The sequence below is a fragment of the Mobula birostris genome, chromosome 5, assembly GCF_030028105.1.
Source record: "Mobula birostris isolate sMobBir1 chromosome 5, sMobBir1.hap1, whole genome shotgun sequence".
Lineage (NCBI taxonomy): Eukaryota > Metazoa > Chordata > Chondrichthyes > Myliobatiformes > Myliobatidae > Mobula > Mobula birostris.
Window position 1 is genome coordinate 198,145,449 of NC_092374.1, and position 126,361 is coordinate 198,271,809.

Here is a 126,361-nt window from a genome sequence, read left to right on the forward strand (position 1 = left end):
GTTTCTGAGATACTCAAACCATCCAGTCTGGTACCAATAATCATTCAACAGTCAGAGTCACTTAGATCACATTCCTTCCTCATTCTGATGTTCAGTCTGAACAACAACTGAACTTCTTGACCATGTTTGCACTGAGTTGCTGCCACAGGATTGTCTGATTATATAATTGCACGGATGAGCCAGCATACAGGTGTACTTAACAAAGTAGCTACTGAGAGTATATTCCTGAGCCAGCATTCTGTAAGCATTTTCCACGTTTCTTGGATGTTATGTACAAAGCTCTGAACTTCACCCGCCTATATGTGTGAGTGGATGGGTGAGGACGGGTGAGAGAGTGATTGTTTCATTTTTGTTTTGGGTGTGCTATGTTGGCACCAGAATGTGTGGCGACACTTGTGGGAGGCCCCCAGGACATTCTTCGATTGTGCTAGTTGTTAACGCAAACAACATATTTTGAAGTAAATGCGATAAACAAATGAGTCTGAATCTGAACACCTGAAGTTTTTAAAGAGCTTGGGAGGGTAGCCCACCTGTGGAACTTTCCCTACACTGAGTGGGGTCAGCACAAGCCAAGCCATGGGTGGCTTGCAAGGCCGTGACTTCCTTTCTCAGGCAATAACAATGCTGGAGAGATGAGAGGTTGCAAATGTTGGAATTCCGAGCAAAATAAATGACAGCGCAGAGCTTTGTGGGTGGAGCGGCAACTAAGGAGGAAAATGGACCATCAACATTTCAGAGGCACAAGAGACTGCAGATGCAGAAATCTAGAGCAATCGGGATCTAGATTGAGTCCCTTCATCTAGACCAGGGGTTCCCAACCTGGGGCTCCATGGAGCCCTTGCTTATTAGTATTGGTCCATGGCATAAAAAAGGTTGGGAACCCCTGATCTAGACTGAAGGTGCAGAGGGGTGAATCAGAGTTACATTTATTATCACAGATTTACATATGTGATGTGAAATCTGTGGTTTTGTGGCAGCAGTACATTGCAAAAACATCAGTATAACTATCAATTACAAACATAAATAAATTGTGCAAAAACTGTTGAAGTGGGGTTTACATTTATGGACTGATCAGAAATCGGGTGGTGGAGTGGAAGATGCTGTTCCTGAAACATTGAGTATTAGTCTTCAGGCTTCTGTACCTCCTCCCTGCTGGGAGTAATGAGAAGAAGACATGTCCTGGAAGTCGAGGGTCCTCAATGATGGATGCTGGCACCACCTATTGAAGATGTCCTCAAAGGCAGGGAAGTTTGTACCCGTGCGAGCCCACTGAATCTCCAACCGTCTGCAGCCTCTTGCCATCCTGTGCCGTGGCACCGACATACCAGTGATGCCACTCTCTCCACAGTGAATGAGTGAGGCCCCCGTCAGTCAGGGGCGACCATGGATGCTGCATCTCAGCTGTCCAGATACGCAACCCTGGATAGTACAATATGGAGAACAAGCTGTTCCCCATGCAGATAGCTCCCCCTCTGCATGTATCTGATGAACCCAAAGGGTCAGCAGAGACCAGTATATTTTGGTACCAACAGCATCGCCGGAGTTGTCAGTCCGTGTTGAACTCAATGTAAGTCCATCTTAGGGACTCCAGCTTCAGATTTTTTCCCTTGGGGTTTACTCCTGAAGCCTTCCCCATGAATGTGTTTTTACCTGCAAGGCAGCAGGGGTTTGAGATCAGAGTTTTCCTTCTCCTAGATGAGCTGCCAACCACAGCTGATGAGCCCCACCTCTACAGTACATCTGTAGAAATTAGTAACAACACACACACAAAATGCTGGAGGAACTCAGCTCCTAGGCGTAGAAATGGACAGTCAATGTTTGGATTGAAATTCTCCAGGACTGGAAGGAAAGAAGGAAGGTAGCCGCTATGTAAATATATATAAATGTGGGGGTGGGGCAAGAGCTGGCAGGTGATGGATGGATCCAGGCGATGGAAGAGAGTAGGAACTATACAAGGAGCTGGGAGGTGCAAAAGTCTTTGTTGATATACCCAATCTTCTCAAACTCCTCAGGAATTAGAACCACTGGGGTGCCTGCTTCAATGGTATCAGCAGACGGTATCAAGAGATGAGGAGAAGGGATGAAGGTGAGGGGTGGATCTAGATGAGGAGGGGTGACAGGCAGATGGAAGAGGAGAGTGTGGCTATCACAACAGAGACTGGGTGGCGGTAGGTGGAGGGGACAAAGGGCAAACATTTTCCTCCCCAGGTGGAATGGGAGTGTGGGTTGCAGGGACTGGAAGGCTTGAGTTACAGGGGTTGGGTAGACTGGATCTTTATTCACTAGAGAATGAGGAGTCTACACCTTAAACTTAGAACTTAGCTCAACCTCTTAGTACACCCAAGAAGTTTATAAACTTCTGAGTGATATCAATAAGGTTGGAGGTGATAGTTGGGAACTAGATGGCACAGTTACAATGCAAACACGAGGAAATCTGCAGACGCTGGAATTTCAAGCAACACATATAGGAATTGCTGGTGAACGCAGCAGGCCAGGCAGCATCTATAGGAAGTTGCCTGGCACAGTTACAAGATAAGAGGAGAGAGATTTAAAAGAGACCCGAGAGGTGAATTTACACAGAGGTGTCTGGAAAAAAGCGGCGGTTACAATTGCAACATTTAAGAGGCATTTAGATAGGTGGATGGAGGGGATGGGATTGAAGGGTTATAGGCCAAACGTGGACTAGTGGGGAGAATGCTGTGGTCAGAGACCAGAGAGGTCGAAGGACCTTTTCCGTCCGTGTTACTCCCTGAAGGAGCGCCCAGGGAAATCAGTTCTATTCTGGGATTTTGTTAGAGAGTAGGGACGGGGGAGGCTGTACACGCCAGTACTGTAAACATTGCTGGTTTGTTTCACAATACTTCCTATCCGCAAACACGATAGGACATAACTTGGCGCAGGGACTTGCGCGCTGCCGAACTACAACAAATTATATTGGGGTCCATTTTTAAGAGGACTTGCAGATTTTGCGACGAGAAAACAGGCGAAGGAAGAAATGTCGCGGGTACTGGATTCAAGAGGTGCGCTGAAAATATAATAATCGGGAGCGCAATGGTATTGAATGGACTGCGATTCGCTGTAGAATAAGTTGCTCTAATGTGTCAAGAGAAGTAGACGAATCCGAGGTGATTGAATTAATTTGGAGAACTTTGAATTAATCCTATCCTACCTATACTTCGGAATTAAAGCGGACATTCAGCTGCCGGGTGACACCGTGAAACGGGCGTTTTAATCGCCGTGATAACGTCCAGCGGGAGATTACCGGCTAAACGCATCACCCGTAGGTTTAAATTTACTGACTTCTTTCTAAAGACCGCCGAAAGACAGCATTACTCCACTCAAACCAGCGAGATTAACGCTCCCCTTCCCTCCCGTTCTGCGGATTTGTAACGAGCTGTATCTAGTCTCGCTTTGTCGGCAACAGTGGCAGACAAGATCCTGCTGGTTAGCGCTTAGCTGAAAAAGCAGTTCAAGACCGGACAGCACAGCGCTCCAGTAACCAGGGTTCGATCCCGACATCGGGCACGATCTGCGTGGAATTTGCACATTCTCCCCAGGACCGCAATTCACACTCAAAAGACCAGCGGTCTGGCAGGTTAATTGGCCGCTGAGTTAACCACTCGTGTGCGGACTCGTGGTAGAAATCTCGGGGGGAGAAGGAGGTGCGTGTGGGATTGTCCGGATAGGATTAGTGGAAATGTATCCTTGATGGTCAGCACGCACTGGCTAGGCCGAAGAGTCTGTTTCAGCGAGGAAGTGGTTGGTTGGTGGGGTGGGGTGAGGTGGGATGGCGCCAGTTGCCCTTGAGATCGTGGGTCTCCTTTTGTCGGTGAGCGGGCTGGTCTGTTCGATCCTGAGCTGCGCGCTGCCCCTGTGGAAGGTACCGGCTTTTCAAGGGGCGAACATGGTGACCGCTGTGCAGACCTGGGAGGGCTTGTGGATGGACTGCATCTGGCAGAGCAGCGGCCAGCTGGTCTGCAACCCCTTCAACTCTGTGCTGAGCCTGGGCGGGAAACTGCAGGCAGCCAGGGCACTGACTACCATCGCGGCCGCGCTGGCGGCCCTCGGCATCCTGGTGTCCGTGATGGGCGCCAGCTGGACCGAACTCATTCGCGGGCCGGCCTGCAAGGTCCGCCTCACCTCGGCTGCCGGCTTCATCTTCCTGCTGACCGGCGTCCTGCAGCTAATCCCCGTCTCCACCACAGCCAACAGCATCATCAGCGACTTCTACGGCGACTCCGTCTCCGAACACGCCAAGAAGGAACTGGGGTCCTCCTTGTACCTCGGCATAGCCGCCGGAGTCCTTTTCATCGCCGACGCTTGCTTCTTGTGGGTGTCCTGTTACAGGCGCAGAGGTCGAGATACTCAGCCGGGCCACCACACCCCTGCTCAGGCAGACACCAGCCTAAACCAGTATGTCTAGGGAAAGTTCACGGGAACTCGAGTCCTGATGAAGGGTCTCAGCCAGAAACGTCGAGAGTTATTCCTCTCCACTGATACTGTCAGACTTGCTGAGTTGTTCCAGCATTCTGTGTGTTACATTAGATTACAGAATCTCTAACAGAGACTCGGATTCCATGTGGGGACCGGCTCTTGTAAAACTCATTGGAATCGCGCTCCGTTTTTCTTCGAGCCTGTGTGCGTTCCTTTAACAAGGACATTGAATTAAAGTAGGATTCAGCGGGAGATGTCTGGGCGTAACTCGTTCATGCCGAATGTGTTGTCTACCGAGGCCGTCAGCGCTACCCGCGTTTGGCTGGTAGCCCGCCGTCCTTGGGCCGAAGAGCCTGTTTCCCTCTCTGTGACTTTAATAGGTCTGTTTCATAGTTGGTCAATAACCATATTTGATCCATATTTCTATAACTAAAGGTTACGGGGAGAAGGCATGAGATTTGGGATTGTAAACCAGTCATGAGGGAATGGGGAGGAGCAGAATCGACGGCCCGAATGGCCTAACCCTGCTTCTAGGTCTCACGGTCGTACTCTGTTATAACAGAAGAAGGCAGTTCAGTCCATTGAGCGCGGAACAATCAAACCCACCCACACTAATTTTCCTATAACCTACTCTCCCGCTATTCCTTACAATACCCTACCACCCTCTATGGATATTAGCGAGACTTGGCATAGCGCACCGTGTTCACCGTCTCGGGTCTGGTCCTGATGCGAAGGTTCGAGCCGATTCGTCGGTAGTTCCTCAGACAACAACCCCCCCTCCCCCACAGACGCCGCTCAATCCCAGCAGATTGTGTGTTGCTCCTGATTCCCGCATCTGCAGTCACCATCCATATGGCGATAATTTATGTCAATCGCTGTTACTCACAATGGTTCAGACAAACATAAAAAGAGAGAGAAAGACGCCAATAAAGCCACATCCACAAATCATGGTAAAGACTCTTAAAAATTAAAGACTTTCAAAAATCGCTGCCAACACTGTCCTTATCAGGGAGGCAACGTTTTTTATATTGGCCGATATCCAAGCATCCTATTAAAGAGTAATCAAAAGGAAACAAGTTCCTTGGCTCAAACTACGTAAGTAAAATAGCTGAGCTAATTTACAGTGGTCCGCTGAACTATAAAGCTATTTCAAAGAGGGGGTGACTTCCGTCTGATATAGAGCATAGAACAGCCCAGTCCAGGCCCTTTGGCCCTGATGTTGTGCTAACCTTTTAATCTACTCAAAGATTAATTTATCTAACCACCCCCCCCCCCACACACGCATTTTCTATCATCCATATGCTTCTCTAAGGCTTAAGCGCATCTAATGTATCAGCCTCTAACCGCCTCTCCACGGACCCGGCAGTGCGTTCCGCTTTCCACTCACCCACCGGTCTCTGTGTGAAAAAACTACCTCTGGCGTTCCCCTTCTGGATGACAGGAAACTGGAGGGCTATACGCGAGAGGAGTGTTAGATTGATCTCGGAGTAGGTTACAAAAACAGCCGGCACGACATCGTGGGTTAAACTGCCTCTACGTTCTATAAAAATCATCAGTTCAATAGTTGGGACACTTCAGAATCAGAATCAGGTTTAATATCACCGGCATGTGTCGTGAAATTTGTTGTTACGAGGCAGCGGTACATTTCAATGCAGTACATAATAATTAAAAGCTAAATTGAAGTAAGATTGTATATCTATTTCTATCTCTCTCTATATATACACACACACATAAATTTAAAGAGTTAAACTAAATTAGTAGCACAAAAAGAAAAATTAAAGTGGTAAGGTAGAGTCCATTCAGAAATCTATTTGTATTCTATTGTACAATCCGTCCAGCTGTAGGCGTTCCCTGAATAAAGACAGTGGGAAAAGTCGAAGTCGTCTCGGGGATTGAATGGGATTGCGGAACAGTCTACAATTCTCGTCCTGTGTGAAGAACTTTCCATTCTCGGAAGATAATACCTGTATTTTTGCTGGATACGTTGGTCTCTTTGTATTATCCACCCATGAAATTCCCTCATAAAGCTGCGCTTTTTCTGTCTGGGAGGAGTTCAACTCGAACACTAATGTCTTGCGGCTACTTCTGATATTGCCACGTTTTCCGTGAGGAGAAGGATTCAGTGAGAATCCATACTGTACTAATGCGGAAAACATGGAGGTGGCCGATCAAATAGGAGACGGAGGACAGGACTTGGCAGATTACGGTCACCCCCATTGAAAGGTGGGGGAAGTACCAGGAACGTAGAAGATGCTGTTATTGATCGAACTCCACAGCATTAAGACGTGATACGGCTGGGTTGGTCATGGAGAAAAGATTAGTTTGGAAAATGTGGCTTTGATGGATTGGGGAGAAGTAAAATAGTTAGAAATAGTCCAGGCTGTAGTATGAACATCGATTTCTCGAACTTTCGGTAATTGTTCCCTCTCCTCGCTTCCTTCGCCATTCCCCATCCCTGTTTCCCTCTCTCACATTATCTCCTTACCTGCTCATCACCTCCCTCAGGTGCTCCTCCTCATTCTCTTTCTTCAATGGTCTATCTTCTCCTATCAGACTCCCCCCCCCAGTCCTTTATCTCTTTCACCAATCAATTTCCCAGATCTTTACTTCACCCCCTCCCCATCTCCACCTTTTTACTCTAACTTCTCCCTTTCCTTTCCAGACCTGAAGAAAGGTCTTGGCCTGAAACGTCGATTGTTTACTCTTTTCCACAGATGCTGACTGGCCTGCTGAGTTCTTCCACCATTCTGTGTGTGTGTTGGTTTGGCTTTCCAGCATCTGTAGATTTTCTTGTGTCTGTAGTTTTCAATGCCAAGTTTTTAGGTCTGAACTAGTCATTAGTAACCATGGTGACAAAGCCATTATATTGTTGTAAAAATCTGCTTAATTAATGTCCTTCAGGAGAGGATATAGAGTCATTGATCACCACAGCACAGAAACAGGCCCCTTAGTCTACCTAGTCTATGTCAAGCGATTATTCTGCCACACCTGGTCCATAGCCCTTCATACCCATCCATTCCAAACTTTTCTTAGTTGTTGCAATTGGCCCCATGTCTATTTCTGCTGGTGGCTTGTTCCACACTGACACCACCCTTTCAGTGAAGACGTTCCTCCTCAGGTTCTCATTAAATATTTTTCCATTTGCCCTTAAACTAGTTGTAGTCTCACCCGATCCCAGTGGAAAGAGTGTTTCCCTACCTGTATAATTCTGTATATCTCTATCATTCTCCTGTGCTCCAGTGAATAAAATCCTGTCTGCCAACCTTACCTGGATGGACCTAATGTGACTCCAAATCCACAAATATGTGTTTGACTCTGATGCCAAACTGCGCCGTTCAATGGTGTGAACGCCAATATAGCCCAGGAACTTAAAAACAGATCAAATAACCCAGCTTAGTGCTGAGGGTTCTAGAGCTGATGTCTGACCCCTAGATCCTTCAAGCTGGAGGCCCAAGCAGAAGCTGAGGCTTGTGCATTTGCAATATTTGGTACGCAAGGGGTTTAGGTAGCTTTAGGAACGGGGGGTTAGGTCAGGAGCAGAGCATGATAATGCTTTCCAAAGGTTCTTCGGAAGTCAAGCATGGGGCATAAAACATTACATATGTCCATGACAAGAGCAGACAATGAATAAGAGAGCAGAGGGAATAAATAAGAGGCAAAGGAAAAAGGAGTTGTGTTTGTCTCATACTCGGAGAAGAAATAGCAAAATTTCAGCGACAACGACTGACCTCTAAAGTAGCCATTTCATGTAACATCTCATCTGCTACTGAAATCTAAGTGGTTTCAGGAGAAATAGAGAAGCAGCTGGAAAATTCACTGAACAATTACATGTATATGTTGATTATATAAATATGAGAGCAAGCAATGGGAAGTTAAGCTACAAGAAAAATAGGAAAATAACAATTCTAGCAGCTCCAAACCCCAATCCAACTGCTTTCTATACATGTGTACATGCAGAAAGTTGTTAAAAGGAAATTTTATTCCAGTAGGCAAAAGCGCATCTACGTTATTTAAAAATAAACAGGCAGCACTTTATTGTACTCAGTGAGTGTTTAGGGTTTGGGATGAACTGCCTGGGGAGAAGTGGAGACAGATTCAACTATAGGATTCAAACAGGCTATGGATTAAGTATTGGAACAAAGTAGCAAGCTTATGGGAAAGCACAGGGAAATGGGTCAAGCTGGATTGTCCATACATTGAGTCAGAATAGATATGATGGCCGAATGGCCTCCTCTGTGCTGTAACTATTTTGTGAAATATTTAATCTAGACATATAATTTTTTAATTCTGAAAACTGTTGATTAAGTCAATGCTAACAATAGAAATAAACTAAACTAAATGTATTTTAATGATAACACGAGGAAATCTGCAGATGCTGGAATTTCAAGCAACACACATAAAAGTTGCTGGTGAACGCAGCAGGCTGGGCAGCATCGGGCCGAGCCCCTTCGTCAGGACTAACTGAAAGAAGATATATCTCTTCTTACTATCTCTCCTTTCAGTTAGACCTGACGAAGGGTCTTGGCCCGAAACGTCGACTGTAGAGATGCTGCCTGGCCTGCTGCATTCACCAGCAAATTTTATGTGTGTTGCTTGTATTCTAACAAAGATGTCTTAGTGCCACGTTTGATAATCTGATTCTTGGATGACTGGGGGCAGATTTCCGTGGATGACTGGGGGCAGATTTTACAATTAGTCAATACTTCCTCTATCTGTGCTAAACATTCCCTAATTCAATTTAAAGTTGTTCATAGAGCACATATGTCCAAAGATAAATTAGCTCGCTTTTATTCTCATATTAATCCTTTTTGTGATAGATGTCCGGGGCAGATAGCCTCTTTAACTCGTATGTTTTGGTCTTGTCCTACTCTGGAAACTTTTTGGAGAGACATTTTTAATATTATCTCAAAGGTATTGAATATAGATATCTCTCCTCATCCTATTACTGCTATCTTTGGACTACCTAAAATTTCCAGTAATCTTTCTCCTTCAGCCCGTAGAATGATTGCATTTCTTACTTTAATGGCGAAAAGATGTATCTTACAACATTGGAAAGAGCTTAACACTCAACCACCTTTTTTTGGTTTTCTCAGACGATATTATGCTTGAATTTGGAGAAAATTAGAAGCAATCTTTATGATTCCTCACTTAAATTTGAACAGACCTGGAGATCTTTTATTCAATATTTTCATTTAATGTAATTTTTTTTCTTCTCTTTTTTGCTCCATATTTATATACCCTTCTTGTTTTTTTTTTAACTGTTTTTAATGGAGGTCGGGTTTGAGGATGTGATTTTAAGTTCTTTAACTCTACTTGGTTCCAAGTTAGCCCATTGCTTTGCTTTGCTTTTAGTTTAGTTGCACGGTGGTTTTTTTTGGGGTTTTTTTCCTTTTCTCTATTGATATATGTATATATATATATATATATATAAAAATTAGTATACTATTATGTTACCTTAGTACGTTATGTTTAAATTACATTGTTTGTATCACTTTTTTTTCTGTATTAATATCTCCTGTAATTTTTTTATATTCTAACAGTGTATTAGTGCCTATATGGCTTACCTTTTTGTATACTTATTCAATAAAAAGATTTAAAAAGAAAGAAAGATAATCTGATTCTTAAATTATTGCTATTATGGGACCATGGAGATTACTTCATCAAGGTATTTCCTCCACCGTTATGTTGTGGCTGTTAATTATCATTTGAGAAAGAAAGGACACTCCCAGAGCTTCTACCACAGTGGACCTATTTTCTTGTTCCACAGTAAGCCTCCAAGTCCAAGTGCAGACAAACACGTCCAACTGTTGACCCCGTGGTAACTAACATGTTTCTTAAATGACCATCAAATGTTTGGATCTGATTTAAAAAAAGAATACTCTGACTGTAGAACACAGAACAGCTCAGGGCCTTTGGACCATGATATTTAACCTACTCCAAGATCAATGTTTCTGGCACCAGAATAGCAGGCCCACAACTTACTAACTCTGTACGTCTTTTTCGCGGGCCCAGGGGAAACCCATGCAATAACAGGGAGAATGTAGAAATTCCTTACGGACAGTTGCCGGAATCGAACCCTGATCTTCCAGACACTGGTGCTATAAAGCGGTGTGCTAACCACTTATAGTAAGAATCCTAAAGTGTTGGCCAGACAGAGCAAGGAATAATTGCTGGGATCAAATATGTGATGTGTGGGGGAAGGGTGACCTGGGTGCCAGGTGACCAAGGTATTGTCTCTGCAGAACTGAGCCTGTAGTGCCTGAGGCAATGGTCATGTGATGGGTCAACCTGGACACAGGATCGACCCAGGCTGGGGTGGAGAGAAGTGACCAGAATATATGGGAATGAGCACACTGATGGTGAGGTCTCTTGGATTCGGGCTCACCACAGGTTAGGTCACGACTGACGCTGTGCACCAAATAGAATGAGGCGTTGCAGTCAGGTGGGCTCAGGCACACTGCTGAGTTCAGTACCTTAGCAATAAACTGTGCTGTGTGCAGCAATACGAGTGGAAGGCTTATTTCTATTGGATCTGCAAATAGCCCTTAGCTTTTGGCACAACACCACTACGCTACTGTGTTCCCCTAAAGCAAATCCACCAGGTTCACTAATGTTCCTCCTTCAATCTGTATGTGACCAATAAAGGAGACTATTAACTGCCTCCTCAAGTAAAGGGGCAGTAAAAATGGGCAATAGAGTGGCAGTGGTGTCTATTGCTAATATTCCATCTAATTTTTTTTACAGCTGCATGGACCACTGCTTTGAGCAGGAAACTTTTACACGGCCTGAAAAGTACACACCACTTTAAATGTTTTTTTTTGTATACTATGAATATTGACTTGACAGTGTCAGTGTTCAGCAGGCTGGCAGTTTATTAATTATGAGCTACCAACTTCCGTTCTGTGTTTATTGTTACAAATTGTAACAGTGTTGCAACTTGAAACATGGACAATGTAAATATATTGAAGCTCTAAAATTTTCAAAGTGAAGTCTGTAGTACATTTATTAGAAAATGTACAGATTGTATTCATCAACACATAATTACAGGTTATTTAACAATTATATTAACATAGATTTCAAAATTATACTGTATGAACAGAATTTCAAAATTATATTAACATGACATAAAAGAAAATTCCTGCTGTGCAGCAACAAAGTCTATGTGTGCGGGAGCATTTCAGTTACGTTTCAGGCAGCGTGCCCATGCAGCGTAGAGAGAACAGATTTCAAAACAAAGCACACATTTTAATCTTATTCCTCCAGAACAGGATAGCTGAGATTTAACAGAGAACATAGAATAGTACAGGCCTTTTGGCCCACAATTTATTTACATTTTAGTTAGCTGTAAACATTGCCTTAAGTGCTCCTCAACTACATTTAGACACTTGTTCCTGAAGCATGAGAAGCCTTCTTTCTCCTCCTACAGTTTATACCCTCAGAGGCCACTTTATTAGATACACCTGCTCGTTAATGTAAATATCTAATCAGCCAATCATATGGCTACAACTCAATGCATAAAAGCATACAGAAATGGTCAAGAGGCTCAGTTGTTGTTCAGACCAAACACCAGATTGGGGAAGAAATGTGATCCAAGTGTCTTTTGACTGTTGAATGATTGTTGGTGCCAAACGGGGTGGTTTGATTATCTCAGAAACTGCTGATCGCCTGGGATTTTCATGCACAACAGTCTCTAGGATTTACAGAGAATGGTGTGAAACGTCGACTGCGCCTCTTCCTAGAGATGCTGCCTGGCCTGCTGCGTTCACCAGCAACTTTGATGTGTGTTGCTTAAATTTACAGCATCTGCAGAATTCCTGTTGTTTACAAAAAAATCCAGCGAGCAGCAATTCTGTGGGTGAAAATATCTTGTTGATCAGAGAGGTTAAAGGAAAATGGCCAGGCTGGTTCAAGCTGACAGGAAGGCGACAGTAACTCAAATAACCACGTGTGGTTTGCAGATTATCTCTGCATGCACAGCACATTGAACCTTGATGTGGATGGATTACAGCAGCAAAAGAGCACACTGGGTTCCACTCCAGTATCTAATAAAGAGGCCATTGAGCATTGACTTATTCTCTAATTCACCAGCAGGAATAGTTTATCCAGCAGACAAATTGAAAATAAAGCGAGGGCGATGATTTTACTAACAGCTGCTGTTGTTGACCATCCCCAAAAATGGTCCCAGCTCACTGACTGCACTCTCCCTATTTGTTTTATTTACAGAAAAGCTATGGGATAGTAGGAGGGTGTTTACCCCATTTATTCTATAGTAGCTCTGCGTAACAACAGTCCAGTTAGTCTCCCTCTCCAAAGTTTTGTAAATTATTCCCTCTCAGATACATATCCAGTTCTGTTATGAACACAATTGAATCTGCCTTCACTGGCACCACTGACAGTGTTTTCCAGACCCCAAACACTCGCTGTAATAAAAAGTCCTAGACCACAGAACAGATCCTTCCATCCACAATGTCTATAATTGGACATGATGCCAATTTAACCTGCACACCTGTCTGAATGGGATCTAAATCCCTGTTGTAAGGGAGGAAACAGATTCGGTAGGTCTCAAAGGCGACGACTCTAGACACACAGTCTTAGTAGTAAAGGATTTTATTTACAGAAGGCAAACGTGGGAAAATAGCAACACGCACACGCGCACAACTTACAGTAGTCGGATCGGCAATAAAACACACGCGGACAATAACAAACGTGGCAAAATTGCCTGGGAACAAGTACACGCACACACACATATAACCAAGGGAAAAGTCAATACGATATCCACCATCCCTTGACTCCGTGTAGGCATGGCTCTCTGCTTTTAGGGACAATAACCAACGCTCCCAACCCTATTCACTGCAGAACTCACCAATAATTTCTCCAGCGCTGTTCCACGGTTCTCAGCCTGGAGTGAAGCAAGGTGATCCCTCCCATGGCAAAGAGAAAGGGTCCAGCACACGTGGCACCCTTTGTAGTGCAGCAGGGCTGGAGGGTCCTACCCAGGTATTTCACGGGGGAGGCAATGGCTCGGTGCCAGCCGAGTTAAGCTGATTACAAAGGCCAATTGCCGAGGCCAAGTACAAGGTTAAGTAAAGGGGCCAATGGTTAGTTGTGCATTGATGGGCGAGGAGGGGGTCAAACATTGATTGGCAGGTGGCGTGCCTTTCGACCAGGCAAATGGGCAGTGCTGTCACGTGACAGTCACAACCCCTCCAAAACAATCCCTCTATTCCCTGTCCTTTCATATGGGTGTCTAAATGCCTGTTAAGTGTAGCTATCATATCTGCTTCCACCAGTTCCCCTGGCAGCAATTTCACTTAAGGTAGGAGAGGGTGAACATGCACATTCTACATGGGGGGAGGGAACTAGTGGTGGGGGAGATTCAGCAACTTTAAATTCCTGGATGTAAATATATCAGATGACTTGTCTTGGGCCCAGCACATGGGTACAATCATAAGGATTGTGCTCCAACATCTTTAATTTCCAGGAAGCTAAGTAAGTTTGATTTGCTACCATAAACTCTACCATGCATTAGGGTTACACATACACCGTTGAAAGCATCCTGGCGGGTTGTATTATGGTCTGATATGGCAATTCAAACGCATGAGAACACAAAAGAGCAACGGAAAGTGGTCACTCAGTCCTATCCATCAAGGGCACATCCCTCCCCATCATCGTGAGTGTCTACACGGGAAGCACAAACTCAAGGCGGCAACATCCACCATAAAAGATCCCAAACATCTGGGCCAAGCCATCTTCTTGCAGCTACCGTCAGCAGGAGGTACAGAAACCTTAAGTCCCACACCACCAGGTTCAAGAAAAGGTACCAAGGGAAAAGTCAATACGATATCCACCATCCCTTGACTCCGTGTAGGCATGGCTCTCTGCTTCAATTCAACCATTATATTCTTGAACCAAATTGTACAACCCTAATGACTGCCTCAGGGTAGCAACACTAGGACCCCTTTGCACTAAAATTGACTTCTTATAAAAATTCTTATAATTTATGTTTATGTTTTTCTTGCGATTGCCGCTTATCTGATGTGCCTGCGATGCTGTAACAAGAATGATCTCCATTGCAAACACTGCACGCATCTATTGGTGCATGTGACAATGAACTCAGCTTTGACCTTCCAGGCTCTTATCAGAGGCAAAGGGTGAGCAGGTTCCTGTTCCTGGTTGTTAACTTCTCTGGTGTTGAGGGTGGGTGGGGGAGAGCTACTCCACAGGATTGAAATAATCTGCAGGAAGTTGTAAACTCAGCGAGCTCCATCGTGGGCACCAGCCTCCCCGGCATCCAGGCCATCTTCAGGAGCAATGCCTCAAAAAGGCAGCATGATCATTAATTACCCAGGACATTCCCTCTTCTCATTGCTACCATCAGGGAAGAGGTATAGGAGTTTGAAATCACTCACTCAGTAATTCAGGAACACTTTCTTCCCCTTCCTCATCAAATTTCTGAATGGACATTGAGTCCATGAACACGACCTCACTACTTTTTTCTCCCCCTTTTTGCATTACTGTAAACTGTAATTTACTGTTTTTATTATGTGTTGCAATTTTCTGCTGGGGCATAACGACAAATTTCACAACATGTGCCAGTGATATTAAATCTGATTCCGATCTATCCTGGGCCCAACATATTGATGCAAATTACAAAGAAAGTATGGCACTGGCGATATTTCATTAGCAGTTTGAGGAGACTTGATAAGACACTGAAGACTACTGAAAATTTCTACAAATATAGTGTGGAGAGCATTCTAAATGGTTGCATCAACGTCTGGTATGGAGGGGTGACTGGACAGGATCAGAAAATGCTAGCCTCCACAGAATTGAGGACATCTTCAAAACGCGATGCCTCAAAACAGTGGAATCATGAAGGACCCCCGTCCCCCAGGACATGCTTTTTAGGACAGCTTCTTCTCCTTTGCCATCGGATTTCTGAATGGACAATGAACCACTACCTCAATCTTTTTTGCTCCAAGATTCGGGATGTAATGGATTGCAAGGAAAGTTACCATGGGTTGCAGCAGGATCAGGACCAGCTGGAAAAATGGCAGATGGAATTTAATGCAGGCCAGTGCGAGGTAGGACTGACCAGGGCAGGTCTTGCGGGCGGGTTTACTAGACCTGTTGGGAGTGGTTTGACCTAATATGGCAGGGGGGTGGGAACCAGTATGATAGAGCTGAGGATGAGCCAGTAGGTTTACAAGCAGATGATGGAAGTAACATGAATGTAAGGAAGGGCAAACCGATGACTGGGTACAAATGCAGACAGAGCAAAGAGTTATGAGGGGTGATTGATAAGTTCGTGGCCTAAGGTAGAAGGAGATGAGTTATGAACTTCAAACTTTCTGCATTTTCACTCAGAGTTGAACTGCAGGTGCGTGTAATGAGAGCTGTATAACTCATCTCCTTCTACCTTCGGCCACGAACTTATCAATCACTCCCCACTGTGGACCACCTGGAGGTCCAAGACGCTCTCATTACATGCACGTGCAGTTCAACTCTTTCAGTGAAAATGCAGAAAGTGTGAAGTTATTAATAACTGATGTCCTTCTACCTTAGGCCACGAACTTATCAATCACCTCTGCTGTGGACCACTTCTACAAAGAAGGGATCTGTATGCTCCACAACCGCTGGACTAAGTGTGTAAATGTAGGACGGGACTATGTTGACAAATAAATGTGCTAGGTTTTCTAAAATTGACTCCTTCTATCTTAGGCCATGAACTTATCAATTACCCTTCATAAATTGTACCAGAGAGGCAAAATTCAAAAGGATGATGAATGTAGGACTGAAGATACTGTATTTAAATACATGTAGCATTCAGAATAAGGTGGAGAAACTCATCGCGCAATTAGAGATTGGTCGGTATAATGTTGTGGGCATCACCAGCTGAAAGAAGGCCATAGTTGGGAGCTTAACATCAAAGTGTATCGAAAGGGCAGGCAGGAAGGCATAGGCGGTGGTGTGGCTCTGTTGGTAAGAGATGGAGTTACATCTTTAGAAAAAGGTGACATAGGGCCAGAGAGTGTGGAATCTTTATGGGTGGAGTGAAGAAACTGCAAGGGTAAAAATATCATTATGGGAAATCATATATAGGCCTCCAAGTAGTATCCAAGATGTGGGGTTGAGATTCTAAAGGGAGCTGGAAAGGCATGTAATAAGGGTAATGACACAATTGTAATGGGGGACTTCAATATGCAAGGGGATTGGGAAAATCAGGTTGGTGTCAGATCTCAACAGAGGGAATTTGTTGAATGCCTACGAGATGGCTTTTTAGAGCAACATGCTTGAGCCTACTTGGGGAAAGGCTATCTTAGATTGGGTGTTGTGTAATAACCCAGATCTTATTAGGGAGCTTAATGTTAAAAATATTGTATCACTTCTTAATGCATGCATTACTAAATGACAATAAAAGAGGACTACGTGTCTTCATAATCTAAAAAAAAACCCTTAGAAGACAGTGCAATTCACATTATAATTTGAGAGGGAGAAGCATAAGTCAGATGTATCAGTATCAGATGTAAATAAATAAGGCTGAAAGAGTACAGAGGAAATTTACAAGGATGTTGCCGGGTCTGGAGGATCTGAGTGATGAGGAAAGATGGAATAGGTTAGGACTATATTCCTTGGAACGTAGAAGGTTAAGAGGAGATTTGATAGAGGTATACAAAATTATGGAGGGTATTGACAGGGTAAATGCAGGCAGGCTTTTTCCACTGAGGTTCAGTGCGACTGCAGCTGGAGGTCATGGGTTAAGGGTGAAAGGTGAGAAGTTTAAGGGGAACAGGAGGGGAAACTTCTTCACTCAGAGGACCGCGAGAGTGTGGCATGAGCTGCCAGTACAAGCTGTGCGTGTGAGCTTGATTTCAACGTCTGAGAGGAGGTTGGACAGTAGGGGTATGGAGGGCTATGGTCATGGTGCAGGTCGATGGGAGTCGGCAGTTTATACGGTTCCGACGGTCTGTTTCTGTGCTGTACTTTTCTCCGACTCTGTGTGACTCCAGTGGCGACCAACTTGATCCGGTGATGAGGAGGCGTACAGCAGCGAAATAGATAGGCTGCTCGAATGGTGTCACAACAACCCTGCAGTCAAAGCCAGCCTGAGCAAAGAACTGACCAGTCGATGAACACAAACTCACTATTTATAACTTTATGGTAACTTACAGTAATTTGTCATGCCTGCACCGTACCGCTGCCAAGAAAACAACATATTCCACGACTGATGGCAGTGACAAGAAACCTGATCTGATTCTGACCTGAGGTGATGTGTGACTGCCACTCCTCCGGCCGTCGGGTGGACAACATGGGTCTGTTAGTGTTACTGAACCCCGCGGATTATCAAGGGTGCTGAGTTTTTCCCATCGTTATTCAATCCTGGGTTGAAAAAGGGGAAGACCCTGCCCCTCAAAGTGTGGGTGAAGGTATGGAGAAGGCTCATACTATCTGCATTGTAAAATGACACCTGCCCAACCTTGTGGTCCAGGTACACTCCGATTTTACTGGGTCTCACACCAGGGGTGAGGGTGGTCCTTGGGGAGCTGAGGGCAACATAAGAATTTTCACATACAAGGCAAATGGCGTAATATCCCATCTCCGGTTTCATGTTGATTCGCCCTTTCCTCTGGGCTGACTCCAGGGCCACACCTAACTCCCATGAGGTCTTAGTCGCCACCTCCACTTCCCAGTAGTGCTTCCCTGAAGTGAAACCATTAGATCCCAGGACACAAGCCCTGAAATCAAACCTTCTGGGAGTATCGGGGAGCTCCTTGCGCTGGTCTCCAAGCCTCACGCTGGTCCGGTCCTCAGACAATATAAGATTGAAATGGGCTGTATCTGGATCCAGAGTTAGGGAGGCAGGTGCTGGCAAAAAAAAAAATTAACACAATGAGTGATTTCTCTTTCAGTTGTGATTGATTCCAGCACAGAAATGAGCCCTTTTGAGCCATGATGTGCCAAGCTAACTAAACTTGAGGAAGATAAAAGAATAGCTCTACAGTATTTGCAAATGCAAGTTTTACGTCAACGACCAACACAGTCCAAGGATTGAGCTGGGAAGAGCCCAGAGTGTCCCCACACTTCCTGCCCACAACGCATGTGCGTCTGGAATGAGAGTGGTTTTCCCAATATCAATCCTATTTGTGACAGATGTAATATTGAGGTGGCCACTTTAACTCAAATGTATTGGTCTTGTATAGAGCTAGATAACTTTTGGAGAATCAAAAGTCTTGGATCTGGATTTACAACCTAATTTGCTTACGGCAATTTTTGGGATTATCCCATTGGAAGCAGGAAACATTCCTATTTCCGCTCAACGTATGATAGCCTTTTCGACTTTATTGTTTCTTTTGTTTTGTATAGCGTAGTGGGGTTTTTTCCTTCATTTAAAATCCAAAGTTTTTTCTTCTCTCCTTATGAACTGATAAGAGGAGAATTGCTGCTTTCTTTTTTTATTACATACTAGCTTAACACTATGTATGATGTTGATAATGTCTATCTCAATCTCGGTTAGTATTGTTATTGATATATATATTTGAGCTAATTCTCCTCTTGCTTGTATTTATGTTCCTTTTAAATCAATAAAAAGATTAACAAAGAAAGAAGGAAGAGAGTGGGCCACAGAGCAACTGATCATGGGGAGAATGTACAAACTGCCCACAGACAGCGCTGGGAATTAGACTCAGATCACTGGCGCTAAAAGGTGTAACTGCTACATTATCATGCCACCCTAGTAAATAAACGCTTTAACTAATCACTTCTGCCTACACAATGCCCATATCCTTCCATTTTCATGTGCCTATCTAAAAAGCTCTCTCGTACCTACCTCTATCGTATCTGCCTCCACTACCAACCTGGCACACATTCCAGGCTCCCTCCACTCTCCGTGTCAAAAAATAGCCCCACACATTTCTTTTGAACTTACGCCCTTTTGGGTTAAATGCGTAATTAGATATTTTGACCCTGGGAAAAGGATTCAGATCCTCTACTCTCCCTGAGCTTCTCATCCTATAAACCTGTGACGTCTCCCCTCAGCCTCCACCGCTCAAGACTAAACAGCACAAGCTTGTCCAACCTTTCCTTAAAGCACATGCCCTCTAATCCAGGCAGCACCCCCTCCAAGGCCTCAACATCTTTCCTATAAAGGGCTGACCAGCTCTGAATGCAATACCCCAGACGGGGCCTAACTAGAGTTTTATTAAGCTGTAACATTACTTCTTGACTCCTGACCTCAGTGCCCTGGTTGATAGTTGCCGGCATGCCATACGCCTTCTTGTCCAGCCCACCAACCTGTGCAGCTACCTGCAGGGAGGTACGGACTTGGACTTCATGTCATTTTACAAAAGGAGGCCAACACTGGAGTTACACCTATGAGACACCGGAGCAGAATTAGGCCATTCAGCCCATCGAGTCTGCTCTGCCATTCCATCATGGCTGATTTATTATCTCTCTGAACCTCATTTTCCTGCCTTCTACCCGTAACCTTTGAAACTCCTACCAACCTCTGCTTTAAGTATACCCAATAACTTGGCCCCCACAGCCTTCCACAGCAATGGATTCCACAGATTCACCACCCGCTGGTTAAAGAAAATTCCTGCTCGTACGTTTTAAATGGAGGCTTGCAAGGATAATCCCAGGAATAAAAGGATTACTATGTTAACCACAAGAGATTCTGCAGATGCTGGAATTCCTGAGTAAAACAAACACACGCACACACACATAATGCTTTAGGAACTCTATGAAATACGCCTCAAGATAAGAGGCATTGATCGAGTTGATAGCTAGGGACATTCCCAGAGTGGAAATTGCTAATCCAGGGGGGCATATCATTGAGACGACTGGAGGAAAGGATGTCAGAGGTAAGATTATTCCCCCCACCCCCCACACACAGAGAGTGGTGGGTGTGTGGCACACCCTGCCAGGGTGGTGGTGATAGGAGCAGCTGCATGAGACACATTGAAGAAACTCTGAGCTAGGCACATGGATGGTAGAAAAATGGAGTGTGGTGAGAGGGAAGGGTTAGATTGATCTAAGAGTAGGTTAAAAGGCTAGCACACCATGTGGGCTGAAGGGCCTGTACCGTGTTGTACTGATCTTGGTCCTATCAGTCCCATGCAGAAACACAGAGCACTGCCCACACCCTCCTCGGCCACAGAAAGCAGCAGGTGAAGGGACCGCAATGTGATTTTGGCACAAGTATTAGTGTAGGAAGCACAGGAAGAGAAGGAGGTGTTGAAGTAAGAACAATGTATCCCCAGACACAAGGTGCCACAGGGATTTTGTGGTCCCAAAATCGTGTGACTTGTACAGTTTTGTTGAATTAGTGTGTAAGAGGTCAGCCAAGATCTTCTTTAAGACTGCTCTATGAAAACACACTGTTCCGTTTAGCAATCGCTGGTGGTGTGGCCGTCTCACAGCCCCAAGTAGCAGGGCTCAATTCTGACGTCTGGAGATGCAAAGCTTCGTTATCTTTTGAGACACAGCTCGGCCTTTCAAGCCACACCGCCGAGCAATCCCTGGTTTAATCTGAGCCTAATCATGGGAGAATTTACAATGACCAATGAACCTACCAACCAGTACACCTTTGGACTGTGGGAGGAAACCAGAGCACCCAGAGGAAACCCATGCGGTCATAGGGCGAAGGTACGAGCTCCCTACAGGCATCAGTGGGAATCGAACCCGGGTCACTGGAACGGTAAAGTGTTGTGCTGACCACTATGTCACCATGCCACCCCAAAGTAAATTTATCAAAGTACATACTGTCACCATATATAATCCTGACATTCGTTTCCTTGTGGCATACTTAATAAAGCCAATAACCATAATAGACCACACAATCAGTGTACAAAAGATAACAAACTGCAAATACAAAAAGAAAGGAAAATAATTGCATGAATAAGCAATAAATATCAAGAACATGAGGTAATACGTCCTTGAAAAGCAAGTCAAAAGGTTGTCGGAAGAAGTCCGAGATGGATTCCTAGAGCAGCTTGCATTAGAGCCTACCAGGGAGAAGGCAATTCTGGATTCAGTGTTGTGTAATGAGCCAGATTTGATAAGGGAACTCGAGGTAAAGGAGCCATTAGGAGGTAGTGATTACATTTGAGAGGGAGGAGGGAAAATCGGAAGTGTCAGTATTACAGTTGAACAACAGGGTCTATGGAGCCATGAGGGAGGAGCTGGCCAAAGTTGACTGGAAAGATACCCTAGCAGGGATGACAGTGGAACAACAATGGCAGGTATTTCTGGGAATAATACAGAAGGTGCAGGATCAGTTCTATTTACAATATACATTAATGATTTAGATGAAGGGATTAAAAGTAACGTTAGAAAATTTGCAGATGACACAAAGCTGGGTAGTAGTGTGAAATGTGAGGAGGAGGTTACGAGAATGCAGGGTGACTTGGACAGGTTGGGTGAGTGGGCAGATGCATGGCAGATGCAGTTTAATGTGGATAAATGTGAGGTTATCCACTTTGGTGGCAAGAACAGGAAAGCAGATTACTATCTAAATGGTGTCAAGTTAGGAAAAGGGGAAGTACAACGAGATCTAGGTGTTCTTGTACATCAGTCACTGAAAGCAAGCATGCAAGTACAGCAGGCAGTGAAGAAAGCTAATGGCATGCTGGCCTTCATAACAAGGGGAATTGAGTATAGGTGCAAAGAGGTCCTTCTACAGCTGTACAGGGCCCTGGTGAGACAACATCTGGAGTATTGTGTGCAGTTTTGGTCTCCAAATTTGCGGAAGGACATTCTTGCTATTGAGGGAGTGCAGCGTAGGTTCACGAGGTTAATTCCCGGGATGGCAGGACTGTCAAATGTTGAAAGATTGGAGCGACTGGGCTTGTATACACTGGAATTTAGAAGGATGAGAGGGGATCTGATTGAAACATATAAGATTATTAAGGGAACACACATCAAAGTTGCTGGTGAACGCAGCAGGCCAGGCAGCATCTCTAGGAAGAGGTACAGTCGACGTTTCAGGCTGAGACCCTTTGATGTGTGTTGCTTGAATTTCCAGCATCTGCAGAATTCCTGTTGTTTGAGATTATTAAGGGATTGGACACGCTAGAGGCACCGATGTTGGTAGAGTCCAGAGCCACAGGTTAAGAATAAGGAGTAGGCCATTTAGAACGGAGTTGAGGAAAAACTTTTTCACCCAGAGAGTTGTGGATCTGTGGAATGCTCTGCCCCAGAAGGCAGTGGATGTCAATTCTCTGGATGTTTTCAAGAAAGAGTTAGATAGAGCTCTTAAAGATAGTGGAGTCAAGCGATATGGGGAGAAGGCAGGAACGGGGTACTGATTGTGGATGATCAGCCATGATCACAGTGAATGGCGGTGCTGGCTCGAAGGGCTGAATGGCCTACTCCTGCACCTACTGTCTATTGCAAGTCAGGGATGGAACAAGTGAAGTTGAGTGAAGTTATCCCCACTGTTTCAGGAGACTGATACCTGAGGGGTAATAACTGTTCCTGAATTTGGTGTGAGTTCTTTTTCCTGATGGCAGCAGTGGGAAGAGGGCACGGCCTGGGTGGTTGGGATGCTGCTTTCCTGCGACAATGCCCCGTGCAGATGTTCTCAATGGTGGGGAAGGCTTTATTGGAGGCAGACCATATCCACTACCTTTTGTAGGACTTTCTGTTCAAGGGCGTAGGTGGGTCCATACCGGGCAGTGATGCGGCCAGTCAGTATACTGTCCTATCTGTGTGGAATCACGTAGCCTCTGTTACTACATGGGCCTCTCCCAGGTTTCCTGCCACACCCCAAAGTTGTGCTGGTGACTGCTGTGTATTGCCACTTGATGTAGGTAAGTGACCATAAAATAAGAGAGTTTTGGCATGTGAGAGAGAACAAGCTGCAAGGCCGGGGTGGGTGGGGGGGGGGAGGAAATGCCAGCTGTAATGGTGGTTCAGGTCTACAATCTTGTAATAATTAACACACTTTGTAAAGAAAGCTAAAAATGTTACCTGGTTCAACAGCATCGATTAGCTCTCTCCAAATTTTGTACTGGAAAGGACCAGCGAGCTTGTCACTGGACAATGCAGTGTCTACCAATGACAGTGTAACACTCCCAGAAATAACTCTGCAAATGTCAAACACTTAGTTACAAAAATCAGCGTATCTGTTTACTGAGATATTTTATCCGATCATTCAGTGCTGACCCACCTTCTATTCTCCCTGATTTCATCCTGAAAGAAAACAAAGAAAAACAAAGGGAAATGAACACCAATTGTCTTTGCATGGACAGCGGAATGAAACCATTACAAAGCTGTGATGTTTCTAAAGCTGAACAAAAGCAGAAGATGATGGAACATCTCAGCAAGTCAGGCAGCATCCGTGGGAAGAGAAACTGATAACATTTCTAGATGAAGGGATGTTTATCAGACCAAAGAATATTAATTGCTTCCCATTCCACAGATGCTGCCCAACTTGTCATAAGACATCGGAGCAAAATTAGACAGTTCAGCCCATCGAGTCTGCTGTTATTCCATCATGGCTGATTTATTAACCCTCTGAACCCCAATTTTCCTGCCATCTACATGTAACCTTTGACACCCTTTACCTACCAGGAACTCATCAACTTCTCCCGATGAAGAGACTCGGCCAGAAACGTCAACTGTTGATTTATTCCCATAGATGCTGTCTGACCTGCTGAGTTCCTCTAGTGTTTCTTATAAAAACTTCTCCTTTGAATATTCCCAATGACTTGGACTCCACAGCCGTATGTGGCAAAATGATTCACCTCCCTCTGGCTAAAGATATTCTTCCTATTCTCTGTTCTAAAGGGACGCACTTTCCATTTTTGTTCTGCTTTTAAATGTCTATATGCAAAAATCTAGCTTGCTGAAAAAGACATCAAACAAGGCCAGAAGAATGATAAAACAAGACAAAAATGATTCCAGGAATGAAAAGGTTAACATGTGATTACCATGTTACCAGGATGCTGCCTGGTTTAGAAAGTATGCATTATGATCAGTGATTAAGGGAGCTAGGGCTTTACTCTTTGGAGAGAAGGAGGATGAGAGGAGACATGATAGAGGTGTACAAGATAACAAGAGGAATAGATAGAGTGGATAGCCAGCGCCTTTTCCCCAGGGCACCACTGCTCAATACAAGAGGACATGGCTTTAAGGTAAGGGGTGGGAAGTTCAAGGGGGATATTAGAGGAAGGTTTTTTACTCAGAGAGTGGTTGGTGCGTGGAATGCACTGCCTGAGTCAGTGGTGGAGGCAGATACACTAGTGAAGTTTAAGAGACTATTAGACAGGTATATGGAGGAATCTAAGGTGGGGGCTTATATGGGAGGCAGGGTTTGAGGGTCAGCACAACATTGTGGGCTGAAGGGCCTGTACTATGCTGTACTATTCTATGTTCTATGTTAACACAAGAGGTTCCGTTGAGTTTTGCAATCCGCACAGGCGGGGTCTGGGGTCGGGGTCTCTCTCTCTCTCTGTATCTTGTTTTACGGCGGTTGGCATCCAGCTTAATGGTGCATTACCGCCACCCTCTGCTCCAGAATGTGCACTAGACATACATTCTAAATCCCTTCACCCAATCACACACACATATATACAAACCTACACTTCACCCTCCCATCTTTGACCATCCTAGCATCCTATTCCTGTTTATTCGTCATATTCTATAAAAAACCCCTGTACCCCTTAAAAACGCTAAAAATACCCGGACTTGTGCTCTCTCACCCATGCCCAGCAACCCTTTTAATGTGAATTCCTGCATCCCCAACTCCCTTAATTTATTTCTCATCATCTCTCTCTGTATCCCATACTTCCTGCAACTCAGAACTACATGTTCTACTGACTCCTCTTCCTGACATTCCTCACACAATCCTGTCTGGTGTTTCCCTATCATTTTCAATGTTTTGTTTAATGCACAATGCCCCAGCCTTAACCTAGTCCACACAATTTCCTCTCTTCTGTTTCCATTACCTACCCTAGTAACTGCAACACTCTTTTGTATTTGATATAAATGCCTTCCTTTCCCCTCCCTGTCCCACCTTTCTTGCCACATTCGGTTGACTTTTTCCCAGATTACACACTTAACCTCTGCTTTACTGATGCTAATGCGCATTTCCACGGGGTCGGGGTCAAACCCGTTCATTGAGGCAGCAGCGCCACCGTGCGGTTGGAGCCCAGAGACTCTTCCGATTTCTGCAACCCGCAACTCTTATTTCTGTTGGTTGCAGCCCCTCACCTTTAGAAACTTCACTCCGTCGGTTTCCTTCATCTTCTTCTCCAGCGTCGAGAGCTCCCCCTGAATGGAGTTTAAATACTGTTGAATCTGCTGGAGGTTTTTCTCCATCGCGCCCACAATCCTCTGCTCCTGTCCCTTGAGATCTCCCATCAAACGATCCTCTTTCTTCCTCAGGCTCTGGTGCATTTTAGTGAACTCGGATGAGACCTGGGACTGCAGAACGCACGACTGTTCCTGCCGGGCGAAAGGCAAACACCATCACCTTCAGGATTAAATGGACAAGACCCTAGTTTAGCGGGACATCACCGCAAGATAAACCTACCCTCACTCCAGAAATCTGCCGCCTCTGCGCTTGCTCCATTTTCACAGCCGACACTTTCTCCTCCGTCAGGTTTTTGAAAGAAGATTTAATCCGATCCTTGGGTATCAGAGACAAACCACAGAATAAAAATATTAAACTATAACAACATAACCGGACGTTACAATTTGTTTCCTTTTTTTTACCATGTAGATTTCAACAGCTTCTTTAATCGGCATGAATCGGTGGTCTCTGTGTTCCCGCGCATCTCGACAGATCAAGCAGATCAGCTTCTTGTCCGTTCCGCAGAACAGCTTCAGTTTTTCGTTATGTTCCTCGCAAACAAAAACACTTCCCTGCTCTTGCGGATCCCGCTTCAACATTTTCGCCTTCTGGGCCAGATTTGCCAAGGCCCAGTTCACCCGGAACTTTCGGTCTTGGAACTTCTCTCTACATTCCGGGCAGGAGTTTCTGTTGTGTGTTTCCCAGCACTCTGTGATACAGGAGCGGCAGAAGTTGTGCCCACACTCCAGTGTCACTGGATTGTTGAAGAGGTCCAGGCAGACGGGGCAGCTTAACTCATCGGCGAAGCAGTCCGTCCTAACCGCCATGTTTGCAATCGACCTCTTCCTGATTCAAACTACTTTCACTTTGTAGTCTGTAAGGCGGGGGTCAATGTGTTCGTGTTAACGATTTCCCCGCTCTAGTCTGTTGCAAATAGTCAGTGCGCTATTACAATAAACCAACGAGAAAGTACATTCATAGCCAGAGCCGTCTAGAGAGGGAGAATGAAGTATGCAGAGCAGGTGAATTTCTGTGGAGGGTTAACGGTGGCAGGGAAAAGGGATTAGTTTGTTGGCCTGTCCTGACTGACGTCCCATTCGGATCAGTCACCCTATCGAAAGGTGGGGCGAGGAAGAAGCTACTGAATAGCCTGACCGGTGGATCACGGGATCCACTGCCGGCGAGCTTTACTGGTGGCCACCCATTTTAATTCGGCTGCCCGTTCCTGTCCGGACATGTCACAATGACGCCGCACGCAGGCTGGAGAGCAGCAACTCACATAACGACTGGGTCGCCTCCAACTTGCTGGCATGAACACCGGCTTCTTCAACTTCCGTTCATTTCTCACCCTCCCACTTCTCCCCTTTTCCGTTCCACATTCAAGTGTTTTATATTATCAAAGCACAAATATGTCACCTGATACTACCCCGAGATTCGGTTTCTTGCGGGCATTCACAGTAAATATAAAGAAACACAAGGGTCAAAGAAAAACCTGCACACAGCAAGACAAACAATGAATGTGCAAAATACCACAAGGTCCACAAATACACAAATAAAATTATTATTTAAATATTTTAATCATTGAACTTAATAGTTTAATACTGTTTTTCTCAGATACTTCAATACTCGCATTGAGAGAGGTTTTGGGACTCTTATCTAAAAATAATTCCGGTTATGAAAGGGTTAACGTACGGGGCGTGTTCAGGGCTCTGGATTTGTACTGTCCGCGAAAAGCAACGGAGGGGCGGGGTGTGGAACACGTCGAATATTGAAAGGCCTGGATGGAGTGAATGAGGAGAGGATGTTTCCTATAGTGGGGGAGTCCAAGGCCAGAAGGCACAGCCTTGAAATGGAGGGGCATCCATTTAGAACGGAGAGGAAGAGGAATTTCTTTAACCAGAGGGTGATGAATCTGTGGAAACCAAGTCACTGTATTAAAAACGGAGTTTGATGGGCTCTTGACGAATCAGGGTATCAAAGGGAGAAGTCAGGAGAATGGGGTTGAGACGGATAATAAATCAGCCATAATGGAAAGGTGAGCAGACCTTGATGGGCCGAATGGCCTAATTCTGCTCCCGTGTGTTATGGTATTATGGTCATATGTAAATAAATAATAAATATTGAGGACATGAGTTGTCGAGTCCTTGAAACGGAGTCAGTCCATAGGCGATGGAATCAGTTCAGTGTTGAGGTGAGTGAAGTTATCCATGCTGGTTCAGGATCCTGATGGTTGAAAGATAATGACTGTTCCTGAACCTGGTGGTGTGGAACCTGAGACTCCTGTCCCTCCGGCCTGAAGGTAGCAGCGAGAAGAGCGTGTAACCTGGATGGTGGGGGTCCGAGATGGTTGATGCTGCTTTTTTGGAACAGCACCCTGTGTAGATGTATTCAATGGTCTTGACCCGAAACGTTCACCAGCAACTTTGATGTGTGTTAGATGTATTCAATGGTGCGCTGACTCCCCTGTTATCCCTTCTCTTCTCCTCACCCTCTGTTGCCCCTCCTCCTTCCCTTTCTTCCATGGTCCATCGTCCTCTCCTACTAGATTCCTTCCATTTCAGCCATTTACTTCTTCCACCAATCACCTCTTTGCTTCTCACTTCAACTCCCACTCCCCTAATCAGACACCTTCCCCTTCAATTGATTTCTCTAACTAACGGTAATTGCCCCCCTTCACCATTCCCCATTCCCCTCTCTCCTTACCTGCCCATCATCTCCCCCTTCCCTTTGTTCCATGGCCTTCTGTCCTCTCCTATCAGATTCCCCCTACTCCAGTATCCCTTTCACCAAACGAATTCCCAACTCTTCACCAGCCCCCCCAGGTTTCACCTATCACCTTGCACTTCTTCCTCCCCTCCCCCAACCTTCACACACTGACTTCTCATCTTCATTCTCCAATCCCGAAGAAGGGTCTTAGCCCGAGATGTCAACTATTTACACTTTTCTGTAGAGTTCCCGGAGTGCCTGGCCTGCTGAGTTCCTCCAGCATTTTGAGTGTGTTGCTTGGATTCCAGCATCTGCGTCCGGTGCTCCCGATGCGGCCTTCTATATATTGGCGAGACCCGACGCACACTGGGAGACCGTTTCACTGAACACCTACGCTCTGTCCACCAGAGAAAGCAAGATCTCCCAGTGGCCAGACATTTTAATTCCACATCCCATTCCCATTCTGATATGTCTATCCACGGCCTCCTCTACTGTAAAGATGAAGCCACACTCAGGTTGGAGGAACAACACCTTATATTCCGTCTGGGTAGCCTCCAACCTGATGGCATGAACATCGACTTCTCTAACTTCCATTCATGCCCCACCTCCCCTTCGTACCCCATCCCTTATTAATTAATTAATTATCCCCCCCCCTTCCCCCTCTTTTTTCTCCCTCTGTCCCTCTCACTATAACTCCTTGCCCATCCTCTGGTTCCCCCACCCTCCCTTTCTTTCTCCCCGGACCTCCTGTCTCATGATCCTCTCATATCCCTTTTGCCAATCACCTGTCCAGCTCTTGGCTCCATCCCTCCCCCTCCTGTCTTCTCCTATCATTTTGGATCTCCCCCTCTCAAATTCCTTACTCACTCTTCCTTCAGTTAGTCCTGACGAAGGGTCTTGGGCCGAAACGTCGATGGTACCTCTTCCTAGAGATGCTGCTTGGCCTGCTGCGTTCACCAGCAGTTTTTGTGTGTGTTGCTAGAATTTCCAGCATCTGCAGATTTCCTCGTGTCGGCAGATTTTCTCCTGTTTGTGGTTTCATATATCACCTGCCAGCTAGTACTCCCCCCCCCCAACTGCACCCCCCACCACCCCCACCCCCAGCTTATTCTGGCTTCACCCCCTCCCCTTCCAGTCCCGGCTGAACTGTTTATTGCTCTCCATAGATTCTGCCTGACCTACTGAGCTCTCCAGCATTTTGTGTGTGTTTTGCTCTATTTTAAACCACTTTGTGGTGTGCCACTCTACAGCTGCCAGTTCCCTGGCAACAGTCCAACAGTCAAACCGCCAAACACTTGAACGTCAAAGACCAATTTGTCACGTGCTCAAGCACTGGTGCGTCCAAGTGCAGTGGAAAGCTTGCATTGGCATTGCAGGTGCATAGAGTCAGATAAGCCGCATTCACAATAAAAACACAAAGCATACACAATGGTTATAAGAAAAAAGACACTGAATTTGAACAAAACCAAAATAGACTTTAGTGCAAAATGATCAGAATGGTCTGTCACAGTGTTAGACACAAGAGGTACCGCAGATTCTGGAAATCCAGAGCAGTACACACTTGCACTTGTGTGCACAGTGTTAACCTGTTCTGATGATAAACATTTTGCCAGTTGCTTCGAGAAATGAATGGTTGATGGGAAGTAGCTATTCTTCAACCTTCCAGTGTGAAACCACCTGCCTGATGGTTGCTGCAAGAAGATGGCATGGCCCAGATGGTGGGGATCTTTGACGATGGACGTTGCCTTTTTCCTGTAGGGAGGGCTGTGCTGTGATGATCTGTGCATGTAAGGGTTTATTTTCCATAAGAACATAAAGTATTGGAGTGCGATTAAGCCAGTCAGCCGATCAAATCTGCTCTGCCATTCAATCATGACCGATTTTATTTTCCCACCCCCATTCTCCCTCTAACCTTTAACCTCCTCGCCATTCAATGACCGATCAACCCCTGCGTTGAATACAACTGTTACGAGAGACGCGGGCTTGTACTGTGAGTGTTACTTTAAGAGCGCCTGAGTGAGGCGGGACTACGCTGTCAGTCACAGACTGCGGCAGCCTGCTGTGGACTTAAAAAGAGAGAGAGAGAGAGAGTGTGAGAGAGACTGGAAAAGCTGTTGGAACTTCAGTTTGTTGCTGTCATTGTAAGACTGGGAGTTCCATACTCTCCCTTTGCCCAAAAGGTTGGGTGGATCATTGGCACGTAGTGCACAACGGATGTGAGACTGTCACTTCGTATAATTCATATGTGTGGATTTGTTGGAGTATCCTGTGGTACCACTTTTGTTGGCCCTTTACCTAAAATCAGGGTGTTGCAGTAACCACTTGAAGACGATATTCCTGTGAAGGTCACCTGGGAATATTTCTAAGTGGATTTTAGAATGACTCAACAGACAAGATCCTCGAAGATTGTTATTTCATTTACCCAGCGTGGAACCTGTGATTCTTCATATCGCCCTCTCTCTACGTACTTCTATGTGGATTACAGATCTCTCCCCTCACTCACTTATTTCGTGGATCACTGAATCTTATTAACTTGCCATTTTAAGACCTTAAGAATTGTTCCTAAACTTGATAGTTTGGGAGCTACATATACACACAAATATATACGCGTAACACTGTTAACTTCTGTTTATTTCGTTTAAGTTACTATATTTTAAGTAGATACTAATAAAGATAGTGGTTTTAACATTAAAACCTGACTCAGTGTATAATCTACTGCTGCTGGTACGTAACACACCCAATGACTTGACATCTATGGTAATGAATTCAACAGATTCACTACCATCTGGTTGTAGAAATTCCTCCTCATCTCAGTTCTAAAGGGACATCTCTTCATTCTGAGGCTGTGCCCACAGGTCCTAGGCTCTCCCACTAATGGAAGCATCCTCTCCACATCCACTCTATCCAGGTCTTGCAGTATCCGGTTGATTTCAATAAGATCCCCCCCCTGCTCCCCCATCCCAAACCCATCCTTCTGAACTCCATCGTTCAGTCCCCAACAAAGAACAGATTAATGGCAACAATTCAATCAAGTCACTATTTTATTAATATGATATGGTTGTTACAACAAAACTCTGGCAGATTACTGACTAAGCTAAATTAACCAAAGTGTCATTTTTTGAGGTAATCAACTGTCTTTTAAACTAATCATAGGGTTATAGACTTGTGGAGTGCCAGCCGGAAGTCCTTTCCTTCCATGTGGGTTGTTGGGCTCCAGAAAGAGGCTGCTCAAGTTGACAGGCATGTAGTATGCTTGCCTGGATTAGAGGACATGTGCCGTAAGGAGAGGTGGGACAAATCTGGGTTGTTTTCTTCTGGAGTAGCCGACTAAGGGGAGACCCCACAGAGCAGGGGTTCCTAACCTGGGTCCACGGTTAATGGTATGGGTCCATGGCATGAGAAAAGTTTGGGAACCCATGTCAGTAATTTATAAAATTAGAAGAGGCAGATAGGGTAGTCATCTGGTATCCCCCACCCCCAGGGTTGAAATATTTAACCAGAGGTGAGAGGGGGTAAGTTTAATAGAGATGTGTGGGGTAAGCTTTTTCACAGAGCGTGGTGGGTGCCTGGAATGCAATGCCAGGAGTGATGGTGGATGAAAACACAAAAGACCTGTTGAAGAGAAAATATTTTTTTACTTATTGAGATACAAGGCAGAATAGGCCCTTCCGACCCTTCGAGATGCTCCACCCAGCAATTTCCCCTTTTAAACCCAGCCTGATCACAGGACAGTTCACAATGACCAGTTAACCACAAACCGGTAGACCCTTGTGGAAGGAAACCAGAGCACCCTCCTTACAGACAGCAGAGTCACGGGGAGAAAGTACACCCTCCTTACAGACAGCAGAGTCACGGGGAGAAAGTACACCCTCCTTACAGACAGCAGAGTCACGGGGAGAGAGTACGCCTTGCTTACAGACAGCAGAGTCACGGGGAGAGTGTACACCCTCCTTACAGACAGCAGAGTCGCGGGGAGAGAGTACACCCTCCTTACAGACAGCAGAGTCGCGGGGAGAGAGTACACCCTCCTTACAGACAGCAGAGTCGCAGGGAGAGAGTACACCCTCCTTCCAGACAGCAGAGTCGCGGGGAGAGAGTACACCCTCCTTCCAGACAGCAGAGTCGCGGGGAGAGAGTACACCCTCCTTCCAGACAGCAGAGTCGCGGGGAGAGAGTACACCCTCCTTCCAGACAGCAGAGTCGCGGGGAGAGAGTACACCCTCCTTACAGACAGCAGAGTCGCGGGGAGAGAGTACACCCTCCTTCCAGACAGCAGAGTCGCGGGGAGAGAGTACACCCTCCTTACAGACAGCAGAGTCGCGGGGAGAGAGTACACCCTCCTTACAGACAGCAGAGTCGCGAGGTGAGAGTACACCCTCCTTACAGACAGCAGAGTCGCGAGGTGAGAGTACACCCTCCTTACAGACAGCAGAGTCGCGGGGAGAGAGTAGACCCTCCTTACAGACAGCAGAGTCACGAGGTGAGAGTACACCCTCCTTACAGACAGTAGAGTCGCGGGGAGAGAGTACACTCTGCTTACAGACAGCAGAGTCACGGGGAGAGAGTACACCCTCCTTACAGACAGCAGAGTCACGAGGAGAGAGTACACCCTCCTTACAGACAGTGGCGGTGGGAATCGAACCTGGGTCGGCTGTACTGTGAAGCATTGTTCTAACCACTACGCTGCTCTGCTGCTCACGGATCTTCCACAGGTGGATAAATCTCTAGCGAATGGAGGGATATGGACATTGTGTGGGTTGATGGCAGTTAGTTTACATCCCCACCCACCAAGAGTTTTCATGTTTTATAACATTGAAACACAGTGGATATAATTTGGCTTTTTTTAAAACACTGATCAAAAGAAGACTCTTTCATGTCAAAGTGAAAACAGGTCTCTAAAAAGTGATCTAAATTAATTACAAATATAAAACACCAAATAATTGATTGCATACGGATTTACCCCTTTATCAGTATTTAGTAGATGTACCTTTGGCAGCAATTACAGCCTTGAGTCTGTGTGGATAGGTCTCTATCAGCTTTGCACATCAGGACACTGCAATTTTTCCCCATTGTTCTTTACAAAACTGTTCAAGCTCTGTCAGATTTCATGGGGATCATGAACAGCCCCTTTCAAGTCCAGCCACAAATTCCCAGTTGGATTGAGGTCTGGACTCTGACTTGGTTACTCCAGTACACTAACTTTGTTGTTTTTAAACCATTCCTATGTAGCTTTGGCTTTTTGCTTGGGGTCATTGTCTTGCTGGAAAACAAATTTTGTCTGAAGTCACTGTTCTCTTGCAGACTGCATCAGGTTTTCCTCCAGGATTTCCCTGTATTTTGCTGCAGTCATTTTACCCTCTACTTTCACAAGCCTTCCAGGGCCTGCTGCAGTGAAGCATCCCCACAGCATGATGCAGCCACCACGTTTCACGCTAGGGTGATGTGGTTTTGATTATGTGAATCGTTATGCTTATGCCAAACAGTGTTTAGTCTGATGGCTAAAAAGCTCAATTTTGGTTTCATCAGACCATAGAACATTCCAGCTGACTTCGGAGTCTCCCACATGCCTTCTGACAAACTCTAGCCAAGATTTCATGTGTTTTGTTTTCCAGCAGTAGCTTTTTCCTTTGCCACTCTCCTATAAAGCTGCCACTGGTGAAGCACCCAGGCAACAGCTGGATATGTAGTCTCTCAGCCACTGAAGCTTCAAACCCCCACCAGATTTGTCATAGGTCTCTTGATGGCCTTCTTGCACAGTCACTCAGCTTTTGAGGACTGCTTGCTCTTGACAGATTTGCAGCTGTGCCATATTCTTGATAATTGACTTAACTGTATTACAAGGAATATTCAGTGACTTGGAAATTTTCTGGTATCCACCTCCTGACTTGTGCTTTCAATACCTTCTTGCAGAGTTGCTTGGAGTGTTCTTTCGCCTTCACAGTGTAGTTTTTACCAGGATACTGACTCACCAGCAGTTGGACCTTCCAGATACAGGTGTATTTTTAGTACAGTCAATTGAAACACCTTGACTGCACACAGGCCTCTAAAAACAGATTTCCGTTTAACTAATTATGTGACTTCCAAAACCAACTGGCTGCAGCAGTGTTGATTTGGTGTGTCATATTAAAGGGGAGGGGGGGTTAAATACTTATTCAATCAATTATTTTGTGTTCTATATTTGTAATTAATTTAGATCACTCTGACACAAAGGAGTCTTTTTCTGTTGATCAGTGTCAAAAAAGCCCAATTAAGTCCACTGTGTTTCAAAGTTGTAGAACAATAAAACATGAAATCTTCCAAAGGAGGTGAATACTTTGTATAGGCACTGTATAATTACTAGTTTAATTGATTCGGCATATTGTGGGCCCAGGGGCTGATTCCTGTTCTATGATCTATAAGCCTTTTGAAAGGGATTTTTGCATAACCCTGATAGACAGTGTGAATCAGAAGAGCTGATTTAGGATGATTGGAGACAAGTGTATGAATAATAGGATTGTAGGGATTTCAACTTTCTAAATGCCAGCTGCTCCCTCTGTAGTTTTGTGAGGGAGGAAGATGTTGACTGTGTTCAGGAACAATTTCTCAATTAGTCCAGAGAAGGAGCAAAGAGGAGCCAACGCCTCTTCCCCAGGGCACCACTGCTCAATAAAAGAAGACATGGCTTTAAGGTGAGGGGTGGGAAGTTCAAGGGGGATATTAGAGGAAGGTTTTTTCACTCAGAGAGTGGCTGGTGTGTGGAATGCACTGCCTGATTCAGTGCTGGAGGCAGATACACTAGTGAAGTTTAAGAGACTTCTAGCAGGTATATGGAGGAACTTAAGGTGGGGGGGTATATGGGAGGCAGGGTTTGAGGGTCAGCTCAACATTGTGGGCCAAAGGGCCTGTACTGTGCTGTACTATTCTATGTTCTATGTTAAATCTCACTGAGCAACACAGTTGGCATAAACAGATTAGGCCGAATAGTTTGTTTAAAAGTTAATGATAAAGATTAGTTTCAATTTGTTACATGTACCTCGAAACATATAGTGCTTCTGCATCGACCGCTAACACAGATTGTGCTGGAGGCAGCCCGTAATTGTCACCACGCTTCTGGCGACAGTGTAGCATGCCCACTCTCACTCACCCTAACTGGTACGTCTTTGGAACGTGGGAGGAAATCAGGGCACCCGGAGGAAACTCGCGTGGTCACGGGGCGAACGCACAGACTCCTTCCAGACGGGTGGGGATTGAGCCCGGGTCGGTGAATGCTGATTCTGTAAGGTGATGCACCGACTGCCACCTTACATGGAGCATGAATCTATGACTTGTAGGGGAGTTAACACTGATGTCTTGAAGAGAGTCCACATTACCAAAGGGGTGATGCTGGAGGTCTGGAAACGTACAAAGGCAGGTAAGACCCCAGGTGTACCCCAGGATATTGCGGGAAGTGCAGGAAGAAATTGCGGGGCCCCTCAGGGAGATGTTCGTGTCATCACTAGCCACGGGGGAGATGCTGGACGACCGCAGGGTGGCTGGTGTGACTTTACTTAAGAGAGGCTGCTGAGGTACAAGGGGAAGAGACAAGGTGAAAAGTCCTGGACAGGGGAATTGAAAACTAGATGCCTCAGCTTTAAAGTAGGGGGAGGTGGTTAAAAGACTAAAGCCTACTTATCCAGGTACCTGTCCAAATGTCTTTTAAATGTTCTAGTTCTGCCCGCTTGTTGAACTTACCCACCAGCCTCTGTGTAGATGTTGCCCCTGGGGTCCCCTAAAGATATGGGCCAAATGCAGACAGGTGGGAATAGCTTGGCTAGGCTTGTTGTTCAGCGTGGGTGAGAGTGGGCGAGGAGCGTGTTTACTGTGTAGTACAGCTCTAGTGCTCTGTAAACCTACAGCCTGGCCTTTTCCTTGCTGTCGAGGTTACCTCCAGGTTACAATAGCAGTGGTGTTGGGCTGTATTTAAATACTTCTGAGGGCCCCAGTCATGTGACTGAACTCTCATTTCATTTCAGCGGAGTATTGCTGAGAATTGATCCCAACTACACTGTTTGAACAATAAGAAAACACCACCCCAGGAGAGACGTGAAGTGCCCCCACCATTCTGTACAGATTTTATTTAGAGCTGGGGTTCCCAACCTTTTTTATGCCACGGACCCCTACAATTTTAATGTTAAAAGGCCTGAGCAGATTAGATATGGCAGTTATTTCCCCATGGTAGGGGAGTCTAGTACAAGAGGGCACGGCTTCAGGACTGAAGGATGTCCATTTAGAACAGAGACGCAGAGAAATTACTTTAGTCAAAGGGTGGTAAATCTGTGGAATTTGTTGTCACGAGCAGCTGTGGAGGCCAAGTCATTGGGTTAATTTAAGGCAGAGATAGATAGGTTCTTGATTAGCCAGGGCATCAAAGGGTATGGGGTGAAGGCAGGGGGGTGGGGATGACTGGAAGAATTGGATCAGCCCATGATTAAATGGCGGGGCAGATTTGAAGGGGCAAATGGCCTACTTCTGCTCCTATATCTTATGGTCTAATTAACTGAGGGGTCTGTGGACCCCATGTTGGGACCCCCTGATTGCGAGATGCAGTACAGTGACAGGCCCTTCTGGCCAACAAGCCCTCACTGCCCAATTGCACCCACTAACCCGCTTACGTCTTTGGAATATGGGAGGAAACTGGAGCACCCGGAGGAACCCGTGTGGTCACGGAGAGAACGTATAAACTCCTTACAGACAGCGGTGGGAATTGAACCTTGGTCGCCGGCACTTTGATAGCATTGCACTAGTAATCCATACGCTACACCGTGCTGCCCTAATCCTCCCGGGAGGAAGGAGAAGATGGCGATGTGACGGCAGCGCGTGCGGCCTCTCTGGTGAATGATATCTGTTATCTGTCAAGTAGGGGACCGTGCACAATCCTGATTTGATGGAGACAGACGTGAGGGCACAGAGGAACATCTGGAAAACTTCTGAAATGCCCGCTTCGCTGCCACTGCTACTGTGTGGTAACTGGAATCTCTGGAGCAGAAGGCCCCGAAATCCTCGGCTTTGCATGTTTTAGCGGCTGGGGCGAGGTCGAAGGCGCTCGGTAGAGGATGGCGCTCGGGAGGCTGCTCAGAAGCTCGGAGTTTTCGGACAGATGGACTCAGTGTCGGCTGCTTTCAAGGTATCGGCAAGTTGACGGTGCCTGGAGGTTTATGGCAGGGAGTTTCTCCCTTTTGCCGCCTGCTGTCGGGGACTCAGGAGTCGATCGACTTGGGACTTTGAGACTATTTTTTTTACTGTGCCTATGGACTGTTCTTTATCAAATTATGGTATTGCTTTGCACTGCTATATGTTATAATTATGTGGTTCTATCAGCGTTAGTCTTTGGTCTGTCTTGTTTTCTGTGATATCACTCCGGAGAAACATTGTGTCATCTCTTAATGCATGTATGCATTTCTAAATGACAATAAAAGAGGACTGAGTGTTCTCGTAATCTAAATCTAACATTGCAGAGGGGTCAAACAAGAAGTTTGCACACTTCCAGGAGGCAGGTTTACAGTGTGTAATTAGGGAAGGGAGTGCTCTCAGTGGGATTTCACCCTGCGGATTCTCAATGGAGCCGAGTTATCCCCAGCGTCGTTCCGACCTGGACTAAAGATGGGGAAGACCGTCTCGACAAAAGTGTGGGTGTAGGTGTGGAGATGGGACATGTTGTCTGCATTGTAAAATGACACCTGCCCAGCTTCATAGTCGAGGAACACGCCGATGTTCCTGGGGTTTGTGCTGGGAGTGAGGAAGCCGCGCGAGGGGGAGGAGAATTCCATGTAGCCTTTCCCAGGCAGACGGCACACGGTGAAGAATCCGGTCTCAGGTCTCAGCTCGCCGCCGCCCTTCCGACTGGCTGACTCCTTGACGACCCCCACACCCCACCAGATTTTGTCGCCCACCTCCACCTCCCAGTAGTGCTTCCCCGAGGTGAATCCCTCCGACCCCAGGATGTAAGCTCTGCGGTCGAACCTGGTCGGGGTGTCCGGGAGCTCCTGCCGCCTCTTTCCGCACCAGACGCTGGTCCGGTCCTTGGACACGATGAGCCAAGGGTTGGCAGTCCTCGGGTCCAGAGTCAATGGGGCTGGAGCTGGAGGGGGTGAAAGGTAAATATGGTGAGTGATCTGACAAAAATCTCCGCCACTTTAAGTGCGTGTTCCAAGCATTCCTCAGGGCACCAGTGATCGGTGGGTCCCCCTCCACCCTCATCCTGCTTGCCCTGTCTAGTGCGGACCGGAGGATCTGTGAAATTATATCCCAGGCGGCTCTTTACTTCCTTGCCATATGGGTGTCAGAATTCCCTCCTGGTCCTTCTCCCAGCTAGTGGTTCAACAGGGCACAGGTTTAGCGAGAGGATTTAATAGGAACGCGAGGGACAGTATTCAGTATTTGTGGAACAAGCTGCCGGAGAAACTGAATGAGGCAGATATAAAACCACTTCCAAAAGACAGATAGGTACATGGATTGCAAACACGAGGAAATCTGCAGATGCTGGAATTTCAAGCAACACGCAGAAAAGTTGCTGGTGAACGCAGCAGGCCAGGCAGCATCTCTAGGAAGAGGTACAGTCGACGTTTCGAGCTAAGACCCTCCGTCAGGACTAACTGAAAGAAGAGATAGTAAGAGATTTGAAAGTGGGAGGGGGAGGGGGAGATCCAAAATGACAGGAGAAGACAGGAGGGGGAGGGATGGAGCCAAGAGCTGGACAGGTGATAGGCAAAAGGGGATACGAGAGGATCATGGGACAGGAGGCCTAGGGAGAAAGAAAAGGGGGAGGGGGAAGTCCGTCCTTCTGGGTAGCCTCCAACCTGATGGCATGAATATTGACTTCTCAAACTTCCGTTAATGCCCCACCTCCCCCTCGTGCCCCATCCGTTATTTATTTATATACACACTCTCTTTTTTTCTCTCTCTCCTTTTTCTCCCTCTGTCCCTCTCACTATACCCCCTGCCCATCTCTGGGTTTTCTCCCCTCCCCCTTTTCTTTCTCCCTAGGCCTCCTGTCCCATGATTGTCTCATATCCCAATATTTGCCAATCAACTGTCCAGCTCTTGGCTCAATCCTTCCCCCTCCTGTCGTCTCCTATCATTTTGGATCTCCCCCTCCTCATCCCCCTCTCAAATCTCTTACTAGCTCTTCCTTCAGTCAGTCCTGATGAAGGGCCTTGGCCCGAAATGTTGACTGTACCTCTTCCTAGAGATGCTGCCTGGCCTGCTGCGTTCACCAGCAACTCTTATGTGTGGTACATGGACTGGAAAGGTTTAAGGTTAAGATTAGCTTTATTGGTCTCATGTATATCAAAGCATTGAAACCTACAGGGAAATGTGTTGTTTGCACCCAATCAAATCAAATCTGCAGGGACTTAGCCAACATAGACTCCCACAACTTACCGACCCTAATGTGCACAGGTTTGGACTGTGGGAGGAAACCCACACAGTCACAGGGAGAACATCCAAATTCCTTACAGGCAGTGGCGGGAATCGAACCCCGATCAGTGTTCACTGGCTTTGTAAAGCAATTACGCTAACCATTATGCTACCATCTTGCCCTCAATTCTTTCCCTTCCCATGATGATTTCCAGTACCTACCATCTGCCCAGGGCCCCACATTCCCCTTCTTCTTCAACCTTTTCACCTCCCGTTGACGTCCCAACTGGGCCGCCTTCCCCTGGCCTTAGCGGGCGGCACGTTTGCACAGCAGTTTACAGTGGCAGTGACCCAGGTTCGATTCCGGCTGCTGCCTGTACATCTCCTGTGACCACGTGGGTTTCCGCTGGGTGCTCTGGTTTCCTCCCACACTCAAAAGCTGTACAGGTCAGGGTCAGTGAATTATGGGCTTGCTGTGATGACACCGGAACTAAGCACATACTCAGTCTATCTGTCATTGACATGATAGCGCATTTTACCCTACGCTTCCATGTATACGTGGCAAAAAAACACAAATCTTTACAGTTTTTTAAAAAAAACCTTTACTGGTCTCCCTCCCACCTCCCCCTCTGCTGCTCACTCCTGACCGAGGGGCTCGATCTGCCCCACGCAGGGGCGTGGCACTCAGGTGCGAGCCCCTGCCAGAATCTCTGCATGCGAGTTGCGTGACTGCCAGCTCTGCTGCACATAATGTATTTCTACATCAGCTGCACTTCTGCAGCAGTTTACTTACTTAGAGATACAGCCTGGAAAGCTTCCAGCCCAACCAGCCACACACCACCCGTTTAACCCTACCCTAATCAGAGGACAATTCACAATGACCAGTTAACCGACTAACCAGCACATCTTTGGACGGTGGGAGGATACCGCAGCACCCAGAGGAAACCCATGTGTTCATGGTGAGAATGTACAAACCCCTTACAGAGGTCATTGGAATTGAACTGTCCTGACGCTCCCAGCTGTAACAGTGTCACGCTAACCTCTGCACTACCAAGCCGCCCTAATCCTGGCACTCGTCTACACCGCAGGTTACTCACAGTGAAGATACAAGAGATTCCGCAGAATCTGGCCCAACACACACACAAAATGCTGGGGGAAATCAGCAGGTCGGGCAGCATCTGTGCAGGGAAATCAACAGTCGACACATCCGATGGAAGTCCTGATGGGGTGTTGTGGTAGTGTAGTGGTTAGCACAACGCTTTACAGTATCGGTGACCTGGGTTCAGTTCCCGATGCTGCCTGTAAGGATATTATAAATTCTCCCCGTGACCGCGTGGGTTTCTTCCGGGTGCTCTGGTTCAAAGACGTACCTGTTTAGTAGGTTAATTGATCACTGTGAATTGCCCTATGATGAGGCTGCGGTTAAATTGGTGGTTTGCTGTGCGGTGCAGCCCAAAGGGGTAGGAGGGCCTGTTCTATCTCAATAATAAAAAAATAAATGAAGCTCTTGACATCAATTGCTCGTTTCTCTCCATAGGTACATACACAAAATGCTGGAGGAACTCAGCAATTCATGCAGCATTGATGGAAAAGAATAAACAGTCAACGTGTCGGGCCGAGACTCTTTTTCAGGACAGAAGAAGTCCTGAAAAAGGGTCTTGGCACAAAACATCGACTGTACTCGATAGGTGTCGCCTGGCCTTTTGTGTGTGTTGCTTCGGATTTCCAGCATCTGCAGATTTCCTTGTGTTTGTGATTTACTCTCTCCACGGGACTGTCCAGCTCACTGAGCTCTGCCAGTGTTGCCTCAGGCAACTCAGAGTGGCTGGCTAACAGGATCAACTTTACTTACATTATAGACTACATTCAAGTTGCTGTGGTGTGTTGGTCTAGATGTAACATGCAACGAAAAGCAACAACATTCACCAATTATAAAGAATTGTATAAAATTAGAGGTTAAAGGAGCAGATATGGAACAAAATGTGCATAAATATATAAAAACCAACATGTAAACAGCATTATGAAAAGTGGATTAGAGTGTTTACAGCCTTAAGATTGTTAGACAGGGGAAGGTAGTGGGGATAAGCTCCTGTTGCCTAGTAAATGCTCCCAACAGCCTCTGACAACCAAGTCCAGCTCCTGGCCTTCACGTGTGGCTTAGGTACTGAGCCCGGTGGAACCATTTCTGCAGATGGGAGAAGGGGCAAAGGCAGCTGCTGGCACCTTAAAACCAGTTGCTTTGGGCACATGGGGCTGGTCAGTCATGGTTAGCAGCTCATCTAGGAGAAGGAAAACTCTGGTTCTAACCCTTCCACATAGACCCGAGGCACTATGTCCCTCTGAAATTCGCAGTCTCAGAAGGGAGCCACTTTTTAACACATGCCTGCTCTCCCATTCAAAGTTTATAGATAGATACTCTATTGATCACATCGGAAATTGCAGTGTCACAGTAACAGTACAAATGTACAGATATAATTATCAGAAGTAAGAATAAAAAGTAAGTTACCTTAAAAATAAGAATTACTGTAATATTGAGTGCACATTCACACCAACTAGGTAAGAAGGTGGTGGAGTATCGCACAAGGTTTCCCCGATAGCAGGATGTGGTAAACAGAGCTTAAGCAGAGCTCTGGTAAAAAGAGCTGAATAACAGTAGGGGGTCATTAATTTCCTGGCCACAGGCTGACTCATTATAGAGCCTAATGGCTGAAGGTAAGAATGACCTTATAATGCTGTTTGGAGGAGTGCAGTTGTCTTAGTCTATGACTGAAAGTGCTCCTCTGTTCAGCCAAGGTGGCATGCAGAGGGTGAGAAACATTGTCCAGAATTGCCAGGAGGGTCCTTTGTTCTACCACAGCCTCCAGTGTGTCCAGTTTGACTTCTATAACAGAGCCAGCCTTCCCAATCAGTTTATTGTGCCTGTTGGCATCACCCATGTTAGTGCCATTGTGCCAACACACAGAAGACTGTACTGGTGACAACAGACTGATAGAATATGTAAAGAGAGGCCTGCAGGCTCCAAAGGACCTCATCAGAGGCGACTCTGGCCCTCCTTGTACACAGCCTCTGTGTTGGTGCTCCACTCAAGTCTGTCATTCTGGTGCACCCCCAGGTACTTGTAGGTTCTCAACATCAATAGTAACAGGGAGCAGTGCAGGCTTGGTCTTCTTGGAGTCCATCACCATCTCCTTTGTCTTACTGATGCTCAGCTGCAGATGATTCAGCTTGCCCCTTTTGACAAAGTCCTCCACCAGGGCCCTGTATTTATCCTTCTTCCCTCCTGACAAATAACTATTGTACAACAGAATGAAAACAGAGCAAATAATAAAAAGTAAGGAGATAATACTGCATTGTAGGTGCAGAAGTGAGTGGTAGGCTGTGAAATCAGTTCAGCGTTGGGGTGAGTGAAGTTATTCACACACCAGTTCAGGAGCCTGACGGTTGTAGGGTAATAACTGTTCCTGATCCTGCTGGTGTAGGACCTGAGGCTCCTGTACCTCCTGCCCGATGGTCATAGCGAGAAGAGAGAATGGTCAAGCTGGATGCTGCTTTCTTGTGGCGGTGCCCTTGTAGATGTGCTCAACCATGGGGAGGGCTTTGCCTGTGACGGACCGGGCTGTATACAGAGTTTTTGTAGATGTGCTCAACGACGGGGAGGGCTTTGCCTGTGACAGTCTGGGCTGTATACAGAGTTTTTGCAGATGTGCTCAGTGATGGGGAGGGCTTTCCCTGTGACGGACTAGGCTGTTTACAGAGTTTTTGTAGATATGCTCAACGACGGGGAGGGCTTTGCCTGTGACGGACCGGGCTGTATACAGAGTTTTTGTGGACTTTTCTGTCTCGCTAATGTAACCTCACCAGCAGTGCAAGAGGAGTGATCAGACAGAAGCAGGAATGTATGAGTCTTACCGGGATTCAAGGAACCAATCATTTCTTTCCATGTGACGTACTGTATGGGGCCGTTGAATTTTTCAATAGCCAGGCCAACTTCCACTAGTGCTGGTTGGTTCTCTTCCTCAGCTGTCCTGCAAACATCAGAAGGATGGTTATTGAAGTACAGAACAATGATATCCAATCCTAGATGTACCTTTAACGCCATAGCTGGGCATTGCAGAGTTATCAGGCCTAATCTGACAGCAAAGGGTCCTGGACATCAACATCTCAGAGGATCTGTCCTTTGCTCAACATATTGATGAGATCATGACAAAGATACTTTACTTCATTAGGAATTTTAGATTTGGTACGTCACCATAGCAAATTGCCACAGATGCACTGTGGCAGGTATTATGGCTGGTTGTATCGCCGCCTGGTATGGAGGTTCCAATATAGAAGATCGAAAGACAATAGACAATAGGTGCAGGAGTAGGCCATTTAGCCCTTCGAGCCAGCACCACCATTCACTGTGATCATGGCTGATCATCCACAATCAGTACCCTTTTCCTGCCTTCTCCCCATATTCCTTCACTTCGCTATCTTTAAGAGCTCTATCTAACTCTTTCTTGAAAGAATCCAGAGAATTGGCCTCCACACTCAGTCAATTTCATCACAGGCACAACCCTCCTCCCCACCATCAAGGAAGTCTTCATGAGTGATGCCTCAAGAAGGTGGGATCCGTCATTAAGGACCCAGACCATCTGGGACTCGCCTTTTTCTCATCACTACTACCGGGGGGGGGGATACAGCAGTGTGAAGACCCAAACTCAAAAGATTCGGGAACGTCTTCCACCACTCCATTGTCAGATTTCTGAACAGACCAGGAACCCACGAACACTACCTCACTTTTTAATGTAACTTACAGTAATTTTGCATGTACAGCTTGCCCAAAACAATAGATTTCACAACCTACTGTATGTCAGCGATAATAAACAATTGTGATAGAATGAAAACTGGATCAGAATGGAGATGGAGTTGGAGTGAGCGAGTCGGAGAGAAGTTGAGACAGAGGGGTTTCGATGCCCGTTCAACTAACGCAGGTGTGAAGTTGGATCACTCTAAGCTCTCGAGCCGATTTGGAGAGGCCGGGAACGGCTTCTTCGGCAGTGAAGTCTAGGCCCAAAGTGAATTGCTGGGTAGGCCTGGAGTGAGCCTGGGTCCTAATGTGAGGTATGATCTGCTGTTTGGACAATTTAAACACCAGCAAAGGCAGGCTGCTGTGAGTCGGGCCGATTTTGCTTTCTCTTCTCTCTGCGATACGGAGGCTGTGAGACTACCCCCGGCTGCTGTGCTTCGTCTCTGTGAAATTTGTGACCGTTTACCCCACTAATATGATGAGGCTTTGGGCCTACTCCAAACTGCTCCAGGGAGTGGGATCCAAGGACTCAGTTTGGTTCTGAATGCTGTTGTTGCTTCTATTGTTTGCATGACCTGTGTTTTTTTCACTTTCTATACAGATTGGAGGTTGGTCTTTATTTCGGCTTTTTAAAAAAATTGGGTTCTTTCTGGTTTATAGGTTTGCAACTGCCTGTAAGCAAACAAATCTCAAAGTCGTATAATTTATACGGACTGTGAATCTTTAAATCTTGAATTAGGTTTAATATCACTGGCATATGTCATGAAGTTTGTTGTTATGATGTGGAGGCAGTACATTGCAATGCATAATCACAAAATCTGTAAATTACAGTAAGTACATATAAAGTTAAATTAATTAAATAGTGCAAATAGATAAACAAAGTAGTGAGTAATAAGCACGTTTCTACTGCTTTCTTTGAACCAAAGTGCTCAGGGTTTCAGTGAGTGGCAGACTCTACCTTGTCTTATGCAGAGCTTCTTCCTGAAATAAACAATAAACACAAAAATTAGACACAGAGCGACACCGAGAGCAGGAATTACAGGGACATTCGAATTATTTCCACCAAGGAGACACCGAAAATACAACGGCATTGCAAGCAGAGGTTGAGGTGTAAGTGGTATTCTGAGGAGTCTGTATTTATGTTTTATTTAGATTTACAGAATGGTAACAGGCCCTTCTGGCCCAACGAGACCACCCCAGCCAATTACACCCATGCGACCAAAGCACCTCCGATTCCCTACATCACTTAGAATAGGGAGGAAACCAGAACACGCGGTCAGAGGGAGAACACGCAAACTCCTTAGAGGCAGCGGTGGGAACTGAACCCGTCGCTAGCGCTGTAAAGCATTACGCTGACCTCCACGCCGCCATGCTGCCCACAAAGGGTGTACATCACCCAGCTGAGTTTCTGTCAACCCAGAGACATGTGGAGAGATTAAATGCCTGCAGGCCAACAGGCAGCGTAGGCAAGTGGGGAAAAGAAACAATCAAAGATGAATGGGAGATACGAGAGACTGCCATCCGATTTCTAAATGGATGTTGAACCCATGAACAGCACCTCCTTACTTCTTTTTTATTTCTGTCTTTTTTGCACTACAGATTTTAACTTAACTAGTTGAGATAGATATATATTTAAATTAATTCAAATATTATAAAACACAAAGTAATTGATTGCATAAGTATTCAACACCCCCCCTCCCTTCAATATGACACACCAAATCATCACTGATGCAGCTAATTGGCTTTAGAAGTCACATAATTAGTTAAATGGAGATTTGATTTTGCAAACCTGTGTTCAGTCAAGGTGCTTCAATTGACTGTAGTAAAAATACACCTGTACCTGGAAGGTCCAACTGCTGGTGAGTCAGTATCCTGGCAAAAGCTACACCATGAAGACAAAAGAACACTCCAAGCAACTCCACGAAAAGGCTACTGAAAAGGACAAGTCAGGAGATGGATACAAGAAAATTTCTAAGTCACTGAATATTCCTTGGAGTACAGTTAATCATAAGAAATGGAAAGAATAAGGCACAGCTGTAAATCTGCCTAGAGCAGGCCATCCTCAGAAACTGAGTGACTGTGCAAGAAGGGGACGAGTGAGGGAGGCCACCAAGAGACAATGAAATGATGAAATATCTTTATTATTGCATAGCACAATTTATCATGCTCCAATACAGCGAAAATGAGTTTGCAACTCTCGTACTCAATGCTATAAAACAACAAATAAAATAAATGCATAAATAAAATCAAGTAACCAGCCAGTACAAGCAATGTCCAGCAGTACAAAAGCACAACTCAGATGCACGACAGCCATAAAACCAGTATTAAAGTAGCAATATAACAAATTATGGATGATGCTTGATCGATTGGTTCAGAGCAATTATAGCTCTGGTGAAAAAGCTATTTTTCAGTCTTGAAGTGCGGGCTTAGACCTATGACAACTCTGGAGGAGTCGCAAGATTTAGTGGCTGAGATGGGAGAGACTGTGCAAACAACAACTGTTGCCCTGGTGCTTCACCAGTTGCAGCTCTATGAGAAGAGTGGCAGAGAGAGAGAGCCACTGTTGAAAAAACTCCCATGAAAAAACACTGTTGAAAAAACTTAGCTAGAGTTTGCCAGAGGGCATGTGGGAGACTTTGAAGTCAGCTGGAAGAAGGTTCTATGGTCTGATGAATCAAAATTGAGCTTTTAGGTCATTAGGCTAAATGCTATGTTTTGCTGGAAAACAAATCTTCTCCCAAGTCTCAGTTCTCTTGCAGACTGCATCAGGATTTCCCTGTATTTAGTTGTATTCATTTTACTCTCTACCTTCACAAACCTACCAGGACCTGCTGCAATGAAGCATCCCCACACCATCCCTGTCGTGAAGCATGGTGGTGGCTACCCAGAGGATGAGCAAGGGGTATAGTCAGAGGGACAGAGGGAGAAAAAGGAGAGAGAGAGAAAGAATGTGTGTATATAAATAAATAATGGATGGGGTACGAAGGGGAGGTGGGGCATTAGCGGAAGTTAGAGAAGTCAATGTTCATGCCATCAGGTTGGAGGCTACCCAGACGGAATATAAGGTGTTGTTCCTCCAACCTGAGTGTGGCTTCATCTGCCATCCGAGTTCACTTCCAGCACTGTCCATAGGGAGTGGGTATGCTCTCCCCTGTGGCTGCATGGGTTTCCTCCATATTCTGAAAGTGTACGGGTTAGTAGGTTAGTTGGTGTAATTGGGCAGTGCAGGGTTGTTGATCCCTACGCTGCTCTGTAAGTTCATTAGAGTCAGAGTGCATCTGAGAGAGAATGAGTTGTTCACATGGCGATAATGGTGGTGGGTGGTGGGTGGTGGGTGGAAATGCCGGGATTGCTCTACTGGACCCAATCAGCCAAGTGACCTGTTGTGCTGTCTGTAAGCACTGCCGAGGCTCAGTGTCACCTTCTCAACGCATTCAGTGACGGGTGATAACTGAACGTTATCCACAGCCCATGAATGGTTAACTGTACAACTTTCTTGGGGTATCTATTATTGAATGCTAACAAATACCACAGTCATTAATCACCTGAACATGGAATCGATAGTTTTGTAATTTTTCCATACAGCACAGAGCTGTTGGGCCCTAGTGTTTTTGCAATCCAAAGGTCCTTCGGAAGTCAAAAAAAAAAGGCTTAAACCCTGTGGTGTATGACTGATGTAACAAGAACAAAGAGAGAAGCTGAGAGAACAAGGAAAAAGCAGTCATGGTCAGACTAGAGAGAACAAAATCCCAGTGATGACAATTAACCCTTCATCTTCATTATGCGCTATGTCGTATGATGTAATGATCACCGTCTCATGACCATAACTGTTCTTGGCAATATTTCTACAGGAACGGTTTGCCATTGCCTTCTTCTCGGCAGTGTCTTTACAAGATGGGTGACCCCAACCATTGTCAATAATCTTCAGAGATGGTCTGCCTGACGTCAGTGGCTGCATAACCAGGAACTGTGATATACACTGGCTGCTCACACTGTACGACCACCCACCACCTGCTCCCAGGGCTTCACATGACCCTGATCGAGGGACTAAGCAGGCGCTACACCTTGCCCAAGGGCGACCTGCAGGCTATTGGTGGGAAGGAGCGCCTTACACCTCCTTTGGTAGAAACGTATCTCCACTTTGCCACCCAAATTAACCTATAAAACAGCCAAATTCTAGTGGTGGGAAACCTGCTACTGAAAACTAAGAAGCTTCTGAAAAAATACAGAGGCAACTGTATCGTAATTACTGGAAAATTCACTGAACAGTTTCATGTAGATAGGTGATTATATAAAAATACAAGAAAGCACAGGAAAGTTAAACTACAAGAAAAATAACAATTTGACTCCCCAATCCCACAGAGGAGGGGTTGCACATTCTTGGGTTGCTTTTGGAGTGGTAGATGCTGAGGGGAGACCTGACATAAGTTTCTAACATTGTGAGTTAAATAGCTCAGGTTCAGATTCATTTAATTAACATGCAAACAGACAGTGAAATGCATTGTCTTGTGTTAACAACCGACACAACTCAAGGACATGCTGGGAGAAGTTCACAAAGGTCTCCACACATTCTGACGCCTACACAGCATGCCCACAATGTTCAAAGGAACAACAACAGTAACAAAATCACAATAGCAGAACAAGCCCTGTTCCAACTGCAGGACAGGCTGTCTTCGGCCTCAAGCAGACAAAGGAGGCCATTCGGCCCATGACTCTATGCCAGCTCTCATAGCAATCCAACCATTCCCATCCCCCTTCCCCTACTTATCCCCCTGTATCCTACTCACTCTCACCAACTTCATCCGATTCTAAACTGCCCCCCGACTGTGGGGGGGGGTGGCGGGTGAAGATGGCAGGTGCTCATATTACAGTGAGCACCCTGTGGGGGTGAGCCACACCCCTGGGAAACCCACATGGTCAACAGGAGGATGTGTGCTGGACATCAGCACAGAATCTGAGCTGTGAGGCAACATCACGCCTTCAGTGCCACCGTGCCGTGCCAGAGTCTGTCCAGGATAAACTATTCCACTCAACCCATGCGAGGGTCTTTAACCTGATTTTCTGCTTCTCTTTCCACAGTTGCTGGCTCAGCATTTTCCATCTTGTTTTTGGTCCTTATATATGAAACAGGGTACTGTCATTAAAGTAATCTTTCTTGGCAACCCCCACAGAATGCTAGGAATGACTGAACTCTGATGATGAAATAAACTGTTTATAATGCTGGCACTTTCTCTTCTGAAACTTGGGTCAAGGGTCAAACAATGTGAGAATGTTCGGTGAAGTGTAACAAGGGTCAAACAATGTGAGGGAGTATGGGATAATGGACCAAGGGTCAAGTGATGAGTGAGTGTCTGGGAGAGTGGATCAAGGGTCAGACAATGTGAGTGTGTCTGGGATAATGGACCAAGGGTCAAACGATGTGAGAGTGTCTGAGATAGTGCAACAAGAGTCAGACAATATGAGTGTGTTTGGGATAGTGGATCAAGAGTCAGACAATATGAGCGTGTCTGGGATAGTGGATCAATGGTCAAATGATGTGAGAGTGTCTGAGAGGGTGAACGGAGAGTCAGACAATATGAGCATGTCTGGGATAGCAGACCTGAGACAGGAACTAATAGACAGCACAATCACTTCACAGTGCCAGCAATCGACCGATTGGGGTTCCGGTCTCGCCGCTCTCTGTAAGGAATTCTGTCCGTGACTGCGCAGGTTTCCTTTGGGTGCTTCGTTTTCCTCCCATATTCCAAAGATATACCGGTTAGGGTTAGTGAGCTGTGGCACGTTATGTTGGCAGCAGAAATGCGGTGATACTTGATGGCTGCCCCAGCACTGTGTTGGTTGTTAATGCAAAGTGACACATTACGCTTCAATGTAGATGTGACCAACAAAGCTAATCTCTTTAAGCTTGTGACTACATTATCCAGTTGTGATTGTAAGGGCAAAGACCAGTCAGCTATCGACGAAGATCAGAATAAAGGGAAGCTTAGGCTGAAAGTGATGGGTGGAGCAAGAAGATGGACATTGGATAAAGATCAGCTTTATTTCTGACATGTGTATCAAAACATCAAAACATACAGTGAAAGGTGTTGTTTGTGTCAAATCAAACCAGTGAGGAATATGCTAGGGCAGCCTGCAAAGTGTTGCCACACTTCTGCCGCCAACACAGCATGCCCGTAAACACGAGGAAAGCTGCTGATACATGCCCATAACTTATTAACCCTAAGCAAACGCCTTTGGAAAGAAACTGAGGCACATAGGGGATCCCGTGCATTCATGGGGAGAACATACAAACTCCATATAGACTGTGGTGAGATTGGGTGTTATGTAATGAACCAGAGGCGATTAGGGAGCTTAAGGTAAAAGAATCCTTAGGAAACAGTGACCACAATATGATTGAGTTCAACTTGAAATTTGATAGGGAGAAAGTAAAGACTGATGCAGCCGTATTTTAGTGGAGTAAAGAAAATTACAGCGGTATGAGAGAGGATTAGGCCAAAGTAAATTGGAAGGAGATGCTGGCAGGGATGACAACAGAGCAGCAATGGCACGAGTTTCTGGGAAAAATGAGGAAGGTGCAGAATACATGTTGGAAGGTTGGAAGTGATGGGACTGAATCTTCAAGAAATCCAAGACAACTCCCCAACCAAGGAAGGTTGAGGGGGGACTTGATAGAGGTCTTTAAAATTATGAGGGGGATAGACAGAGTTGACGTGGATAGGCTTTTTCCATTGAGAGTGGGGGAAGGTTCAAACAAGAGGACATGAGTTGAGAGTTAAAGGGCAAAAGTTTAGAGGTAACATGAGGGGGAACTTCTTTACTCAGAGAGTGGTAGCTGTGTGGAACGAGCTTCCAGCATTAGTGGTTGAGGCAGGTTCAATGTTGTCATTTAAAGTTAAATTGGATAGATTTATGGACAGGAAAGGAATGGAGGGTTATGGTCTGAGTGCAGGTCGGTGGGACTAGGTGAGAGTAAGAGTTCGGCATGGACTAGAAGGGCGAGATGGCCTGTTTCTGTGCTGTAATTGTTATACGGTTATATGTATTCCAAAAGCAAAGAAATACTTAAATGGCAAAATAATAAAACTGTGGCTGACAAGGAAAATAAAAGCTAATGTAAAAGCAAAAGGGAGGGCATACAACAAAACAAAAATTAGCAGGAATATTGAGGACTGGGAAGCTTTTAAAAACCTACTGACAGCAACTAAAAGAGTCATTAGAAGGGAAGAGATGAAATATGAAAGCAAGCTGGCAAACACTATCAAACTGGATAGTAGAAGCTTTTTCAAGTATGTAAAAAATAAAAGAGAGATGAGAGAGGATATAGGACTGCTAGAAAATGAGGTTGGAGAAATAATAATGGGGGCCAAGGAAAAGGGCAGATGAAGTTAATGAATATTTTGCATCAGTCTTCACAGTGGAAGACACTAGTAGTATGCCAGATGTTTAAGGGTGTGAGGGAGGAGAAGTGAGTTCAGTTACTATTACAAGGGAGAAGGTAATCAAAAAGCTGAAAGACCTGAGGGTACATAAGTCACCCAGACCAGATGAACTGCACCTCAGGGTTCTGAAGAGGTAGCGGTAAAGATTGTGGAGGCATTAGTAATGACCTTTCAAAAATCATTGGACTCTGGCATGGTGCCAAAGGATCGGAAAATTGCAAATGTCACTCCACTTTTTAAGAAAGGAGGAAGGCAGCAGGAAGGGAATTACAGATCATTTAGCCTGACCTCAGTGGCTGGGAAGATGTTGCAGTCAATTGGTGGATGGGCAGGTAGTGTTGAGGAAAAGGGAAGGCTCCAAAAAGACAGACAGATTAGGAGCGCAAAGAAGAGGAATTCTGCAGATGCTGGAAATTCAAGCAACACACAGCAAAGTTGCTGGTGAACGCAGCAGGCCAGACAGCATCTCTAGGAAGAGGTACAGTCGACGTTTCAGGCCGAGACCCTTCAACTGTACCTCTTCCTAGAGATGCTGCCTGGCCTGCTGCGTTCACCAGACGAATTAGGAGAATGGGCAAGGAAGTGGCAACAACCTGTCCCTATCTGTTCCAGAGCATACATACTGTAGAAGCAATTGATTGGTTTAGATAACTTTCGATGGCTGAGGAAAGTGTTGCACTGATCTGGACATCGACTCCTCCATGACACTCCCAAGCCTGGCTGATGAAGGAGGAGGTTTGGGCTTGGGGATACCAACACCATCCCTGTAACAACCAAGAGCTACAGAAACGCCAGCAGAAGCTCTGAAGACCTCATGCCAGAGACAGGAAGGATCTTCAATGATGGGCTACACCTGTGGACAGATTACAACTGACCCAGGACAGAGGGCTCTGGAAGCTGCTGTCAGCAGCCCATGCCCCAGTACCATCGATGGGCTTAAGTATCTCAGACTTCAACCTGTCATTGTGTATAGTTTGTCAGAATCTTAAACGAAACTAATCCCTCACCTTCAGAAGTGCCACGCTGTCTCTCACATACATCCTTTGGTTTAACTTTGATATTTTCACATCAACGGTACTTAAGTAGTCTCGGATTTCTTGAAGATTCAGCCCCATCATTTCCAGAATGTTCTCCTCTTGTTTCTTGAGCTCCCTGATTAAACGCTGCTCTTTCTCGCTGAGAATTTGGTGCATTTTTGCGTACTCGTTTTTGATGTTGCTCTGCAGTTTGAGGGACTGTTCCTGCGAGATGAGACGTGGAGAATTACAAATGATGTACGATTTCAGTGCGAGACTTATGCATCTACGAATGCAAGGATCTCTTAAAAGGAGCGGTAACAGGATTCTGGAAGCAGGGAGGACAATAAAGGAGTAATCAGTAATTATTAGATCCAGTGTTAATCTGTAATTAGTTATAGTATGCCAGCAACTAAGGCTTCTAAACCGTGGAACTATCTCAAAAATAGTTAAGACAGATACTGTGAAGCAGGCCTGGGTCAATGGGAATCTAGATTCAAATAAAAAAGCAACACACATCAAAGTTGCTGGTGAACGCAGCAGGCCAGGCAGCATCTCTAGGAAGAGGTACAGTCGACGTTTTGGGCCGAGACCCTTCGTCAGGACTGAATAAAAAAATAAAAATAAAAACTCTTTCATGCAAAATTGACAATATATACATTTTCATCTCAGCAACTATCATAAAGCCCAAATGTACAGCACTGTACAGGCCATTCAGCCCATGACGTTGTGCTTTAATCTACTCCAAGATCAATCCAACTCTTCCTTCCCACATAGCCTTCCATTTTTCTTCCATCTGTGTGCCTACCAAGGAGTCGCTTCAATGTCCCTAATGTACGTGTCTCTATCACCATCCCTAGCAGTCCTTTCCACAAACTCACCACACTCTGTGTAAAAAGTTTTCCTCTGAAATCCTCCCCATTGTTTCCCCAATCACCTTAAAATTATGCACATTATCAGGCATTGCTATCCCTGGGAAAAATGTCTCTTGCTGTCCACCTGATCTATGCCTCTGATCATCTTGTACATCTCTATCAAGTCAATTCCTCCTCTCCAGAGAGAAGACCCCGAGCTCGCTCAACCTTTCCTCATAAGACATGCTCTCTAATCCAGGCAGCACCCTGGTAAATCTCCTCTGCACACTCTCCAAAACCTCAACATCCTTCCCACCTTGGTTGTACTCTTTTCTCGCCCCTCCCCTCCCAGCAGGAGGGACAAATGCTTGAGAACACATACCACTAAGCTCTAGGACAGTGTGGACATGGTGGAGGATTACAAATACCTGGGGATACGAATTGACAATAAACTGGACTGGTCAAAGAACACTGAGGCTGTCTACAAGAAGGGACAGAGCCATCTCTATTTCCTGAGGAGACTGAGGTCCTTTAACATCTGCTGGACGATGCTGAGGATGTTCTACGAGTCTGTGGTGGCCAGTGCTATCATGTTTGCTGTTGTGTGCTGGGGCAGCAGGCTGAGGGTAGCAGACACCAACAGAATCAACAAACTCATTCATAAGGCCAGTGATGTTGTGGGGATGGAACTGGACTCTCTCACGGTGGTGTCTGAAAAGAGGATGCTGTCTAAGTTGCATGCTATCTTGGTCAATGTCTCCCATCCACTACATAATGTACTGGGTGGGCACAGGAGTACATTCAGCCAGAGACTCATTCCACCGAGATGCAACACAGAGCGTCATAGGAAGTCATTCCTGCCTGTGGCCATCAAACTTTCGAACTCCTCCCTTGGAGGGTCAGACACCCTGAGCCAATAGGCTGGTCCTGGACTTATTTCATAATTTACTGGCATAATTTACATATTACTATTTAACTATTTATGGTTCTATTACTATTTATTATTTATGGTGCAACTGTAACGAAAACCAATTTCCCCCGGGATCAATAAAGTATGACTGTGACTACTACTACTACTTTGTTTTAAGACTCTTAACTGGACCCCAGTATATGATAAAGATGAGCTCATGATCTTTCAGACTATCTTGTCTTGCCCTTGTATTTATTTGACTACCTGTATGGCAATGTCTCTTGAAATGTAGCTCTATATATTTTATCTGTTTATTTATCCCTCTTGTGCTTCCTTGATGAACTTACTGTCTAGATGGTGTGCTACAAAACCTTTTCACTGTATCTCCTTATACGTGACAATAACAAACTAATTATCCTAAGATGTATGAGCAGGATTTGGCCTTTTATCACATCGAGTCTGCTCGGCATCATGTCATCATGGCTGATTTCTTTTTCTTCCCAATCCAAATGTCCTGCCATCTCCCTGTAACATTTGACACCTCAACTAATTAAGAACCTCCAACCTTTGCTTTAAATGTACCCAGTGGTGTGGTCTCCACAGCCATCCATGGCAATAATTTCCACAGATTCACCATATTCTGGCTAAAGAGATTCATCCTTATCTCTGTCCTAAAGGGATGTTCCAGTATTCTGAGCCTGTGCCCTCTGGTCCTGGACTCCCCCTCTATTGGAAACATCCTCTCCACATCCAATCCATCTGGGCCTTTCAATGTTTGACAGGTGTGAAAGAGATTCTCCCTCATTCTTCTAAGCTCCAGTGAGTACAGGTCTAAGGTCACCAAATGTTCCTCATACATTAACCGTTTGATCCCCTGGACCATTCTGTGAACCTCCTCTGGATCCTCTCCAACGCTGGCACATCTTTTCTTACCTAAGGTACAAAAGCTGCTCGAAATACTCCAGGTGTGGCCTGACCAATGTCTCAGCATTACATCCTTACTGTCATATTCTAGTCTGCTGAGAATGAATGCTAACATTGTGTTTGCCTTCCTTACTACCAACTCAACCTACAAGTGAACCGTCAGGGATTCCTGCATTAGGACTCCCAAGTCCCTTTGCACCTCTGATTTCTGAATTTGCTCCCCATTTAGAAAATAATCTATGTCTTTATTCCTTCTACCAAAGTGCATGACCATACACTTCCCCATACTGTCTTCCATCTGCCACTTCTTTGCCCATTCTCCTAATCTATAGAAGTCCTTCTGTAAACTCCCTGCTTCCTCAACAGGGAGTTCCTCAACAATGCCTGCCCCTCTACCTTCCTTTATGTCATCCACCAACTTGGGCTCAAAGCCATCAATTCCATCATCTACGTCATCATTATGTAACGCTAATAGCAGCAGACCAATACCAACCCTGTGGAACACCACCAGTCACTGGCAACCAATCAGGGAAGAGTTATTTCCATTTCCTTTATTCCCACTCTTTGTTTCCTGTCCATCGCCCAATATTCTATCCATGCTAGTACCTTTACTGTAATACCAAAGGTTTTTTTTAATCTTGTTAAGCAGTCCCATATGCAGCACCTGTGAAAAGCCTTCTGAAAGTCCAAGCAAACAACATCCACTGACTCTCTTGCCTGCTGTTTCCTCAAAGATTGCCGACAGATTTGTCATGCAAAATTTCCCCTTAAGGAAACTATGCTGACTTCAGCCTCCAAGTACCAGGAAACCTCTTCCTTAATAATACTCCAACATCTTCCCAATCACTGACTGACCTATAATTTCCTTTCTTCTGTCTCCCAGCCTTCTTAAAGAGTGGGGTGACATTTGCAATTTTCCAGTCCTCTGGAACCATTCCAGAAATAGAAAAGTCATTACTAATGCCCCCATAATTCTTTCAGCTACCCCTTTCAGAAGCCTGGGTGTTACCACTGCATACCAACATCTGTCATTTTGCTAATCCACTGGTGCCCGAATCAACCTTTCATTTTGCAAGAAAGGCATCATACCCATCAAAAACACGGGTAAAGTTAGCATAGGAGAGCTTGCCTTAATTCTGGAAATCTTCAGTCTCTGCTGCCACTCCATTTCAAGAATCCCTGTTTGCTTTGCTGTGAGGGTCTCAAAGGATGATTTCATCTGGTCCTGGGATTGCAATAAAATAAAAACTCAGCAGATGAACATTAACCTGCAAACACTGATTAAAAAAAATAAAATCTGAGACTTTTTTTGTTTACCTTGTAAGTTTCAACAGCTTCATTAATGGACATGAAACGGTGGTCTCCATGTTCGGGCGCTGCTACACATTTCAGACAGATTAACTCGCTGTCATTGTCACAGAAGAGCATTACATCTCCCCGGTGTTGCTTACACAGTCTGCTTTTGGCCCTTTTCGAGCCCGGGTTGGATGTTCGAGTTTTCTGGGCTAGGCTCGCCAAGGCCCGGTTGATCCTGAGGTTCCTCTCCGGGAACACCTCCCCGCACTCCGGGCAGGATTTTATCTCCTTGTTCCGCCAGGACTCGGTGACGCACGTGTGGCAGAAGTTGTGCCCACACTCGAGGGAAACCGGGTCAGCAAACAGATCATGGCAGATGGAACACATTAAAGCCTCGGTGAGAGTGTCGGCCTTGGCCGCGGAAGCCATTTTCGCAGTCGCCACTTCGAGCCGCAGGAAGTAACGGTCAGCCTTGGCTCGCCGCGACGATCGCTTTTGACGCGCCGTTCACTCCCACCGCCCTGGAAGCAAAGTTGGACCGCGGAAAGGCTGGGAGTGGGGTAAATTCCACCGAGGAGTAGCGGTGGGGGTCAGGATAGGACGGAGGACATGGAGGAGGAGAATAAGGAGGGAGAGGGGTGGGGTAGGAGGGTGGAGATTTCAGTGCAATCAGTCTGACCTCTTTGACACCTCTACCCGCCGTGGCTTCAGACCCGACCAGCGAACTGAGTTAATCGCCGCTACGAAGGCCCACCATGGCGGCATTCGTAGAACTGCTCCACGAACGTTGGTTCGATCCCGACCGCGCTGCGGTGCACCGGTCCGTAAAAACGTGCAGGATGGTGTTAATCGGCCGCAGTGTGTAAGGTGAGTTGTAGGATGTCGTGAGTGTTGATGAATGAAAATACGAGTTTTGTATTGCTCTGGGAAAGTCAGTATAGATCTTGTGTTCAGGAACGAGGCTTAAATCAGAGCCACTTTTGACAGAATTATACACTCTGTGGATATATGTTCTTGGTCTTCTGCTGCTGTAGTACGGTAGTTCGTCCACTCTAAGGTTCAACTTGTGCGTTCGGAGATGCGCTTTTGCACACCACTGTTGTCACGCGTGGTTATTTGAGTTACTGTCACCTTCCTGTCAGCTTGAAGCCGTCTGGCCTCGCTTATCAAGATGGCGTTTTCGCCCGCGGAACTGCCGCTCACTGAATATTTTCGTGAGGGTTTCGGCCCGAAACGTCGACTGTGCTTTTTTTTCATAGATGCTGCCTGACCTACTGAGTTCCTCCAACATTTTGTGTGTGTTGCTTGGATTTTCAGCACCTGCAGATTTTCTCTTGTTTGAGATTGTGAACCCGAGAAACCATCTCAGCATTCTGGGAAACCATTCAATAGTCTTAAAACGGTGAGCAGCATGGTCCTTGAGCCTGGTGGTTCGTGTCTCGGGCTTTTGCATCTTCTGCCCGATAGAAGAAGGGAGAAGACAGAAATGCCCGGGTGGGTGCTGTCTTTGATTATCCTCATTGCTTGACCGAGGCAGGGAGAACTATAGACAGAGTCCATGGACGGGAGGTTGGTTTCCGTGATGTACTGAGCTGTATCCACAACTCTCTGCGGTCATGTGTAGAAGCAGTTGCCATTCCAACCCATTCTCGTCCCGATAGAATACTTCCTATCTTAAAAAATGGTGGACATGCCATATTTCTTTAGCAGCCCGAGGAAGTAGAGGTATTGGTGAGCTTTCTTGATCGTGGCGTCTACGCGTTTGGACTAGGAGAGGCCACACTGGTGATATCCACTCTGAGCAATTTAAAGCTCTCGACTCTCCCAACTTAAACACCGTTGATGCACACAGGAGATATGCACCCTGCCTGATGTCCATGACCAGATATTTTGTTTTGTTGACAGTGAGGGAAATGTTGTGTCATGACAGCATGTTTTAAGCTCGTCCGAAAAGTCAACTGTTTACCCCTTTCCATGAATGCAGCCTGACCTGCTTAGCTTCTCCAGCACTTTATGTGTCTTACTAAGCTTTCTATTTCAGTCCTGTACTCCGACTTATCTTTGAGCCCGTACTCACCGGAATTTGGATGAGTGCTTGGGGATCTCATTGAAAACTACTGAATGGTGAAAGGACTGAATAAGGTGGATGTGGGGAGGAATTTTCCTATGGCGGGTGTATCCAGAACTAGATGGCATAGCCTCAAATTTGAGGGTGGACCTTTTAGAACAGAGGTAAGGAGGAATTTTTTTAGCCAGGGAGTGGTGAATCTGTGGAATGCTCTGCACAGACTGCAGTGGAGGCCAAGTCCGTAGATATACTTAAGGCAGAAGTTGACCGTTTCCTGATCGGTCAGGGCATCAAAGATATGGTGAGAAGGCAAGAAGGGTTGAGTGGGATTGAGGATCAGCCATGATGGAATGGTGGAGCAGACTCAATGGGCTGAATAGACTAATTCTGCTCCTATGTCTTATGGTCCTATTTGAGACATGGCCAAATATGGTGGTATCATCTGGGAACTTGTACTGGGAGTTAGAGCAGAAACTGATCACACAGTCAAGAGTGTACACGGAGTAGACTAGAGGGCCGAGGGACAGCCTATGGAGCAGTAGTGTTTAGAATAATTGCTCAAAGTTCAAAGTAAATTTATTATCAAAGTAAGTATATACTACCCTGTGATTCATTTTCTTGTTGGCATTCACTATAGAACAAAGGGAAACATTATACAGCCAATGAAAAACTACACATAAAGATTGACAAACAACCAATATGCAAAAGAAAAAAACCAATAATAAATAAAGTACATGAATAAATAATATCGAGAACATTAGTTATAGAGTTCTTGAAAATGAGTTGATAGGTTGTGGAATCAGTTGAGATTTGAGGTGAGTGAAGCTAGCCATGCTGTTTCAGGAGCCTGTTGGTGGAAGAGTAATAACAGTCCCTAAACCTGGTAGTGTGGGACCTAAGCTTCTATTGTGGCTGAGATGATGCTGTTTATCCTTACTGATTGTGGCCTGTCATCAGGACAGGCACGTAGACAGGAAAGATTGAGCAGGAATAAGCGACCAGCTTGGGTATGGATGAAATGATCCAAAGCACCTGTTGTCAATGGGGTTTCTAACTCCGCAGCCCCTGCGACCCGCTCACGATGGCAGTCCCAGAATCTGACCCATTTACAGACCTGGAATCGAATTGGGGCAGATTCTCAGCCACTGGTTTTCATCCACAGTCAAAAAAAAAAGGATAAAGTTTCCCTGTGAATTTATTCCCAGTGAAGGTGTGGAGATGGGACTTGGTCTCCGCGTTGTAAAATGAAACTGTCCTGGACTTGTAACTGAGATCAACTCCCACCCTCCCTGGGATGGGACTGGTTAGAAGTGAGGATCGAGGGAACGTTGATGCATTAAATTCATCACTAGTCGGCCTGATGTTCCAGAATCCAGTCTCCGGTATCAGATCAACCCACTCCTTCCTCTCAACGAATTCTGCAGCAACTCCCAGACCCCAGCTCCAATTCCCCGCCACCTCCACCTCCCAGTAATGTCTCCCCGATGTGAATCCCTCCGATCCCAGCACACCAGGCTGTTCTGTAAACCTCTTCTTGGAGTCAGGGAGATCCCTCGGGAGCCGGGTCCATCTCACACTCTTCCGATCGTCAGACACCTCGAGCAACGGACCCGCCATTTCCACATCCAGGTGACAGAGGCTGGGGAGAGAAGCAGAGAATTAGAGAGCCCCCGGGGATCGGGGGGAGACTCGGGCAGCGCGGCCCTGGGATGGGACCAGGAGAGAGGCCGCTGGGTTTCAGGCGCAGTCGGGTGGCTGACAGAAGTTGTTCCCGGGTTTTCAACAACAACATCACATAGACAAGCATATTGTTCCATCAGCTGCTGGTCTTCCTCGGATTTCAAAATGCATTCAAGGACTTTCTCTTTTATTTTGAAAATTGTGAATGATTTGGGAGGAGTGGAGAGGTAGTGGCTAAGGTGGAGTACATGGGGCAGGGAGAGAAGGAAACAGGGAAAGGTGGAGGGTCCTAGAGAGGGAGAGGTACCGAGAACAGCAAAGGAAGGAGAGATGGGCTGGTCAATGCAAGCGAGGGACTGAAAAATGACTGAAGAAGATTGGGTAGAAGCTTTCGATTTTGGAGGCACATTTGAGCAGGGGTGGGGGGTGGCTTGAGGGTGGCATGATGTTAGGGCAATCTGTAAGGAAGGAAGTGAGTGGAATGCATTGGGGAAGGGTGTATTTATCCCAAACCAACTCTGTGTGTGTGTGTGTGTGTGTGTGTGTGTGTGTGTGTGTGTCTGTGTCCCGGAAAATTTAGACTATGCTTGAGCTTTTTTAAATATATCTGGACTGTGCAACTAGTCATGCATATGAACAGACAAAACTCTGTCTAATACACGTCATCCTTCTTGAAGATAAATCGAGATACAGGATTGAGGACAGGAACGGTCTGGGAGCATTAAAAAAGTCACTGTGGATTTGAGGGAGACACTCTGTTGAACTTTTGGTGAATCTCGGGGACAGCGACCAAAACTAAAACAGTGGGGCTCCCGAGAAGGGAGAGAAATCCTAGAGTTACCATGAGACAACTGGGCAGGTCGATCCTCACCTGCCATAGGTGAGTTGGGAAATGGAAGTTGCACCTAATTATGTCTTACTGGAGCATGTTTCATATCAGCACTTGTTAGTCTGTTAGTCCTGAATAACCTGAATCAAATCCTAAATTCTGAAACAGGAAAAACATATTTATATGATATTTACCAGGCTGAATGTTATCGAGCATTTGTCTCCACACTGAGGAAGGTAATTGCTTAGTGTATTCTTCCATCGTCAGTGCCCCATCCATGACTGTAAGCATCTGGTCATCTCCAGCCCTGCAAATAACATGCAATTTAACTGAACCTGGACAATTTCCCGAATTAATGTTACAAATCTCTGAAGGGTTTCAAACAATGTCTTACCTCCTCTTCCAACAGGATTCTTTCTGAAGTAAATGAAAGACAAACAAAAATAGATATTGAACAAATTTGGTAAATTATGTGTAAGATATTAATTCATTAAAATTCTCTTAATAATAAAAACTAGCAGCTTTTACAGTTAAATCTAAATGAGTTGATGTGAATATTCTGCATCCATTTTCATGAATGAGGCCATCATTGTTGGAATTTTCACTGGGTTTTGTAAAATACTAAAATATTCTTCAGTAGGAGGGTGATCAGCCAGTACACGTTGGTACCAGTCACATGGGGAGGGAGGGTGATTTGGTCCTCCAAAGTGAGTTCAGGGAGATAAAGGACAGGACCTTCAGGGTTGTGATCTCAGGATTGCTACCTGTGCCATGTGCTAGGGAGTACAGAAATAGGAAGATCATACAGTTTAGCACGTGGCTAAGGAGATGGGTGCAGGAGGGATGACTTCAGATTTTTAAATCATTTGGCTCTTTTCCAGGGAAGGGGGGACCTGTTCAGAAGGGATGGTTTGCACCTGAAATGCAGAAGGATCCTTGTGGGAAGGCTTGCTAGTGCTGTGTGGGGGGAGGGAAGGGGAGGATAACGAGAGTTGCAGGTGGTGAGATCCAGAGTACCAGAGCAGAGGGTGGAGTGGTTATGGGGAAAGATGCTGTTAAGCCTACGCACAAGGTCAGGAATAGAAAGTTTGAGCGTGGCGGGACTAATGCGCTGACTTGTGTATGTTTCAACACTGTGCCTACCAACACAACCGATTGACAGATGATGCAATAGCCACAGCTCTCACAGCGTCCTCAGACCTGTGACCTAAGCTGCTCCTTTACTCCTCTGTATACCCATGACTGAGTCGCCATCCACAGCTCCAATCTGCTAATTAAATTTGCTTACGTTGATTGGCCTAATCGCAAATAATAACAAGGCATCCTACAGAGAAGTCATCACCCTGACACAGTGGTGTCAAGAAAACAACATCTCCCTCAATGTCACAAAAACAAAGGACCCAGTTGCAGACTATGTAAGGAATGGAGACGTGCTAACCCCTATTGACATCAATGGATCTGGAGTTGAGAGGGTGAACAGCTTTAAGTTCCTCAACATACACATCACTGAGAATCTCATATGGTCTGTATATACCAGCTGTGTGGTGAAAAAAACACAACAGTGCCTCTTTCACCTCAGACAGTTGAAGAAGTTTGGCATGAGTCCCCGAATCCTAAGGACTTTCTACAGAGGCACAATTGAGAGCATCCTGACTGGCTGCATCACTGTCTGGTATGGGAACTGTACTTCCCTCAATCGCAGGACTCTGCAGAGAGTGGTGCGGACAGCCCAGCACATCTGTAGATGTGAACTTCCCACTATTCAGGACATTTACAGAGACAGGTGCATAAAAAGGACCCAAAGGATTATTGGGGACCTGAGTCACCCCAACCACAAACTGTTCCAGCTGCTACCATCCGGGAAATGATACCACAGCATTAAAGCCAGGACCAGCAGGCTCCAGGACAGCTTCTTCCGCCAGGCCATCAGACTGATCAATTCATGCTGATACAATTGTATTTCTGTGCTATATTGACTGTCCTGTTGTACATATTATTTATTACAAATTACTATAATTTCCACATTTCACATTCGGACAGAGATGTAACGTAAAGACTTTTAATCCTCATGTATGTGAAGGACATAAGAAATAAAGTCAATTCAATTCAATATAATGTAAGGAATATTGTAAGAAAGCCAGATCAATTTAGGGCATGGATCAGCATGTGGAATTATGACACTGTAGCCATTAGTGAGAATTGATTCCTGCAGGGACAGGACTCACAGCTCAGTGTTCCAGGGTTCCATTGGTTTAGCTTTGAGAGTCAGGGAAAATATCATGGCAGTTCTCAGACAGGACAGATTGGAGAGCTTATCTAGTGAGACTTTATGGGTGGAACTGAGGAATAAGAAAGGGATGAGCATGTTAGTGGGATTATACGTATTACAGATCACCCAACAGTCTGCAAGATTTAGAAGAGTAAATTTGTTGGAAGATTTCAGACTGTTGCAAGAAACGTAAGTTTCTGATAGTGGGTGATTTTAACTTTCGAAATATTCACTGGGACTCCCATACTGTAAAAGGGCTGGATGGGATAAAGTTTGTCAAATGTGTTGAGGAAAGTTTCCTTAACCTGTACATAGAGGTCCCAAGTAGAGATAGTGCAATACTAGAGATTATGGAATGAGACAGGGTGACAGAAGTTCATGTATCATAACGCCATTAGTTTCAAAGTAATTATAGAGAAGGATAGATCTGGTCCTGGGTTGAGATTGTAAATTGGGGAAAGGCCAATTTTGATGATATCAGAAAGGATCTGGCAAGTGTAGGTTGGGACATGTTGTTTTCAAGGAAAGGTGTGCTTGGTAAATGGGTGACTTCAAAAGTGAAATTTTGGGATTACAGAGTTTGCACTGGGGCTCCACAGGGGACTGTCTTGTCTCCCTTTCTCTTCCCCATTTACACCTCGAACTTCAACTACTGCACAGAGTCTTGCCATCTTCAGAAGTTCTCTGATGACTCTGCCGTAGTTGGATGCATCAGCAAGGGAGATGAGGCTGAGTACAGGGCTACGGTAGGAAACTTTGCCACATGGTGTGAGCAGAATTATCTGCAGCTTAATATGAAAAAGGCTAAGGAGCTGGTAGAGGACCTGAGGAGGGCTAAGGCACCAGTGAACCTCTGTTTCCATCCAGGGGGTCAGTGGGGACATGGTGGAGGATTACAAATACCTGGGGATATGAATTGACAATAAAATGGACTGGTCAAAGAACACTGAGGCTGTCTACAAGAAGGATCAGAGCCGTCTCTATTTCCTGAGGAGGCTGAGGTCCTTTAACATCTGTCGGATGATGCTGAGGATGATCTATGAGTCTGTGGTGGCCAGTGCTATCATGTTTGCTGTTGTGTGCTGGGGCAGCAGGCTGAGGGTAGCAGACACCAACAGAATCAACAAACTCATTTGTAAGGCCAGTGATGTGCTAGGGATGGAACTGGACTCTCTGACGGTGGTGTCTGAGAAGAGGATGCTGTCCAGGTTGCATGCCATCTTGGACAATGTCTCCCATCCACTACATAATGTACTGGGTGGGCACAGGAGTACATTCAGCCAGAGACTCATTCCACCGAGATGCAACACAGAGCGTCATAGGAAGTCATTCCTGCCTGTGGTCATCAAACTTTACAACTCCTCCCTTGGAGGGTCAGACACCCTGAGCCAATAGGCTGGTCCTGGACTTATTTCCTAATTTACTGGCATAAATTACATATTACTATTTAACTATTGATGGTTTTATATTGCTATATTTATACTCTATTCTTGGTTGGTGCAACTGTAATGAAACCCAATTTCCCTCAGGATCAATAAAGTATGACTATGACTATGTATGTTCCTGTCAGAATGAAAGGCAAGAGTAACAAGTTCAGGGAGGCTTGCATTTTCAGAGATGTTGAGGACCTGGTTAAGAAAAAGAAGAAGCGAATGAGGTACTTGAGGAGAAAAAGAAATGCAAGAGAACGCTTAAGAAGGAAATCAGGAGAGCTAAAAGAAGGCATGAGGTTGCCCAAGCAGACAAGGAGAAAGAGAACCCCAAGGGCTTCTACAGCTATATTAAGTGCAAAAGGAAAGCAAAGGACAAATGTAGTCCTCTAGAGGAGAAAGTGTTTGCTGTCTTGAGAAAAATTAGGCTGGATAATTCCCCAAGGCCTGACACGGTGCTCCCTCAGAACCTGTGAGAGGCTAGCGCAGAAATTGCAGGGGCCTTAGCTGAAATATTCAAAATGTCCTTGGCCACGTGAGGTGCTGGTGGATTTGAGGAAAGAATTGTTATTCCATTGTTTAAGAAAGGCTCTAAGAATAAGCCAAGCAATTTTAGGCTGGTCAGCCTGACATCTGTAATGGGCAACTTATTGGAAGGAATGCTAAGGGACACATAAGTACTGTGGATCCTGGTTAACTGGGGCATCAGTTAAGTCGTGGAACTTTGGAACAAGTCTTAAAGAACAAAAACTAATCAAGAAAATAGGCAGGATCCCCTGTGCTTATTTGGGACACTATGCTACTTAATTGGGATGGCACTGCTGCTGAACGGCTGCTCTGGTTGCATGCACTTGCGTGGATGTCTTCAGGCTCCTGTACCACCTTCTTGATAGTAGCAATGAGAAGGGGGCATGTCCTGGGCGATATGGGCCCTTAATGATGGATGCCACTTTTTTTGAGGCATCGCCTTTTGAAGGTGTCGTAGTCACTGGGGAGAATAGTGCCCATGATGGTGCTGGCTGAGTTTACAACTTCCTGGAGTTTTTTTCCAGTCCTGTGCAGTGGCCACTCCATACCAGATGGTGATGCAACCAGTAACAATGCTCTCCATGTACCTCTGTAGAAATCTGAGCATGTTTTTGGTGACATACCAATTCTCCTCAAACTGCTAATGAAATCAAGCGGCTGTCATGCCTTCTTTGTAACTGCATCAATATGTTGGCTCGAGGATAGATCCTCGGAGATGTTGAAGCCCAGGAACGTGAAACTGCTCGCCCTTTCCGCTACTGATCCCTCCATGGAGCTTTGGTTAATTGGAGCAGCTGCTTATTTAGGCCTAATGTACTGGTCCTAATTAACCAGAATCCACTGTATTTAGATAGACGGCGACCGACTGGGGATAGTCAATGTGGCTTTGTGCACGCTAGGTGTGTGGAACCAATTTTACTGAGTTTTTTGAGGAAGTACCAGGAAAGTTGATGAAGTTAAGGCACTGATGGGTGTCTACATAGACCTTAGCAAGGCCTTTGACAATGTCATGTATGCGAGGTTGGTCAAGAAAGTTCAGTTGCTCTGCATTCAAGATGAGGTAATAAATTTGATTAGATACTGGCTTCATGGAAGAAGCCAAAGACTGGTAGTAGATGGTTGCATCTCTGATTGGAGGCCTGTGAATAATGGTATGCTTCAGGAATCGGTGCTGGGTCTGTTGTTGTTTGTCATTTATATCAATGATCTGGATGATAATGTGATAAATTTGTGGATGACACCAAGATTTGGGCCACAGTGGACAGTTCAGCAGTATCTAAACCAGCTGGAAAATATGGGCTGAAAATGGAAGGTGGAACTTCATGCAGACAAGTGTGAGGCGTTGCACTTTGGGAGGACAAACCAGAACAGACTAACACGGTGTGCAGAAGATCACCAAGGACTGTGGTAGAAGACAGGGATCTGGGAATATAGATTCATATTTATAGGGCATCTCAGGTAGATAGAAAACTTCTGGCATATTGGCTTTCATAACTCAAAGTACTGAGTACAGGAGTTGTGATGCTATGTTGAAATTGTATAAGATGTTGGTGAGGCCTAATTTGAAGTGTTGTGTGCAGTTTCGGTCACTGACCTACAGAAAAGATGGCAATAGAGTGCAGAGAAAATTTACAAAGGTATTGCCAGAACTTGAGGTGTGAGTTATAGGGAACAGGTTAGAACTTCATTCCCTGCAGCGTAGAAGAATGAGGGGAGATTTGATAGAGGAATACAGAATTATGAGGATATTGATCTGGTAAATGCAAGCAAGCTTTGTCTACAGAGGTTGGGATATACTAGTTGAGGTCACGAGTTAAGGGTAAAAGATAAAATGTTTAAGGGGAACACGAGGGAGAATTTCTTCAGTCAGAGGATGGTGCGAGTTAGCAGAACTGGTGGATGCAAGTTTGATTTCAACATTTAAGAGCAATTTGGAAATGTACGCTGATGGGAGCGGTACGGAGAGCTATGGACCAATGTAGGGTGATGAGACTAAGCAGATTGTTTGGCATGGACTAGATGGGCCCAAAAACCTGTTTCTGTGCTGTAGTTTTCTATATCAATGTCTCTATGTTTTCATCATAAGCAAACAGTTGGGGAGGTCTTGGAAGGCTTAAAATATATTCAGTTCCAGGGCCAGCTAAGGTACACCCAGTGACCACTTTAGTAGATACCTTCTGTACCTAATAAAGTGGCCACTGAGTGTATGTCATGGTCTTCTTTGCCATAGCCCAACAACTTCAAGATTTGACAACTTGTGCGTTCATAGATGCTCTTCTGTACACCACTGTTGTAATGCATGGTTATTTGAGTTGCTGTCACCTTCTTGTCAGCTTAATCCAGTCTGGCCATTCTCCCCTGACTGTCGCATCTTCATCCATTGAATTGCCCCTCACTGGATGTCTCTTGTTGCTTTTCACATCATTGGATTTTAGTGGAAGATGATGCCAGTGAACAACACTACTAAGGGTGACATCCTCCAGACGGTTCACTAGGCTATTCCTTTCACTTTTACATCTTCTTTTTCTTTCAAATATGGTTCTGCTACTGTTGGAGCCTGTGATCTACATTTTGGTGGTGTGTTTTTGGGCCAATTGAGCGATCTGGCACTTTGCTGTCCCCGTGAGGGGTCCATGAGGCTGTGAGCGAAGCGTGCGGTGGCCCAGAGCCCAAGAAGCCTGGAGACGGGGTGTGAGTCCATGATCAACTCTAATTTCTCATTGATCTCACCGATTAAAATGCAAGGAAAAGTAAGAATCATCAAGGCGAGTGTGGAAGGCGAGCGAGTGTTCAGCTACGTCTACCAGCCGCTCGCTTGCTGCTGCCGGAAGAATCTCTCGCTCTCTCCCTCCCTCGATGCTGCTGGAGGATGGGGCCAGAGCGAGGTTTAATCGACCCAGTTTGTGGATTGGACTTTGTTGTTCACATTACGATGTGTTTCTGCCTTCTGGATGCTCCTTTTTTTGTTGCTAATTTGGGCGATTATGAATCATTGCCCCCTACAGATAATGAACACTGGGCTGAACTGAAATATTCTGTGTTTTTCCCCAATGCAGCTATTCCTGAATAAAGTTCCCAGACTAGCTGTCCTTTGGTCATCTGATACCTCACCTACTGCATTCATACTTTGATAACAAATGTACTTTGAATCTTGAATCATTCTTTGTAAACTCTAGAGACTGTTGTGTGCGCAAAAATCCTAGATTAGCAGTTTCTGAGATACTCAAACCATCCCTCTGGCATCAACAATCAATCCATGATCAAAGTCACTTACATCGCATTCTGCTGTTTGGTCTGACCAACAATTGAACCTAATTGAGTTGCTGCCACCTGACTGGCTGATCAGATATTTGCATTAACGAACAGGTGTACCTAATAAACTGGCCACTGAATATGTATCCTCGGCAGTTATGGGAATCAAGTTCAGAGATTGTTGATGGCCTAAGGGAGATTTTGAAGTCTGCCATCAGAGTAGGTGAGGGATCAGATGACCAAAGGACAGCTAGTTTGGGAACTTTATTCAAGAGCAGCATTGGGGAATAAACAAATTAGAAACAAATAAGTCAATAAAAGCTATCAGTGGTGAAAAGCTACTGCAAAACAAAGGCTCTGAGGGTTAAATTTAAACTAGGCATGAAAGAATGTGGATTAATATTAAATAGACAGACTTCTATAGATGAACAGTGAAGAGTATCCTGACTGGTACAGAAACACTCAGGCCTAGGAACAGGGAAGCTTACAAAATTTAGTGGATACAGCCCAGTCCATCACAGGTAAAGCCCTCCCAACCATGAAGCACGTCAGCATGGGGCTCTGCCACAAGAAAGCAGCCATTATCAAGGACACCCATCCCCCACCACCATGCCATCTTCTCACTGCTGCCATTGGGAAGGAGGTGCAGGAGCCTTAGGTCCCACACCACCAGGTTGAGGAACAGTTATTAACCCTCAACCATCTAACCAGGGCGAATAACTTCCCTCACCCCAACTCTGAACTGATTCCACAACCTATGGATATACTTTCAAGGACTCTATAACTCACGTTCCCAATATTTATTTATTATTACATTTTCTTTTTGTTTTTGCACAGCGTTGTCATTTGCATATTGGTCGCTTGTTCATCTTTGTGTGTAGCTTCTCGTTGATTCCACTGTGTTTCTTTGTATCTACTGCCACTACCTGCAATAAATGAATCTCAGGGTAGCATATGATTATGATTATGAAGACACGTAGTCCTGTTTTATTGTCCTTTGGTAATGCATACATTAAGAAATGATACATTATTTCCTCCGGTGTGATATCACAAAACACAGGACAAACCAAGACTGAAAAAGCTGACAAAACCACATAATTATAACATATAGTTACAAACAGTGTAACAATACCATAACTTGATGAAGAAGTCCATGAGCACAGTAAAGTTCAAAGTTTCTCAAATGTCCCACATCTCACGCAGAAGGAAGAAAAACTCTCCCTACCATGCCGACCACAATCTGACTCTGAGTCATCTGAAAACTTTGAGCTCTGATCAGCTCTCCGACACCGAGTACTGAGCACCATCTCTGTCCGAACGATTCGACCTCCTTCTCGGTCACCAGAAGCAGGCAAGGCCGGGGATTTTGAGGCCTACCCTCCAAAAGATTCCTGACCACACAGTAATGACAGCAGCGAACGGGCATTTCAGAAATTTCTCCAGATGTTCCTCTGTGCTTTCACGTCCATTCTCCATCAAATCAGAATTGTCCACGGCCCCTATTTAACAGATACGACATCATTTTTCACTGGAGAGCTGCGCACACGCAGGTGCGCCGCCATCTTCTCCTCCCGCCTGGGTAACATATATGCACTTTGATAATAAATTTACTTTGAACTTTGATGAATCAAAGATGGTCAGCAAAGCTCTGCTAGTGAAAGATCATGTCTGAACAATTTGAGAAAATGTTTTGAAGAGGTAGCAAAATATTGATGCAGTTTACATGTTCTTCAGAAGGACATTTGACAAGATTTCAGATGGAAAAATGGTCCAGCAGCTTAGAGCCAATAGACTCCGAGCCATGTTGGTAATTGAAAATACTTGCAAATTCAATACTTGCTCAGGAATGGGATGTCTGGCTGACATTTGAAAATGCGATGGATTCTTCCAAAAGCAAAATACTGCAGATGCTGAAATTCCAAAGGAAGAAAGAACAAATGTTGGCAGTCAGCATCTTTGGAGTGAGAGTCGATGTTTCAGGTAGAGGACCTTTCATTTTATATTTGATTGGTGAGAGTCAAGGAATGAAGACAGGAGTATAGAAAAATTTAATCAGCTTTGAATGGTGGAACTTTCTCCACTTGCTAAAATCTGCCTGGTTTTACTGTTACCTAAAACCACGTGTGACATGATGTGATTGGGAAAGTGTCAGGCCTGACCAGTAAATTTTTCTTTATTTATTTTATTTAGAGATTCAGGCCTTTCTGGCCCAGTGAGCCCAAGTCACCCAAATACACCCATGTGTTGAATTAACTTCCTAACCTGTATGTCTTTGGAATGTGGGAGGAAACCAGAGCACCCGGAGGAAACCTACGGGGCCACAGGGAGAACGCACAAATTCCTTACACACAGCAGTGGCACTGGCACCGTCATAGCATCACGCGAACCACTACGCTATGTGTTAATGTATACAAGTTAAATTTATTTTTACCTTGAGGACTGTTGGCTTGGCCTCAGAGTGGCTGGCTGCTGATCAACACAACTCCTTGAACTGGGCACGATGGGTCGATGTGCCAAATGCTGAGACAGTCCTTTGTTTCAGGCTCCACCGTGTGCTGAGCTTCAAGGCTGCCTGGCAAACTGACAATAATCACTGCTGGTTGTAAGGTTACATCAGCCCGTCCTGCTGAACCGGGTTTTATTGTTTCCTGAAAAGGCCACATAGTGGTGATGTCTGTGAGCTCAGAATAAATTCAAATTCTTGGACCATTATTCAAGATTAATTGTCATTCAACTGTAGACATATACACAGCTAAATGAAAGAGCATTCCTCCAGGGCCAAGGTGAAAGCACGGTACATCAGCACAAATCTCCGACTGTCCTGGCCTGAAGATTAGCAGTACATAAAATGTTGTCCTGGAGCCACATTTCTGTAAGTAGTACTCAACAGTTTCTCGTCTCATGGTGGGTCAGCTACGGACAAAAGCAATCCAGATCGTCTCGTGGTGAGTCAATCACAGATGAAAGCAATCCAGATCGTCTCACGGTGGGTCAGCTGCAGATGAAACAATCCAGGTCATCTCCCAGGGAGGACCGCTCACCAGTCTACAGGCTGTTATATAAACTTGAATCAGAGAGCTTTTTCAGGAACTTGGATTTAATTGGTCACCAGTCCTGATCTAAGTAGATTCAGATTTATTCATCACACGTACATTGAAACATACAGTGAAATGCGTTGTTTGAGTGAACAGTACATGCTGGGGGCAGCCTGCAAGTGTTGCCACACTTAGCATGTGCATATTGCTCAGCAGAAGCACACAGAACACAGCCAAAGAGAACATACCAAGTGACAAAGCAACCGCAGCAAAACAAGCCCTGTTCCTCACTCCCACCCACTCACATGCATACCTCTAACCCCAGGACAGGCTATCTTCGGCACCCAGCTTCCAGTGGACTCGGACTTGCAGACGTTGGGCCTTCGACGTCCCCAGCAGACTCACAGAGATTCACAGATTTGGGGCTTTGGCCACGAGACCCGGACTTCTGGGCTTCAGTGTTCGGTATCGATCCCAGGACTTGCCAGTGACAATGAAAGAAGTCTCTGGTGGGGACCCGAACTCGACTCACTGATGATAGAACTGTGGACATCCTCACTGGTCTAATGGCCCGATATCCAGCCACGTCCATGTTGCTGGCCTTGGATTGTGGTGTGGAGTCTTAGACTCCAACCTGTCCTCTAATTCTCCCACATCCGTGTCCCTAAACCCTAACCTGACCCCAAAATCCCCCCTCAAAACCATCCCCAGGAACAGTAAAAAAAAATCTAACTGTGAGTCATGACCTTGGTGTCGTCTTGACCAGCTTGCTCTCGATTGATCTGCAGAATTTTCCTGCAGTCATCTTCCTGTGAGAGGTGTTGATGCAGAGCTGACAGAGGTGTGTTGTCTGATCTGCAGGATGTGCTCCTATCCAGTGGGTCAGCCCTTCCTGTGAACCCCATCAGTGCTGTCCTGCCTACAAACAGGATGAGCGGTGTCTCGGAGTGTGCAGTCAAAGGCTGCTTATCAGAAAGGAATCGATGTTTCCCAAGGTCCCTGCCCTGACCTCTATGGACTTGAGTTCCTGACCGCAACCGGAATCACAGCTGCCCTGTCCATCGTACAGGACTGCTCATGGTTAACCAACTGATTCCATTCCAAAACTCTTTCTTTTCTAATTTGAAGTTCAAAGTAAATTCACTATGAAAGTACGTACACAGCACCATATACTACCCTGATATTCATTTTCTGGTGGGCATTCACAGTCACCACACTTAGAATACTGTTAGTTGAAAAAAAGTGGAGATATGTCCCTACAGAGAAGGTGTAAGGCATTCCTTCCCTCTGCTAGCCTACAGGTCACCCCTGACACCAGCTTAGCCCCCTCCCCTCGCCCAAATCAGGGTCACATGGGGCCATTGGAGTAGATGGTGGATAGTTGAAAGAGCAGCTGGTGCATATTACAAGTCCTGGTTATGCGACCACTGATGTCAGGCAGATAATCCCTGAAGAGTATTGATAATGGCTGGAGTCACTCATCTTGCAAAGACACTGCCCAGAAGGCGGCAATGGCAAATCACTTCTCTAGAAAAAAATTGCCAAGAGCATGATCGCCCACGTAATGTGACACCACAGCACAGAACAAACAAATGATTATAGAAAAAACATGGTTAAACTGGAAAGAGTGCGCCGATGATTTATGAAGACAATGCCAGGACTAAGAAGACACGATTATAGGAGGAGGGTCACCAGGCTAGGATTTATTCCTTGCAAGATAAGAGAATGAGAGCCAACCTTATAGAGTCATAGGAAGTTGGACAGTGACAATCTATCCTTAGAGTTGAGAGTCCACAACTAGAGTGCATATGAGGGGAAAAACACAGATGGAAGGAACTGCCACAGGAAGTGGTTGAGGCAGGTACCACAGTATCTTTTAAGAAGCACTTGGCTAAGTGCATGGAGTGGCAGATCTCAGAGGGATATCGGCCAAACACAGAAAATTGGCTCTAGGTAGGTGAGCACTGGGGCTGGGCCAGACTTGTTGGAGCACAGGGCCTGCATTGCCCCATCACTGTGTGGATATTTGTGCTTTAATATCTGTGTTACAAATTACAAAGCAAGATAGACAGCTGTGTACATACATCTATTGATGCTTCTGGACACATCTTCAGTGTTGTTCCTGGAATCATCGGGTGTTTCGGGTCTTTCAACATCATACAGCCTCCGCCAGGTGACCCAGCCGGGGCTGATCAGACCCCAGCTTGTGTCCAGATGGCTAGCTACTTATGACTCCATGGCTCCCCTCTTTCGAGCCACAGCCATCTTGAGGCCCTCTCTGCCACATCGGTGGTACTGCGGATGGCTCTCCTCTTCCTCTCTCCCTCGATGCCCAAAATGCTGAAGGCTCTAACTAAAGAACGGGCTATGAATCCCCGACAACCAAAAGACATGTAAAAAAGGCAATGTTATGAAATGGCTTTTTTGGGCAGCTTGTGGTTGAGCCCACTAGGGAGAAGGTAATTCTGGATTGGGTATTATGCAATGAACCAGATTTCATTAGATTGCTTAAGGTAAAAGAACCCTTAGGAGCTGGTGATCATAATATGATATAATTCACCCTGCAGCTTGAGAAGGAGAAGCCAAAGTCAGATACTGTATTAGAGTGGGGTAACAAGAATTACAGAGGCATAAGAGAGGAACTGGCCAAAGATCGTTGAAAGCAGGCAGTGGCAGGGATGATGACAGAACAGCAATGCTAGAGTCTTGAGCAGCTATTTGGAAGGCGCAATGTAGATACATCCCAAAGAAGAGTGATGACGCAACCATGGCTGAGAAGGGAAGTCAAAGGCAGAATAAAAGCAAAAGAGAGGGCATATAATATTGCAAGCATTAATGGAAACTTAGAGGATTGAGTAGTTCTTAAAAACAAACAGAATGCAATGAAAAGGCCATAAGGAGAGAGAAGATGTAACATGAAGGCAAGTTAGCCAACAATATAAAATTGGATAGCAAAACCTTTTTTTCAGATATACAAGGTGTAAAAGAGAGATGGGAGTGGATATTCAGCCACTGGAAAAATAGTAATAGGGGATAAAGAAATAGTGGATGAACTTAATAAGTATTTTGCATCGATCTTCACTGTGGAAGATACTAGCAGTGTGCCAGAAATTTGAGAGTGTCAGCAGGCAGAATTAAGTGTAGTTGCTACTACTATGGAAAAAATACTTGGGAAGCTGAAGGTTTGAAAGAAGATAAGTCAATTGGACCAGAAGGACTACACTGCAGGGTTCAGAAAGATGTAGGTGAGGAGATTATGGAAGCATTAGTGATGATCTTTCAAGAATCACTAGATTCTAGAATGGTTCCAGAGGAGTGGAAAATTGCAAATGTCACACCAATCTTTTAGAAGTGAAGGATGCAGAAGAAAGGAAAGTTAGCCTGACTTGAGTGGTTGGGAAGATGGAGTCCGTTATTAAGGATAGATTTTAAGGGTACTTGGAGGCACATGATAAAATAGGCCAAAGTCAGCATGGTTTCCTTAGGGGACAATCTTGCCTGACAAATCTGTTAGAATTCTAAGGAGAGTCAGTGGATGTTCTTTACTTGAGCCTCTGAACATTTAAAGATTGGCTGACTGGCAGGAGGCAAAGATTGGGATCAAAAGGTGCCTTTTCTGGTCTGGACCTTTCGTTCTGCGATGTGTTCAGCAGGTGTTGTGTGTCTGCCATTGAGATCCAACAGCAGGAGGCAGCAACATAGCACAGGCCCCGTTCCCCAGAGGGGAAAAGGTGGGCACCCTCCGTCTAGCTGAAACACCTCATGGAATATCCGCCAGCCTCTTCAACCTCACCACTGCACCGGCCCGTGTTCCAGCCTTTGCCCAAGTTGCAGCCCTCGGTCTCCGGGGCTGGCTCGCTCGCTCCCTGTTCCAAACTCCAGCCCGTTGACACAATTCGGCCAATCAGGCACAATCCAACTGCCACGCTGATTGGATGCAAGGGAGTAGGGGGCGTGCCTGATATTAGATCTGATGACAGAGACCTGATCTGATAATGAGGCGCGATGTTTGCCTCACCTGAGCACTTGACAGCCGGTTGGACTCAATATTCAGGTCGCCATTTAACGTAACTCACTTACACTATTTGTGTGACAGAGGGGACAGTTCGACGGCAGCACATCCATCGGCAGTATTGGATCAGTTTTTCTTTTTCCTGACCTGCCCTGCATTTTTACCGCTTCGCCTTTCACATCATTTACCCCCTTTACTTCTCTCTTTCTCTCCTCCTTCCCTCTCTCGCTCTCTCTCCCCTTCCCTCTTTTCGTTTCTCTCTCTCCTTCCCTCTCTCCCTCCCCCCCTCACTCTCTCTCTCTCTCTTTTCCCCGCTTCCGTCATGTCAAACTATTTTGTACATGCTTTCCCTTGGGAATAGCCCTCGGCATCTGGATGATTTGAACAAGGGATCACCATAGCAACGGCATCAGGGATGTTCTCACCTCTCATTGCAATGGAAAACCACTGTAAACTTTTTTTTTCATCTACCAAATTTAAATGAAGTGTCCTGGATCTAAACGTTAATGTCTCCTTACAGAAAACGTATGACTTGGCGAGTGCTTCGGTTTTTAATTCATTTCAAACACCTGCCGTTTTAAAACGTCATTCTACAACATTCAGAGGGACTAAGTGAAATAACATCAATTAATTTGTAGAAAGTGAGCATTGCAGGCATCAACACGCCTTTAAGTGTTTAAGAACCGCGATGCTGCCGTGGTTATGAATCAAGGGAGTTCAGAATGATTCATAACGTGGTTATGAATCGAGAGAGCTGGAGAGCTCAGCTGTGGATCAGAAATGCTGATGTGAATATATAAAGGTTGAAACAACCACCCCCAGCTGCTGAATCAGCGGAGCCCACGGGAAGGGGAATTGTTTCAAAGTCCGTATTTTCACAGAGGAACTTCTATTCTGTTGACAGGTGTAGTCAACACGATAAAATTAAACATTTCCGATATCAATGCCTTTTAAAGAAATTCTCCCCATGTTTGTATCTACACCCGTTTTATTTCCTGGCTTACTGGGGTTTTACAATGCCGAATTCAGGGTGCGGGGAAAGAAGCAGAGAATTAGCTAAGGCTGGGAATGAAAAAGAGGAAACAACTCAAGGGCTTCATTACCTCCACTCAGTTCTGCATGTGAGTGACTGAGTCAGACAGATACAACTTTTTTGGATGTTTGTGCCTGCGCATGAGCGCATACAAGCGTGATAATGCGCTGTAAACTGCACTGAGGTTGCGCCGTTCATGAGTTAAGAAAGGATCGGAATTTTCTTGAACTTCTCTCTGCACCGGACACCTAGTTATTAAAACAAAAAAAAAAACTGTCTCTCGAACAGAAGCAGGTCTTAAACTTAAATCGACACAGCGAGATCCAGGAGAAAGGTAGTTAGTGAGAACTCGGAAATATTCACTGAAGTCAGGTGGAAGAAGGCAGCATGAGGTTTAGGAAGCAGGGATCAGACGGGTCTATTGAGGAATATAGGGTAGCAAGAAAGGAGCTTAAGAAGGGGCTGAGAAGAGCAAGAAGGGGGCATAAGAAGGCCTTGGCGAGTAGGGTAAAGGAAAACCCCAAGGCATTCTTCAATTATGTGAAGAATAAAAGGATGACAGGAGTGAAGGTAGGACTGATTAGAGATAAAGGTGGGAAGTTGTGCCTGGAGGCTGTGGAAGTGAGTGAGGTCCTCAATGAATACTTCTCTTCGGTAATCACCAATGAGAGGGAACTTGATGACAATGAGGATAATATGAGTGAGGTTGATGTTCTGGAGCATGTTGATATTAAGGGAGAGGAGGTGTTGGAGTTGTTAAAATACATGAGGATGGATAAGTCCCCAGGACCTGCCGGAATATTCCCCAGGCTGCTCCTCGAGGTGAGGGAAGAGATTGCTGAGCCTCTGGCTAGGATCTTTATGTCCTCGTTGTGCATGGGAATGGTACCGGAGGATTGGAGGGAGGCGAATATTGTCCCCTTGTTCAAAAAAGGTAGTAGGGATAGTCCAGGTAATTATAGACCAGTGAGCCTTACATCTGTGGTGGGAAAGCTGTTGGAAAAGATCCTTAGAGATAGGATCTATAGGCATTTAGAGAATCATGGTCTGATCAGGGACAGTCAGCATGTCTTTGTGAAGGGCAGATCGTGTCGAACAAGTCTGATAGAGTCCTTTGAGGAGGTGAACAGGCATGTAGATGAGGGTAGTGCAGTGGATGTGATCTATATGGATTTTAGTAAGGCATTTGACAAAGGTTCCACATGGTAGTCTTATTCAGAAAGTCAGAAGGCATGGGATCCAGGGAAGTTTGGCCAGGTGGATTCAGAATTGGCTTGCCTGCAGAAGGCAGAGGGTCGTGGTGGAGGGAGTACATTCAGATTGGAGGATTGAGACTAGTGGTGTCCCACAAGGATCTGTTCTGGGACCTCTACTTTTCGTGATTTTTATTAACGACCTGGATGTGGGGGTAGAAGGAGGGGTTGGCAAGTTTGCAGATGACACAAAGGTTGGTGGTGTTGTAGATAGTGTAGAGGATTGTCAAAGATTGCAGAGAAACATCGATAGGATGCAGAAGTGGGCTGAGAAGTGGCAGATGGAGTTCAACCCAGAGAAGTGTGAGGTGGTACACTTTGGAAGGGCAAACTCCAAGGCAGAGTACAAAGTAAATGGCAGGATACTTGGTAGTGTGGAGGAGCAGAGGGATCTGGGGGTAAATATCCACAGATCCCTGAAAGTTGCCTCACAGGTAGATAGGGTAGTTAAGAAAGCTTATGGGGTGTTAGCTTTCATAAGTCGAGGAACAGAGTTTAAGAGTCATGGGGTAATGATGCAGCTCACTCTGGTTAGGCCACACTTGGAGTACTGTGTCCAGTTCTGGTTGCCTCACTATAGGAAGGATGTGGAAGCATTGGAAAGGGTACAGAGGAGATTTACCAGGATGCTGCCTGGTTTACAGAGTATAGATTATGATCAGAGATTAAGGGAGCTAGGGCTTTACTCTTTGGAGAAAAAGAGCATGAGAGGAGACGTGATAGAGGTATACAAGATATTAAGAGGAATAGATAGAGTGGATAGCCTGCGCCTCTTCCCCAGGGCACCACTGCTCAATACAAGAGGACATGGCTTTAAGGTAAGGGGTGAGAAGTTCAAGGGGATATTAAAGGGAGGTTTTTTACTCAGAGAGTGGTTGGTGCGTGGAATGCACTGCCTAAGTCAGTGCTGGAGGCAGGTAAACTAGTGAAATTTAAGACTACTAGACAGGTATATGGAGGAATTTAAGGTGGGGGGTTATATAGGAGACAGGTTTGAGGGTCGGCACAACATTACGAAGGGCCTATACTGTGCTGTACTATTCTATATTTTAAGACGCTCTCAACCCACTAAGAAACAGGGCGTCTTCCAACAACAGTTACCTGCAGATCACTGGAGTAAGTAGATCCTCACGCTTTGCAAGGAAAATAAAGCAACATCTATGTGAATCCCTGCAGCATCTGCTGACCCTGTGATCTCCCTCTCTCAGAGGTAGACATCAGGACATCTTTCATGAGGATGAGCTCTCATAGGGAGTTAGGTCCTGATGGTATACCCAGGTAGGTCACTGAAAACCAGTGCCAACTGGTTCAAGGACATCATCAATGCTGTAGTCGCAGGTTTCCACCTGCTTCAAAAGGGCAGCATTCATACGAGTGTCCAAGAAGAGCAGGATGAGCTGCCTCAAAGACTTTCACCACAATGTAGCTCATGTCTGCTGTGATGAAATGCTTTGAGGTGTTGGTCATGGCCAGAATCAGGTCCAGGTCCTGCCTAAGCAAGGACCTGGACCCCCTATTGCCACAATAGGTCAACAGCAGGTGCAAACTCACTGGCTTTTCACTCGGCCCTGGATCACCTGGACAATTGTAATACTTACCTCAGGCTTCTGTTTTGACTGCAGCTCAGTGTTCAAAACAATCATACCCTCAGTTCTGCTCAAAAAGCTCCACAACCTGGGCCTTGGTACCTCCCTCTGCAACTAGATCCTTGATTTCTTCATCAGGATTTCACAGTCAGTGCGGATTGGAAATAACATCTCATCACTGACATTCAGCTCTGGTGAACTCAAGGATGCGTGCATAGCCCACTGCTCTGCTCTTGCCACATTCACAATTGTGTGGCTAGGCATAGCTTGTAAATGTGCTGAGGACACAATACCAACTATAAATTTGCTGATGACACAACTATTGTTGGCAGAATTTCAGATAATGATGAGAGTGAGATGGATCAGCGATCTGAGTGGTGTCACAGTAAAAACCTTGAACTCAACGTCAGTGAGACCAAGCAATTGATAGTGGAATTCAGGAAGGGGAAGTCGATGGTTCGCACACCATTCAGAAGGAGAAAGGCAGTGAAGTTTCAATTTCCTGGATGTCAACATCTCTGAGGAACTGTCCCTGGCCAACATTTTGATGCAATTACAAAGAAGGCATGAAAGTGGCTATATCTCATTAGGAGTTCGAGGAGAATATGTCACCAAAGACCATAAGACTATCAGACATAGGTGCAGAATTAGGCCATTCAGCCCATCGAGTCTGCTCCACCATTCCATCATGGCTGATCCCGGATCCCACCCAACCCCATACACCTGCCTTCTCACCATTTCTTTTGATGCCTTGAGCGATTAGAAAACTATCAACTTCCGCTGTAAGTATACCCACGGACTTGGCCTCCACCACAGTCTGTGGCAGAGCATTGCACAGATTCACTACTCTATGGATAAAAAAATTCCTCCTTACTTATGTTCTAAGGGTTCCCCCCACCCCTCAATTTTGAGGTCCTCTAGTTCTGGATACCCCCACCTTAGGAAATATCTGCTCCACATCCACCCTATCTAGTCCTTTCAATATTCGGTAGATTTCAATTGTATTTCCACCACCCAGCATTCTTTGAAATTCCAGTGAGTACAGGCTCAAAGCTGCCAAATGCTCCTCATATGTTAACCCCTTCATTCCTGGAATCATCCTTGTGAATCTCCTCTGAACTCTCTCCAATGCAACACATCCTTTCTGAGATATGGGGCCCAAAACTGTTGACACTTGAAAAATTCTACAGAGGTACCCTGGAGAACATTCTAGCTGTTTGCATCGCCAGCAGATATGAAGTGGCCACAGCACAGGATCAGAATAAGCTGCAGAAAGTTGTAAACTCAGCCAGCTCAATCATGGGCAGCAGTCTCCCGAGCATCCATGACACCTTCAAAAGGCAATGTCTCAAAAAGGTAGTGTCCATCGTTAAGGACCCACATCGCCCAGGACATGCCCTCTTCTCATTGCTACCATCAAGGATGAGGTACAGTAGCCTGAAGACACACACTAATTGTTTCAGGAACAGCTTCCCCCACCCTCCTCGTTGTCAGATTTCTGAATTGACAATGAATCCATGAACGCTGCCTTTGTATTTTCTCTCACCTTTGTATCACTTATTTAATTTATTATATATATTTGTTGTAATTTATAGTGTTATTATAATGTATTACGATGTACTACTGTCATAAAACTACCAATTTCATGACACCTGATTCTGATTCCGATTAAATAAATCATATGATATTTACCAGAATGTATGTCATCGAACATTTCCGTCCACACTGGGAATGGTAATGATCCAGTGAATTCTTCCATCATGAGAGCCCCATCCATGACTGGAGGTGTCTGGTCATCTCCAACCCTGTGAATATTACAAGGTTTGACTGAACTTGGACAGGTTCTTTCATTAATGTTACAAAGTTCTGAAGGGTTTCAGCTAAGAATGTGTCCTACCTCCTCTTCTGACAGGATCCCTCCTGAAGTAAACAAAAGACATAATAAAACACTCACAAAATTTACTAAATTTAATGCAATGTCATAATAATTCATATGGGGGATACTGCACAAGATCAAAATAAGCTGCAGATTTGTAACCTTAGTCAGCTCTATTATGCGTACTAGCCTCTATAGTATCCAAGATATTTTCAAGCAATGGTGCCTCAAAAAGGCGGTGTCCATCCATAAGGATTCCCATCACTCAGGACATGCAGTCCTCTCATTGCTACCATCAGGAAGGCTCAACGATTCAGGAATAGTTTCTTCCCCTCTGACATCTGATTTCTGAATGGACATTAAAGCCATGAGCACAACCTCACCTTTTGCGATTGATAGATAGACCCATTTTTGCACTTTCTTCAACAACTATATCAATTAAGTTTTGTAGTTCTTCCTCCGTACTTGCAATTAACACGGTTTTTTCCGCATATCTGAAATTATTGATGTTTTCACCGCCAACTTTGATTCCCAAGATGTCTCTTATTTTTGTAATATTGTTCACTGTATACATTAAACAAATCAGGGGAGAAAACACACCCTTGTCTAACGCCTCTCTTGATTTTCATAAACTGACTCACTTCTCCATCTATTCTTACAGTGGCAGATTGTTCCCACTACAGATTTCTGATTAGGCAGAACTACAGCACAGAAACAAGCCCTTCAACCCATCGAGTCCGTGCCGAACTATTTATCTGCCTCGTCCCATTGACCTGCTTTGGGACCATAGCCCTCCATACCCCTTCCAACAGAGAAACATTAGCATGGATGAATAGGGCAACACTCACAACACGCTGGAGGAATTCAGCAGGTCGGGCAGCATCCGTGGAAACGATCAGTCAACGTTTCGGGCCAAAGATTGGTCTGCTTCCAAATGTACAGAGTGGATGAAGTAATTTTTGTTTATCCTTGATGATATATTAAAAGAGGATTTGCCATTAAGCACTAGGATGCAAAGAAATTTCTTCACCGGCAGACAGGGAATATTTGGAACTCTCACCTCAAGAGGCCAGTTGAGGCTCAGGCTCTGAGAACCCTCAAGACAGTGATGGGAGAGGCACACACACTGCTGGAGGAACTCAGCAGGTCGGGCAGCATCCGTGGAGAGAAACGGACAGCTGGCATTTTAGATCCAGACCCTTCATCAGGACTGGAAAGAGAGAGGGGAGAAAGCCACTAAAAATGGTGGAAATGGGTGGAGTAAGAGCCGGTGGGTAATGTGGGGATTCAGTTGAGGGTAGTGATAGGCAGATGAGGGAGCCATATGGTTTCTGTGTCGCCTCAGGTTCCAGCATGTGCTTTGCTTACGCTTGAGTGTTCGGTAGCGGTACTGATGCTTGTATTTTTGCCGGTGGGGGGAGGGGGGATTGTTGCTCGCTGCCGCTTACGCATGGGAGGGGGGATCTGGGGGGGACTTTGGGGTTCTCACCGTTAACTGTCATACATTCTTTGGGGCACTTCTCGGTTTTTGTGGATGTTTGTGAAGAAAAAGCATTTCGGGGTGTATATTGTATCATTTCTCTAACATTAAATTGGACCTTTGATTTATTGTTCATTTATTTGTTATTATTCTTTCTTTGTTTTTGTATTTACATAGTTCGTTGTCTTTTGCACACTGGTTGCTGTGGTCTTTATTGATTTTGTTATGGTCGTTATGGATTTATTGAGTATGCCCACAAGAAAATGAATTTCAGTTTTGCATTAACTTTCATAATAACTTTAACTTTGAAGTAACTTACACCAATAAATGCAAGTGAAGGAATGCAAAATAGGGCGCGGAGGTGTGTGTGTGTGGGGGGGGGGCGGGATTAAGGGGCCGAAGAAAAGACTAGGGAACACTCTGGACCAGTCAAACCGTCTCATCCCAGTTTCCAAACACAGAACCAGAAGAGAGGATTCCAGTGTCGAACAGGTCCAATATCTCATCAGATGAACCGGACATCCCATCGGTGTTACAAACAAGCAGAACACAGGGAAGGGAGTAAGGAAAAGAGGAAGGGAGTAAGGAAGGAAGGCAGGGAGGGAGGAAGAAAGGAAGAAAAGAAGTGGAAGAAAGAAGGAATGAAGGGTTTATTTATTACATGTACCTGGAAACATGCAGTTTTGGACAATGGGTGTAACCCAGCTGAAAGTGTATTTACCGGAACATGATGCTTCATTTATATTCAAGGTTGTTTAATGCTTCGCTATTCTTCCCCCATCCGAGATTACATGCGATTTGCTAGGATACATTCATGCCTTTCTCGGCCCGAAACGTCAACTGTACCTCTTCCTAGAGATGCTGCCTGGCCTGCTGCGTTCACCAGCAACTTTGATGTGTGTTGTTTGCAAAATGATGTATTTGGTGCTGATTCTCTCAGTATTGCAGCATGTTTAGTGGAGAATCGCGGTACTGCAGGGGTTCAGCAGCTCCCGAAAGTCAAAGGAAACTGCATTACCGGAAATTAACATGGCTTCGAAAGGACAGGTCGAGAGTTGGATCGATGAATTAATTTGTCCCATCTGCCTGGATTTCTTCACCGATCCGGTGTCACTGGAGTGTGGACACAACTTCTGCCGCTCCTGTATCACACAGTGCTGGGAAGGCGATGAAAACAACTCCTGTCCGGAATGTAGAGAGGAGTTTCAGGAAACAATCCTCAGAGCGAATCGGGCCTTAGTGAGACTGGCAGAGAAAGCTCGAAATTTAAACCTGAACCCGAAAGAGAAGGGAAATAAACTTCAGTGCGAGGAACATGAGGAAGAACTGAAGCTGTTTTGTGAAACTGACAAGAAACTGCTCTGCCTGATCTGTAGGGACGCCAGGGAACACAGAGAGCACCGCTTCCTGCCGATTAAAGAAGCTTTGGAAACTTACAAGGTAAAATGGAGTTTCATCACCTTTCCAGGTCAAACTTACTCTTGAACTCTTTCTTTCGATAATTTTCTTTCACACTCCAGGATCCGGCGGAATCTTCCCTGAAAGCACTTACGCAGCAAATACTGGGAATTCTAAAAATGGAGAAGCAACAAAGAATTAAGATTTCTGAGATTAAGGTAAGCTCCTGATTTTCTGAGATATCGGTTGGGACTTTCATTCACGGCGCTGCATAACCATGTTTGCATTTTATTTAATAGGGCCAGTCACGCTGTTTACAATCCCACGTCGCAGCAGTCTTTGCTGTAATACGCAAGAAACTCGCTGAGAAAGAACAGCTTTTGATCAGAGATCTCAGGACACAAGAGGAGAAGATCATAGATAAAATGGAGAAAAATCTTCGGGAAATTCAGGAAAAATTGAATTCTATTCAGGTGGAACTTTCGTTGTTGCAGGAGCAAATGGAGCAAACGGATGGATTTGGATCTCTGAAGGTGAGGGGTTATGTTTCAGTTGGCTGCTCTATTATGGGCGAGAGCGCAGAAATACGACACGTGATCATCTTATTAGGTCCACCTGTACACCTGCTCATTGATACAAATATCTAATCAGCCAATCATGAGGCAGCATCTCATTGCATAAAAGCATGCAGACTTGGTCAAGAGGTTCAGTTGTTGTTCAGACCAAACATCAGAATGGGAACGAAATGTGACCCAAGTGACTCTGCCCGGGAAAGGCTTGTTGGCGCCAGGCAGGGTTGTTTGAGTGTCTCAGAAACTGCTGACCTCCTTCATGCTCAACTGTCTCAAGAATTTAGAGAGAACGGTTGTGAGAAGCAACGAAAACATCCAGGGCAGCTCCATGAGCAAAAACATCTTTTTAATTAGTCAGGTCAGAGGAGAATGCCCAGTGTGGTTTAATTTGACAGGAAGTCAATGTTAACTCATATAGCCATGCTTCACAACAGTTGTTTGCAAAAAGGGTATCTCTGAATGCACAACACGTTGAACCTGAAGTGGATGGGCTACAGCAGCAGATGACCACAAACATACACTCAGTGGCCTCTTTATTAGGTTTAGGAGGTAGCTAGTAAAGGAAGTGTGATCACATGGCCAAGTGGTTAAGGCATTGGACTAGCAACCTGAAGGTCGTGAGTTCGAGCCCCAGCCAAGGCAACGTATTGCGTCCTTGAGCAAGGTACTTAATCACACATGCGATGACACTGGTGCCAAGCTGTATGGGAGGACTCAGCCTGAAACGTCAACTGTACCTCTTCCTAGAAATGCTGCCTGGCCTGCTGTTGTGTGTTGCTTGAATTTCCAGCATCTACAGAATTCCTGTTGCTCTTGTTTTGAGTGACTGGTTTGGCCATTTCAAAGGGCGGTTTTGATGGTCAGTCAACCAGTGATCAAAGAACATGAGGTCTGATTATTTTTTCCAAAAGAAAATGTGCTGCTCTATTTTTTTTACAGTAAATACGACTGGGACGTGTAACAATTTTCACGTACTGCACCAGAAGCTTTACCTCAATGCTGCTTTAGGTTTCTTTCCCTGAGCAATTTTACTACAGTCTAGCAGTTTTGGTGCAGGGCTGGATTCTCCCACCATTTTTTTGTTTAGAATGGGTCAGTAAGATAATGTGTGCCAGCTGTCTCAAAAATCCTGATCAGGATTTCTTTTTAAGTGGAAAAGAAAATTTTCAGTTGGAGAGTCCTTAGTTTAGGTTCCCAGTATCTTTTTTAAAAAAAAATTCATGTACTGCAACATTCTGACTGATTACCTCTTCCAGCCATTCACGTGCTCATTGATATGTGCCACATGTCCCATTCAGGGAAAGTTGGTTGTGTGGCAGGAGAACATCTTTTATTTGCAGCTTCATTGCCTGTAGAATCCAGAATTCCTTATTCTGTAGGGAAATGCCTTTTATATGTGTTTAAGAGATTACTGTAATCGTCATTTCTATCTCACTTTTTTTCATTTCTCTATCTCTCACTTTCAACTGTTTATACTTGTGACTAACCAGGGGTCAATAAAGCCTCCAATGATGGGGTGAATGAGCAGTTCATCTCCCTAACTACAGGCACTGTCTCACTGGTGTAGCTGCTGTGGTGCAGCGGACACAGCCCAATCTATCACAGGAGGAGCCCTCCCCACTACTGGGCACCTCTACAAGGAGCACTGTCACAAGGAAACAGCACCCATCATCAAGCATCCCCACCATCTGGGCCATGCTCTCTTCTCTTCTCACTGCGGCCACTGGGAAGGAGGTACAAGAGCCTTGGGTCCCACGCCAACAGGTTTAGGAACAGTAATTACCCTTCAACCGTCAGGCACCTGAACCAGCGTAGATAACTTCACTCACCTCAAATCAGAACTGATTCCACAACTGACGCACTTTCAAAGACTACAAATTGTACTCAACATTATTTATTTATTTATTTCTCTCTCTCTCTCTCTCTCTCTATCTCCACACCCATGCATCTGTTTATTTATTTACTTATCTATTTACCTACCTATTTTTTATTTGCACAGTTTCTCTTCTTTTGCACATTGTTTGTCAGTCTTTGTGTGTACTTTTCCATTCATTCTACTGTATTTCATTATTCCACTCTGAATGCCTGAAAGAAAATTAATCTCAGGGTAGTATATTGCGACAAGTACATAATTTGATAGGAAATTTAGTTAGAGCTATGAACTGTTGAACTTTGACACCAGCTGGTGACTGACCAGCTCACCAACCCTAAGTGGCACAGTGCCATGACTGACTCAACACTCCAGCAAGTCTTCCAATTCAATTCTTACCTCCAGTCTGTGTGGGTGGAGTTTTCAAGCTCCACGTGGGTTTCTGCCATGTACTCCAGTTTCCTCCCTCGTCCCAAAGACATGCAGAATGGTAGGATAATTGGCTGCTGTAAGTTGCCTCTGGTGCAGCCGAGTGGTGAAGTCCGGGTGAAGATGATGAGTGGCTGCAGAGGGCTCCATCACGTGCACTCACCTCCTCAGCATCGAGGCTGTCTTCAAATGGCAATGCCCTCAAAAAGGTGGCTTCCTTTGTTAAAGACCCCCATCATCCAAGACATGCTCTCTTTGTATTACTGGTTGAGTACCCCTTATCTGTAATTTCAAAATCCATAAATCTCCAACATTAAGGACCCCTGTTATCCAGGACATACTCTCTTCTTATCACGGGTTGAGTACCCCTTATCTGAAAATCTAAGATCTGAAAACTTCTGAAATCTGAAATTTCTTTGAGTGCCGACATGATGTCACAAATGGAAAATTCCACAAGGTGCTTGGGAAGTTCCCAGGTGATGTGCAGGTCTCTGTGCAGCACAGACAATTCTGAGAAATGACCTGACTTGTATAATGAAAAATAGAAAGCACTGCTTAAAGCGAAAAATGAAGCTCTTGATCGTGTATTGAAAATGCGGATTTGTCAGAATCAGAGTGAACATAATTCTATTTAATAGTATGCTCATTGTGAAACAAGCACCTACCTATCATGACAAACTGAAAATTGAGGTTAATTCTGAATATTCAGTTGGATGGTTGCAGAAATTTAAGAAAAGGCATAGCATTAAATTTTTAAAGGTTTGTGGTGAGAAAGCATCTGCTGATCATGAAGCAGCAGAGAAGTTCATTAATGAGTTTGCCAAGATCATTGCTGAAGAAGTGGCTGCATCCGCACATATTTGTGATGACCGAGTGTGAGACAAAGACTGATCACCAGCAGCACATACACTCAGTAGTAGAAATGATGGCGATCCCAAGCTATCGTCCAAAATCCAAAATAATCTGCAGTCTGAAATACTTCCAGCCCCAAGCATTTCGGATAAGGTGTATTCAACCTGTCCTATCATCAGGGAGGAGGTACAGGATCCTGAAGGCACATACTTAATGTTCTAGGAACTGCTCCTCTCCCTGTGCCATCAGACTCCTAAACAGATAATGAACCTTCCCATGAACACTACCTCACTGTTTTCGCTCTTGTTGAACAACTTATTTAATAATATATATCACTGCCCTAAATGCAGTAACCTTGATCTCCTGTAGCCTCTGTCCTGACTGTGGCTGAGAGGTCCCGATTTGATCTCATCTAACCACTGGAAGTTTGACCCTGGGGTCATTTTTAAGATAAATTCCCACCCTCACAACCAGTAAAAACAGCATAATTCCTTTTGATTCCTTTAGTCTTTGAGATTCCCCCTTTCTTGCATGACCTGAAAAAACCATTCTGAGCCATTTCTCTAAACATAAGAGATTCTGCAGCTGCTGGAAATCGAGAGCAACACACACAAAATGCAGGAGGAACTTAGCAGGCAGGGCAACATTTCTGGAAAGGAATAAAGAGTCAACATTTTGGGCCAGGTCCCTTTATCAGGACTGTCAGCTGATTGACAAAATTTTAATATGCACAATGGAGGCATATTGTAAGTGAGGAAAGGAAAGCTCTTAAAGTTCTCTGGACCTACTGTTGAAACAAGCTAAACTCATATCATATGTAGACAAAACTTTGTGCAAGTCTATCCTGGACAAAATTCAAACTTAGAGCACGTATTTTGTAAACTTAACTACAAAGCCTAATACTTTGCTAGGCAAACACCCCAGCTGGCTAACCGAGTGGCACATTGCTACTCCATTTCTGCTCAGAGCCTTCTAAAAGTTTGCTTTTCTCAAGGCATGATGCAGAGGATTTATTTTTCTCAGTTTCTGGACTGTGGTCACAAACCTGTTTCACTGCACAATGTCAGCACAGTCTAACAGCCTTGTTATTGTGGGTACAGTTTTGTCACTCTTCTTGCAGATATATTATACCTAACAAATCGCACATTTATTCAACTCACAGATTTCACATTCCTCAACTCTTGTGGTGGGATTTGAGCATACATCACCAAACCATTAATTCAGGTTGCTAGGTTACCATTCGGGGAGGGGGGCATGGTGGCATAGTGGTCAGTGTAACACTATTACAGCACCAGTGAACAGCAATTGGGGTTCAATTCCAGACAATGTTCTTCATTGTCGGGACATTGTCCATTCTCCCTGTGACCGTGTGGGTTTCCTCTGGGGGCTCCTGTTTCCTCCCACTTTTGAAAGATGTACGGGTTAGGGCTAGTAAGTTGTGGGCATGCTATGTTCATGCCATAAGTGTGGCGACACGTGGGGGCTGCAGTGTTTTGGTTGTTGATGCAAATGATGCATTTAACTATGTTTCAAAGTATATGTGACAAATAGAGGTAACCTTTAAAAATCTTTACTCTGCAATTTATCCCATCTGCTGCATGCAAATTCCCACATCTATGCTATCAAATCCATTCATAACTTTGAAATCTTCAATCAATACTTTGGTAAGATGAGTCTTTCCTCCCTTAAATTTGCACAGTATTTCCTGTTAGTTTTATTCTCTAACCTGCAGCATCATTCTTGTAAATCTTCTTTATACATTCTCCTGTACTTCTCTACTCCTTCTGTAGTATTCCCATTCCATCTGTTGCTGGTGGGGAGAATTTGGGATTATCAGCAATTTACAGAAAGTGTAATGTAAATCCTACTGCCTGGATGGGGGCAGTCGATACACACTTATTCCAGTTTGTGTTTTATTTCTTCCAGGGAGAAGCTAAACAGAACAGAAGGTAAGACAGGTTTTTTTTTACTTATACTTTGTACAACTTCAAAGTTCAAAGCAAATTTATTATCAAAGTAGGTACAGCATATATCAGCATGATTCATTTTCTTGTGGACATTCTTGTAGAACAAAGAAATAGAATAGAATCAATGAAAAACTACACACAAACAAAAATTAATGCACAACCAACATGCGACTTGACAATGTGCGAATACAAAAAAATTGCAAATGATAAAGAATAAACTATGTGAATAAATAAGATTAAGAACATGAGTTGCAGAGTCTTAAAAGTGAGCAGGAGTTGAGGTGAGTGAAGTTATCCACACCAGTTCGGGAGACTGATGGTGAAGGGGAGTAATTGTTCCTGAACCTGGTAGTGTAGGACCTAAGGAACCTGAACCTCCTTCACAATGGCAGCAGTGAGGAGAGACCGTGGCCTGGATGGTGGGGGCCTTGGTGATGGATGCTGCTTTACTGGCATGTATCCTTTGCAAATTTAGAACTTTGTAAAAAGTAACAGAGAAAATAATAGTTAATTTATAATGTTATTAAATTTATATTTATAAATTATTATTTTTTACTATAATTTAAAATGAGAATCAAGTTTAATATCACTGGCATCTGTCGTGAAATTTGTTAACCTTGCAGCAGCAGTAGAATGCTGTACATGATAATAGGGAAATAACTGTGATGGTAGCAATCAGAAGAGGACATGACCTGGGTGATGGGGGGGGGGCAGCAGGGGGCTTAATGATGGATGCCACCTTCTTGAGGAATTGTTCCTTGAAGATGTCCTGGATACTATGAAGGCTAGTGCCCATGAAGGAGCTGACAAAGATTACAAATCTCTGCAGCTTGCTTTAATCCTGTGCAGGAGCACCCCCCCATCCCATACCAGGCAGTTATACAGCCAGTTAGAATGCTCTCCATGGTACACCTGCAGAATTTGTGAGCGTATTTGTTGACATACCAAATCTCCTCAATTCCTAACGAAGTATAGCCGTAGTCACGCCTTCTTTGTACCTGCATCGCTATATTGGGACCAGGTTAGAGTCTCAGAGATATTAACACCCAGCAACTTGAAACTGCTCACTTTTTCCACTTCTGATCCCTCGATGAGGACTGGTGTGTGTTTTCTCATCTTACCCCTTCTGAAGTCCACAGTAAGCTCTTTGGTCTCAGTGACACTGAGTGCAAGGTTGTTGCTGCGACATCACTCAACCAGATGATAAATCTCGCTCCTGTACACTCTCTCATCACCATCTGAAATTCTGCCAACAATGGCTGTTAAAGTCTGTCCCGAGCCTTGTGACCCCGTCAGGCTGGTGCTTATGCCGGTTTCTGTGGCGTGAAGTGACTGAGAGTATGAGACTCTCCTCCCGGATAGGACGCCAGTCTATTGTGAGGTTAACCCCCAGCATTTGCTGGTACCCACTTTCAGCTGGGTGGATTGGAGCAGTGTGTGGTTAAGTGCGTTGCTCAAAGACACAACACGCTGCCTTGGCCGAGACTCGAACCCCACGACCTTCAGATTGTGAGCCCAACGCCCTAACCACTTGGCCACGCGCCACACTTAACAATGGCTGTAGATTTTGTAAAATTTATAGGTGGCATTTGAGCAGTGCCTAGCTATACAACCATGGGTGTAGAGAGAGTAGAGCAGTGGGTAAGCACGTTTCCCTGTGATGCGCCAGTGTTGATTGTCAGTGAGGAGGAGATATTACTTCCGAACCACAGAGATTGTGGTCTTCTGGTTAGGAAGTCAAGAACCCAGTTGCAGAGGGAGGATGCTTGGATATGCGCATGGATGAAAGAAAAATGTAGGCCTATGCGGGAGAGAGGGGTTCGATTGACTTTGGAGTCGTAAAGTGTCGGCACAACCTCGTTGGTTGAAGTAACTGTACTGTGCTGTGCTCTTTTATGTTCCATGTTCTATAACCATCTGTTTAATACTTGCAGGATCAGAGGCGAGCTTTCAGACTCAGCCACGGGTGGGGCCCTATCATTGGAAAAATCCATTGATTCTTCATCCTTCACAGCTTTGTGGGAGATACTTGATGACATTCAGCCTGGTAAATATTGTATATTTGTATATTGCAGTATATATTTCATTTTAATTATAATTGTCATATTGAATGTCCATGCGTTAAGTTAATAAAGAAAATAAGTCAACTCTAACTGGCATGAATATTTTATTCCTGTAATAATTCTCCTCTCCCTCAGTTCACAAAGTGGAAGTTCCCATTTCTGCAAATATTTGTCCAAGTTCATTAGGTATATTTAAGGCAGAGGTTTCTGGGTTCTTGATTAGCAAGAGTGCCAAAGGTTGCAGAGAGAAAGGCTGGAGAATGGGACTTTGAGGGATAATAAATCAGTGGAGCAGACTCGATGGACTAAATGGCCTAGTTATGCTCCTAATGGTCTTATGTTCCCTATGACTTATTTTTTGATTGATCCATTGGAAGCCCCAGCGCTTGGCTTCGGGGTGAGACATCTCTTGCAAACTCCCAGAAGGTCTGTTCCAGATCCAAAGATTTTCTCCCTGTTGCTCAGAGAGTCTCTCCTCTTTGTCTGTATTTCTTCGTCCAGGTTTGGGCCCTGAGTTTTACAAAGGAAGCTGAGTTCATAAACAGGAAACACTGTCCAGGTTGCTGGAATGAAAAATTTCTGCATTATTTAAAGAACAGACAGGCCCCAAGATTCTGCCTTCGTTAAGCTTGTGTTTAATTCGTTTTCCTTGTGATTGCTGCTTAGATAATGTTGTGTGTCTGTGCTGTTGTTGCTGCAAGGAAGTTTTTCATCACAGCTGTGCATGATTGACAAATTCCAATTTGAATGTTGAGTGCTCTGACCTACCCACTGGTCCAAAGACATACAAATTCTTGAGTGATTTCAGTCACCTGTGAGATGTCTCTATATTTTTTTTAATGGCAACCCATCAGTGCTTAGGACAGGAGCTGCTGACATTCACTCAATTGCTTTCTGCCCTGGAGTGCAGGAGGCTGGGGGGTGATCTTCTGGAGTTATATAAAATCAGGAGAGTCATAAATAACATGAATGTCGTTTTTCCTGCAGTGTTAGGGCCCGAAGGTGAGACAGGCAAGATTCAAAGAGGATATGAGGTGTAACTTTTTTCCCTCAAAAAAAAAGGTGGGTTTGTGGAACAAGTAGCTGGAGGAAGTGTTAGAGTCGGGTAGAAGTGCAATGCTGAGAAATAAATTTGGATAGATACATGGATAGGAACAGTTTAGTTGGAAAAGGGCCACTGGGACTCGCTCAGGCACTCAACTTGGTCAGCAGGGAATGGTTGGGGCATATAGCCTGTTTCCCTGCTATATGAGCCCATGAATCTAATACCTAGAAGTCATTAGTTTATTGTTGTTCTGTGAAAACCAACACACTTGACCACTCCCCTTCTCAGTTGATCACTCAGCCCTAACATCCCCTTCCCTGGTTTCAGCACTCCTCAACCTTCCTGCGAAGGTGGCTGCATGAGTAATTCCTCTCCCGGACCCAAGGCTGTGCTGAACGAGTCCCACCCCTCTCTGATGGCCGGAGACTCTCTAATTCTCTGCTTCTCCCACCAGATTCTGTGACCCTGGATGTGGAAACAGCAGGCCCGGGGCTCGAGGTGTCTGAAGATCGGAAGAGTGTGAGATGGACCGAGAGGCTGAAGGCTCTCCCCGACACCGGGAAGAGGTTCACATTTGCACGTTGTGTGCTGGGATCGGAGGGATTCACATCGGGGAGACATTACTGGGAGGTGGCGGTGGCAGGGAATCAGCGCTGGAGTCTGGGAGTCGCCGCAGAGTCTGTGGAGAGAGAGGGCGAGGAAGATGTGATCCCAGAGACTGGAGTGTGGAGTGTTGGGCGGGGCAGTTTCACGTTTTATGTTCCCACCTCCCCTGTGTCCCGCCTCCTTCCTGGTCCCATCCCCGGGAGGGTGGGAATTTATCTCAGTTATGAATCCGGCACAGTTTCATTTTACAATGCGGAAACCAAGACCCATCTCCACACTTACTCTGGGAATAAGTTCATGGAGACACTTTATCCTTTCTTTGGCACTGGGGATGGAGGCTGGCTGAGAGTCTGCTCCAGTTCTAATCTGGATCCATAAAAGTGTAGGGTTGCGGGGTCCAGAAGTTGTCAAGCAGAAACTACTTTGACAAGTTGCGGCTGAACTGGTTCCATTTTGTTCCGAGATTCTGCAGTTCCAAAGAGGCAGAATTTAAAACCAATGAAATGTAGGGAATCAAAATAAATAGTAACTAAAATTGGAGCTGTTGATTTTTTTTTGACTTTAATCTGTAACTTGCATTCTGTACTGAGGAGAAATACTCCTTGAACGTTTAAAGATTGAAACAATCGCCTTTCCTGCGGGCTCCATGTATTTAGCTGCAGCCACAGTCAGCGGGATCTGAACCTCTGGGTCATCTTCCCCCTAAACTGGGTCCTAAAATCTACTGACTCAGGTAGTCCTAAATTCCTGAAGACTCAAGATGCAGATGATGAAGTTTAAATGGAGTTTTTAGAAAACTTTTTTTTTGTAGTTTTAATAAAAAGAGGCAGCATCCATACGGGCAAGTGGACTCTCAGCATTCTGGGTTGAGATATTGCACCTGGACGGTTCTTGATTCAAAACATCCACCATCCCTTTGCCTCTACAAACGCTGCTTGACCCAATGAGTTTTCCCAACAGTTTATATTTGGTCCACATTGTAAAACACCTGACTTCTTCCGTTAAAATCATGATAGAAATATCCAGTAGATCAGGCCACATCCACTTTAGAGAAAGAGAGAGAGAGAGATGAAATTAATGTTTCAGTTCAGTGAACTGGAAAGAATTGGAAGTGAACCTCATTTTCTGTTTTGTTGCAGGGAAATAGGGAAAAGGTGGAGGGGTCAGAGGGGAAGGTCTGTGATAGGACGAATCCCGGGAGAAGCCATTTTCTGTTTTGCTGCAGAGAAATAGGGAAGGGGCAGAGGGGAAGGTCTGGTAGGACAAATCCTGGGGAAGTGTGAATGACATATGGTGCGTATCGGTGTTGAAAGAGCACGATAAAGGTGAACTTGGGGGCGGTGCAAACAGGAAGGAGGAATTGAATTAAAAATTGTCGTGCGAGTCAGAATGAAAACCAAATATCCTGGAATGCGAGGTACGAGGACTAACTAATTAGCATAAAGAAATTAATTCAGAGTTGAGTCTTGTAGACTGTAATATGTCCATTCAGAAGATGTGATGCAATGGTGAGACACGTAGGAATAGACCAAAAGACAAAGGTCAAAGTGGGAAGGTCCTTTCAGCTGCATTAGAGGGGAATCAATGGTTGACAAGAAAGGAAGACATCTCCAAATCACGTGTATTGAAGCTATAAATTCAGGCTGTAGTTCTGAGGGGCTATGGCTCTTGAGATGTTCAAGGCTCCATAAATAAACGTAACATTCTGAGACAAGAACTAGGGGAGAAAGCCTCAAGATTTGGGGGAATAGATTTAGGACAGAGATGAGGAGAAACTTTTCCCCAGAGAGCTTTAGTAGAATTCTCTGTCTAGGGATGTAGTAGAGGCACCGTTAGATAAAAATTTGCATAGTTTGCATAGGCAGAACTGTCCACAGCCCAATCACTCATGATCTCATTGCTTTGTGGACAGGCACAACAGGACAGATGGGCGACTTCTGCTCCTATTTCATACATTCATCATCAGAACATAGAATGAACCACATATGCTGGTTGGATGAAATGAGTCCACAAGGGAGCAGAATAGGAAAAGGTTCATTCATGGTAACTGTTGGAATCTATGAGCTTGTGGTGGATACTGGTAGCTAGCTGAGACGCTGACAGCGAGATGGAAAAAGCTAGTTAGGGAAGGGCAGAGGCAGAAATAGAGCAAGTGAAAGTGAGGATTCAGAAATGGAGCGGCTGAAAGTGAGAATTTGCTGCAAATTGAGGGCGAGAGTGATGAAACTTTCCAACTGGGTACAAGAGTAGGCGCCAACACTGACCTGCGCATCACTGTACTGGGGAAAGAGGTGAGCATGGGATCAGCAGGTACTGAAACAAGGAATGCTCCACGTATCCCACAGAAGGGTAGAGAGAGCTGGGATCGCAACAGGTTCCCACATAGAACCTGCATTTGCACTTTACCCTAATTACAAATTTCACAGGTAGTTTCAGCTTCTTAAAAGCATATCTGTCTTTTCCCTTCCCTTTCCCCATTCACAGCACCAAGTATCCCAGCTAGTTTGCTCCCATGCAGAAAAACCATTGCTAATAAAAAGTCAAAGTAAAATTTATTCTCAAATTATTTATATGTTACCATATACTGCCTTCAAATTTGTTGTTTTGTTTTGCAGGCACTTACTTGAAAATAAAGAAATAAAATATAACTTACAAAAAACTATATGTAAGCAAAGACTGTCAAGTAATTATGTGCAGAATAAGACAAACTGTGGAAATAAAAATCATAATACTAAGATCCTTATAAAGAAATGAGGACAATGTTGAACATAGGGTTCAGAGTTCATAGAACTACAGAGAGTCGTGGAGCCATGCATCTCACCCCTCACATCCCTACTTAGACATCCCACCTCTCCCGGAAGTTCCAGGAGTCTCCCCCATATTATTATTGGCTCCCTGATGCCCGCAAATTATATACAATATCACGGAAATCAATTTTTTTGAGCAGAGCGAGAGAGAGAGCTAGAGCACGCCATGGCAGAGTATTCCAAAAAATATATAAAACGTACGTCACCCCAGACTACATTGAAGTGTACCCCTGCCTAGTAAGGGTCAAAATAATGACAGTGTTGCTCGCTGCACTGTTTGCAACAGTGCCTTTTCTATTGCCCATGGTGGGTTAAGACTGTAAAAGACACGTTGAGGTGAGTTTAACAGCTGTCATTCATTCATTAGCATAGCTAACGTTATTTAAACTAGCTGGCTGGCTGCTAAGGAGCTACTCTATTGCAGACATCCCACCTCTCCCGGAAGTTCCGGGAGTCTCCCGCTAATTGATGGTGCTACCTCCCTGAAATGAGTTTTTGCAGGGTGGAATGTCTGCTTATAAAGTACCCCAGAGTCTGAATCAGAATCAGCTTTATTATCATTGCCTTATGGTGAACATTTGTTTCTGCTTTGCATTAGCAGTCCAGTGCAGAAATATAAAACTACCATCAACTGCAGAATAAATAAACAGTGCAAAGTAAAAGAAGGGTGTAGTGTGTTTGGGTTCTTTGATGGCGGAGGGGAAGAGGCTGTTATTGAAATGTTGAAAGTGGATTATCAGGCTCTCTGTTGGTAATGAGAAGAGGGCATTAGACCATGGTGAGGGTTGTGGGTGATGGATGCCACCTGCTTGAGGCACCGTCTCTTGGAGACATCTGTGACGGTGGGGAGGATTGTGCCCGTGATGGATCTGGCTGAGTCTACTGTCCTCCGCAGCCTCCTGCAACCCTCTGCAGTGGAATCCCCATGACATACGACTGGACAGGACACGCTCCATTGTAGAAGTTTCAAAGAGTTTTTGGTGACATACCAAATCTTCTTAAAGTCCCAACAAAGTTTTTGTGACTACATCTATATGAATCCAATTGCCAGTGGTTGGTATATGGGTTTCTGTGGCTTAGTGTTTCCAATGATTGTCTGGATATTCATTAAACATTGTGATGGTATCTGCCTTACCATGGTCTATAGATCTAGATGGTGTTTTAGATCTCGGTCACCCTCTACATGAAAACAGTTCCCTACTACTTTCCTTACTTCTCACCTTAACCCTATGCCTCTTGTTTTTAAGGTTTTTAGGGCAACTGGAATCTCTCAATACTGGCTGATTATTCTTAGACACTTATGTGAGAAGCCTCAGACACTGTGTGCAAATGAAAATCATCAACAAAATATTTTTAGCTCAGTTGAACTTTTGCAAAATGTCAGCACCATTATGCAATTAAATGCATTGCAGTCAATAAAAGTAAATTCCTTGTTTCTCCAAATTCCTACATGATGCAAGAATCTGATATTTGTATTCAGCTTCATGTGATCAATCATAAATTTAAAAAATCTGAGGAAGCAACACTTCTGAAAAAAAATTGGTCGTCTAGTGTTATCTCATAGTATTTGATCATGGCTGTTTTATTTTTGTTCCTCAACCCCATTCTCCTGCCTGCTCCCCATAACCTCTGGCACCCTAACTAATCAAGAACCTATTAACTTCTGCTTTAAATATACCCAATGACTTGGACTCCACACCCATTTGTGGCAATGGATTCCACAGATTCACCACCCCCTGGCTAACGAAATTTCTTCTTAACTCTCTTCTAAAGGGATGTACTTGTGTTCTGAAGTTGTGCCCTCTGATCCTAGACTCTCTCACTACTGGAACCATTCGCTGCAATTCCACTCTACGCAGGCCTTTTAACATTCCATAGGTTTCAATGTGATCTTTCAAAGCTCCAGGAGTACAGACCCAGAGCAGTCAAATACTCCTGATATTTTAGCTATTTTCATCATGGCAATCACTCTCACAAATCTGCTCTGGACTCTCTCCAATGTCAGCACATTCCTTCTTAAATAAGGGGACTAAATCTACTCACAGTCTGGCCAATGCCTTATAAAGACTTGGCATTACATCCTTGCTTTTATATTCTAGTCTTCTTGAAATGAATGCTAACAATGCATTTTCCTTCCTTACCACTGACTCGACCTGCAAGGTAACCTTTAGGGGGTCTTCCCAAGTCCCTTTGCACCTCTGATTTCTGAATTCTCTCCTCATTTAAAAAAATTGTCTACACCTTCATTCTTCCTCCCAGTGTGCACAGCTGTACACTCTTAGATTACACATTAACCAAGGGCTCTGTGGACCCCAGGTTGGAAACCCTGCCCTAATGTGAATCAAAGCAAATATATAACTCCCATTACCTTTATAATTTCCTAACTCTACCCACAGCATTCTATATCTTCTGATCTTGCAATACTTCTTGGTAAAGGTTTTCTCTTAAAGATTTCATTTTGCTTTACCAATAGAGCCTCCCCAACCCTTCTGTCTGCCTGTTTGTCCTTTGAATACAATGTACACCCTTGGATGTTTAACTGTGATTTTTGTTCAGAGGTGACTCCGTGATGCCAACGTCTTACCTGTCAATTTCAAACTGCTCTGTGTGTTCCAAATTGGTGTATGATGTAATAGCTGAGATAAAACAACAGATTCCAGACAGTCAGATGGGGAGGCTTACCTGAATTCCAGAAATTGTTTTTCATGTCCCATTCCCATTCTGATATGTCTATCCATGGCCTCCTCTACTGTCAAGGTGAAGCCACACTCAGATTGGAGGAACAACACCTTATATTCCGTCTGGGTAGCCTCCAACCTGATGGCATGAATATTGACTTATCTAACTTATGTTAATGCCCCTCCTCCCCTTCACACCCCATCTCTTATTCATTTAATATATTTTAAAAATTTCCCCTTTTTTTCTCTCTTTTTTCTCCCTCTGTCTCTCTCACTATAACTCCTTGCCTGCTCTCCACCCTCCGGGCTCCCCTCCCCCTTTCTCTCTCTCCCCAGGCTTCCCGTCCCATGATCCTCTCCCTTTTCCAGTCTGGTATCCCTTTTGCCAATCAACTGTCCAGCTCTTGACTCCATCCCTCCCCCTCCTGTCTTCTCCTATCATTTCGGATCTCCCCTCCCCCTCCCACTTTCAAATCTCTTACTATCTCTTCTTTCAGTTAGTCCTGACGAAGGGTCTCGGCCCGAAACGTCGACTGTACCTCTTCCTAGAGATGCTGCCTGGCCTGCTGCGTTCCACCAGCATTTTTTGTGTGTGTTGCTTGAATTTCCAGCATCTGCAGATTTCCTCGTGTAATCGTTTTCTGCTGCCGCTCCATTTCGACAATGGCCAGTTTCCTCTGTATGAGCGATCTGATCCTGGGATGTGTAGGAGATCATGGAAGAACAGTATTAGAGAATAAAAATGTATGAGGTTAATCATGTCGCCTTTTTACCTTGTAGAATTCAGCAGTTTATTTAATCGGCAGGGCGCTCTGTGTACCTGCGCATCTCTACAGATCACAGACAGAAGTTCTTTGTTAGTTTCACGAAACAGCTTCTTGTGCTCTCGATGTTTCTCGACGAGGATTATATTTTCCTTCTGTGGTGGCCTCCGGTTTAATGTTTGATCTTTTTTAGCCAGCCTCATTAAGGCCCAATTTGCTCTGGGGTTCTTTCCCATGAACTCCTCCCTACATTCCGGGCAGAAGTCTCTCTCCGCAACACCGTGTGATATAGAAGGGGCGGAAGTTGTGCCCACACTCCAGTGATACCGGACAGGTCGCTTCCTCGGTCCAGCTCTCAGCCTGCTGTTCCGATGCCATGTTAACTCTCAGTATTACCTGATTCAGAATCCTTTGACTGACATGTTGCCGCACGAATCACAAACAGCCTGCTTCAAAATCCAACCAATTGGTGACAACACGGCAAACAAATCTGACAATAAAGCAAATCAAGATTAGGTAGACTGATTGCAGAGATTAGGGTTATCGTGAAATGAGAGATGAATCTGTATTATTAGTTCATAAAAGTGTAATATGCAGGAGCAGAATTATGTCACTAAGGCATTGAGTTTGTTCCGCCATTCAGCCATCGTTGATTTTTAGAACCACATTCTCCCGCCTTCTCTCCGTTATCATTTAAACAGCCCTCCCCCGCACCAACCAAAAGCCTATCAATCTTTGCCGTAAACACGCACACTGCTCTTTGCAGCACATATTTGCCGACTCTGTCGTTAGAAATTCGTCTTCATCTTAGGTTAAGTGGAACGTCTCTCTGTTATGAGACTGTGCCCTCGGATTTCCCACCGATGGAAATGTCCACTCTGTCCAGCCTTCAGCAGTGTCTAGACTTCAGCTGAGACTACAGGGATCTTTTGACTTTTCTCTCTGCAGAAATGTGGAGGTTTAGCTGCTGGGTATATTGAAAACGGAGCATAAATTATTTTAAAAAATATATTAAGGGATGACGATAAAGATTTTGTACCAGAAAGTGTCGGATACGCAGAGATGAAGTGAGATATTGAAGTCTCACCACATCTATTTCTTATATTCATCATAATGTAAGAACAGGCTAAACTGAGGGAGGGCAGAAAGTGCATAGAGTACTGGTGGGGAGAGCACTGGGATACAGTGAATACAGTACTAGTGGGGACAGGTCAGTCACTGTATTACACCGGGGTACAGTATTGTTGGGGGGCAGGTCTGTCACTGTATAACACTAGTGTACAGTACTGTTATGAATAGGGTTACTATTGTATAATTCTGGGGTACAGTACTGTAGGGAATGGGTTGTGACACTATAAAACTGGGGTACAGTACGGGCGGGCAGAGGGCTGTCACTGTATAAAACTGGGGTACAGTACGGGCGGGCAGAGGGCTGTCACTGTATAACACTGGATACAGTACGGGCGGGCAGAGGGCTGTCACTGTGTAACACTGGATACAGTACGGGCGGGCAGAGGGCTGTCACTGTGTAACACTGGGTACAGTACGGGCGGGCAGAGGGCTGTCACTGTATAACACTGGGTACAATACGGGCGGGCAGAGGGCTGTCACTATATAACACAAGAGTGACAACAATACTGATGAACAAAAGTCTCGAAAGCAGGAAAGGCGCCCTGGAACATGTGGTCATTAAAGCAGTGAGAACTTTGGAAATTGTTACTACCTTCAGTGTGTCTGAAAACATCAGGGTTTACTGATGTGTGGTTAAAATAAAACAGAAATGTATGTTTGTGCACAGTCTTTGGATGGTACGTGGACACAAATCGAGCAAATTCGGCATTACTCGTGTGCAGTTGTCAAGACTGTAGTTGCCAGTGATATTAAACCGGACACTGATTCTGATTCTGAAACATCGATTTTCCCCCTTTCTAATTGTCCGACAGCTATAATTGAAATCTCCCGTTTTATCTTCCATCTCTTCCCGAGTCTGGATTCATCCTTATCTCATTCTCCACAAAACCAGGAATGCCTAAAGGGGGAATTCGATCCGCTGACATCTGCATTGCGCCCGACATTGAAAGGGTAATTTGCCCCCAGAGCGTTTCTATTTCGCCGTAATGCCACCTGTTACCGGTAGATGGGGCTGGTGATCCGAGCGATCATCTGTAATTTCACAGCGCGGGATCCCCAGCAACCGTAGAAAAGCGGTACCGGTAATGCTGAAAATGCAGGAACAACAGATAAAAATGTTGCAAATGTCGAACTCTTTTGCAATGGTTAGTTTATTTTTGGAATGTGTACACTATCACTTGTATGCTCACCTGTCTGCCCTTGAGAGGTTGTTCTGTTCTGGGCGTCAGATGTGGGATTTCCGGGAGACTTTCAGCCTCCCCAATGGCCTCACCTGCACCAGATGCATCGAGATGCATCTCCTTAGAGGCCGTGGGACTGGAGCCGCAGCTCGTTGACCTTCGGTTTGTTAGAGAAAGTGAGGCAGCGATAAACAGGAGCTATAGGGCTATAGGTGATAGATAAAAGGGTGACTGTCAGGAGTGGTAAGGGGGGACGTCAGATAGTGGAGCGTGCTTGTGCATGAATCAGAAAAGGTTGGTTTGCAGGTGCAACGTGTGCCAAAGGCACATGGAATGTTGGCCTTCATTGCCAGAGGGATTGAATTTAAGAGCTGGGAGGTTATGCTGCAACAGTACAGGGTACTGGTGAGGCCACACCTGGAATCTATGTGCATTTCTGGTCTCCGTACTTGAGGATGTATTACTGGCTTTGGAGGTGATGCAGAGGAGGTTCACCAGGTTGATTCCAGAGATGAGGGAGAGATTAAGTCACCTGGGATAGTACTCGCTGGAATTCAGAAGAATGAGAGGAGATCTTGTAGAAACATGTAAAATTATGAAAGCGGTAGATACAATAGAGGCAGGAAAGCTGTTTCTACTGGTATGTGAGACTAGAACTAGGGGACAAAGCCTCAAGAATCGGGGAGATTTAGGACAGAGATGAGGAGAAACTGTTTTTCACAGAGAGTGGTGAATCTGTGGAATTCTCTGCCCAATTAAGCTGTGGAGGCTACCTCAGTATATATATTTAAAATAGATTTTTGCACAGTAGGGGAATTAGGGGTTATGGGGAAAAGGCAGGTCGGTGGAGATGAGTCCTTGGTCAGATTAGCCATGGTGGAGCCAGCTCAATGGGCCGGATGCCAACTCCTGCTCCTTTTTCTTATGTTCGTATAATGGATGTCATCTTTTTGAAGCACTGCTCCTTGAAGATGCCTTGGGTACTACAGAGGCTAATACCCAAGATGGAGCAAAATAATTTTGCAACTCTCTTTTACTTCTTTTGGTCCTGTGCAGTACCGCCCCTCCCCCACCACCCCCATACCAGACAGTGATGCAGCCTGTCAGAATGCTCTCTACAGTGCATTTATAGAAGTTTTTGAGTGTTTTAGTTGACAATCCAAATCTTGTCAAACTGCTAATGAAATAAAACTGTGGTCTTGCCTTCTTTATAGCTCCATTGATACGTTGGGACCAGGTTAGGTCCTCAGAGATCTTGATACTCACAATCTCTCCACTTCTGATACCTCTCTGAGGATTGTTTCATGCTCTCTTGTCTTACCCTTCCTGAAGTCCACAATCCTCTTTCGTCGTGTTGACATTGAGTGTGAGGTTGCTGCCGTGACACCACTCAACTAGCTGATATATCTCACTCCTGTATGCCCTCTCACCTCCATTTGCGATTCTGCCAACAATGGTTGTATCATCAGCAAATTCATAGATGGTATTCAAGCAATATCTGACCACACAATCATGGGTATAGGGAGAGGAGAGCAGTCAGCTAAGCACACACCCCTGTGGTGCACCAGTGTTGATTGTCAGCGAGGAGGAGTTATTATCACCAACCTGCACAGATTGTGGTCTTCTGATTAGGAAGTCAAGGATCCAATTGCAGAGGGAGGTACAGAGGACCAGGTTCTGTAACTTATTGATCAGGATTGTGAGCATGATGGTGTTAAACGCTGAGTTATAGTCAATGAACAGCATCCTGACATAGGTGTTTGCATTGTCCAGGTGACCTAAAGCCGTGTGAAGATCCATTGAGATTGCGTCTGCCATAGACCTATTATGACAATAGGCAAATTGCAGTGGTTCCAGGTCCTTGCAGAGTCAGGAGTTCATTTTAGGCATGAGCAACCTTTCAAAGTAATTGATCACTGTAGATGTGAGTAGTACTGGGTGATGGTCATTAAAGTAGCTCACACTACTCTTCTTTGGCACTGGTATGATTTGAAGCAGGTGAGAACTTCTGCCCACAGCAGTGAGAAGTTGAAAATGCCCTTGAATACGTCAGCCAGTTGGTTGGGACATGTCTTCAGAGCCTTACCTGGTACTCCATCGGGTCCTGCCATTTTGCAAGGTTTCAACCGCCTTAAAGAGAGCCTAACATCCGCCTCCAAGATAGAGATCACAGGGTCACTGGGTGCAGCAGGAATCTTCACAGCTGTAGTTATATTCTCCCTTTCAAAGCAAACATAGAAAGCGTTGAGCTCATCTGGTAGTGAAACATCGCTACCATTCATGCTATTGGGTTTCGTTTTGTAGGAAGTAATATCCTGCAAATCCCCGCCAGAGTTGTGCATCCGATGTCACCTCCAACCTCATTTAAGATTGTCTCTTCACCCTTGAAATGGCTCTCCGCAAGTCATACCTGGTTTTCTTGTACAGACCTGCATCACTTGACTTAAATTCCACAGATCTTGCCCTCAGATGACGATGTACCTCATGTTTCATCCATGGCTTTTGGTTTGGGAATGCACAGTAAGTTTTTGTTGGCACAAACTCATCGCATTGTGCCATACTCATCCAGATTTGAAGATGAATTCCTGAATACAGTCCAGTCCAGTGATTCAAAGCAGTTTTGTAAGCACTCCTGTGCTTCCCTTGTCCATACCTTCACGGTTCTCACTACTGGTGCTGCAACCTTCAGTCTTAGGGAGTAGAAGTACAGCCAGGAGATCAGACTTTCTGAAGTGTGGGTATGGAAAAGCATGGCCGGCATTCTTGATGGTGGTGTAGCAGTAGTCGAGTGTGTTGTTTCTTCTGGCATTACAAGTGGTGTTTTGATAGTGATTTTTTTTTCAGGCTGGCCTGGTTAAAATCCCCCAAGATGATGGTGAAGGCATCAGGATGTGCTGTTTCATACATGTTGATCCCATTGCTCCGAACATCTAAAGCCTGTTTGACATTGGGTGATGGTGAAGATGATGACGTCGACTCAGGCCTAAGCGTCCAGTGTTGGGCATTTTCATGCCCTGCAAGGTGCGGAACGAGAGACTGTGTGGCGTGCCACTCCCCACACAGTTTGACATCGGCCTGAGTTGGAATGTATACTGCTACCAAAATGATCACTGAAATCTCCCTGATTATTTAATTTACTAGTTATAATATTACTTTATGTGTTAAGTGTGTGAGTTTATATGTACTGTGTTGTGCACCTTGGTCTGGAGGAACAGTGTTTCATTTGGTGGTGTACACACGTTCTGTTGAAAGACAATAAATTTGAACTTGAACTTAAAAACCAGCAAGAAACTAATTTGTTGGTACGGATTTGGCATTTGGATAAGGGTGTATAGGTATTAGTATTGGTTTATTATTGTCATATATACTGAGATATAGTGGAAAGTCTTTGACCTTTTGTTTAGGGTGCCATCCAGACATATTATACCATTTGGCATTGAAGAGGGTCCAGAGGAAATTCACGAGAGTGATTCCAGGAATGAAAGGGTTAATGTACGAGGACCGTTTGATGGCTCTGGGCCTGTACATACTGGAGTTTAGAAGAATGAGCGGGATCTCATTGAAAACTATTGAATATTTAAAGGCCTAGTGAGTGTGGATGTGAAGAGCATGTCCCCTTTCGTCAGGGGAGTCTGGCACCAGAGGACACAGCCTCAGAATAGATGGGCATCCATTTAGAATGGAGATGAGGAGGAATTTCTTCAGCTAGAGGGTGGCAAATCTGTGGAATTGATTGCCACATTCGGCTGTGGAGGACAAGACATTGGGTATATTTGAAACAGAGGCAGATAAGCTCTTGATTAGTAAGGGTATCAAAGGTCACAGGGAGAAAGCAGGAGAATGGATTAAGAGAAATAATAAATCAGCCATGATGAAATGGAATAGATGCAATAGGCCAAATAGCCTAATTATGCTCCTATGCTTTGTGGTCTTGTGTTCATATGATCTGATGGCCCTGTACATGATTACATTGAAGAAGTAAAAAGAAAATCTGGTGCAGAGTGAAACATTGCCAGAAAAGTGCATTGCAAGGAGGCAAATAAAATGCAAGGGACACGACCATAGGTTAATTAAGAGTTCACGGAGGTCCGTGCAAGAATCCCATAACAGTGGGATAAGAAGCTGCTCTCAGGCTTTCCTGCCTTCTTCCTGACAGCAGATGATGGAAGAGAGAAGCATCTAAGTGGGAGGGGTCCTTGCTTTTGCTGGTCGCTTTCCCAAGGCAGCCTCAAGTGAAGGCGGAGTGAAAGGCTGGGAGGCCGGTTTGTGAGATGCGTTTAGTTCAGAACTCACTGCAATTTCTTGAGGTCTCGGGCAGAGCAGTTGCCACATTCTTTTGTGATTTTCGCCAGATATGCAGACATTACTTCCTACAAAGTGAAACCCAATAGCATGAATGGCAGTGATGCTTCACTACCAGATGAACTCAACACCTTCTATGCCTGCTTTGAAAGGGAGAACACAGCTACAGCTGGGAAGATCCCTGCTGCACCTGATGACCCTGTGATCTCCGTTTCAGAGGCTGATGTTAGGCTGTCTTTAAAGAGAGTGAACCCTCGCAAGGCAGAAGGTCCTGATGGAGTACCTGGTAACGCTCTGAAAACCTGTGCCAACCAACTAGCAGGAGCATTCAAGGACATTTTCAACCTCTCACTGCTCTGGGTGGAAGTTCCCACTTGCTTCAAAAAGGCAACAATTATACCAGTGTCTAAGAAGAATAATGTGGGCTGCCTTAATGGCTGTTGCCTAGCAGCATTTACATCGACCGTGATGAAATGCTTTGAGACATCGGTCATGACTAGACTGAACTCCTGCCTCAGCAAGCACCTGGAACCATTGCTATTACCACAATAGGTCAATGGCAGACACAATCTCGATGGTTCTCCACACAGCTTTAGACCACCTGGAGAATGCAAACACCTCTGTCAGGATGCCATTCATCAACTATAGCTCAGCATTTAACACCATCATTCCCACAATCCTGATTGAGAAGTTGCAGATCCTGGGCCTCTGTACCTCCCTCTGTAATTGGATCCTTGACTTCCTAATCAGAAGACCACAATCTGTGCTGATTGGTGATAATGTATCCTCCTCACTGACAATCAACACTGGCGCACCACAGGGGTGTGTGCTTAGCCCACTGCTCTACTCTCTGTATACACATGACTGTGTGGCTAGGCATTGCTCAAATACCATCTATAAATTTGCTGATGATACAACTATTGTTGGTAGAATCTCAGATGGTGACACGAAGACATACAGGAGTGAGATATGCCAACTAGTGAAATGATGCTGCAGCAACAACCTGGCACTCAATGTCAGTAAGATGAAAGAGCTGGTTGTGGACTTCAGGAAGGGTAAGATGAAGGAACACATACCAATCCTCATAGAGGGATCAGAAATGGAGAGAGTGAGAAGCTTCAAGTTTCTGGGTGTCAAGATTGCTGAAGTTCTAACCTGGTCCCAAAACATTATGTAGTCATAAAGAAGGCAAGACAGCGGCTGTACTTTATTGAGTTTGAAGCAATTTGGCATGTCAACAAATACACTCAAGAACTTCTATAGTTGTACCTGTACTGTGGAGAGCATTCTGACAGGCTGAATCACTGTCTTGTATGGGGGGCTACTGCACAGGACTGAAAAAAGCTGCAGAAGGTTGTAAATCTAGTCTGCTCCATCTTGGGCACTAGCCTACAAAGTACCCAGGACATCTTTAGGGAGCAGTGTCTCAGAAAGGCAGTGTCTATTATTAAGGACCTTCAGCACCCATGACGTGCGCTTTTCTCACTGTTACCATCAGGTAGGAGGTACAGAAGCCTGAAGGCACACACTCAGTGATTCAGGAACAGCTTCTTCCCCTCTGCCATCCAATTCCTAAATGGACATTGAATCCTTGGACACACCTCACTTTTAAAAATATACAGTATTTTGTTTTTTTTGCACGTTTTTAAAAAATCTATTAAATATATATGTATACTGTAATTGATTTACTTGTTTATTTATTATTATTTTAATTTTATTTATTTTTCTCTTCAATATTATGTATTGCATTGAACTGCTGCTACTAAGTTAACAAATTTCACATCACATGCCGGTGATAATAAACCAGATTCTGATATGGATTGGCTGATGTAAGTTAGTAAGTTACAAAAATAATGTTAATCATTCACTAAACCGATAATTAAAATATATTATTAATATTTATAATGGTGAATTACTTTTATTATTAATCAAATAAACATATTACCTAAATAAGCTATCAGAATCAAAATCAGATTTATTATCACAGATGTATGCCATGAAATGTGTTGTCTTGCTGCGACAGTAGAGTGCAATGCATTAAAAATGTACCATAGGTTACAATGAGAAATTGGAAAAAAAGTAGTGAAAAAGAGAATAAAATATCGGAGTGGTGTTCATGGTTTCATTGGCCTTTTGGAAATGTGATGGTGGAGGGGAAAACTTGCATTAAATTAAATGAATTAATTATTCATTGTTTTGTTTGTTTATGTTGCAAGGTGTGGGTGTCACTGCCTGGTCAGTGTTTATTGAATATAAGAATTTAAGATGTGGGCAGTGACACCCACATCTTGGAAAACAAATAAACAGAACCCCTGTACCCATGAATATCTCACTAATTTGCTCTTTTTTTTAAAGTACAGTTTTTGGGCAGTCCTTTCAGGGGCCTCAGGAGAGGAGCAGAGAACTGGGGGAGAGCTTCAGTTTGACTACCTCTTGCTGTCACGTACAATGGGGAATTGCTGACCGATCCAGAGTTTGCTGAAGTTTGCAAACTAAGCCAGCTCTATCATGTTCACTAGTCTCCCAGCATCGTGGAGATTTTCAAAAGGCCCCATTCAGTATGATCATACTGAATGGTGGTGCAGGCTCGAAGGGCCATATGGCCTACTCCTGCACCTATTTTCTATGTTTCTATATTTCTAAAAAGGCCATCGTTGAGGACACCCATCACCCAGGCCATGCACTTTTCTTTTTACAACTATGAGAGAGAGGGTGCGGGAGTCTGAAGACACACTCTCGATGTTTTAGGAACGGATGGTTCCCCTCCACCATCAGAGTTCCGAATAGACGATGAGCAGTCCAGTGTTAACGAGACTAGGAATTGGAAGATACGTTGGCTGACTATTTGACTGGAGAACTGGACTGGGAGGGATTCAGCTCGTGTCGCATTGTTTCGGGAAAAGTGGGACCAGTACAAACTTGATGTTTTATACTTCAGCAGCACCAGCACAAAAATAAAGATAAAGATTAGCTTTTATTTGTCAGGTGAACATCGAAACATACAGTGAAATGCGTCACTTGCGTCAAATCAAGTCGGTGAGGATTGTACTGGGGGCGAACCACTAGTGTCGCCGCGCTGCCGAGCGTCAGTTTAGCCTGTCCGCAACTCACTAACTCTAATCGTATGTCTTTGGAACGTGGGAGGAAACTGAAGCAGCCGGGGGAGACCCGCGTGGCCCCGGGGAGAACGTACAGACTCCTTTTAGACAGCGGTAGTGGTTGGAGTCGAACTATACCTCACAGCTGCCGCTGTAAAGCGTTGGGCTGCTCGCTACGCTACCGTGCCGCCAAGCAATGGCCTTGAGGACAGGCTGTTAACTAGAAATGCTTGGGAAGGTTTAAACAAGAATGGGAGGGAGAAGAGTAGGAAGAGAGAGAGGAGGGGGAACCCTGGAGAGCAATGAAGGATAGAGAAAAAAACATAATCATAGGGCAGAGAGAACAAGGGCGAGAGCCTAAATTTTAAACTGAGCGACACTATCCCGTACAAATGTAATATCGCTCTCGTCCTAAAACGAAATCTATGTCTTCCAGACACAAGAGAGCGCACAAGCCGGAATGTGGAGCAATACACAAGGCGCTCTGCTCACTCGCAGGATGCGCCCATCACCGGTCTGCTCTTCATATTAGCTGTCTCCCCTTTTTCTTTCCACTGCAGATGAAGGGTTTCGATCCTAAACGCCAGCTGTCCATTGCCCTCCACAGAGGCTGCCTGACCTGCTGAGTTCCACCAGCGCTTGGTGTATTGCCGCCGTCTCTGCCTTGAGGATTCTCGGTGCCCGAGCCTCCGCTGGCTTCGTAAAGTGAGAATTCCAGATATTCTCCGGCTGCCGGTGGAGATACGTCTTTGTATCCCACTGCTTAATAGCTGACCTCTTGCCTTGACATTGTGATGCATGGCTTCAAATCCCTTGACAAAGGGAAATAACATTCCTGCACCCTCCCTTTGTGTTCGAATGAAGGCATGGAGTCAGAGACCACTCCGCTCAACTCGTCCACGCCGACCAGTATTAATCCCATCCCGAGTACTCGGTCACCAACCTCCAAATGCGCATCTACCCACTTCTTAAATGTTATCATTCACTCAGTGTCTACTGCTATGACAGACAGAGCATTCCAGGTGCGCACCGCTCTCCTGGCGAAAAAGCACCCCTCCTCCCATATCCTCTTTAATTCTGCCTCTTGTGCTAAATGTACACACTCTCAGCTGTATCTGTCTGTCATATGCGGGAATTCTTCGTGGGGTCTTGCTTATCTGTACCCTGAAGCTTCTGTGCGACTCGGTCAAGTTTCAGCCCTCCCCTTCCAAGAAGAACAAACTAGACCTCTCCATTCTCTCCTCGTTACTGACCAGCTCCCCTCACCCCCTTTCTCATCAACAATACCCTGTTGTTGATTCTATACTGTAGATAACGTGGCTCCGGCTTGTTTAATTTCGTCTCACAGGACTCAGTGTTTACTCAGTTTATATTCAGGTTTGGTTAATCTCCTCTCCTCCAATCTGCGACGTTCCTTCCCCGGAAACTTCAGCGCGCTCAGTGATCAGTCGCAGAACTGCAGGAGTTCAGCCGCTCCCCGAACGCGGAAGGATTTTAGACTAGGAAGTGACTGAATGGCTTCGAAACACCAGGTCGGGAGTTGGACAGACGAGGCGATTTGTCCCGTCTGCCTTGATATCTTCACTGATCCGGTATCACTGGAGTGCGGACACAATTTTTGCCGCGACTGTATCAAACGGTGTTGGGAAAAGGATGCGAAGATCGCCTGCCCGGAATGCCGACAGCAATTCCAGGAAATCGTCTTTAAAGCGAACCGGGCCTTGTCGAGACTGGCTGATAAAGCTCGAGAACTGAATTTAAATCCGTCAGCGCAGGAAAGTAAACTTCACTGCGAGGAACATGAGGAAGAGCTGAAGCTGTTTTGTGAGACGGACAAGAAACTGCTCTGCCTGATCTGTAGAGACGCGCGGGAGCACAAGTTTCATAACTTTATGCCGATTAAAGAAGCTGTTGAATTCTACAAGGTAAAAATGAAGCGAATTTGATGACTTGATTAACTTGATACATGTTAGTTCTTTAATATTTTTGTTCTATGATCGGCTGCAGGACCAGGTGAAATCGTCCCTCACGTCACTCACCGCGAGGAAATCGGTAATTCTCCGAAAGGAGCAGCAACAGGAACAGCAGATTTCTGAGATTCGGGTAAAGCCTCCCTCCCTTTTGTGAATTTCTGCTCTCCAACTTCCGGTAATCACCACTCCCGGCACACCTCTTTTGCTATTCCCCATTCTAGCTCCCCTCTGACCCCTTCCCATCTCCTCACTTGCCCATCGCCTCCCTCCGGTACCCCTCTTCCTTTCTTTTCTCATGGGCCACACTCCTCTCCTATCAAATTCCTCCTTCTTCAGCCCTTCACTTCTTCCACCTATCACCTCCCAGCATCTTCCTGCACAGTTGCCCCGTCCACCCTATTCACTCCTCCTGGTTTCACATATCTCCTGGCAGATTATATTCCTTCTCATCCCTCCACTTTCATACTCTGACTTCTTCCCCCTTCCTTTTCAGTCCTGGTGAAGGATTTCAATCCAAAATGTCGACTGCTCATTCCTCTCCATAGATACTGCCTGACCTGCTGCATTTGAATTGAATGAATTGACTTTATTTCTTACAACCTTCACATACACGAGGAGTAAAAATCTTTACGTTGCGTCTCCATCTGAAAACTCATTGTGTGTGCATTGCTCTGGTTTTCCAGCACCTGCAGAATCTCTCTCATGTTCTGTGATCTCTCTTGTTCTGCTTTAGTTATTGTACTCTGTAAGTGTTTCTCTTGACAGGACCAGTCGCGTAGCTTGGAGTTGTATATCTCATCCGAGTTCACTAAAATGCATCAGAAGCTCACCGAGAAAGAGCAGCGCTTAATCAGAGATCTCAAGAAACAGGAGGAAAGTGCTGTAGACCAAATGGAGAGACATCTTTCTGAGATTCAGAAGAGATTAACTTCCATTGAGGAGGCAATCTCAGTGCTGCAGAAGCAGATGGAGCAGAAAGATGATATGGTTTTTCTGAAGGTGAGCACGTGTAGTATACTTCAGTTCCATTCACTGCAATTGCACACAAAGACAGTATTTCCTACTTCAATGCAATGCCAGATTTGTTGCCCTTGATCTGTACGTCTGTCTTGGCTACTTCACAGGAAATTATATCTCATTGACTTTGCTGAGGATTTCAAGTCACCAGAAGGTCAAAACAAATTAGACCATAAGACATAGGCAACGTTCCCTCGAAGGTGTATGCACGCGTGTGTGCATACGCACACATCTTTTGCTACTAGCGCACAAAGGAATTTAAACTGTGCTCAAAAGATTGTCACCCTCTACCTCATTGGCATGTTAAGTATATTTCATGATCGTACACAATCACATTTCTTTTTCTGGTTTCAGACACAGACGGTGTTGACAAAGTGGGGTTGGCAGTGATTTGTCTGCAGATTTTAGAAGGCAGAATTAGGCCATTTAGCCAATTGAGTCTGCTCTGCCATTCTATCATGGTTGATCTATTATCCATCTCAAACCCATTCTCCTGCCTTCTCCCTATAACCTTTGACTTCCTTACTAATCAAGAACCTATCAAACTCCACTTTAAATATACCCAATGACTTGACTTTCCCAGCCATCTGTGGCAATAAATTCTATAGATAATGGTGAAAGAAATTCCCCATCTTCTCTGTTCTAATAGGACATCCCTCTATTCTAAGGCTGTTTCATTTGGTCCTTGACTCCTACAATATAGGTAACACCCTTTCCATGTCTACCCTATCCAGGTTTTTAATTGTTTGATAGGACTCAATGAGATCTCCCCCCTCATTCTTCTAAATTCCAGAGAGTACAGGGCCAGAGACATCAAATAATCCTCATCTATTAATACTTCCATTCCTGGGATCATTCTCATGAACCTCCTCTGGACCATTTTCCGATGCCTGTACATCCATGAGAACCCAAAACTAATCACAATACCTCAATGTGGATAACTGTTCTCCACCATAAAGGAAAAAGATTTTACAGCAATCCAACTTTTGTTTTCCAGTAGCTTTTCTACCATCTATCATCAGGTTGTTCAATTCTGGTCTCTAATTACCTGATTCATTCCATGTGTGTATATTCCTGATGGACAGTTAGAGCAGGTGTATATAGTTGGGAATTCAGAACTAGGGGGGTTTAGATTGAGAGGGGGAGAAACTTATTAGGAACCTGAGAGGCAACTTTCTCAACAAGAGGGTGGACAGTATATGGAATGAGTTGGTCAGAGGAAGTACTTGACACAATATTTTAATATTTAAAAGGTACCGGAAAGGTTCAAGGTGGGAAATGTTTAGAGGGACATAGGCCAAATGTGAGTAAATAGGGCTGGTTTAGCTGGGAATCCTGGTTTGCATGGATCTGTTGGCATCTAGCACCTGTATGACTCTATATAGCATGACTGAATAAAATTCCCATGATTACTCTCCTCCAGTCATCTGACATCTTACCTATCATCTCTGCGTTTTTAAAAATCTTTTCAGCCCACAGGCAATTTCCTCTCTTGACTCTAACAGCTGTCTGTGATATTCTCAGGGGACTGAATGAATTTTCAACCTGTGAAAACATTCAATCTCTGCTTGTTTTAGTGAGAGCATATTGTAAAATATCCTTCTCCTCAGCAAAAAGGGATGAGAAAATTTATAACCTTGTCTTGATTTGCATGTGAAAGTCCCCAGCTTTGAACATCAACTCAAGAAAGTGTTCATAAATTAATATAACCTTACATCTATGGTAGCGAGTGTAGCGGTTAGCGTGATGCTATTACAGATCAGGGCGTTGGAGTTTGCAGTTCAACTCTGGCGATGCCTGTAATGGGTTTGTATATTCTCCCATGACCACTTGAGTTTCCTCTGGGTGCTCCTGTTTCCTCCTACAGTGCGAAGACATACTGGTTAATAGGTTAATTTGTCATTGTAAATTGTCCTGTGATTAGGCTAACGTTAAATAGCTGGGGTATTGGGCAGTGCAGTTCGTTGGACAAGAAGGCCCTGTTCTGCACTGTATCGCTAATTAATTAATTACTTAAGCAAACAGACAACTTAATAAATGTGGTCAGTATCTCCAGTGTGATTTTTGTTTTGTCTATTTCAGGAGGAATCCTGTCGGAAGAGAAGGTAGGATACGCTCTTCGCTGAACCTCTTATGAACGTTGTGACCCTAACCAGGAAATTGTTCGAGTTCCATTAAACTTTGTGCTGTAGGTTTTCTATTTTTCTATACCCTCGATAATTTCTAAAGTAAGTACATGTTTGGCACAGCATTGTGGACCGAAGGGCCTGTATTGTGCTGTAAGTTTTCTACATTTCTATGTTTCTAAACTGATTTAATATTTGCAGGGTTGGTGATGACGGGACACTTGGAATCACGGAAGGGGCTCTGACGTTAGAAAAATTAATTGGTCCATTACCTTTACCAGTGTGGAGGGAAATATTTGACGATATTCATCCTGGTAAATAACATATTTATTTGTTCTGATTCAGAACTTGCAGCCTGACACTAGTTTGCAGGATTATCAGAGTATTAATTGATGTATTAAGTGCTGAAAAGAAACGTGTTGCAAATTGACGTAATTAGTATGAACATTTGCTCGTTTACGTAATACCTAATCAAGCATGCATTAGAGTTCATTTCCCCAATGCGAAATGCAGGGGAAGAGTGCTGAGCCAAAGGATGACACTCAGATTCTGATTCATTTATTTATCACATGTACATTGAAACAGAGGGTGAACTGCACTGTTTGTGATAACAACAAGCACAACCTAAAGATGTACTGAAATCAGCCTGCCAGTGCATCACACATTCCAGTGGCAACATAGAATGCCCATCATAATAATAATATAAGTTACAGGAGCAGAATTAGGCCATTTGGGCCCATCGAGTATGCTGTGCCATGTCATCACGGCTGATCCATTATTTTCCTCAGCACCAGTCTCCTGCCTTCTCCCCATATCCCTTCATGCCATGATTAATCAGAAATCAATCACCCTCTGCCTTATGGTCTGATCAGGGACAGTCAACATAGCTTTATGAAGGGCAGATCTTGTCTAACAAGCCTGATAGAGTTCTTTGAGGAGGTGACCAGGCATATAGCTGAGGGTAGTGCAGTGGATGTGATCTATATGGATTTTAGTAAGGCATTTGACAAGGTTCCACATGGTAGGCTTATTCAGAAAGTCAGAAGGCATGGGATCCAGGGAAGTTTGGCCAGGTGTATTCAGAACTGGCTTGTCTGCAGGAGGCAGAGGGTGGTGGTGGAGGGAGTACATTCAGACTGGAGAGTTGTGACTAGTGGTGTCCCACAAGGATCTTTTCTGGGACCTCTACTTTTCGTGATTTTTATTAACGACCTGGATGTGGGGATAGAAGGGTGGGTTGGCAAGTTTGCAGATGACACAAAGGTTGGTGGTGTTTTGGATAGTGTAGGGGATTGTGGAAGATTGCAGAGAGACATTGATAGGATGCAGAAGTGGGCTGAGAAGTGGCAGATGGAGTTCAACCCTAAGAAGTGTGAGGTGGTACACTTCGGAAGGACAAACTCCAAGGTAGAGTACAAAGTAAATGGCAGGATACTTGGTAGTGTGGAGGAGCAGAGGGATCTGGGGGTACATGTCCACAGATCCCTGAAAGTTGCCTCAGAGGTAGACAGGGTAGTTAAGAAAGCTTATGGGGTGTTAGCTTTCATTAGTTGTGGGATAGAGTTTAAGAGTCATGAGGTAATGATGCAGCTCTATAAAACTCTGGTTAGGCCACACTTGGAGTACTGTGTCCAGTTCTGGTCACCTCACTATAGGAAGGATGTGGAAGCATTGGAAAGGGTACAGAGGAGATTTACCAGGATGCTGCCTGGTTTAGAGAGTATGCATTATGATCAGAGATTAAGGGAGCTAGGGCTTTACTCTTTGGAGAGAAGGAGGATGAGAGGAGACATGATAGAGGTGTACAAGATAATAAGAGGAATAGATAGAGTGGATAGCCAGTGCCTCTTCCCCAGGGCACCACTGCTCAATACAAGAGGACATGGCTTTAAGGTAAGGGGTGGGAAGCTCAAGGGGGTATCACAGGAAGGTTTTTTTACTCAGAGAGCAGTTGGTGCGTGGAATGCACTGCCTGAGTCAGTGGTGGAGGCAGATACACTGGTGAAATTTAAGAGACTACTGGACAGGTATATGGAGGAATTTAAGGTGGGTGGTTATATGGGAGGCAGGGTTTGAGGGTCGGCACAACATTGTGGGTCGAAGGGCCTGTACTGTGCTGTACTATTCTATGTTCTATTAAATATATGTAAAGACCTGGCCTCCACAGCTGTCTGTGGCAATGAATTCCACAGATTCGCCACTCTCTGGCTAAAGAAATTTGTCCTTTTCTAAAAGGATGCCCTCCTAGTCTGAGGGTGTGTCCTCTGGTCTTCCCACCTTAGAAAACATCCTTTCCACATCCACTACATCAAGGCCTTTCAACATTTGATAGGTTTCAATTAGCCTTCCTCACCACAGATTCAACCTGTAAATTAACCTCAGGGAATCCTGCACAAGGACTCCCTTTGCACCTCAGATTTTTAAATTTTCTCCCCTCTTAGAAAACAGTCTACCGTTTTATTTCCTCTACCAAAGTGCATGACCATACACTTCCTGACACTATATACAAAGTGCCACTTCTTTGCCCATTCTCCTCATCTGTATTAGTCCTTCTGTAGTCTCTCTACTTCCTCAGAACTACCTGCCCATCCACCTATCTTCATATCATCCACAAGCTTTGCAACAAAGCCATCAATCCCATCATCCAAGTCAGGGACATATAATGTTAGAAAACAGTCCCAACACAGACCCCTAGTCACTGGCAGCCAAACAGAAAAGGCTCCCTTTATTTCCGCTCTTCCCTTCTTGCCAATCAGCCCCTGCTAGATTCTTTCCTGTAATACCATGGGTTCTTAACTTGTTAAGCAGCCTCATGTGTGGCACCTTGTCAAAGATCTGAAAATCCAAGTAACACAACGTCAACCAATTCTGCTTGCAATTTCTTCAAAGGATTCCAATTGATTTGTCAGGTAAGATTTTCCCTTGAAGAAACCATGCTGACCACAGTCTATTTTATCATTTGCCTCCAAGTACCCTGAAACCACATCCTCAACAATCAACTCCAATGCCTTCCTAACCACTGAGGTCAGAATAACTGACCTATAATTTCCTTTCTTCTGCCTCCTTCCCTTCTTGAAGAGTAGAGTGACATTTGCAATTTGCTAGTCTTCTCGAACCATTCCAGAACCTAGTGATTCTTGGAAGATCATTACTAATGCCTCCACAATCTCTTCAGACACATCTTTCAGAACCCTGGGGTGTATATCCCATCTGGTTCAGATGACTTACCCATCGTCAGACGTTTTAGTTTCCCAAGAACCTGCTCCCTAGTAATAGCAACTTCACACACTTCTGAGCCCTGACACTATGGAACTTCCACCCTACTGCGAGTGTCTTCCACAGTGAAGAGTGGTGCAAAATACTTATTCAGTTCATTCACCATTTCCTTGTCCCCCATTACTACCTCTCCATCATTGTTTTCTAATGGTCTGATATCCACTCTCACCTCTCTTTTACACTTTATGTATCTGAAGAAACTTCTGGTTTCCTCTTTAATATTATTCCACCTTTTCCTGCTTAATGGTGTTTTAGTTGCTTTCTGTTGGTCTTTAAAAACGTCCCAATCCTCTAACTTCCCACTAATTTTTGCTCTATTATATGCCCTCTCTTTGGCTTTTATGTTGCCTTTGACTTAGTTTGTTAACCATGGTTGTGCTATTTTGCCTTTAGGATTCTTCTTCCTCCTTGGGATGTATACATCCTGTGCCTTCTGAATTGCTTTCAGAAATTCCAGCCATTGCTGTTCTGTCGTTATCCCTGCCAGTGTTCCTTTCCAATCAACTTTGGCCAACTCCTCTCTCATGCCTCTAATTCCCTTTACTCCACTGTAGTACTGATACATCCGACTTTAACTTCTTCTTCTCAAATTTCAGGGTGAATTCAATCATAATATGATCACTTGCCCCAAAGGGTTCTCTCATCTTGAGGTCTCTAATCAATTTGGTTCATTGCACAACACCCAATCCAGAATAGCTGATCTTCTAGAGGGCTCAACCAGGAGCTGTTCTAAAAAGCCATCTCTAAGCATTCCAGAAATCTCTCTTGGAATCCAGCACCAACCTGATTTTCCCAATGTACTCACATATTGGAATCCCTCATTGCCCTTTTGGCATGCATTTTCAATCTCCAGTTGTAATTTGTAGATTATCTTCTTATTACTGTTTGGGGGTATGTATATAACTCCCATCAAGGAGTTTCTACCCTTGCAGTTCCTTAGCTCTAGCCACAACGATTCAACACCTTCCGACCCTATGTCACCTCTTTCTAATGATTTGATTTCATTTTTTATCAAGAGAACCACACCATTCCCTCTGCATTCCTGCCTGTCCTTTTTATACAAGGTGTATTCTTGGATGTTAAGCTCCTTACAATAATCTTCTTTCAGCCATGATTCAGTGATGCCTACTGCATCATACCTGCCAATTTATAACTGTGCTGCAAGTTCATCGACCTTATTCAGTATACTGCATGCATTGAAATATAACACCGTCAGTCCTGTATTCACCCATTTTGATTTTTTCCATCTTTTACATTGCATTTCATCCTGTTGACTGCAATTTTCCCCTATCATCATCCTCTTCTTGCTCGGAGTCTCACTGCACACTGCCTCCATTTGTAAACCAACTACCTCATCCTCAGCACTATCATTCTGTTTCCCAACCCCTGTCAAATTAGTTTAAACCTTCCCAAACAACCCTACCAAACCTGCCCACAAGGATATTTGACACCCTCAGGTTCAGGTGTAACCATCCCATTCGCACAGGTTGTATTTTGCCCAGAAGAGATCCTGATGATCCATAAATCTGAACCCCTGCCTCCTGCACCAGTTCTTCAGCCATGCAGTCATATGCCAAATCATCCTATTGTTAACCTCATTGTCAATGACACAGGCAGCAATCCAGGAGGTCCTGTTTTTCAGCTTTCTACCTAGCCCCCTATCTCCTCACCTTGTCTACCTATGTGATTGGTGCCAATATGCACCAAGTCTTCTGCCTGCCCACCGTCACCCTTGAAAATGCCATGGATCTGATCCGAGACATTCCTGATCCCTACACCAGGGGTCGGCATACCATTTGGGTTTCTCTCCTTGCACCCATAGAATCTTGTCTCTGTTCCTCTGACTATGGAATCGCCTGTGAACTCTGCAGTCCTCTTCACCTCCCTGCTCTTCTATGCCACAGCATTAGACTCAGTGCTGGAGACCTGGACAATGTGGCTTCCCCCGCCCCCCACCACCACCAGAAGGCCATCCCCCTCAGTAGTATCTAATGTTGTATACTTATTATTGACAGGTGTACTCTGTGCTGGCTGTGCATTTCCCGTACTTCTCCTGACAGTCACTCGGTTACCTGTCTCCTGCAAACTAGGGGTGACTAGCACCCTGTAGCTCCTGTCTATCACATCCTCATTCTTCTGTATGTGTCGAAGGTCATCGAGCTGCAGCTCCAACTCCTCAATGTGTTCCCTCAGGAACTGCAGCTTAGTGCACCTGGTGCAAATGTGTTTTTTTTAAAATTTCAAAATATACTTTATTCAAAAATAAATATATACAATAAACCATTCAATAACTTTCCATCCTTTACATACGTTTCGATTATAGTCTGTACATATCCATATTTTTAGCCACCCAGTAGTTCAGCTTACCATATCATTGTTGAGGGGTTTACTCCCCGCCCCACCGACCCCTCCCACTCCCGCGGTTGGAGAAACCTATACTGTGGTCCTTCCCCACCGGGCCCTTGCGGTGGCTGCACCGAGTTTCAGTGCGTCCCTCAGCACGTACTCCTGCAGCCGAGAATGTGCCAGTCGGCAGCATTCTCCCACGGACATCTCCATGTGCTGGTAGATCATCAAGTTTCAGGCCGACCAAAGAGCGTCTTTCACCGAGTTGATGATCTGCCAGCAGCACCGGCTGTTGGTCTCCGTGAGCGTCCCCGGGAACAGCCCGTAGATCAGAGAGTCCTCTGTTACGCAGCTGCTGGGGATAAAACGTGACACTAGCCCGTCCATCCTCCTCCACACCCTCTTTGCGAACTGGCAGTGTGCAAAGAGGTGGGTCACAGACTCCTCCTCACTGCAGTCCTCTCGTGGCAGTGGGGTGCAGAGACGACATTCCGGGCATACAGGAGGGCTCTGACTGGGAGGGTCCCTCTCACCGCCAGCCAGGCGAGGTCTTGGTGCCTGTTGGTGAGATCTGGTGATGAGGCATTTTGCCAGATGAACTGGACGGTCTGCTCAGGGAACCACCCCACCGTGTCCATCATGTCCTTCTCCTGCAGTGCCTGCAGGACTTTACGTGCCGACCACTGCCGATGGCCCTGTGGTCAAAGGCGTTCTCCTGGAATAACTTTGCTATGTAGGACAGGTATGCCGGCAATGACCAGCTGACTGGGGTGTTGCGCGGGAGTGGGGCCAGACCCATCCTTCGTAGCCAGGGTGACAGGTAGAACCTGGGCACATAGTAGTACTTGGTGCCCACATACCTGGGTTCTACACACAACCTGATGCACCCACATACGAAGCTGGCCATCAGGGTGAGGGCAACATTGGGGACGTTCTTGACCCCGTTGTCCAGGGACTTGTGCATGACGGTCCATCTCACCCGCTCCATCTTGGATCCCCAGACGAATCTGAAGACAGCTCGGGTGATTTCTGAGCTGTAGGAGCGGGGGACGGGCCAGACCTGCGCCAAGTACAGCAGCCCTGAGAGCACCTCACACCTGATGACCAGGTTCTTGCCCGTTATCGACAGGGAGCGCCCTCCCCACAGTCCCAGTTTCTGTTTCACCTTGGCAGTCCGCTCCCGCCAGCTCTTGCTGCATGCCTCCGTCCCTCCAAACCAGATCCCCAACACCTTCACGTGGTCAGACCTGATGGTGAAGGGGACACTGGATCGGTCGGGCCAGTTGCCGAAGAGCATGGCTTCACTCTTCATGCAGTTGACCCTGGCCCCCGACGCTAGCTCGAACTGTTCGCAGATGCTAATCAACCTGCGAACTGACCTCGGATCAGAGCAGAAGACGGTGACATTGTCCATGTACAGGGAGATTTTCACTTGGGTCCCTCCACTGCCTGGCAGCGTCACCCCTCTTATGCCCTCATCCCTCCTGACGGCTTCTGCAAAGGGTTCTATGCAGCATACAAACAAGACAGGGGAGAGGGGAGAGCCCTGCCTGACTCCAGACCTGATGGGGAAGCTGTCTGTTTCCCACCCGTTGACCTGGACTGCACTACAGATGTCTGTGTAGAGCAGTCTGATCCAATTCCAGATTCCCTCCCCAAATCCCATTTTGGAGAGCACGTCCGCCATGTACATGTGCGATTCCTGTCGAAGGCTTTCTCCTGGTCCAAGCTGACCAGGCAGGTGATCACCCCACTGTCCTGCACGTAGGCGATGGTGTCCTTCAGCAGCGCGAGGCTGTCTGAGATCTTCCTGCCCGGTACAGCACAGGTTTGGTCTGGGTGGATCACCTGTCCTAGAGCAGACTTGAACCTGTTGGCGATAGCCTTGGACAGGATCTTGTAGTCCACATTCAGGAGAGAGATGGGTCTCCAATTCCTAATGTCCTCCCTTTCCCCCTTCTGCTTGTAGATGAGGGTGATGATACCCTTCCTCATGGACTCTGACATACTGCCGGCCAGAAGCATAGCGTTGTACACTTCCAGCAGGTCTGGGCCCATCCAGTTCCACAGAGCCAAGTACAACTCAGCCGGTAAGCCGTCGCTTCCGGGAGTCTTACCTGACCCAAAGGAGCGGATGGAGCCTGTCAACTCGTCCATGGTCAGTGGCTGATCCAGACTCTCCCGCTTGCTGTCGTCTAAGACCTGCGTGATAGATGACAGGAAGTTACGGGTGCAAATGTGTTTAGCCGGGAGACTGGAGGTCTCCCAGACTTTGCACATCCCACACACAAGACCACTGGAGCCATTCTCACTATACTGCTATGCCCTAACAGACAAGGACTGAACCAAAAGAGAGAAACTTACCAGATACTTTTTCTCACCCAAGCCTGGCGAACCAAAGTCACTTGAGACACTGGCACACTCAAAATAATAGCTGCTCCAAAAATGGCTGTTCCACTTGCTCTTGCATAATTTTTATTCATCCTTTCTAATGAATCCCTCTTGTTGATTGGTTGCAGCCCAACTCAGAGAATCTGCCTTGAAGTTCTGCCTTTCAACTATTGATTGCAGACCTGTTTCTACTCACTCCCTCTCATTGGTTGAAGCCCAACTCAGAGAAACTGTCACAAAGCTCTGCCTTCTGCCTTTTAAACCTTGATGCTCCTGCCCCAGTGTTCATACAGCAGCTCCCACTTATCTCCCTGGTCTGAGAACACCTTCCTCTGCCAAAATAATTAATCATCAAGAGTTTCTTCAGAAATCCTAGGTTTTCTCCCTCAAATCCTCAGTGAAATTTTCTGAATTCTCTGAAGCATCCTTTATCCTGGATCACTGTTGTGTCAATTAGAGTTGTTTCTGAATTCTAGAGAGTGTTGTGACTATTTACATTCATAAGTAGGTGTGCACAATCCAGGTAAGATGCAAAGAAAAGCCTGAGCTACTTTTAAAACCACAGTAGAGTATTACCCGTCCACAGTAAGCGAACAAAATTACACTCATATATGTTCATGACCTCTCTCCATCTCTCCCTCTCTTTCTTCTTCTCCTATCTCGTCTCTCCCCTCTCTCTCCCTACATTTCTGTCCCTTCTGTTTTCTCTCTCCTACTCTCTCTCCCTCTCTTGATTTCTCCCTCCCTCACTCTGTTCTCTTTCTAACTCTTCTCCCCTCCTTCTCTCCCTCTCTCTTCTCTCTCTCTCTCTCTCTTACCTTCTCTCACATCTGTCTCTCTCTTCTCCTTTTAATCTCCCTTCTACAACCCCCTCTCTTACATTCATTCTCACTCTTTGTATTTCACATTGGTGCCAGTAATTACTCCCGTGAATACTTGTCTGCTTCTCGCCCTCTTGCTCACAAACTCCTGAGTCATCATGTCGCCCTCAATATTCTCCACCCTCGAATCCGCCTCGATAATTGCGGATTCGATCTCTACCTAACCTCTCTCAAGCCCTCTCAGACTCTGGCTCCCAATACCATTCATCCCTCTTCCTTCACTGTTCCAGTACCTCTCCATGACCTCCCCCTTTTCTCCCTCCCAAACGACCTCTAATATGGCCCCTACCTCTGCCTGCAAGACACACGAATCAATCTTTGACCATATTTTAAATAAAGCAGGAAATACTGAAAGACTAGGCGCAGTCTGTAGAAATACCAATGGCTGAACGTTAGCTTCGTAGAGAGTATTGCTTTTCTACCCAATAAAGTTTGGTGAATACTGCTAAAGTTTCTGTGGGACGCTAAAGCTGAGCGTCCACTCTCCGACCAGCTCCCGGGGCCGCGCTGCCCGAGTCTCCCCCCCATCCCCGGGGACTCTCTAATTCTCTGCTTCTCCCCCCAGTCTCTGTCACCCTGGATGTGGAAACGGCGGGTCCGGGGCTCGAGGTGTCTGAGGATCGGAGAAGTGTGAGGTGGACACGGACGCTAAGGGATCTTCCTGATGGAGGGAAGAGGTTTACTGCCTGTCCTTGTGTGCTGGGATCGGAGGGGTTCACTTCGGGGAGACATTACTGGGAGGTGGAAGTGGCGGGGAATCGGGGCTGGGGTCTGGGAATCGCCGCTGAGTCTGTGGAGAGGAAGGGGTGGGTCGAGCTGAGCCCGAAGACTGGATTCTGGATCATCGGACGTGTTGATGACGGGTTCAATGCATTAACATCCACGCCATTCCCTCTGCCTGCCGGTCCCATCCCCGGGAGGGTGGGAGTTTATCTCAGTTACGAGCCCGGGACAGTTTCATTTTACAACGCGGACACCAAGTCCCATCTCTACACCTTCAGTGGGAATAAATTCACGGGAAAACTTTATCCTTTCTTGGAGACTTGGGATAAAAGTTGGCTGAAAATCTGCTCCGTGTATATAAACGGGTCAGGTCCCGGGACCAGCGTCACGAGTGGGGCTCAGGGGCTGTGAGGCAGGAATCCCGTTGACGACAGGTTAGCACCAATTAGGTCCGATTTACTCCAGAAATCCCGAATTGAGTCTGGAAATAAATTACGTGTAGATGTAAATAAAATATATATATATATATATATATATATATATGATGCACGAACTACAGATCTATTAATTTTAAGGTGATAACTATATCCTTCAACCGAACATAAATAGTTTTGCGAAAATTTAAAGATTGAAACAATCCTATATGAATTGCCGCGAAAGGCAGATGGGCAAGCCGCAGCCGAGCTCCCCAACTCCCTCGGGTCCTAAAGCACGGCGATTGCCTTTTCTTTCCACTTCCTGTAAACTGGCACGAATGAATACCATCATTTGCTCCAGTCAAAAGTTGCAGCATAGTGTTTTTGTTTTGTTGTTGAAAATTGCAGGCGTTGCATCTCTGAATGCAAAACCGAAACACTAAGGAGGTCTATCAGCATCTGGGGAAAGACAGGTAACTTTAAAGTTGAAGTCGAGGACACTTTATTCTGAAGCTCCAGAGAGTGAACGTAGAAGAATATAAAAAGACACCAATTAGAGAAAGAGGGGGAAACAGAAAGAGAGAGAGAGAGAACACAATGAAGTTCAAAGTTAATTTATTATCAATGTACATATATATGTCACTATATAAAACTCTGAGGTTCATCTTCTTGAAGGTATACTCAGTAAATCCAAGAACGAACCAAACAGGACGGACATACAACCAAGGTGCAAAAGGCAACAGACAGTGCAACTACAAAATAATAATAACAACAGGCTGGGGGTCCTCTGGTCAGCATATTTTCTTAATGTTAGGGCTGCTGAAACTAAAACCTGGCCGCAGGCGTGGAAAACAATACCCGCGACACACACAAAATGCTGGGGGAACGCAGCAGGCCAGGCAGCATCTCTAGGTAGAGGTACGGTCGACGTTTCGGGCCGAGACCCTTCGTCAGGACTAAGTGAAGGAAGAGCTAGTAAGAGATTTGAAAGTGGGAGGGGGAGGGATGGAGCTTTGAGCTGAAAAGCTGTTTGGCAAAAGGGATACAGGGCTGGAGAAGGGAGAGGATCATGGGACGCGAGGCCT

At 45.2% G+C, this 126,361-nt stretch overlaps 3 protein-coding genes and 2 long non-coding RNA genes across 7 annotated transcripts; 2 read left to right on the forward strand and 3 right to left on the reverse strand.

Annotated features, from left to right (window-relative positions):
• The first annotated feature begins 3,787 nt into the window (after positions 1-3,787).
• LOC140198242 (claudin-9-like) lies at positions 3,788-8,887 on the forward strand. Its single transcript, XM_072259292.1, has 2 exons — positions 3,788-5,529; positions 6,273-8,887. Exon 1 carries the CDS (start codon positions 3,788-3,790, stop codon positions 4,421-4,423), a length of 636 nt encoding a protein of 211 aa, XP_072115393.1. The 3' UTR covers positions 4,424-5,529; positions 6,273-8,887.
• Positions 8,888-11,431: 2,544 nt separating this feature from the next.
• On the reverse strand, positions 11,432-121,355 carry LOC140198461 (uncharacterized). The gene is made up of 16 exons (XM_072259546.1): positions 121,318-121,355; positions 120,568-120,731; positions 102,547-102,634; positions 60,677-60,740; positions 57,055-57,525; positions 56,867-56,962; positions 53,041-53,274; positions 45,553-45,575; positions 43,715-43,830; positions 37,993-38,528; positions 26,149-26,574; positions 25,967-26,062; positions 25,645-25,878; positions 23,600-23,622; positions 23,401-23,516; positions 11,432-18,297 (listed from the first exon to the last, which is right to left on the reverse strand). The coding sequence occupies exons 1-16, from the start codon at positions 121,353-121,355 to the stop codon at positions 17,756-17,758; spliced, it is 3,267 nt and encodes a 1,088-aa protein (XP_072115647.1). The 3' UTR covers positions 11,432-17,755.
• LOC140198261 (uncharacterized) lies at positions 61,854-81,809 on the reverse strand. Its single transcript, XR_011886152.1, has 3 exons — positions 81,701-81,809; positions 62,005-62,027; positions 61,854-61,917 (listed from the first exon to the last, which is right to left on the reverse strand). It is a non-coding gene; the product is annotated as an uncharacterized lncRNA (long non-coding RNA).
• Positions 84,355-96,811, forward strand: LOC140198253 (nuclear factor 7, ovary-like). The gene is made up of 6 exons (XM_072259310.1): positions 84,355-84,804; positions 84,885-84,980; positions 85,062-85,295; positions 90,412-90,434; positions 92,387-92,499; positions 94,015-96,811. The coding sequence occupies exons 1-6, from the start codon at positions 84,394-84,396 to the stop codon at positions 94,542-94,544; spliced, it is 1,407 nt and encodes a 468-aa protein (XP_072115411.1). The 5' UTR covers positions 84,355-84,393; the 3' UTR covers positions 94,545-96,811.
• Positions 90,512-100,806, reverse strand: LOC140198259 (uncharacterized). 3 transcript variants are annotated; one of them, XR_011886148.1, is made up of 4 exons: positions 100,472-100,806; positions 100,191-100,347; positions 94,449-94,632; positions 90,512-93,078 (listed from the first exon to the last, which is right to left on the reverse strand). It is a non-coding gene; the product is annotated as an uncharacterized lncRNA (long non-coding RNA). The 3 variants fall into 3 exon arrangements; XR_011886149.1 differs by lacking the exon at positions 100,191-100,347 and having other exon boundaries at positions 100,425-100,806; XR_011886150.1 differs by lacking the exons at positions 100,191-100,347; positions 100,472-100,806 and adding an exon at positions 99,558-99,611.
• Positions 121,356-126,361: the final 5,006 nt, after the last annotated feature.

Excerpts from the sequence above, each read along its gene's own strand:
- LOC140198242 (XM_072259292.1), top strand. The coding sequence starts at position 3,788 with ATGGCGCCAGTTGCCCTTGAGATCGTGGGTCTCCTTTTGTCGGTGAGC.
- LOC140198253 (XM_072259310.1), top strand. The coding sequence starts at position 84,394 with ATGGCTTCGAAAGGACAGGTCGAGAGTTGGATCGATGAATTAATTTGT. Across the intron at positions 84,805-84,884 it reads AAGCTTTGGAAACTTACAAG|GATCCGGCGGAATCTTCCCT; the intron begins GTAAAATGGAGT and ends TTCACACTCCAG. Across the intron at positions 84,981-85,061 it reads TTAAGATTTCTGAGATTAAG|GGCCAGTCACGCTGTTTACA; the intron begins GTAAGCTCCTGA and ends TTTATTTAATAG.
- LOC140198461 (XM_072259546.1), bottom strand. The coding sequence starts at position 121,355 with ATGTCGTCTCTGCACCCCACTGCCACGAGAGGACTGCA. Across the intron at positions 57,526-60,676 it reads TGTCTGACGATCGGAAGAGT|CGATCGTCGCGGCGAGCCAA; the intron begins GTGAGATGGACC and ends GCGCGTCAAAAG. Across the intron at positions 53,275-56,866 it reads TGAAGATTTCCAGAATTAAG|GAACAGTCCCTCAAACTGCA; the intron begins GCAAGCTCTCCT and ends CTCATCTCGCAG.